At 53.7% G+C, this 142,104-nt stretch overlaps 1 pseudogene and 9 gene segments (V, D, J or C); 4 read left to right on the top strand and 6 right to left on the bottom strand.

The window, feature by feature from the left end:
* Positions 1-3,659: 3,659 nt before the first annotated feature.
* Positions 3,660-4,188, top strand: LOC128933575 (Ig heavy chain V region 914-like; annotated as a pseudogene).
* Positions 4,189-13,386: 9,198 nt separating this feature from the next.
* On the top strand, positions 13,387-28,715 carry LOC128933574 (immunoglobulin heavy variable 3-23-like). The segment is given in 4 exon segments: positions 13,387-13,393; positions 20,094-20,167; positions 25,717-26,065; positions 28,600-28,715. Coding segments are annotated over 4 exon segments (546 nt in total).
* Positions 28,716-38,557: 9,842 nt separating this feature from the next.
* Positions 38,558-38,914, bottom strand: LOC128933573 (Ig heavy chain V region 914-like; the record flags this gene model as incomplete). The annotated part of the segment is given in 1 exon segment: positions 38,558-38,914. A coding segment is annotated over 1 exon segment (357 nt), but the record flags the coding sequence as incomplete, so codon positions are not given.
* A 9,049-nt stretch (positions 38,915-47,963) lies between these two features.
* Positions 47,964-48,371, bottom strand: LOC128933572 (immunoglobulin heavy variable 3-20-like; the record flags this gene model as incomplete). The annotated part of the segment is given in 1 exon segment: positions 47,964-48,371. A coding segment is annotated over 1 exon segment (408 nt), but the record flags the coding sequence as incomplete, so codon positions are not given.
* A 14,667-nt stretch (positions 48,372-63,038) lies between these two features.
* LOC128933571 (Ig heavy chain V region 914-like) lies at positions 63,039-65,450 on the top strand. The segment is given in 4 exon segments: positions 63,039-63,153; positions 63,609-63,689; positions 64,084-64,103; positions 65,130-65,450. Coding segments are annotated over 4 exon segments (537 nt in total).
* A 377-nt stretch (positions 65,451-65,827) lies between these two features.
* Positions 65,828-66,265, bottom strand: LOC128933570 (immunoglobulin heavy variable 3-23-like). The segment is given in 1 exon segment: positions 65,828-66,265. A coding segment is annotated over 1 exon segment (438 nt).
* A 4,784-nt stretch (positions 66,266-71,049) lies between these two features.
* LOC128933568 (Ig heavy chain V region 6.96-like) lies at positions 71,050-95,527 on the bottom strand (the record flags this gene model as incomplete). The annotated part of the segment is given in 2 exon segments: positions 71,050-71,072; positions 95,194-95,527. Coding segments are annotated over 2 exon segments (357 nt in total), but the record flags the coding sequence as incomplete, so codon positions are not given.
* Positions 95,528-108,979: 13,452 nt separating this feature from the next.
* On the top strand, positions 108,980-117,115 carry LOC128933567 (immunoglobulin heavy variable 3-23-like). The segment is given in 5 exon segments: positions 108,980-108,989; positions 109,506-109,561; positions 113,475-113,502; positions 116,675-116,986; positions 117,084-117,115. Coding segments are annotated over 5 exon segments (438 nt in total).
* Positions 117,116-117,774: 659 nt separating this feature from the next.
* Positions 117,775-119,230, bottom strand: LOC128933566 (Ig heavy chain V region 914-like). The segment is given in 3 exon segments: positions 117,775-117,792; positions 118,824-119,165; positions 119,216-119,230. Coding segments are annotated over 3 exon segments (375 nt in total).
* A 14,053-nt stretch (positions 119,231-133,283) lies between these two features.
* On the bottom strand, positions 133,284-133,697 carry LOC128933565 (Ig heavy chain V region 6.96-like; the record flags this gene model as incomplete). The annotated part of the segment is given in 1 exon segment: positions 133,284-133,697. A coding segment is annotated over 1 exon segment (414 nt), but the record flags the coding sequence as incomplete, so codon positions are not given.
* Between the last annotated feature and the right edge of the window lie 8,407 nt (positions 133,698-142,104).

Raw genomic sequence — 142,104 nt, 5'->3', positions numbered from 1 at the left:
GGCAGTTTTGCCCTACAATAGGTCCGACAGAGACCCGGGCAGGGGCTGCAATTCGTCGCCTAAATCAGCAACACTGGTGGCACCATCTACTACACGCCGTCAGTCCAGGGTCAGTTCAGGATCTCCAGGGACAACGGGCAGAGCTCGGTGACGCTGACCATGAACAACCTCAGGGACGAGGATTCCGGATCCTAATTCTGTGCCAAAAGTTGGGATGGTTGTTGTGGTCCTGCTGCTGGTAAAGACATTGATTGTGATGATGTTGGTCATGGTGATTATTTCTGATTCCTCAATTTTGACTTCCTTCCTCTCCCAAAACCAGACCCTTCCCCTGAACCTCAGGCCTTGACCCTTTGTCCCAAATCTCCCCCATTTGCCCCAATGGTCAGAACTGACCCCAAACCCTCCCCTGCTCCTGCCCCAAAACTCAACCATTGGCCCCAAACCTTCACCCTTGGGCTCCAGTTCAGGCCTCCTCCAATCAGGGCCTGGGGAGCTGGGGGAGATTTGGGTGAAATGGGCAAAACTGCGGAGACAATCGAGACTAGGGGAAGGATGGGGCAAAGTTTGGGGGAAATGGTTAAGATTTGACACAAAGGGCTGGGATGTCGGGGAAGGATCGCTGGGCATTGGAGACATTTTTGGACCAACATGGGGGTGGTCCGCTGACAGAATTGTCGCCAATAAGAGCAGGACCAGAAAAACCATAATCATTATTGCTACGTTTGGCACAGAAATAAACGGTGGAATCCTCGTCCTTGAGGTTGTTCATGGTCAGCGTCACCGAGCTTTGCCCATTGTCCCTGGAGATCGTGAACCAACCATTGATTGATGGCGCGTGGTGGGTGATGCCAACCCCATTGACACTTGCGAGGTATTCCAGTGTCTTCCCAGATTTCTAGCGGATCCAGAACATTCCATAATTTCCGAAATCGAACCTGGACCCTCGGCAGAGGAGGTGCAGGGACCCCCCGGGGGGCTGGAGTTTTCCCCCCGCACTCCAGCAGGGTCACGGCTGCCCGGAGCCCTGAGGGAAAAAGGGGAGATGGGGATGAGGCCAAAGCTCAAACCTTGACCCAAATCCTAACTCTTGGCTCCAAACTGGGACCTTTGGACCACCCCATCCTAGTTGTCCTGCTCCTGCTGCCCCTCTCAGGTGGGTCCCGCCCAATTTTCCAGTTTGACACACCCACTTTGAGGCCCACAGCCAATCAGGTTTCTAATCCCCATCTCCCCTTTGTCCCGGAGGGCTCCGGGCGGCCATGACCCTGCTGGAGTTCGGGGGAGACCTCCAGCCCCCCCGGGGGGTCCCTGAGGTTGCTCTGCCGAGTGTCCGGGTTCGATTTTGGGAATTATGGAATGCACTGGATCCGCCAGAGACCCGGGCAGGCACCTGAATTCATTGCTGGGATCAAAGCTGATGGTGTCAACACCTTCTACGGGCCGTCGGTCAAGGACCGGGTCACGATCTCCAGGGTCAACGGGCAGAGCTCGGTGACGCTGACCATGAACAGCCTCAAGGACGAGGATTCCGGATCATATTTCTATGCCAAGCGTATTTCTGGTGGTAATGCTGACACTGCCAGTGCTTTTGGCCCTGTCCCCATCGCCGTGACCTCAGCTATCTCCAGACCTTTCCCCTGTCCCTGGCCGTGCTGACCTGGCCCTTGACCGATGGAACATTCCAGGTGACTCCACCCTTGCACCCATCTGCTTCTCTCAGCATGGAGCCCTTGGCTCGAGATCAATTTCAACAGTTTCATCTCCCCAAAATTTCATGTGTTTTTGGTTAAAAAAGGGGGTTTATTCTCCAGAGCTCGCAGAGAGGATTCCAGCCCAGCCCCAAGGAGCAGCCCCAGACACCGAGGCCGCTGAGGGAGAAGTGAAGCCTCAGGTGGGAGCGAGGGAGGGAGGGAGGAGAAGACGCTGCGATTTTGGGGCTCCGCAGCCTCCCCCCACTTCCTCTCCGGCAGCTGCCGGGGCCCGGCCGGGGCAGGGAAGGAAACAGAAAGTTCCTGGTTTTGGTCATTGTGAACATCTGTGTTTGGCAGAGGGCAGCTAAGCCTCTGGGCGCTGCAGCAGAGGAGGCCCAAGGGTCCCAAATCGGGGCCAAGGTTCAGGATTTCGGTCAAGGGTTCAGCTTTGGCCTCGTCCCCCTCTCCCCTTTGTCCCGCAGGGCTCCGGGCGGCCGTGACCCTGCTGGAGTGCAGGGGGGACCTCCAGCCCCCCGGGGGGTCCTTGCGCCTCCTCTGCCGAGGGTCCGGGTTCAGTTTTGGAAGCTACGACATGTTCTGGGTGGGCCAGAGACCCGGGCATGTGCTGGAGTGGGTTGCGAGTATCAGCTACAATGGTGGTTGGACCGGATGCACGCCATCGTTCAAGGGTCGGTTCACGATCTCCAGGGACAACGGGCAGAGCTCGGTGACGCTGACCATGAACAACCTCAAGGACGAGGATTCCGGATCCTATTTCTGTGCCAAACGCACTGGTGCTGGTGCTGCTCCTTATGCTGCTGATGTTTGACGTTTCGGCCCCATCCCTGTGTCCCCTCCCGTCCCCATTCCCCAGACTCTTCCCCAAAACCCCAGCCCCTGACCCCATTCCTGTCCCCGTGTCCCAACCCTGCCCTGCTCTGGCCCCAAATCTCAGCTCCTGGCCCCAAATCTCAGCTCTTGGCTCCAAATCTCAGCTTTTGGCCCCAAATCTCAGCTCCTGCCCCCAAATCTCAGCTCCTGGCCCCAAATCAGGGCCGGTTTCACCCTGAGCTCAGCCTCGTCCCTCCAATCCCAACCATTGCCCCCAGACTTTTCCATTTTCACCCCAAATCTCCCCTGCGGACACAAAGTAACGGCCACCTACCCACATCTGCGCCATTGGCCTCAGATCGGGAATTTTAGGCCAAATTTGAATTCTTGATCCCTGATCTTAACTTTGGGCCCAAATCCTGACATTTCGGTGACATTCGAGGAACGAGGGAACTGAGTGTGGCCCAGAGGGGACATGTGGGGCAGAGCCAGACCAGGGCGGGGACAGAGGGTCAGGAATGGGGTCAGGGGTTGGGATTTGGGGAAGGGTCTGGGAACGGGGTTGCAGACAGGGGTCCAGTGATTGCATCAGTTTTATCAGGAGCAGCAGCAGCTGCACAAAAAGTGTCACCACTCTTTTGGAACAGAAATAGGATCCAGAATCCTCGTCCTTGAGGTTGTTCATGGTCAGCGTCACCGAGCTCTGCCCGTTGTCCCTGGAGATCCTGCACCAGCCCTGCGCCAATGGCGCGTCGTTGGTGTAAGCGCCACTGCTGATCCCTGCAAGCCATTCCAGCCCCTGCCCGGGTCTGTGGCGCACCCAGTGCATGCCAAAACCCCCAAAACAGAACCCGAACCCTCGGCAGAGGAGGCGCAGGGACCCCCCGGGGGGCTGGAGGTGCCCCCCGCACTCCAGCAGGGTCACGGCCGCCCAGAGCCCTGCGGGACAAAGTAGAGATGGGGATGAGAAACCTGATTGGTCCAGGGCTTTAAAGTGGGTTTGGCCAGTTGGAAAAGAGTCGTGACCCACATTGGAGAAGGATGAGAAGGCCCAGGTGTCAGAATTTGGGGCTAAAAATCAGAATTTCAGTCAAGGGTTGAGATTTGGCCCCATCCCCATCTCCCCTTTGTCCCGCAGAGCTCCGGGCGGCCATGACCCTGCTGGAGTGCGGTGGGGACCTCCAGCCCCCCGGGGGGTCTCTGCGCCTCCTCTGCCGAGGGTCCGGGTTCAGTTTCGGGAGCTACGACATGAACTGGATCCGCCAGAGACCCGGGCAGGGGCTGGAGTGGCTCGCGGGGATCAACACTGTGGCAGCGCCTACTACGCGCCATCGGTGCAGGGCCGGTTCACGATCTCCAGGGACAACGGGCAGAGCTCGGTGGCGCTGAGCATGAACAACCTCAAGGACAAGGATTCCGCATCCTATTTCTGCGCCAAACTTTCTTATGCTGGTTATGTGTGTCCTGGTGCTAATTTGGATGACATCCATGGTGGATCCAAGCCCCCATCTCAGTGTCCTCTCCTCTCCCCAATCCCCAGACCCTTCCCCTGGGTCTCAGCCCTTCACCGCATTCTTGACCCTTCGTCCCAGATCTCCTCCAGTTCCACGACACCAACCATGGAGCCAAACCCCCAAACTGGTTCTGCCCCAAATCCAACTAAGTTTTCACCAAAATCGCCCGATTCTGCCCCAAAACCCAACTTTGCGCTCCCAGCCACACCTGCTGACACGAATCCTCAACTTTTGTCCCAAAATCGGGACCATCGGCCTAAATCCCCGACCTTCAGAGCAAAGGTTTGAGGCAAAAAGAGGAGATTTGGAGTCAGGAGTTGTAGTTTGGGGTCAGCGGGTGAGAATTGGGGCCGAGGCAGAGCAAGGTTGGGATCAATGGTCAAGGGCTGGGTGTGGGCTGGGGGTGTAGGGGAAGGGTCTGGGCAATGGGGACGGGGGGGGACACGGAGATGGGGATGGGGACAGCAAGGCCATCGTCAATATGATGAGCACTTTCAGCCCCACCAGCACCAGCACTCTTGGCACAGAAATAGGTGGCGGAATCCTTGTCCTTGAGGTTGTTCATAGTCAGCGTCACCGAGCTCTGCCCGTTGTCCCTGGAGATCGTGAACCGGCCCTTGACCGATGGATTGTAGTAGGTGGTTCCACCAGGGTTGTAGATCCCTGCGACGTATTCCAAACCCTGCCCGGGTCTCTGGCAGATCCAGAACATTTCATAACTCCCAAAACTGAACCTCTGACCCTGCTGGAGTGCTGGGGGGACCTCCAGCCCCCCAGGGGTTCCCTGCGCCTACTCTGCCGAGGGTCCGGGTTCAGTTTTGGGAGTTTTGGAATGGATTGGGTTCGCCAGAGATCCAGGTAGGGGTTGGACTGGGTCGCGGTGTTCAGCTACACTCGTGGCAGCACCGGCTATGCGCCATCAGTCAAGGGCCGGTTCAGGATCTCCAGGGACAACGGGCAGAGCTCGGTGACGCTGACCATGACCTGTCAGAGGAAGGAGACCCAGACACCAGTTGGTTCATCCAAGTCCAATTTATTGATCGAATACGGCGGGTTAAATATAGTTCTTAATAAGCTTCATACATACTGCAAAAGTTGAGCTCAGGATTGGTTAGTTACATATCAGCAACTACACCTACTTCTACATTATTGTGCTCATTCTTCTGTTACATTCTGCAGATATTCAGGACTAATCTCACCTCCCTTTCCTCATGTTGCAGCAAGGCCATCCGGTGTTCTTGCCTGTCAGCAGTCACTGAATCAGAGACTGCTGACCTCCCTTTCAAGCTTAACCAGCGGCATTAAGTCAGTATGGCCTTTCTCAGCTAACCAACTCTTAATAAAATCCTCCACATTTCCCCCGTTTTCTTCTTGAGCAAGAAGACTAGTCTGCATTTTTGCTATCATACGACTGACCATGTTTTGAATACAATTAAAGACACAAGGCAAAATAAGCAAAAACAGTAAAACTACACCCAGTAGTCCTATAGCATAGATCACATTGTTCCTTAGCCATGGTCCAAGCCCTAAGCCTTTAAGCCATTCGTCAATTCCTAAACCTTCTTCTTCTTTGAGATTGTGAAGTCCCTGTTGTAGTTCTTTTATCTTAGTATGAATGGACACCGAATGATCAGACAAATTCATACAACACATTCCCTCAAATTCTTCACATCCATGCCCTTGTGCTAAGAGCAAAAAGTCTACAGCAGCTCTATTTTGTAAAACAGCATGGTTAACACTTTGCACATCTGCAGTCATCATGTCCAGAATTTGGGATGTCTGGTTCAGCTCATTTCTTGTCCAGCACCCTAATTGTTTTGCTAAATTCATAGCCTTATTGGCAGATGCTCCTGGTAAGATAGTTGAAACTACTACTTGTCTGAATGTACCCCAAAACTTTGGATCTCTTATCTGGCTGCAGGCCAAGTCATGTATACTACGCCTTTTCCTGTTTGATGTTTGACTGAGCTGCATTAGCAAGGACACATTAGGATGAAACAAGGACAATTTTCCCAAATAACAGGGTCCACCCTGTGGCTTAGCTGGTACACCATTCCACGCCCTGTCTCCACAAATTAGAAATATTCCTGTAGGTAATTTCATTGGTGCCGTGATGTTTGTGCCGTTACATTGACTGTAATGCTGTGGAGAGAATTCACTCAAATTCAGGGATGAATCTAAGGTGGCCCATGTGTCTTTAGGTTGATTTAAATTTTGAACATCCAAGGGTTTGAAACTAAACTATCCTCCAGCTGTAATGTTAGGCATACTGGCATTTGCACTTCCAAAAAATCCGATTCCTCAGGAGGAGAATGCAAAGAGGTGTTAAGTGATTGGATTAGTAAGCATTGGCGATAGCCATCGCTCTGACCTGCAGTATATCCTTGCTGTGCTGGCAATGTGATGTTAGACATGTTACGCATGCATAAAGTTCGATTACTTGTTAAACTGCAAAATTCTCCAGGAGACCACACTGGAAGTCCTACCAGGCATGTTCGAAATGGATTAGTAACCCCTCCAAGACTAAGACAAAGGGATGATTGGTTAATTTGATTAGCAAGTGTTACCCATAGATTTTCTCTTGGCTGACTGAAATGTGTTATTCCTACAGCTTTAATCGCTACAGCGTTAAGCAGTATAATAAAAACAAACTTCATTTTTCTTTCCTTTTTGCCTGTTTTTTCTTCCTCCGCTGTCTTTTACCTGATTTGTTAGGCTGATTAAAATGGACCTGAGTCAGTCTTTGAATACACTGATCTAACTCCAAATCAGCATCCTTGCTCACAGGTATAGCATATGGCAAGTTTAAAGGCAAATCAGCTTTACAGCGAGCTGCTATAATGCGTGAGGCACTAGTAACTTCAAGCTCTCTAAGTGCTTGCTGCAACTTCTATCTAATATATGCTATAACCACTTATTCTGCACTCTCAAAAAGCTCCAATCCTGCCCGTCCTGGCAGGCCAGTACTTTGTTCAAGAGCTCTAACCCAGACAAAATCTTGAATCCACTTCCCGAAACAAGGTCCACACCATAAATTTGCTATTGTCTTTTGTGAGTACCAATAAATCTTATTACAACTTGCACAAAGCAAAGCTATCCATGCATAGCACTTATCAGCATCCCTTTTGCAAACATAACAAGGAACTGTATATAGGAAAGGATCAGTATTAAAATTTATCTGTGTGATCCAATCCAACCAGTTCAATGGTGGTGATTGCAAAACCTCTTCAGCTTTCTTACTATATACAGCTACCAATTCAAGCTCCTTCTTTAATACAAAATGTATCTTATCTCATAATCGCTGTTCTTGTTCTTCAACACCTATAGCATGCTACGAAGCAGGGTCCCATGGAGCTACAGCATCCAACAAGGCAGGGTCTCATAGAAGTGAAATTGCCCTAATCATAGAAAACTAATTAGCAATCACTAATAGCCTTATTTAGATGAGGTTGTTCCCCATCTTACCTTCTGTTTCTTATCTGTTTTCAGTTTTGCTGCTCCTAACTTTACTGGTACTGTTACTTGCAAACTTAATTTTTGTAATTTTTCAATGCAATGATGCAATGCTCTTTCTGGATTCCCCCTGAAGGACCCTACAATCGAACGTTGTGTTAAAGGTACTAATTTTCTACACCTTACAGAGACTATACGTGATTTACTTTGAACCTCAATTCTATTTACAACACATTGTACTTCCCAACGATAATAAGCAAGAATTTTTTGTTCAGGAGACTCATAAAGATTTAAAGCTACATATGCATTTAGCCCTGTTTGTCTCCTTAATTCATCTTGCCAGCTTTTACCCCACGTGTGCTCGTGCTCACAAATGTGACACCATAAATCCCATAATAATGATTGTTCTATCCAAAAAGTTCTATCACAACCCCCACAACGTAGGGCTATCCAGGCAGCACAATGTGGATCATGACAGTCAAGGCAATGTTCCTTTGCTGGATTTGTTAAACGAAAAGTTGATAATGAGTCAATAAAACCAATCAGCTCCTGGGCCGTCCGATAGTGACGTGTCAGTGCTTTGTCCAACACTTTCGAGTGTCCCTTCAGCTGTAGCAGCAGCGGTTGTAGGACTAGAGGCAGATTCTCCCTCATTCGCTCCCTGTCCTCCTCCGTGAGACAGTCCACCAGAGGCTGCAACAAAAACAAGTTTAGTCCACTTAGCAGGCACCCACAAAGGTCCTGTAGGTGAGGAAACACAAAGATACCCCTGACCCCAATATAATACTTTTGCAGGTTTTTCCCATAATCCTGTAGTCGAGTTTTCCTGACCTGACCTCGGATGATGTTTAATTGCAGGAGGGATATCGTCTTCCCCAAAAATACATAAATGATTGATCACATGCAGAACCTTAGCTAAACATGATTGTGGGTCCTTTATATCTTGATGCTTCTCAACATACTGCTTAAGGGTACCATTTGCTCTTTCCACTATTGCCTATCCAGTAGGAGAGTGTGGAATACCTGTCACATGCTTAACAGACCACTGATTCAAAAATTTCTGGACCCTAGCACTCACATAAGCTTAACCATTGTCCGTTTTGATACTCTTTGGGACTCCCATAACAGCAAAGCAACTTAACAGGTGCCTGATAACACGTGTAGCTTTTTCCCCGGCCTAAGCCGTAGCCCATATGTAATGACTATATGTATCTATAGTGACATGCACACACTTAACTTTACCAAATCTAGCTATATGTGTAACATCCATTTGCCATTTCTCATTTATTTCTAAACCTCGAGGATTAACTCCAATGCCTAAACCTATTCCACCATTATGATAACTACATGTTGGACATGCTCTAACAATAGCCTTAGCTTCTGATAGACTCAGCTCAAAGTGCTTTGCTAATCCCTTTGCATTTTGATGATATTTACTATGTGCTTCTCTGGCCAATGTATGCTTATCAATAGGACAAGAGTTATCAATGGGTAAAGTAACCAATTTGTCTGCACGTTCATTCCCTTCTCCTAAACCTTCAGACCATTTATGGCTCCTAATATGAATGACAGAATACACTGCATTTCTCTCTCGTAAAGCTTTCCTTAATTGTACCAATAACTCATACAATCGTTTATTCTTCACTCCCTTAATTGCTGCTTCCTCTATTCGTCTGGCTACTCCTGCAACATACATAGAGTCTGTGACCACATTTAAAGGCTCCTGTAAGTTGGACACTGCCCATACTACAGCCAACAATTCCAAAGTTTGTAAGCTATCTGCAGGATCTGCTGTAAGAAGTTGATGCTTCCATTGTCCTTTTTCTTGCCAGGTGACAGCAGCACGCCTTGATTTCTTTCCCGCATCTGTAAAAGCTGTAATAGCTCCTGTATCAAATAATCCATAAAGGGTTATGCTTTGATGCCCATGGGTGATTCCACTTTTTGTTTTGGTCTATTTTGTAAATCCACAGTTAAAAGTGTAACACCAGTAGAGCCAAAACCCTTTTCATCCCGTGTTTTTCCAGTAAATGACAGTATACCAGATGTCATTTGTGATAGTGGTATTAATTGTGCGATGCGTTGTCCTTTTGTTATTTTAATAGGAGGATAAAGGGTGTAAACCATGATTTGTATTTCCCCTGTATAATCCACATCGATAACACCAGGCAATACAAATAATCCCAGCATAGTTATTGAAGAACGTCCTAATAACAATGCTCCACATCTTTATCCATTTAATATAAGAGGACCCTTTACTCCAGTTTGTATCCTCTCAGGCCGGTTCGTCATTAGTGTGACGTCTACTGCTGCTGATAAATCCAAACCGAGGCTCTCTGCTGTTGCTGGTTGCAGACAGGAGGTGACAGTGATGTCACGGCAGCAGCTGATGTCTCCGATGTCACGGCGGCTACTTGTGTCTGGGCGCGTATGTCCCTCATTGCCGCATCAGTAACACTTGATGAATGGTCTCGAGCTCTGCGTGTCTGCCAGTGAGCCGCTTCGGAGAGGAGCAAGAGCAGCTAACACCTGATTCTGAGCAGCTAACACCTGATTTTGAGTAGACTCTGCTTGCCTTTGTAACCCTAATCCTAATTCCTTTAAAGTTTCTACTATAAATGCCTGTGAAGCTGTTGGCATTAATGCCATTCGCTCTAAAGCTTCCTCAATAGTCCAATTTGCCCCTAAAGTAGCTAACACTCTTGCATTTGCCTAACAGGTTCACTTTTTACTCCAAACTAACCATAGAACGTAATTGAGCTAACATCTTCCAATCTAAGGGAGTATATTCCGCTATATTATGTGTAAGGTTCCCCTGTGCATCATACTGTGGTGTGTATGTAACCGGACATGCAAGATTAGAAGCTACTTCCACCGCCTCGCCATAACTTGCCAAATGTCTTTGCTGACTTATCATCATCTAACACTGTATCCCACAGGATATCCCCAAACCTTTTCCACTCTACTATCTCATGAACTGTATATGAATTAGCAAAAATTGCTTTAGAATAACCATAAGCTAATAACCCTGGTAATTCCTTTTTTAAATCTATCCCTTTTACTCCTCGTCTTTCTAAATATGAGGAGAAGGAATCGTATGTCGCTTGCCTATCCATACCTATATATCAGCGCGCGCTGTTGCAGCCTTCCAGGCTCTCGGCGACACGTAGAGACTTGAGATACCTTTTGTAATCCTCAAGGGTGCTTTTAAAATCCGGCACCATCCCGGCTGCAAGGACTCTCACCCAACTTCCTCGACCGTGGCGAATTTATAATCCAAGAGAGCGAACGTTCAGAATGCTGCCTTTGCCCGCATTCTCCACCATTTGTCGGAGGAAGGAGACCCAGACACCAATTGGTTCATCCAAGTCCAATTTATTGATCGAATACGGCGGGTTAAATATAGTTCTTAATAAGCTTCATACATATTGCAAAAGTTGAGCTCAGGATTGGTTAGTTACATATCAACAACTACACCTACTTCTACATTATTGTGCTTATTCTTCTGTTACATTCTGCAGATATTCAGGACTAATCTCACCTCCCTTTCCTCATGTTGCAGCAAGGCCATCCGGCATTCTTGCTTGTCAGCAGTCACTGAATCAGAGACTGCTGACCACCCTCTTTCAGCTTAACCAGTGGCATTATGTCAGTATGGCCTTTCTCAGCTAACCAACTCTTAATAAAATCCTCCAGATGTCCCCAGACCCTTCCCCAAACCCCCCTGACCCACCCCTGACCCTTTGTCCCAGCCCCGCCCCCTTTGCCCCAATGCTGCCATTTGGCCCCAAACCCTCCCCTGCGTCTCGCCCCAAACTCAACTCTCGGCCCCAAATCTCCCCCTCGTGCCCCAAAAGTGCCCAAAGGGCCGAGATTTCGGGACGGCGGGTGAGGTTTGGGTCAGCGGCTGCGGCTGGGAGCCCAAAGTGGGGCGGAATCGGGGGAGTTTTGGGGCCAAAGCAGGAGGGTTTGGGACAGAACCAGTTTGGGGGTTTGGGCTCTTTTGCCACGATGGGTGGAACTGGGGGAGATCTGGGCAAAGGGTCAAGAATGAGGTCAAGGGCTGAGATTTGGGTAAAGGTTCTGGGGATTTTGGGACAGGAGGGGCCCAGGCAAGGGGAAGTGGCCAATAACAGTGACATCATTACCCCAACAGGAACCAGCAGCCTTGGCACAGAATTGGCATCCGGAATCCTCGTCCTTGAGGTTCATGGCGAGCTCGGCCAATCAGGGGCCGGGCAGCTGGGGGAGATTTGGGTCAAATGGGCAAAACTGGGGAGAAAATGGAGACTTAGGCAAGGTAGGGGCAGAGTTTGGGTTAAAGTGATGGACATTTGAGAAGAACGGCTGCGATTTGTGGGAAAGATCAGAGGATTCAGGGAGATTTGAGCAACAAGTGGTGGCGGCTTGGGACTACAACCAAAAGCAGCAACATAAGCAACAGCACCAGCACTGTTACCACAAACACCATCAACACATTTGGCACCGAAATAGGATCCGGAATCGACGTCCTTGAGGTTGTTCTTGGTCAGCATCACCGAGCTCTGCCCGTTGTCCCTGGAGATCCTGAACCGGCCCTTGACTGAATCTGAGTAGCCAATGCCACCACCGTTGCTCTTGATCCCCGCGATGTATTCCAGTCCCTGCCTGGGTCTCTGGCAGACCCAGAACATGGAGAAACTCCCGAAACTGAACCCGGACCCGCGGCAGAGGAGGCGCAGGGAGTCCCCAGGGGGCTGGAGGTTTCCCCCGCACTCCAGCAGGGTCACGGCCGTGCGGAGCCCTGCGGGACAAAGGGGAGATGGGGATGAGAAACCTGATTGGCTGAGGGCCCAAAGTGGGCACCGCCATGCCAGAAAAAGGGTGTGGGATCCATCTGGGAGGGCCAGCAGGTGCTGCAGGAGGATGATGAACTCCAAGGGTCCCAATTTGGGGCCAGCAATAAGGATTTGGGTCAAGGGTTGAGCTTTGGCCTCATCCCCATCTCCCCTTTGTCCCGCAGGGCTTCAGGCGGCCGTGACCCTGCTGGAGTGCGGAGGGGACCTCCAGCCCCCCAGGGGGTCCCTGAAGTTGCTCTGCCGGGCATCTAGGTTTGATTTTGGTAGTTTTGGAATGTTCTGGATCCGACAGAAATCTGGGAAGACTCTGGAATACATCGCCAGTATCAACAGTGGTGGTTACACTGACTACACGCCATCAGTCAAGGGCCGGTTCACGATCTCCAGGGACAACGGGCAGAGCTTGATGACGCTGACCATAAACAACCTCCAGGACGAGGATTCCGCCGTTTATTTCTGCGCCAAACGTAGCAATAATGGTTATGGTTCTGCTGGTCCTGCTCGTATTGACAACAAGTCCTGCAGCGACCCCAGCCCCCTTGCATCCCAAGGGCCCACAATCCCCAGAGATCCTGCCCCGACTCCCAGCTCTGTTCATCAAATCTTCACCTGTTCCTTCCACACTCTGCCGCTGATGCCCCAACTCTCGACTTTCCCTCAGTTTTGCCCATTCGACGATAATCTCCCCCATCTCCCGGGCCCTGATTGGAGGAGGCCAGAACTGGAGCCCAGGGGTGAAGGTTTGGGGCCAATGGTTGAATTTTGAGGCAGGAGTAGGGGAGGGTTGGGGGTCAGTGCTGACCATTGGGGCAAATGTGGACAAAGGGTCAAGGGCTGAGATTTGGAGGAAGGCTCTGGATTTGGGGACAGGGGGCGTAGGGAGGGGTGTGGACCTACAACTGGTGTCTTCATCAGAAGCAGCAGCACTCCAATCATTATCATAGCCAGATTTTGCACAGAAATAGGATCTGGACTCCTCGTCCTTGAGGTTGTTCATGGTCAGCGTCACTGAGCTCTGCCCGTTGTCCCTGGAGATCGCGAACCGGCCCTTGATCGATGGCGCGTAGGCGATGTAGGAACCACTGCTCCAGATCCCTGCAACGTATTCCTGCCCCTGTCCGGGTTTCTGACACAGCCAGAGCATGGAGAAACTCCCGAAACTGAACCCGGACCCTCGGCAGAGGAGGCGCAGGGACCCCCCGGGGGACTGGAGGTCCCCCCCGCACTCCAGCAGGGTCACGGCCGCCCGGAGCCCTGAGGGACAAAGGGGAGATGGGGATGAGGCCAAAGCTCAACCCTTTACCCAAATCCTGACTCTTGGCCCAAAATTGGGACCCTTGGAGTTCATCATCCTCTTCCCTGGTGGGTCCTGCCCCTTTTTTCAGCTGTCCAAACCCACTTGGAGGCCCTTGACCAATCAGACTTTTGATTTCCATCCTCTCCCCTTTGTCCCACAGGGCTCCGGGTGGCCGTGACCCTGCTGGAGTGCGGGGGGGACCTCCAGCCCCCCGGGGGGTCCCTGTGCCTTCTCTGCCGAGGCTCCGGGTTCAGTTTTGGGAGCTACGACATGTTCTGGGTGCGCCAGAGATCCGGGCAGGGGCTGGAGTGGGTCGCGTGGATCAGTGACGATGGTGGCAACTCCGGCTACGCGGATTCAGTCAAGGGCCGGGTCACGATCTCCCGGGACAACGGGCAGAGCTTGGTGACGCTGACCATGAACAACCTCAAGGAAGAGGATTCCGGATCCTATTTCTGCGTCAAATGTTACAGCAGTGGTTGTGGTCCTAATATTGATGCTGGTTATGATGACGATGCCAGTGGTGGCCCCTCCTCATTGCTGTGCCCACAAACACCCCAAAACCCCACATTCTACCCCCAAATCTTTAGTGTTGGCCACAAATCTTGACCATTTTTCCCAATCTCCCCAATCATTGTCTCACCTCACTCATTTCCATGGGGCTTTCAGAATTTGAAATATTTCTCAAAGGTTCATCCCCAAAACACTGCCCTTTGTGCCCCAGATCTCAGCGGGGTTCACTTGTGACCATTGGCTCCAAACTCAGCTGGTTCTGCCTCAAATCTCGGCTCTTGGCGCCACACCTCAGCTCTTGGCTCCAAGGCTCAATCAAGGCTCTCAACCCTGGGTGCAAATGGTCAAGATTTGGGAAAAATGGTCCAGATTTGGGTGTGTGGGCGTCAACAATGGTGTCAAGGGTAGGAGGGAAGGACCTGGGCAACAGGGATGGGGATGGGACCAAAATTAGAACTAGCCGGATGAGCCTCTGTACTGGTTTAGGGCAAATTTGTTAAGGAATCTGCAAAGGAGGCCCCCTCCAGAGAGCAAAATCCACACGGCCCCTCCGCCCAACCGGTTCGGGAAAAAATTCCTCGGAGAGAGGTGGAAAGAACCTGTTTATTTGACTGGCACAGCACCCCCCGCACACAAAATGAACAATACCAGCTGACACCGCTCTGAGAAAGATGACAAAATCAGAAAGTCTCTTTCGGGGGTGGTTGCTCTGTTCTCAGTCCCTCCGGCGCTGGGCCAGCTGCTGCAGCCAAACCTTTGGTGTTCCCGGGTCCCAGTCCGGAGCAGGTTCGAGATGGTCACAGGAACAGGAGAGAAGAAACAGTCCGGGAAGGAATTTGGACTGTTTAGCTAAACTAGCTAATAAGCAGAAGCAAAAGTGAGAGCAGAAGCAAGAGCAGAAAAGCAAGCAAGCAAAAGCAACAAGCTGCCAACTAGAAGGGGAAAAGCAGCCCTATGTACTGCCTTGTCTCCGTGTCCCTGATAAGGGAAACCCAAACAAACTTCCACTTTTCAGAGCCAGTCTTAAAGGCACAGAACAGATGAATGGGGATACAAGCATCATAACGTCACCCCAGGACATTCTACCCGTTATCCCCATATCATCAACATACTACAACACATCATGCATTATTCATACAAAATTTCCATCTGTTTCCCCAAAATTACAAGCAATACCCATCATGCCTTCATCACATCCCCACACTGGACCACTGAATCCAGGCCCTATATTACAGAGCTGCAGGATTCCCCCTTTTCACTTTAGTCACTTAAAGCTCCATCTATCACTTGCTCAGACCTTCGACACTTACACATTTCCTTCTCCATCTTCCACTTGCCCAGACCTTCAACTCTTACACATTTCCTTCTATCTCATGTCTGTATGGTTTAATGTACAGACAATGGCAGTAACATCCAATGAACAGTGATATTGCATATCATTCTTACCCCACAATCATATCTCCCTGAGGTACACATCGTGTTGTTCCATCTCTTTGCATTATCCACCACGTGCAACCTGGTCCCTGAGCAAAGACAACCCCACGAATGGGTTTGTCTCTACTCGAGGCAGAGTTGATCCACACAGTCTTCCCTAACAAACCTCTGATATGTACCACTGGGACTTTGTCTCCTTCTATTACATTCAGGGACTCAGACTGGGCAGGACCTGCTCGGTTGGTGGAACCTCGGGTGTTGACTAACCAGGTGGCCTTTGCTAAATGCTGCTCCCAATTCTTGAAAGATCCCCCACCCAAAGCTTTCAACTGGGTTTTTAGTAGTCCATTGTACCTCTCCACTTTCCCTGCAGCTGGTGCATGGTAGGGGATATGGTACACCCACTCAATGCCATGTTCCCTAGCCCAGGTGTTGATAAGGCTGTTCTTGAAATGAGTCCCGTTGTCTGACTCGATCCTCTCAGGGGTGCCATGTCTCCACAGAACTTGCTTTTCCAGGCCCAGGATGGTGTTGCAGGCTGTGGCATGAGACACAGGGTAGGTTTCCAACCATCCAGTGCTGGCTTCCACCATGGTCAGCACGTAGCGCTGACCCTGGCGTGTCTGGGGCAGTGTGATGGAGTAAATCTGCCAGGCCTCCCCATACTTGTACTTGGACCACCACCCACCGTACCACAGGGGCTTCACTCGCTCGGCCTGCTTGATGGCAGCACACGTCTCACAGTCATGGATAACCTGAGAAATACTGTCCATGGTTAAATCCACCCCTTGGTCTCGTGCCCACTTATAGGTGGCATCTCTGCCCTGGTGGCCTGAGGCATCATGGGCCCATCGAGCTAGGAATAACTGTCCCTTATGTTCCAAATCTAGGTCTATTTTGGACACCCCTATCTTTGCAGCTTGGTCTACCTGCTCATTGTTCTGGTGCTCCTCATTGGCCCTGCTCTTGGGGATATGAGCATCGACATGGCGGACTTTCACAGGTGGCCTCCCTACCCTGGTAGCGATGTCTTTCCACTCCTCAGCAGCCCAAATTGGTTTTCGCTCTACGTTGCCAGTTGGCCTCTTTCCACCTCTCCAGCCATCCCCACAGAGCATTGGCCACCTACCATGAATCGGTGTAGAGGCAGAGCTTTGGCCACTTCTCTCTCTCAGCAATGTCCAGGGCCAGTTGAACAGCTTTGAGTTCAGCCAGTTGGCTCGATCCACCTTCTCCTTCGGCAGCTTGTGCAACCTGTCCTGCGGGGCTCCACACGGCTGCTTTCCACTTCCGGTTCATCCCTACGATGCCACAGGAACCGTCGGTGAAAAGAGCGTGGCGTGATTCCTCTGGAAAAACTTGGTTATATGGAGGAGCTTCTTCAGTCCATGTTGGACACCCCTATCTTTGCATCCTGGTCTACCTGCTCATGGTTCTGCTGCTCCTCATTGGCCCTGCTCTTGTGCACATGGGCATCTGCATGGCAGACCTTCACAGGTGTCCTGGGGTGACGTTATGTGTCCCTTCTCTCGGCTGTTTTATGGCCTGGAAAGGCTCGGGGATGGCCTTGGGCAGCCCGCGCTCCAAAGGACGAGAAGAGGCTTCAGGTCTTTCTCGGACTTCAGTGTTTAGTGGTTGTTTATCTAAAAGATTTTTCTCTCTGCCCGACAGAGGTCCGCACAGCAAGCCAGCCACGAGCACACTGCCAGCCCCCGGGGCGGTCACTTATCTTTATACTCAAAATTACTCAAATCCTCCCTTCCTCATACAGGTGCACACTACTCTAATTAACTTATCCCTTCACCATTTATCCCCGTGAAATCCTCCCATCCTCATACAGGTGCACACTACTCTAATTAACTTATCCCTTCACCATTTATCCCCGTGAAATCCTCCCATCCTCATACAGGTGCACACCGCGAGCCCCCGGGGCGGTCACTTATCTTTACACTCAAAATTACGTATACAATATTTACCTATTCTTTCCAATACCTTTCACCCTTATTGACCGGTGCACTTTTAGTAATAACCAATCCCAAAGTGCCACCACCACCACAGAAGATGGAGGCCAAGAAGAAGAAGAAGAAGAAGAAGGACAGGACACGCCCCAATTCCTCCATCTTACTTCTCCAGACCTCCCTGTACCGAAATCCTAAACCCTGTGTTTTACACTCTAATTAACTCATCCCTTCACCATTTACCCCGGTGAAATCCTCCCATCCTCACACACGCGTCGTCTCCCGTGCAGGATCAAAGTCCAGCCACCAGACACTTCTGGCGACATTCCAGGACCCCCGAGTCCCCCAAGGGTGGTCTCGGTCACTCTGCACCTCAGTCCTGAGGCGCTGAAATCCCACATTATGATGCTCGTATCCCCACCCATCTGTTCTGTGCCATTAAGAGCGACTCTGAAGAGTGGAAGTTTTGTTTGGGTTTCCCTTATCAGGGACACAGAGACGAGCAGTACTTGGGGCTGTTTTTCACTCCTTGCTTTCAGCTTGCTGCTTCGCTCGCCCCCTTTTCTGCTCTCGCTTCTGCTTCTGCTCATTAGCTGGTTCAGCTAAACAGTCCAAATCCCTTCCCGGACTGTTTCTCCTCTCCTGTTCCTGTGACCATCTCGAACTATTGAAGTGAAGGGAGAAGGACCATCCGATTGATGCATTGAACTCCGATTTATTGATCAATCAATCCCCTTAAATAACAGTGTTAACGAAATTTATGCGTATTCTGTAATCCAAGTTTATGATAGGCTAACAGAGAAAACTCTAACCACTCCTTTTGTTTTAGAATACCTACAATTGTTTATCAAAAACAGAACCAACGTTCCCACTGTGATACGAAGGGTTCCCAAAACTTCCACATCGGTTCCCAGGGTGCCAGCTTTTCCCAGAGCAGGTGTTCTGCTTGTTATGGGAAGTCCGCCTGAGAACTTTATTGTTTATAAAGAGAGTCGAATTGTTTATAGAAATCAGAAGGCTGAGAACTGCGTTAGGAACTGCTTTACTTTTCCCTTTTACTTTTCTCTCAATCGTATCTCTCATGGCCTTTTTCTTTAAGCCATTCTTGAACTAAACTCTCCACATTGAACCTGCTCCGCACTGGGACCCGGGAACACCGAAGGTTCGGCTGCAGCAGCCGCCCCAGCGCCGGAGGGACTGAGAACAGAGCGACCACCCCCGAAAGAGACTTTCTGATTTTGCCATCTTTCTCAGAGCGGTGTCATCGGGTATTGTTCATTTTGTGTGCTGGGGGGTGCTGTGCCTGAAATAAACAAGTTCTTTCCACCTCTCTCCGAGGAATTTTTTCCCGCACCGGTTGAGCGGAGGGGCCGTGTGGGTTTTGCTTTCTGGAGGGGCCCTCCTTTGCAGATTCTTTAACAAATTTGCCCTAAACCAGGACAACAGGTGGCCTCCCTACCCTGGTAGCGATGTCTTTCCACTCCTCAGCAGCCCAAATTGGTTTCCCTCTACGCTGCCAGTTGGCCTCTTTCCACCTCTCCAGCCATCCCCACAGAGCATTGGCCACCATCCAGGAATCAGTGTAGAGGCAGAGCTTTGGCCACTTCTCTATCTCAGAATGTCCAGGGCCAGCTGAACAGCTTTGAGTTCAGCGAGTTGGCTCGATCCACCTTCTCCTTCGGTAGCTTGTGCAACCTGTCCTGTGGGGCTCCACACGGCTGCTTTCCACTTCCGGTTCATCCCTACGATGCGACAGGAGCCGTTCTCGAGGGATGGGCAGTTATAAGTCCAATTGTGTCAGGAACTCACGTCTTAAAAAGGAACTCGCTAGGCCGTGGCGAAATATTTAGTATGGATAACATTGCAACTGGACCAGCGAAGAGATTTTTGCTCTTATTTCCAGCACATCAGTCTCAGAACGCAAAAAGGAGACATGAACAGCTCACTGATCCGCCCCAAAATGTCTCCTCTAAGAGGGCTCATACAGCAACACATGAAATCATCTCAGTCTGCGTTTTCAGCCAATCACACAGAGAAAACACATATTGACGAGCATTCTATCTAATCTTATAAAACACACGTAATGGTAGCTAAAACAAAGACTGGTTCATAAGAGACGAAGAACAGAGTTCTATTCATGCTAACCTTCTGAAGATATACATTAAATAACTTTGCTGCCATCTTAAAGCCAATTCTACAGAGGCCTGTTGTTGTTTGTCACGTCTACTGCTTGGGAAACTTTTCTGCTTGCATGACAAACTTTTCTGCAGTGCTAAAAAAACTCCAATCTAAAACCCACATACCTTTCTTTAACCACTTCTTAAAAATCCTCTAACCTTATAAATTCCAATGACCGTCAGTGAAAAGAGCGCAGCGCGTTTCCTCCGGGAAAGCTTGGTTATATGGAGGAGCTTCTTCGGTCCCTGTCGCCGGTCTCGTTCTCCATCTGTGACACCAAAATTTTCACCTTTGGGCCAATTTGTGATGACCTCCAAAACTCCAGGGCTGTTCAGTTTACCTGTCTCTGTTACAGTGTCTCTGTCCCTCTGGGAGCCTCTCAGGCACCCCCAGCCAGTCCCGAGTTGGCAACCCCGACGCGGCCGACGGCGGGGAGACGCTGTCCCAAGCCCCAAGGGTATGGTTGTCACCTTTGCAGCAGGAGAGACGCCAGAGACATGGTGTCCTGGTTTAGGGCAGATTTGTTAAAGGATCTGGAAAGGAGGGGGCCCCTCCAGAAAGCAAAACCCACACGGCCCCTCCGCCCAACCGGTTCGGGAAAAAATTCCTTGGAGAGAGGTGGAAAGAACCTGTTTATTTCAGGCGCAGCACCCCCCCGCAAGCAAAATGAACAATACCCGATGACACCGCTCTGACAAAGATGGCAAAATCAGAAAGTCTCTTTCGGGGGTGGTCGCTCTGTTCTCAGTCCCTCCGGCGCTGGACCAGCTGCTGCAGCCGAACCTTCGGTGTTCCCAGGTCCCAGTGCGGAGCAGGTTCGAGATGGTCACAGGAACAGGAGAGGAGAAACAGTCCGGGAAGGGATTTGGACTGTTTAGCTGAACCAGCTAATGAGCAGAAGCAGAAGCGAGAGCAGAAAAGGGGGCGAGCAAAGCAGCAAGCTGAAAGCAAGAAGTGAAAACAGCCGCAAGTACTGCTCGTCTCTGTGTCCCTGATAAGAGAAACCCAAACAAAACTTCCACTCTTCAGAGCCGCTCTTGAAGGCACAGAACAGATGGATGGGGATACGAGCATCGTGACGTCACCCCAGGACAATCTGAAAATGAGGGCCCCCCTCCAGAAAGCAAAACCCACACGGCCCCACCGCCCAACCGGTGCGGGAAAAAATTCCTCGGAGAGAGGTGGAAAGAACCTGTTTATTTCAGGCACAGCACCCCCCAGCACACAAAATGAACAATACCCGATGACACCGTGTCGCAGACGCTTTTCCACAGAAATCCTTTCTTTCAGATTTCTGCATTTTCTGGGAAGCTGAGGGCCCCCAGAAAGAGAATGTAAACAATTGTTATCAGCTGCTGTGAAATGCAATGGGATGCACCTGTGATTGGCTCATGTTCCCGTGTTTATAATTAATGGCCAATCACAGGAGCAAGCTGGGGACAGAGTCCCTGGACACAACTTTGTTATGTTTTCTTTCTTGCTATTCTTAGCTTAGCAAGCATCTGCAAACCTCCCTTTTTATTCTTTTTAGTACAGTCATAATGTATTATGTATCACATATCAATAAATCCAGCCTTCCGATCAAGAAACAAGATTCTCGTCTTTCTCTCGCCGTGGAGACCTTCAACAGGTTCGCTGTAATAACGCCGCTCTGAGAAAGATGACAAAATTGGAAAGTCTCTTCTGGGGGTAGTCGCTCTGTTCTCAGTCCCTCCGGCGCTGGGGCGGCTGCTGCAGCCGAACCTTCGGTGTTCCCGGGTCCCAGTGCGGAGCAGGTTCAATGTGGAGAGTTTAGTTCAAGAATGGCTTAAAGAAAAAGGCCATGAGAGATACGATTGAGAGAAAAGTAAAAGGGAAAAGTAAAGCAGTTCCTAACGCAGTTCTCAGCCTTCTGATTTCTATAAACAATTCGACTCTCTTTATAAACAATAAAGTTCTCAGGCGGTCTTCCTATAACAAGCAGAACACCTGCTCTGGGAAAAGCTGGCACCCTGGGAACCGATGTGGAAGTTTTGGGAACCCTTCATATCACAGTGGGAACGTTGGTTCTGTTTTTGATAAACAATTGTAGGTATTCTAAAACAAAAGGAGTGGTTAGAGTTTTCTCTGTCAGCCTATCATGAACTTGGATTACAGAATACGCATGAAATTCGTTAACACTGTTATTTAAGGGGATTGATTGATCAATAAATCGGAGTTCGATGCATCAATCGGATGGTCCTTCTCCCTTCACTTCAATAGTTCGAGATGGTCACAGGAACAGGAGAGGAGAAACAGTCCAGGAAGGAATTTGGACTGTTTAGCTGAACTAGCTAATAAGCAGAAGCAAAAGCGAGAGCAGAAAAGGGAGCATGCAAAGCAGCAAGCTGAAAGCAAGGAGTGAAAAACAGCCCCAAGTACTGCTCGTCTCTGTGTCCCTGATAAGGGAAACCCAAACAAAACTTCCACTCTTCAGAGCCGCTCTTAAAGGCACAGAACAGATGAATGGGGATATGAGCATCATCACGTCACCCCAGGACACCTGCGAAAGTCCGCCATGCAGATGCCCATGCCCCCAAGAGCAGGGCCAATGAGGAGCAGCAGAACCATGAGCAGGTGGACCAAGCCGCAAAGATAGGGGTGTCCAACATGGACTGAAGAAGCTCCTCCATATAACCAAGTTTTCCCAGAGGAATTGTGCTACGCTCTTTTCACCGACGGTTCCTGTCGCATGGTAGGGATGAACCAGAAGTGGAAAGCAGCCATATGGAGCCCCACACGACAGGTTGCACAAGCTGCCGAAGGAGAAGGTGGATCGAGCCAACTTGCTGAACTCAAAGCTGTTCAACTGGCCCTGGACATTGCTGAGAGAGAGAAGTGGCCAAAGCTCTGCCTCTACACCGATTCATGGATGGTAGCCAATGCTCTGTGGGGATGGCTGGAGAGGTGGAAAGAGGCCAATTGGCAACGTAGAGCGAAAACCAATTTGGGCTGCTGATGAGTGGAAAGACATTGCTACCAGGGTAGGGAGGCTACCTGTGAAAGTCTGCCATGTAGATGCCCATGTACCCAAGAATAGGGCCAATGAGGAGCACCAGAACAATGAGCAGGTAGACCAAGCTGCAAAGATAGGGGTGTCCAACATAGACCTAGAGTGGGAACATAAGGGACAGTTATTCCTAGCTAGATGGGCCCATGATGCCTCAGGCCACCAGGGCAGAGATGCCACCTATAAATGGGCACTAGAGCGAGGGGTGGATCTAACCATGGACAGTATTTCTCAGGTTATCCATGACTGTGAGACGTGTGCTGCCATCAAGCAGGCCGAGCGAGTGAAGCCCCTGCGGTACGGTGGGTGGTGGTCCAAGTACAAGTATGGGGAGGCCTGGCAGATTGACTCCAACACACTGCCCCAGACATGCCAGGGCAAGCGCTACGTGCTGACCATGGTGGAAGCCAGCACTGGATGGTTGGAAACCTACCCTGTGTCTCATGCCACAGCCCGGAACACCATCCTGGGCCTTGAAAAGCAAGTCCTGTGGAGACATGGCACCCCTGAGAGGATCGAGTCAGACAACGGGACTCATTTCAAGAACAGCCTTATCAACACCTGGGCTAGGGAACATGGCATTGAGTGGGTGTACCATATCCCCTACCATGCACCAGCTGCAGGGAAAGTGGAGAGGTACAATGGACTACTAAAAACCCAGTTGAAAGCTTTGGGTGGGGGATCTTTCAAGAATTGGGAGCAGCATTTAGCAAAGGCCACCTGGTTAGTCAACACCCGAGGTTCCACCAACCGAGCAGGTCCTGCCCAGTCTGAGTCCCTGAATGTAATAGAAGGAGACAAAGTCCCAGTGGTACATATCAGAGGTTTGTTAGGGAAGACTGTGTGGATCAACTCTGCCTCGAGTAGAGACAAACCCATTCGTGGGGTTGTCTTTGCTCAGGGACCAGGTTGCACGTGGTGGATAATGCAAAGAGATGGAACAACACGATGTGTACCTCAGGGAGATATGATTGTGGGGTAAGAATGATATGCAATATCACTGTTCATTGGATGTTACTGCCATTGTCTGTACATTAAACCATACAGACATGAGATAGAAGGAAATGTGTAAGAGTTGAAGGTCTGGGCAAGTGGAAGATGGAGAAGGAAATGTGTAAGTGTCGAAGGTCTGAGCAAGTGATAGATGGAGCTTTAAGTGACTAAAGTGAAAAGGGGGAATCCTGCAGCTCTGTAATATAGGGCCTGGATTCAGTGGTCCAGTGTGGGGATGTGATGAAGGCATGATGGGTATTGCTTGTAATTTTGGGGAAACAGATGGAAATTTTGTATGAATAATGCATGATGTGTTGTAGTATGTTGATGATATGGGGATAACGGGTGGAATGTCCTGGGGTGACGTTATGATGCTTGTATCCCCATTCATCTGTTCTGTGCCTTTAAGACTGGCTCTGAAAAGTGGAAGTTTGTTTGGGTTTCCCTTATCAGGGACACGGAGACAAGGCAGTACATAGGGCTGCTTTTCCCCTTCTAGTTGGCAGCTTGTTGCTTTTGCTTGCTTGCTTTTCTGCTCTTGCTTCTGCTCTCACTTTTGCTTCTGCTTATTAGCTAGTTTAGCTAAACAGTCCAAATTCCTTCCCGGACTGTTTCTTCTCTCCTGTTCCTGTGACCATCTCGAACCTGCTCCGGACTGGGACCCGGGAACACCAAAGGTTTGGCTGCAGCAGCTGGCCCAGCGCCGGAGGGACTGAGAACAGAGCAACCACCCCCGAAAGAGACTTTCTGATTTTGTCATCTTTCTCAGAGCGGTGTCAGCTGGTATTGTTCATTTTGTGTGCGGGGGGTGCTGTGCCAGTCAAATAAAAAGGTTCTTTCCACTTCTGTCCGAGGAATTTTTTCCCGAACCGGTTGGGCGGAGGGGCCGTGTGGGTTTTGCTTCCTGGAGGGGCCCTCCTTTGCAGATTCTTTAACAAATTTGCCCTAAACCAGTACAGAGGCTCATCCGGCTAGTTCTAATTTTGGTCCCATCCCCATCCCTGTTGCCCAGGTCCTTCCCTCCTACCCTTGACACCATTGTTGACGCCCACACACCCAAATCTGGACCATTTTTCCCAAATCTTGACCATTTGCACCCAGGGTTGAGAGCCTTGATTGAGTCTTGGAGCCAAAAGCTGAGGTGTGGCGCCAAGAGCCGAGATTTGGGGCAGAACCAGCTGAGTTTGGAGCCAATGGTCACAAGTAGACCCCGCTGAGATCTGGGGCACAAAGGGCAGGGTTTTGGGGATGAACCTTTGAGAATTATTTCAAATTCTGAAAGCCCCATGGAAATGAGTGAGGTGAGACAATGATTGGGGAGATTGGGGAAAATGGTCAAGATTTGTGGCCAACGCTAAAGATTTGGGGGTAGAATGTGGGGTTTTGGGGTGTTTGTGGGCACAGTATCGAGGAGGGGCCACCACTGGCATCGTCATCATAACCAGCATCAATATTAGGACCACAACCACTACTGTAACATTTGGCGCAGAAATAGGATTCGGAATCCTCGTCCTTGAGGTTGTTCATGGTCAGCGTCACCGAGCTCTGCCCGTTGTCCCTGGAGATCGTGACCCGGCCCCTGAACGATGGCGCATAGTAGGTGCTGCCATCACTTTGGATCCCTCCGATGTGTTCCAGCCCCTGTCCGAGACTCTGGCGCATCCAGCCCATCCCAAATTTTCCAAAATCAAACCCAGACCCTCAGCAGAAGAGGTGCAGGGACCCCCCGGGGAGCTGGAGGTCCCCCCCGCACTCCAGCAGGGTCACGGCCGCTCCCCCATCCCCAAACCTTCACTGTGTTTCTGCCCCTAACTCCCTTTGTCTGGCCTCAAAACTCCAACAGAGATTTCCAGTATCGTAATGTGCCTTCAAATCTGCAATTAGCCCCAATCCACCCATTAATTAATTGGGAAGCTGTGCCTGACTTTTGCATCTCCTCATCCCCATCTCCCTTTTGTCCCGCGGGGCTCTGGGCAGCCGTGACCCTGCTGGAGTGCGGGGGGGACCTCCAGCCCCCCGGGGGCTCCCTGCGCCTCCTCTGCCGAGGGTCCGGCTTCTTTTTCAGCGGTTTTGACATGCTCTGGATCCGCCAGAGACCCGGGCAGGGCCTGGAGTGGCTCGCGGTGATCTACAGCAGTGGTTCCAGCACCAGATACGCGCCCTCGGTTCAGGGCCGGTTCAGGATCTCCAGGGACAACGGGCAGAGCTCGGTGATGCTGAACACGAACAACCTCAAGGACGAGGATTCTGCCACCTATTTCTTTGCCAAAACTTCTGGTAGTGGTTACTATAATCACGCTGCTGCATATTGTGTAGCCCTGCCCATGCCCCCAGGTTCCCCCCCTGTCCCCGTTCCCCAGACCCTTCCCCCAAACCCCAGCCCCTGACTCCTTTCCTGTCCCTGTGCCGCAACCCTGCCCTGGCTCTGCCCCACATTCTCAGCTCCTGGCCCCAAACCTCAGCTCGGGGCCCACTCGGGGCCATTTTGGCTCCTGAGCTCTCCTTAGCCATTCTGACCCTGCCCTTCACCGATGGAACGTTTCAGGTGACTCCACCCTTGCACCCCTCTGCTTGTCTCAGCATGGAGCCCTTGGCTCGATATCAATTTGAAAAATTCAAATTCCCCAAAATGTCATGTGTTTTTGTGTAAAAAAAAGGGTTTTTTCTCCATAGCTCCCACAGAGGATTCCAGCCCAGCCCCAAGGAGCAGCACCAGACACCGAGGCCGCTGAGGGAGAAGTGAAGCCCCAGGTGGGAGCGAGGGAGGGAGGGAGGGAGGAGAAGACGCCGCGATTTTGGGGCTCTGCAGCCTCCCCCCACTTCCTCCGTGGCAGCTGCCGGGGCCCAGCCGGGGCAGGAAAGGAAACAGAAAGTTCCTGGTTTTGGTCGTTATGAACATCTGTGTTTGGCAGAGGGCAGCTCAGCCTCGGGGCGCTGCGGCAGAGCGCTGGCTGCACAAAAAGCTTTGTGTGCAAAGGGCCCTGGAGCGATCCCCGTGCCACACTGGGACGGAGGGTATCTGGGGGAGATTGGGGAGAAATGGGGAAAATTGGGGGGAAACCAAAAGCTGTGGCAGCAGGGGTGGAGTTTAGGGGGAAATGGTCAAGATTTGAGAAACAGGGGTGGGGATTTTGGGGAAGGATCGGAGAATTCTGAGATATTTGGGAACAGAGAGGAGAGGGCTTGGGACCAACACCACCATCAACACCATAGGTAGCACCACCACTAACACAACCACTAGTGTAACATTTGCCACAGAAATAAAGGGCGGAATCGTCGTCCTTGAGGTTGTTCATGGTCAGCGTCACCGAGCTCTTCCCGTTGTCCCTGGAGATCCTGAACAGGCCCTTGGCCGATGGCACATAGTTGGTGGTGCCACCATTTTCACTGATCCCTGCGAGCTACTCCAAGCCCTGCCCGGGTTTCTGGCGGATCCACTGCATGCCGAAACTGCCAAAACTGAACCCGGACCCTCGGCAGAGGAGGCGCAGGGAACCCCCGGGAGGCTGGAGGTACCCCCCCCGCACTCCAGCAGGGTCACGGCTGCCCGGAGCCCTGCGGGACAAAGGGGAGATGGGGATGAGGCAATGCAAAAGTCAGGCAGAGCTGTCCAATTAATTAATGGGTGGACTGGGGCTAATTGCAGGGTTTTAGGGATTTTTCCATATAGGAAATCTCTCTTGGATATTTCATGCCAGACAAAGGGAATTTGCGGCAAAACCAGTGAAGGTTTGGGGATGGGAGAGCGGCCGTGACCCTGGTGGAGGCCGGGGGGGAAGACCAGCCCCCCAGGGGGTCCCTGCGCCTCCTCTGCCGAGGGTCCAAGTTCGATTTCGGGAGCAAAGGAATGTTCTGGATGCGCCAGAGACCCGGTCAGGGGCTGGAGTGGCTCACGGGGATCAACAGGGACGGTTCCAGCGCCAGCTACGGGCCCTCATTCAAGGACAGGGTCAGCATCTGCAGGGACAACGGGCAGAGCTCGGTGACGCTGACCATGAACAACCTCAGGGACGAGGATTCCGGATCGTATTTCTGCGCCAGATCTGCTGATAATTATTTAGGGAACAATGCTTATAATGTTGACCCCATCCTCATTGCTCTGCCCACTTCCATCCTCATTCCCCAGACCCTTCTCCCAGTACCCAGACCCTGACCCCATTCCTGTCCCCGTGTCCCAGCTCTGAACTGGTTCTGCCCCAAATCTCAGCTCCTGGACCCAAAACTCAGCTCTGGGCTCCAAGGCTCAACCAAGGTCCCAAAACCTGGGTGCAAATGGTCGAGATTCAGGGAAAATGGGTCAGATTTGGGTCCGTGGCTGTGACTCAGTTCCACCACTGAGATTTTGGGGCAGAATGGGTCCAGTCTGGGGGCGATGATTGGGATTTGATGGACGAGGCCGAGCTCAGGGTGAAACCGGCCCTGATTTTGGGACAGAGCTGAGATCTGGGGCCAGAGCAGGGCAGGATTGGGACAAAGGGTCAGGAATGTGGTCAGGGGTTGGAGGGAAGGGTGTGGGGCAAGGGGACAGGGATGAGGCTGAATGGACAACCAGCAGCAGCATTCCAACAACCAGTGCCAGGTTCTTTGGCACAGAAATAAACAGCGGAATCCTCGTCCTTGAGGTCGTTCATGGTCAGCGGAACCGAGCTCTGCCCGTTGTCCCTTGAGATCCTGACGCGATCCTTGAACGATGGCGCGAGGTTGGTGCCGGAACCATCGCTCCTGATGCTCCCGACCCACTCCAGCCCCAGCCTTGGTCTCTGGCGCCCTCATTGCATGGCAACACTCCCAAAACTGAACCCGGACCCTCGGCAGAGGAGGCGCAGGGACCCCCCGGGGGGCTGGAGGTCCCCCCTGCACTCCAGCAGGGTCACGGCCGCCCACAGCGCTGCGGGAGAAAGGGCAGGTGGGGATGAGAAACCTGATTGGTCCAGGGCCTCAAAGCAGGCGTGGCAATCTGGAAAACGGGATAGGAGGAGGATGATGAACTCCAAGGTTCAGAATTTGGGGCCAAGGTTCTGGATTTTGGTCAACGGTTGAGCTTTGACCTCATCCCCATCTCCCCTTTGTCCCGCAGAGCTCCGGGCGGCTGTGACCCTGCTGGAGTGCGGGGGGGACATCCAGCCCCCCGGGGGGTCCCTGACATTGCTGTGCCGTGCATCTGGGTTCAATTTCAGGGGTCAGTCCATGAGCTGGGTCCGTCAGAGACCCAGGCAGGGTTTGGAATGGGTCGTGGGCATCTACAGCTATGGTTCCTACACCGTGTTCGCGCCGTCATTCAAAGGCCGGTTCAGGATCTCCAGGGACAACGGGCAGAGCTCGGTCACGCTGACCATGAACAACCTCAAGGACGAGGATTCCGGATCCTATTTCTGTGCAAAGGGTTATTATAACAATGCTGCTGCTAATGACGCCTGTGTTATTGACGCCATCCCCGTCCCTGTGTCCCCCCTGTCCCAGTTCCCCAGACCCTTCCCCAAACCCCAGCCCCCGACCCCATTCCTCTCCCAGCTCTGAACTGGGTCCGCCCCAGTCTCAGCTCCTGGCCCCAAACCTCAGCTCTGGGCTCCACGTCCCAACCAAATTCCCCAAAACTGACGGGGATGTCCCGATCTGGCCCCACCGTGTCAATCTGCCTTTGCTTTGTGTGATTGGCCACAAACCTCTCGCGGTGAGCTGAGCCATTGAGTTCTGTGTGTGCTGCCGGGGCCGTGAGCCGCCGGCACCTCCCCAATGCCACAGCCCGGTGAGGACAGCGATGGTGGGAAACCAAACAGCTCCAGAGGGGTCCCCACAGCCCCGTCCCGTTTGGGATTGGGACAGAGACCCCCGGGCGGGGATGGGCCCAGGGCTGAGGTTTGGGGGAATTGTTGGGGGTTTGGGGACAGGTGGGGACACTGAGATGGGGGCGTGGATCCACCACTGGCATCGTCACCATAACCAGCAGGGCCACAGTCACTAGCATAAACAGATTTAGCACAGAAATAGGATCCGGAATCCTCGTCCTTGAGGTTGTTCATGGTCAGCATCACCTAACTCTGCCTGTTGTCACTGGAGAGCGTGAGCCGGCCCTTGTCCGAATCCGCATAGTAGGCGCTGCCACTTTTGCTGATTATTGCGACTGCTTCCAGCCACTGCCCGGGTCTCTGGCGCATCCAGCCCATCCCAAAATCCCTAAAACAGAACCTGGACCCTTGGCAGAGGAGGCGCAAGGACCCCCGGGTGGCTGGAGGTCCCGCCCACACTCCAGAAGGGTCATGGCCGCCCGGAGCCCTGAGGGACAAAGGGGAGATGGGGATGGGAAACCTGATTGGTTGAGGACCACTAAGCAGGTGTGGCAACCTGGAAAAAGGGGGCAGAACACAGCTGGGAGGAGGGTGATGAACACTTTCGCGCCCAGAGTCAGGGTCAAGGGTTGAGCTTTGTCCTCATCCCCATCTCCCCTTTGTCCCGCAGGGCTCCAGGCAGCCGTGACCCTGCTGGAGTGCGGGGGGGACCTCCAACCCCCGGGGGGTCCCTGCGCCTCCTCTGCCGAGGGTCCGGGTTCTCTTTTGGGAGTTTCAACATGTTTTGGATCCGCCAGAGACCCAGGCAGGCGCTAGAGTGGGTTGCAAGGATCAACACTGGTGGCAGCACCTGCAACGCGCCATCGGTCAAGGGCCGGTTCACGATCTCCAGGGACAACGGGCAGAGCTCGGTGACGCTGACCATGAACAACCTCAAGGACGAGGATTCCAGATCCTTTTTCTGTGCCAAATTTGCTGGTGCTGGTAATTGGGGTGCTGCTCCAGTTTATCCTTTTGGCCTTTTCCCCGTTCCCCAGACCCTTCCCCCAAACCCCAGACCCTGACCCCACTCCTCACTCTCTGTCCCAGCCCTGCTCTGGCTCTGTCCCAAATGTTTCCTCTGGGCCACACTCAGTGCCCTCGTTCCCCAAATGTCACCAAAATGTCTGGATTTGGGCCCAATGTTAAGATCAGGGATCAAGAATTCAAATTTTAGACCAAAATTCCTGATGTTAGGGCAACGGCGGAGATTTGGGTCGGTGGCTGTGACTCGGTGCCAGCAGGGGAGATTGGGGGTAAAACTGGACAAATCTGGGGGCAGTGATTGGGATTGGAGGGCCAAGGCTGAGCTCAGGGTGAAACCGGCCGTGATCTGGGCCCAGGAGCTGAGATTTGGGGCCAGAGCAGGGCAGAGCTGGGACACGGGGACAGCAATGGGGTCAGGGGCTGGGGTTTGGGGGAAGAGTCTGGGAATGGGGAGACGTGGGAAACAGGGCTGGGGCCAAAATGTCAAACATCAGCATCATAAGGAGCAGCACCAGCACCGGTGCGCTTGGCACAGAAATAGGATCCGGAATCCTCGTCCTTGAGGTTGTTCATGGTCAGCGTCACCGAGCTCTGCCCGTTGTCCTTGGGGATCGTGAACCGGCCCTTGACTGACGGCACGTATGTGGTGCTGCCACCATTGTCACTGATCCCTGCAAGCCACTCCAGCCCCTGCCCTGGTCTCTGGTGCATCCAGAGCTTTGCAAATTTCCCAAAATCGAATCCAGACCCTCGGCAGAGGAGGCACAGGGACCCCCCGGGGGGCTGGAGGTCCCCCCTGCACTCCAGCAGGGTCACGCCGTTCCCCCATCTCCAAACCTTCACCGGTTTTCACCAGACTCCCCTTGTTTGCTCCCAAATCTACACCACAATTTTCCATAATCGAGGTTGCCTCAAACCCTACAATTAACCCCTCTCCGCTCATTAATTACTTGGACAGCTCGTCCTGAAACCTCTGCATTATTTGCCGAATTAACATCTTGGTAACAACCCCCAAAACCCTCTGGCACCCCCTCCCCGGCACATCCCGGCCACTGCCTCGAGCTCCCACCGGCTCCTGGTTCTGTTGGCCCTCCCAAGAGGGTCAAACTCCCTTTCTCCAGTTGGCCACACCCACTCCATGCCCACAGCCAATCAGGTTCCTCATCCCCATCTCCCCTTTGTCCCGCAGGGCTCCGGGTGGCCATGACCCTGCTGGAGTGCGGGGGACACCTCCAGCCCCCCGAGGGGTCCCTGCACCTCCTCTGCCGAGGGTCCGGGTTCAGTTTTGGAAATGTCGACATGAGCTGGGTCCGCCAGAGACCCGGGCAGGGGCTGGAAGGGGTTGGAGTGGTCAACAAGGGTGGATCCAGCACCTTCTACGCGCCATCGTTCAAGGGCAGGGTCACGATCTCCAGGGACGACGGGCAGAGCTCGGTGACGCTGACCATGACCAACCTCAAGGACGAGGATTCCGGATCCTATTTCTGTGCGAAACATGCTGCTGGGAGTTCGGGTACTCTTACTGAGTTTGGTGTTTGTGATATTGACCCTGATCTCATCTCTGTGTCCCCACCCAATCCCCAAACCTCAATCCCGGACCCCGTGTCCCAACCCTGGAGTGGCTCTGCCCAAAATTCTCACACTGATTTTGGCTACAAGGTTCACCCAAACCTTAAAGCTTGGCCTGAAATATCCGCATTCAGTATAAATGATATAAATTTTTGGGCACACAGAGGAGATTCGAAGTCTGGAGGTATGGTTGGGGGTCAGTAGATGAGAACTGGGGTCAAGGCAGAGCAAGTTTGGGATCACTGGTCAGGGGCTGGGGACGGGTGGGGACTTCAACAAGGGAGTAGGGCTGCTCTGTTGTCATTGTCACCATGGCCAGCACTGTTACCCCAAGTGCCATCAGCAGATCTGGTGCAGAAATAGGTGGAAGAATCCTCATCCCTGTGGTAGTTCATGGTCAGCGCCACCGAGCTCTGCACGTTGTCCCTGGAGATTGTGAATCGGCCCCGCACTGATGGGCTGTACATGGTGCTGCCACTGGTGCTGATCCCTGCCACCCATTCCAGTCCTTGCCCAGGCTTCTGCCTCATCCACATCATCCCAAAATTCCCCAAACTGAACCTGGACCCTCGGCAGAGGAGGCGCAGGGACCCCCCGGGGGACTGGAGGTCCCCCCGCACTCCAGCAGGGTCACGGCCACCCGGAGCCCTGCGAGAAAAAGGGGAGATGGGGATTGGGCCAAAGCTCAACCCTTGACCCAAATCCTGAATCTGGGCCCCAAATTGGGACCCATGGAGTTCATCATCCTCCTCCCAGGTGGGTCCTGCCCCTTTTTCTAGCTGGCCTTGCCCAGTATGAGGCCCTCGGCCAATCGGGTTTCTCATCCCCCTCTCCCCTTTGTCCTGCAGGTCTCCGGGCGACCGTGACCCTGCTGGAGTGCGGGGGGGACTTCCAGCCCCCCAGGGGTTCCCTGCACCTCCTCTGCAGAGGGTCCGGGTTCGATTTTGGAGGTTCCACTCTGTATTGGATCCGCCAGAGACCCGGGCAGGCGCTGGAGTGGCTCGCTGGGTTCAGCGGCAGCGCCACCTACGCGCCGTCGGTCAAGGGCCGGTTCACGATCTCCAAGGACAACGGGCAGAGCTTGGTGATGCTGACCATGAACAACCTCAAGGACGAGGATTCCGCCATTTATTTCTGCGCCAAAGCAGCCGGTGCTTATAGCAATGATGGTGCTGCTTATGGCCTCACGTCAGGAATTTTAGCCCAAGGTTTAAATTCTTGACCTCTCATCTCAGCCTTAGTCCCAAATGTTGACCTTGTCTGTAATCTTTGGTGTACGAGGGCACTGAGTGTGGCCCAGAGGTGACATTGGGGACAAAACCAGACTAGGACTGGGACAAAGGTTCAGGAATGGGGTCCAGGCTTCCGGGCAGAGCCCTCCCCCTCCAGCCCAGCCCCTCCCCAGCTCAGGGTCAGTGGGAAACTCCCACTGCAGGACTCGAACCCCTGGCCCTGGGCAACCATGGAGAGATTGACCAGCCCAGGTGGGGACAGAGGGGCCAGGGTTGGGCCTGGGCAGGGGTCTGGGGACAACTGGGGACATGGCCATGGGGGAACAGCCAAAGTACTGGCAGTGTTGGCATTGCTACCAGAACTTCGCTTGGCACAGGAATAGGATCCAGAATCCTCGTCCTTGAGGTTGTTCATGGTCAGCGTCACCGAGCTCTGCCCGTTGTCCCTGGAGATCGTGAACCGACCCTTGACTGATGGCGCATACCAGGTGGCACCATTGCTCCAGATCGCTGCGATCCACTCCAGTCCCTGCCCAGGTGTCAGTCGATACCAGCCCATCCCAAAATTCCCAAGATCAAACCCGGACCCTCGGCAGAGGAGGCGCAGGGACCCCCCGGGGGACTGGAGGTCCCCCCCGCACTCCAGCAGGGTCACGGCCGCCCGGAGCCCATCCCCAAACCTTAACTGGAATTTTGCCCCAAATTCCCTTTGTCTGGGCTCAAATCTCCAACAGATATTTCCAGTATTGTAAAGTTCCTTCAACTCTGCCATTAGCCCCGATCCACCCATTAATTATTTGTACAGCTCTGCCTGAGTTTTGCATGGCCCCATCCCCATCTCCCCTTTGTCCTGCAGGGCTCCGGGCGGCCGTGACCCTGCTGGAGTGCGGGGGGGACCTCCAGCCCCCCGGGGGGTCCCTGCGCCTCCTCTGCCGAGGGTCTGGGTTCAGTTTCGGCAGTTTCTCCATGCTCTGGATATGCCAGAGACCCGGGCAGGGGCTGGAGTGGCTCGCAGGGATCAGTGACAATGGTGGCAGCACCAACTACGTGCCATCGGTCAAGGGCCGGTTCAGGATCTCCAGGGACAACGGGCAGAGCTCGGTGATGCTGACCATGAACAACCTCAAGGATGAGGATTCTGGATCCTATTTCGGTGCCAAACGTGACAATGGTTATGCTGGTGGTAATGCTGCTGCTGTTTTTGCCTTCACTTCTGCTAGTGACCATGAGGGTCGTGAAATTTCTCCAATCCCAGCGATGCTTCCCCCAAGTTTCAGCCCTTCTAAAACCTCGACCATTTCCCCCCAAACTCTACCATTGTTGCCCAAACTCTGTACTTTCCTCGAAATTTTTCCCATTTCTCCCTAATCTCTACCGAGTCCCAGGCCCTGATTGGAGGAGGCCTGAACTGGAGGCCAGGGGTGAAAGTATGGGGTCAATGGTTGAGATTTGGGGAAGGAGCAGGGGAGGGTTTGGGGTCAGTGCTGACCAATTGGGCAAATGGGGGAGATTTGGGACAAAGGGTCAAGGACTTAGGTTTGGGGAGGAAGAGTCTGGGTTTGGGGACAAGAGGGGCTCTGCTGGGGTGGTGCAACCACCGGAATGGTCAATACAGGCAGCAACAGGGTTACCAGTATTGACAGATTTCACACAGAAATAGGATCCGGAATCCTCGTCCTTGAGGTTGTTCATGGTCAGCATCACTGAGCTCTGCCCGTTGTCCCTGGAGATTGTGACCCGGCCGTTTACCGACGGCGCGTAGTCGGGGTAACCACCATTGTTGTTCACACTGATGACGTATTCCAGTGCCTGCCCGGGTCTCTGGCCAATCCAGCCCCGCCCAAAACTGCCGAAACTGAACCCGGACCCTCGGCAGAGGAGGTGCAGGGACCCCCCGGGGGGCTGGAGTTCCCCCCCGCTCTCCAGAAGGGTCACGGCCACCCGGAGCCCTGCGGGACTAAGGGGAGAAGGGGATGGGAAACCTGATTGGCTGAGGGCATGAATGGGTGATAGTGTCAGCTTGAAAAAGGGTGCAGGACCCACCTGGGAGGAGGATGATGAACTCCAAGGGTCCCAATTTGGGCCCAGAGTAAGGATGTGGGTCAAGGGTTGAGCTTTGGCCTCATCCCCATCTCCCCTTTGTCCCGCAGTGCTCCGGGTGGCCGTGACCCTGCTGGAGTGGGGGGGGGAACTCCAGCCCCCCGGGGGGTCCCTGCACCTCCTCTGCTGAGGGTCCGGATTCAGTTTCGGCAGTTTTGGGATGGGCTGGATTGGCCAGAGACCTGGGCAGGGTTTGGACTTTGTGGCGAGTGTCACCAGTGATGGCGCCACTCCCAGATATGCGCCGTCATTCAAGGGCCGGTTCAGTATCTCCAGGGACAACGGGCAGAGCTCGGTGACGCTGACCATGAACAACCTCAAGGACGAGGATTCCGCCGTTTATTTCTGTGTCAAACTTTCCAATGGTTACGCTGGCAATGCTATTGATGCTGGAATCAATCCAGATAGTGACCATGATGGTCAAAAAATTTCCCCAATCCCAGAGATCCTTCCCCAAAATCCTGGCTCTTTTACTCACATCTCAGCCATTTTCCCCCAAACTCCACCGCCACTTCCCCAATTCCCAATTTCCCCCGATTTTCCCCATTTCTCCCCAGTCTGGCCCTTCCCCTCCTTCCCAGTGTGGCACAGGGATCGCTCCAGGGCCCTTTGCACACAAAGCATTTTGTGCCGCCGGCGCTCTGCCACAGCGCCCCGAGGCTGAGCTGCCCTCTGCCAAACCCAGATGTTCACCATGAACAAAACCAGGAACTTTCTCTTTCCTTTCCTGCCCCGGCCGGGCCCCGGCAGCTGCCAGCGAGGAAGTGGGGGGAGGCTGCGGAGCCCCAAAATCACGGCATCTTCTCCTCCCTCCCTCCCTCGCTCCCACCTGGGGCTTCACTGCTCCCTCAGTGGCCGCGGTGTCTGGGGCTGCTCCTTGGGGCTGGGCTGGAATCCTCTCTGGGAGCTCTTGACATGGTAATGATGCTGGTGGTGGCCCCAAAACCCCCATCCCTGGCTCCCCAAATGTCCCAAAATCCCCAAATCCTGCCCCTAATCCCAACCCTTGACCCCATTCTTGACCTTCTCCCCCAGTGTCCACCATCTTTTCCCCAACTCTGGACTTTCCCCCAGTTTTGCCCATTTCACCCAAATCTCCCCCAGCTCCCCGGGCCCTGATTGGAGGAGGCCTGAACTGGAGGCCAGGGGTGAAGGTTTGGGTCCAGTGGTTGAGTTTTGGGGCAGGAGCAGGGGAGGGTTTGGGGTCAGTGCTGACCATTGGGGCAAATGGGGGAGATTTGGGACAAAGGGTCAAGGGCTGAGGTTTGGGGGATAATTTAAAGGAAGCGTCTCAGTTTGGGGAGAGGTGAGGACCCAGAGATGGGGATGGATCCACCACGGCCATCGTCACTATAAGCAGCAGCACCACCATAACCACGAGTACCACGTTTGGCACAGAAATAGATGGCGGAATCCTCGTCCTTGAGGTTGTTCATGGTCAGCGTCACCGAGCTCTGCCCGTTGTCCCAGGAGAGCGTGACCCGGCCCTTGGCCGACGGCATGTAGTCGGTGCTGCCAGCACTGCTGCTGATACTGGCGGTGTATTCCAGCCCCTAACCGGGTCTCTGGCGCACCCAGTGCATGCAAAAACTCCCAAAATCAAACCCGGACCCTCGGCAGAGGAGGCGCAGGGATCCCCTGCGGGGCTGGAGGTCCCCCCCGCACTCCAGCAGGGTCACGGCCGCCCGGAGCCCTGTGGGACAAAGGGGAGATGGGCAGGGGGCCTGGCTGTGCCATTCTCGTTCTCTGCACAGAGTCAGACACCATCCTCTCTCCTCTCTCTCCCTCTCTCCCTCTCTCCCTCTCTCTCTGTCTCTCTCTCTCATTATTTTTCCTGGAGCAGCACAGGGAGAAGAAGAAGATGAAACGACTCCCATCTCTCATCGCTGCTCCTGCTGTTTCTGCACGTGTGGAAGGTGTCGGGGGGATTGTTCCCCTCCAGGCATGTACCAGTTGGGTTCTGCTGATTGATTCTTATTTTTTTTCAATTTAATTGCTCACAGGTTTTTTATTGGATATTTTAGTGTCTTTTTACTGAATTCTTTTAGTATCTCTTTACTGGAGTGGTAATACAGCACAAATGAGATATATTATTAATGAGATATAATATAGTATTAAGGAGATATAGAATTTATGTAATATAGTATAGATTGAATACAGCAATTGTGCAGAATTCTGAGTCATGGGGTCAGATGCCAATCAATCCTAGATTCCAAAATAAACTGGGTGTAGCCAGATCTGGAGGTGGACGGGATCCACCTGGGAAGGCAAGCAGGAGGAGGAGCTGGAGGATGGGGAGGTCCAAGGGTCCCAATTTGGGGCCAAGAGTCAGGATTTAGGTCAAGGGCTGGGGTTTTCCCTCATCCCCATCTCCCCTTTGTCCCGCAGGGCTCTGGGCGGCCGTGACCCTGCTGGAGTGCGGGGGGGAACTCCAGCGCCCCGGGGGGTGCCTGCACCTCCTCTGCCGAGGGTCCGGGTTCGATTTTGGACAATTTGGGATGGGCTGGATGCGCCAGAGACCTGGGCAGGGGCTGGAATACGTCGCGAGTGTCAACAACAATGGAGGTTACACTGAGTACGCGCCATCAGTCCAGGGCCGGTTCACGATCTCCAGGGACAATGGGCAGAGCTCGGTGACGCTGACCATGAACAACCTCAAGGACGAGGATTCCGGATCCTATTTCTGTGGGAAATATTCTAATGCTGGTTGGCCTGCTGCTGCTACTCATATTGACCATGCCAGTTTTGGCATCACCCCTGTCTGAGCCCCCTGTCCCCAAACCCATCCCTTCTCCCGAACCTCAGCCCTTGACCCTTTGTCCCAGATCTCTCCCATTTGCCCCAATGGTCAGCACTGACCCCAAACCCTCCCCTGCTCCTGCCCCAAAACTCAGCCTTTGGACCCAAACCTTCACCCCTGGCCTCCAGTTCAGGCCTCCTCCAATCAGGGCCTGGGACTTCGTAGAGATTTGGGGGAAATGGGCAAAATTGGAGGAAAACACAGAGTTGGGGCAACAATGGCAGAGCTTGGGGGAAATGGTCGAGGTTTTAGAAGGGCTGAAACTTGGGGGAAGTATCACTGGACTGGAGAAATTTCATGACCATCATGGTCACTACCGGAAGTCAAGGAAAGCAGCAGCAGCATTACCATCAACATAACCATTGTCACGTTTGGCACAGAAATAGGAGCCGCAATCCTCGTCCTTGAGGTTGTCCATGGTCAGCGTCACCAAGCTCTGCCCGTTGTCCCTGGAGATCGTGAACCGGCCCTTGACCGATGGCGCGTAGAAGGTGCTGCCACCACTGCTGCTGATACTGGCGATGTATTCCAGCGTCTGCCCGGATCTCTGGCGAAACCAGTACATCCCAAATTGTCCGAAATCAAACCCGGACCCTCGGCAGAGGAGGCGCAGGGACCCCCCGGGGGGCTGGAGGTCCCCCCCGAACTCCAGCAGGGTCACGGCCGCCCGTAGCCCTGCAGGACAAAGGGGAGATGGGGATGGGACACCTGATTGGTCAAGGGCCTCAATGCAGGTGTGGCCAGCTGGAAAAAGGGGCGGGATGCTCCTGGGAGGACGATGATGAACTCCAAGGGTCCCAATTTGGGGCCCAGAGTCAGGATTTGGGTCAAGGGTTGGGGTTTGGCCTCATCCCCATCTCCCTTTTGTCCCGCAGTGCTCCGGGCGGCTTTGACCCTGCTGGAGTGCGGGGGGGACCTCCAGCCCCCCGGGGGGTCCCTGCGCCTCCTCTGCCGAGGGGCCGGGTTTGATTTTGGGGATTTTAGAATGATCTGGATCCGACAGAAATCTGGGAAGACGCTGGAATACATTGCAAGTATCAGCAGTGGTGCTTACAGCGACTATGCGCCGTCGGTGCAGGGCCGGTTCACGATCTCCAGGGACAACGGGGCAGAGCTCGGTGACGCTGACCGTGAACAGCCTCAAGGACGAGGGTTCCGGATCCTATTTCTGTGCCAAACGTGGTACTGCTAGTAGTTACAGTTATGATAGTACTGCTCTAAGTGACAGTTCCGGCAATGGTCCCCCCCGCCATGATGGTCACCAGATGTCCCCGATCCCCGCAGATCCTTTCCCAATATCCCAGACCTTCTCCTATGATGTTCACCATTTACCCCCAAACTCTGGCATTACTGCCCCGATTTCTGACTTTCTCCAAATTTTGCCCATTTCACCCAAATCTCCCCCACCTCCCGGGCCCTGATTTGAGGAGGCCTGAACTGGAGCCCAGGGGTGAAGATTTGGGGCCAATGGTTGAGTTTTGGGGCAGGAGCAGGGCAGGGTTTGGGGTCAGTGCTGATCATTGGTGCAAATGGGGACAAAGGGTCAAGGGCTGGGTCAATGGGTGTGGTTTGGGATGAAAATCAGAACTCTGGGGACTCAGTGATGGGAGTGGGATGAAAGGAAGGAGCTTGAGACCATCAGGGGCACCGTCACCATTAGGAGCAGCCCCATAAACATCAGCAGCCCTGGCACAGAAATAGGATCCGGAATCCTCGACCTTGAGGTTGTTCATGGTCAGCGTCACCGAGCTCTGCCCGTTGTCCCTGGAGATCCTGAACCGGCCCTTGACCGAATCCGCGTACCAGGTGCTGCCATCATTGCTGTTGATGCTGGCAATGTATTCCAGTGTCTGCCCGGGTCTCTGGCGGATCCAGAACATTCCATAACTCCTGAAACTGAACCCGGACCCTCGGCACAGCAGCGTCAGGGACCCCCCTGGGGGGCTGGAGTTCCCCCCCACACTCCAGCAGGGTCACGGCCACCCGGAGCCCTGAGAGACAAAGGGGAGATGGGGATGGGAAACCTGATTAGTCGAGGGCCTCCTAGTGGGCAAGGCCAGATGGAAAAAGGGACGGGACCCACCTGGGAGGAGGATGATGAACTCCAAGGGTCCTAATATTTGACAAGAATCAGGATTTGAGTCAAGGGTTGAGCTTTGGCCTCATCCCCATCTCCCCTTTGTCCCGCAGGGCTCCGGGCGGCCGTGACCCTGCTGGAGTGCGGGGGGGACCTCCAGCCCCCCGGGGGGTCCCTGTGCCTCCTCTGCCATGGGTCCGGGTTCGATTTTGGAAAATTTGGGACGGGCTTGATGCGCCAGAGACCCGGGCAGGGGCTGGAACACATCCGAGGGATCCAAAGCGATGGCAGCACCTACTACACGCCATCGTTCAGGGGCTGGGTCACGATCTCCACGGACAACGGGCAGAGCTCGGTGACGCTGACCATGAACAATCTCAAGGACGAGGATTCCGGATCCTATTTCTGTGCCAGATGCAGTGATGGTGGTTGGAATGGAGCTGCTGTTGCTTATGGTGACAATCCTCAGCATCGACCCAAGGCCGCAGCCCGAGTTCCCAAAATTTCCCAAATTACTTCTCCCAAATCCCAACCCTTGACCCCATTCTTGACCTTACTCCCCAGTCTCCACTATTGCTGTCCGAATTCCTGATGTTTCCCCAGTTTTGCCCATTTCACCCAAATCTCCCCCAGCTCCCAGGCCCTGATTGGAGGAGGCCTGACCTGGAGGCCAGGGGTGAAGGTTTGGGGCCAGTGGTTGAGTGTTGGGGCAGGAGCAGGGGAGGGTTTGGGGTCAGTGCTGACCATTAGGGAAAATGGGGGAGATTTGGGACAAAGGGTCAAGGGCTGAGGTTTGCGGGGGAGGGTCTTTGTTTGGGGACAGGGTGGCACAGACAGGGGTATTGCCAAAACTGGCATGGTCAATATAAGCAGCAGCATCAGCACCACCACGAGAAACACGCTCTTTGGCACAGAAATAGGATCCGGAATCCTTGACCTTGAGATTGTTCATGGTCAGCGTCACCGAGCTCTGCCCGTTGTCCCTGGAGATCATGAACCGGCCCTTGACCGATGGCGCGTAGTCGGTGTAGCCACCAGTGTTGCTGATATCTGCAACGTACTCCAGTGTCTGCCCTGGTCTCTGGCGGACCCAGAACATTTTATAACTCCCAAAATCGAACCCGGACCCTCGGCAGAGGAGGCGCAGGGACCCCCTGGGGGCTGGAGGACCCCCTGCACTCCAGCAGGGTCACGGCCTCCCGGAGCCCTGCGGGACAAAGGGGAGATGGGGATCAGGCCCCGGATCCGGGCGTGGGCTTGGCTGGGGGTGACCAGATCCAAAAAGGGGCCCTAAACCACCTGGGAGGGCCAACAAGATCGGGAGGAGAACAAAGTGACACAGTTTGGGGCCAACACCAGGATCTGCATGCAAGAACCAACATTTGGGTGGATTCGTTCCCTCATCCCCATCTCCCCTTTGTCCCGCAGGGCTCCGGGCAGCCGTGACCCTGCTGGAGTGCGGGGGGCAGCTCTAGCCCCCCGGGGGGTCCCTGCGCCTCCTCTGCCGAGGGTCCGGGTTCAGTTTTGGGGATTTTGAAATGTATTGGGTCCGCCAGAGACCCGGGCAGGGGCTGAAATGGCTCGGGAGTATCAACAGCAATGGACGTTACACCGACTACGCGCCATCGGTCAAGGGCCAGGTCACGATCTCCAGGGAGAACGGGCAGAGCTCGGTGACGCTGACCATGAACAACCTCAAGGACGAGGATTCCGGATCCTATTTCTGCGCCAAATGTTACAGAAGTGGCTCTGGTAATGGCGCTTATGCTTATGGTGTTGATGGTGGTTGTGGTCCCAAGCTGTTTTTCCTGTGTTCCCAAGTATCACAGAATTCTCTGATCCTTCCCTAAAATCCCAGCCCTACTCCAGAAATCTCAGCACTTTCCCCCTATACTTGGCCTCTGCTGCCCCAACTCTGGACTTTCCCCCAGTTTTGCCCATTTCATCCAAATCTCCCCCAGCTCCTCGGGCCCTGATTGACGAGGCCTGAACTGGAGGCCAGGGGTGAAGGTTTGGGGACAATGGTGGAGTTTTGGGGCAGGAGCAGGAGAGGGTTTGGGGTCAGTGCTGATCATTGGGGTTGATGGAGACAAAGGGCCAAGGGCGGGGTCAATGGGTGAGGTTTGGGATGAAAAGCAGAACTCTGGGGACTCAATGATGGGAGTGGGATGAAAGGCAGGAGCTTGAGACCATCAGGGGCATCGTCACCATTAGCAGCAGCACCATAACCATCAGCAGCCCTGGCACAGAAATAGGATCCGGAATCCTCGACCTTGCGGTTGTTCATGGTCAGTGTCACCGAGCTCTGCCCGTTGTCCTGGGAGATCGTGAACCGGCCCTTGACGGATGGCGCGTAGTAAGTGGCTCCACCAATGTTTATGTACGCCACGAATTCCAGCCCCTGCCCGGGGCTCTGGCGCACCCAGTTAATGGCAAAATTGCCGAAACTGAACCCGGACCCTCAGCAGAGGAGGCGCAGGGACCCCCCGGGGGGCTGGAGTTCCCCCCCGCACTCCAGCAGGGTCACAGCTGCCTGGAGCCCTGCGGGACAAAGGGGGGATGGGGATGAGGGGATGGATTGGCTGTGCGGTAAAAGTTGGCGCTGCCATTCCAGAAAGAGTGTGTGGGATCAACCCGGGATGACTGGCAGGAGTTGCAGGAGAAAGATGGTGACGTCCAAGAGTCACAATTTTTGGGCAACATCAGGATCTGCATGCAATAATCAACATTTGGGTGGATGTTTTCCTGCATTCCCATCTCCCCTTTGCCCCGCGGGGCTCCGGGCGGCCGTGACCCTGCTGGAGTTCGGGGGGGACCTCCAGTCCCCCGGGGGGTCCCTGCGCCTCCTCTGCTGAGGGTCCGAGTTCGATTTCGGGAGTGTTGACATGTTCTGGATCCGCCAGAGACCCGGGCAGGGGTTGCAATACGTCGCAAGGTTCTACAACACTGGAGGTTACACCGTCTACGCGCCGTCGGTCAAGGGCCGGTTCAGGATCTCCAGGGACAACGGGCAGAGCTCGGTGACGCTGACCATGAACAACCTCAAGGACAAGGATTCCGCCACCTATTTCTGTGCCAAATGTTACAGTAGTAGTTGTTCTGGTGGTGCTGCTGCTTATGGTGTAGATGGTGGTTGTGGTCTTGAGCCCTTTCTTCTGTGTTCCCAGGTATCACAGAATTCTCTGATCCTTACCCCTGGTTCCAGCCCTTTTTATTAAATCTTCACCATTTCCTCCAAACTCCTCCCCTGTTGCCGCAATTTTTGGTTTCCCCCCATATTTCCCCATTTCTCCCCAGTCTGTCCCTTCCCCTCCATCCCAGTGCGGAACGGGGCTCGCTCCAGGGCCCTTTGCACACAAAGCTTTTTGTGCAGCCGGCGCTCTGCCGCAGCGCCCCGAGGCTGAGCTGCCCTCTGCCAAACCCAGATGTTCACAATGACCAAAACCAGCAACTTTCTGTTTCCTTTCCTGCCCCGGCCGGGCCCCGGCAGCTGCCGGGGAGGAAGTGGGGGGAGGCTGCGGAGCCCCAAAATCGCGGCGTCTTCTCCTCCCTCCCTCCCTCCCTCCCTCGCTCCCACCTGGGGCTTCACTTCTCCCTCAGCGGCCTTGGTGTCTGGGGCTGCTCCTTGGGGCTGGGCTGGAATCCTCTCTGGGGGGTATGGAGAAATGACCCTTTTTTAACCAAAAACACATGAAATTTTGGGGAGATGAAATTGTTGAAATTGATCTCGATCCAAGGGCTCCATGCTGAGAGAAGCAGATGGGTGCAAGAGTGGAGTCACCTGGAACGTTCCATCGGTCAAGGGCCGGGTCAGCACGGCCAGGGACAGCGGGCTGAGCTCGGTGACGCTGGCCATGTGTGACCACAGGGGAAAGGTCTGGGGACAGCTGAGGACATGGGGATGGGGACATAGCCAAAAGCACCGGCAGTGTCAGCATTGCCACCAGAAATACGCTTGGCACAGAAATACGATCCAGAATCCTCGTCCTTGAGGCTGTTCATGGTCAGCGTCACCGAACTCTGCCCGTTGTCCCTGGAGATTGTGAACCGGCCCTTGACCGACGGCGCGTAGAAGGTGTTGACACCATCAGCGTTGATCCCAGCAATGAATTCAGGCGCCTGCCCGGGTCTCTGGCGGATCCAGTACATTCCATAATTCCCAAATTTGAACCCGGACCCTCAGCAGAGCAACGTCAGGGACCCCCCGGGGGGCTGGAGGTCCCCCCCGCACTCCAGCAGGGTCACGGCCGCCCGGAGCCCTGCGGGACAAAGGGGAGATGGGGATTAGAAACCTGTTTGGCTGTGGGCCTCAAAGTGGGTGTGTCAAACGGGAAAATGGGGTGGGACCCACCTGAGAGGGGCAGCAGGAACAGGACAACTAGGATGGGGTGGTCCAAAGGTCCCAGTTTGGGGCCCAGAGTCAGGATTTGGGTCAAGGGTTTGAGCTTTGGCCTCATCCCCATCTCCCTTTCTCCCGCAGGGCTCTGGGCGGCCGTGACCCTGATGGAGTGCAGGCGGGACCACCAGCCCCCCGGGGGGTCACTGCGCCTCCTCTGCTGAGGGTCCGGGTTCAGTTTCAGCAGCTCTGACATGCTCTGGATCCGCCAGAGACCCGGTCAGGCGCTGGAATCAGTTGCAGGGATCAACACTGGTGTAGGCACCACCGACTACGCGCCATCTGTCAAGGGTCGGTTCAGGATCTCCAGGAACAACGGGCAAAGCACGGTGACGCTGACCATGAACAACCTCAAGGACGAGGATTCCGGGTCCTATTTCTGTGCCAAATTTGCTGGTGCCGGTAATTGGGATGCTGCTCCAGTTTATCCTTTTGGCCTTTTCCCTGTTCCCCACACCCTTCCCCCATACCCCAATCCCTGACCCCATCCCTCAGCCTGTGTCCCAGCCCTGCTCTGGCTCTGCCCCACATGTAGCCTCTGGGCCACACTCAGTGCCGTCGTTCCCCAAAAGTTACCGAAATATCTGGATTTGGGCCCAAAGTAAAGATCAGGGATCAAGAATTCAAATTTTAGCCCAAAATACCTGATGTGAGGCCAACGGCGCAGATTTGGGTTGGTGGCTGGGACTCGATGCCCGCAGGGGAGATTTGGGCTGAAACTTGACAAGTCTGGGGGCAGTGGTTGGGATTGGAGGGACGAGGCTGAGCTCAGGGTGAAACCGGCCCTGATTTGGGGCCAGGAGCTGAGATTTGGGGCCAGGAGCTGAGATTTGGGGCCAGAGCAGGGCAGGGTTGGGACACAAGGACAGGAATGGGGTCAGGGGCTGGGGTTTTGGGGAAGAGTCTGGGGAACGGGGACGGGAGGGGAGGCAGGGATGGGGCCGAAACGTCAAACATCAGCAGCATAAGGAGCAGCACCAGGATCAGTGCGTTTGGCACAGAAATAGGATCCTGAAACCTCGTCCTTGAGGTTGTTCATGGTAAGCGTCACCGAGCTCTGCCCGTTGTCCCTGGAGATCGTGAACCGGCCCTTGAACGATGGCGCATACCCGGTCCAACCACCATTGTAGCTGATACTCGCAACCCACTCCAGTCCCTGCCCGGGTCTCTGGTGCACCCAGAGCATTGCGTAGCTTCCAAAACTGAACCTGGACCCTTGGCAGAAGAGGCGCAGGGACCCCCCCGGGGGGCTGGAGGTCCCCCCTGCACTCCAGCAGGGTCACGGCCGCCCGGAGCCCTGCGGGACAAAGGGGAGATGGGGATGGACAAAGCTCAACCCTCGAGCGAAATCCTGACTCAGGGCCCTAAACTGAGACCCTTGGACCTCCTCTGCCGCAGCGCCCAGAGGCTGAGCTGCCCTCTGCCAAGCATAGATGTTCACAATGACCAAAACCAGGAACTTTCTCTTTCGTTCCCTGCCCCGGCCGGGCCCCGGCAGCTGCCACGGAGGAAGTGGGGGGAGGCTGCGGAGCCCCAAAATCGCGGCGTCTGCTCCTCCCTCCCTCCCTCGCTCCCACCTGGGGCTTCACTTCTCCCTCAGCGGCCGCGGTGTCTGGGGCTGCTCCTTGGGGCTGGGCTGGAATCCTCTCTGGGAGCTCTGGACATGGCGACGATGCTGGTGGTGGCCCCAAACCCCCATCCCTGGCTCCCCAAATGTCCCAAAATCCCCAAATCCTGCCCCAAATCCCAACCCTTGACTCCATTCTTGACCTTCTCCCCAGTGTCCACCATCATTGCCCCAACATTCGACTTTCTCCCAATTTTTCCCATTTCACCCAAATCTCCGGCAGCTCTCTGGGCACTGATTGAAGGAGGCCTGAATTGGAGCCCAGCGGTGCAAGTTTGGGGCCAATGGTTGAGTTTTGGGGCAGGAGCAGGGGAGGGTTTGGAGTCAGTGCTGACCATTGGGGCAAATGGGGGAGATTTGGGACAAAGGGTCAAGGTTGCGATTCGGGGGAAGGGTCTGGGTTTGGGGAGAGGTGGGACTTGGAGATCGGCGTGGACCCATAACTGGCGTCTTCATCAGAAGAAGCAGCACTCCAATCATTATCATGGTCAGATTTGCACAGAAATAGGATCCGGAATCCTCGTCCATGAGGTTGTTCATGGTCAGCGTCACCGAGCTCTGCCCGTTTTCCCTGGAGATCCTGACCCGGCCCTTGACCGATGGCGCGTACGCGGTGTACGCACCACTGCTCCAGATCCCTGCAACATATTCCAGCCCCTTCCCGGGTCTCTTGCAGATCCAATACATGGTAAAACTGCCAAAACTGAACCCGGACCCTCAGCAGCGTAGGCGCAGGGACCCCCTGGGGGGCTGGAGGTCCCCCCCGCACTCCAGCAGGGTCACGGCTTCCCGGAGCCCTGCGGGAAAAAGGGGAGATGGGGATGAGAAACCTGATTGGCTGAGGGACTTAAAGCTGGTGTGGCCAGAGGGAAAAAGGGGCAGGACCCACCTGGGGGGAGGATGATGAACTCGCAGGGTCCCAATTTGGGGCCCAGAGTCAGGATTGGGGTCAAGGGTTTAGCTTTGGCCTCATCCCCATCTGCCCTTTGTCCCTCAAGGCTCCGGGCGGCCGTGACCCTGCTGGAGTGAGGGGGGGACCTCCAGCCCCCCAGGGGATCCCTGCGCCTCCTCTGCTGAGGGTCTGGGTTCAATTTCGGCAGTTTTGCCATACAATGGGTCCGCCAGAGACCGGGGCAGGTATTGGAATGGGTCACCTACATCAGGAGTGATGGTTCCAACATTTACTATGCACCATCGGTCAAGGGCCGTGTCACGATCTCCAGGGACAACGGGCAGCGCTCGGTGACGCTGCCCATGAACAACCTCAAGGACGAGGATTCCGGATCCTATTTCTGTGCCAAGGGTGCCTACAGCAATTGGGGTTCTGGTCCTGATCGTGTTGAACCCATGCCCTTGTCCCACCCAGACCGGCTGTCCCCGACCCTTCTTCCAAACCTCAGCCCCTGACCCCATTCCTGAGCCCATGTCTCAACACTGCACTGGCTCGGCACCAAATTCTGCACTCTTGTCATTAGAGTTGACCGAAATTTTGACCCAAACCTTGACTGCCAGCTTTGGAGCAAAATCTTGGGGCACAAAGAGATTTGGGCTCAGGAGTTGTGGTTTGGGGTCAGCGGGTGAGAATTGGGGCCGAGAAAGAGCAAGGTTGGGATCAATGGTCAAGGGCTTGGTGTGGGCTGGGGCTTTGGGGGAAGGGTCTGGGCAATAGGGACAGGGGGGCACACGGAGATGGGGGTGGCACCGACATCAATACGAGGAGCACCAGCACGAGCGTTGTAGAATTTGTCACAGAAATAGGATCCAGAATCCTCGTCCTTGAGGTTGTTCATGGTCAGCGTCACCGAGCTCTGCCCGTTGTCCCTGGAGATCCTGAACCGGCCCTTGACTGAATCTGCGTAGCCGGTGCCTCCACCAGTGTAGCTGATCCCCGCAATCCACTCCAGGCCCTGCCCAGGTCTCTGGTGAACCCAATCCATCCCAAAATTCCCAAAACTGAACCCGGACTCCTGGAAGAGGAGGCGCAGGGACCCCCCGGGGGGCTGGAGGTCCCCCCCGCACTCCAGCTGGGTCACGGCTGCCCGGAGCCCTGTGGGAAAAAGGGGAGATGGGGATGGGGCGATGCAAAAGTCAGGCAGAGCTGTCCAAGTAATTAATGGGTGCATTGGGGCTAATTGCGTGGTTTAAGGCACTTTACCATTCAGGATACATCTGTTGGATGTTTGGGGACAAAAAAAGGGAATTTGGGGCAAAACCGGTGAAGGTTTGGGGATGGGAGTGCAGCCGTGACCCTTCTAGAGTCCGGGGGGGACCTCCAGCCCCCGGGGGGGTCCCTGCGCCTCCTCTGCCAAGGGTCCGGGTTCAGTTTTGGGGATTATGGAATGTTCTGGATCCGCCAGAGACCCGGGCAGGGGCTGGAGTGGCTAACAGGGATCAGCAGTGGTGCTTACACCGAGTACGCGGGTTCAGTCAAGGGCCGGTTCAGGATCTCCAGGGAAAACGGGCAGAGCTCGGTGACGCCGACCATGAACAACCTCAAGGACGAAGATTCCGGATCCTATTTCTGCACCAAGGCTGCTGGTGCCAGTTGGGGTAATGGTGTCTCTGCTCTTGGCCTCTTCCCCTTGACTGGGTCCCCTCCTGCCCCCAGGCCCCAGACCCTTCCCCCAAATCTCAGTCCTTGACCCCATTCTTGACCCTTTGCCCCAGATCTCCCCCAGTTCCCACACCACCAACCGCAGCGCCAAAACCCCCAATCGCGTTCTGCCCCAAATCCATCTATATTGGCCCCAAAAATGGCCCTAATCTGCCCCAAATCCCCATTTTGTGCTCCCTGCAGCAGCAGCCGCTGACACGAATCCTCAACCTTTGTCCCCAAATCGGGACTCTTGGCCTCAAACCCCGACCTTCAGAGCAAAGTTTTAGGGCACAAAGTGGAGATTTGGGGTCAGGAGTTGTGGTTTGGGGTCAGTGGGTGAGAATTGGGGCCGAGGCAGAGCAAGGTTGGGATCAATGGTCAAGGGCTGGGTGTGGGCTGGGGGTTTGGGGGAAGGGTCTGGGCAACAGGGACAGGGGGATCACAGGGATGGGAGAGGGGACACCTTGGGCATCGTCAATACGACCAGCACTTTCAGCGTAATTATTAGCAGCACACTTGGCGCAGAAATAAACGGCGGAATCCTCGTCCTTGAGGTTGTTCATGGTCAGCGTCACCAAGCTCTGCCCGTTGTCCCTGGAGATCCTGAACCGGTCCGTGAATGACAGGGCGTATCTGGGAGTGGCGCCATCACTGGTGACACTCGCGACAAACTCCAGCCCCTGCCCGGGTCTCTGCCGCATCCAGCCCATCCCAAAATTGCCAAAATCGAACCCGGACCCTCGGCAGAGGAGGCGCAGGGACCCCCCGGGGGGCTGGAGGTCCCCCCCGCACTCCAGCAGGGTCACGGCCGCCCGGAGCCCTGAGGGACAAAGGGGAGATGGGGATGGGAAACCTGATTGGTTGAGAACCTCAAAGTGGGCGTGGCCAACGGGTAAAAAGGGACAGGACCCACCTGGGGGGAGGATGATGAACCCCAAGGGTCCCAGTTTTGGGACAAGAGTCAGGATTTGGGTCAAGGATTGAGCTTTGGCCTCATCCCCATCTCCCCTTTGTCCCACAGGGCTCCGGGCGGCCGTGACCCTGCTGGAGTGCGGGGGGGACCTCCAGCTCCCGGGGGGTCCCTGCGCCTCCTCTGCCGAGGGGCTGGGTTCGATTTTGGACAATTTGGGATGCGCTGGATGTGCCAGAGACCTGGGCAGGGGCTGGAACACATCCGAGGGATCCAAAGCGATGGCAGCACCTACTACGCACCATCGTTCAAGGGCCGGGTCACGATCTCCGGGGACAACGGGCAGAGCTCGGTGACGCTGACTATGAACAATCTCAAGGACGAGGATTCCGGATCCTATTTCTGTGCCAGATGCAGTGATGGTGGTTGGAATGGTGCTGCTGTTGCTTATGGTGACAATCTTCAGCATCACCCCAAGGCCGCTGCCCGAGTTCCCAAAATTTCCCAAATTACTTCTCCCAAATCCCAACCCTTGACCCCATTCTTGACCTTACTCCCCAGTCTCCACTATTGCTGTCCGAATTCCTGATGTTTCCCCAGTTTTGCCCATTTCACCCAAATCTCCCCCAGCTCCCCAGGCCCTGATTGGCTGAGCTGGCACAGGCAGAAATGGGAACTCTTGGAGAGCAAGGCCTGAACTGGAGGCCAGGGGTGAAGGTTTGGGGCCAATGGTTGAGTTTTGGGGCAGGAGCAGGGGAGGGTTTGGGGTCAGTGCTGACCATTGGTGCAAACGGGGGAGATTTGGGACAAAGGGTCAAGGGCTGAGGTTTGGGGGACAATTTGAAGGGAGAATCTCAGTTTGGGGACAGGTGAGGACGCAGAGATGGGGTGAATCCACCACGGCCATCGTCACTATAAGCAGCAGCACCAGCACCATGACCACAACCAGCAAGTTTGGCACAGAAATAAGATCCGGAATCCTCGTCCTTGAGGTTTTTCATGGTCAGCGTCACCGAGCTCTGCCCATTGTCCCTGGAGATCGTGACCCGGCTGTTGACTGAATCCGCGTAGCCGGAGTTGCCACCATCGTTCCTGATCCACACGAGCCACTCCAGCCCCTGCCCGGGTCTCTGTCGAATCCAGAACATGTCGTAGCTCCCGAAACTGAACCCGGACCCTCGGCAGAGGAGGCGCAGGGACCCCCCGGGGGTCTGGAGGTCCCCCCCGCATTCCAGCAGGGTCACGGCCTCCCAGAGCCCTGCGGGACAGAGGGGAAATGGGGATGAAGCCAAAGCTCAACCCTTGACCCAAACCCTGACTCTGGGCCCGAAACTGGAACCTTTGGACCACCCCATCCTAGTTGTCCTGCTCCGGCTGCCCCTCTAAGGTGAGTCCCACCCCATTTTCCGGTTTGACACACCAACTTTGTGGCCCTCAGCCAATCAGGTTCCTCATCCCCATCTCCCCTTTTTCCCGCAGGACTCTGGGCGGCCGAGACCCTGCTGGAGTGCGGGGGGGACCTCCAGCCCCTCGGGGGGGTCCCTGCGCCTCCTCTGCCAAGGGTCCAGGTTCGTTTTCAGTAGTTTTGGGATGGGCTGGCATTGCCAGAGACCCGGGCAGGGGCTGGAAGCAGTCGCCAGTATCAGCAGCCATGGCAGCGCCTACTATGTGGATTCGGTCAAGGGCCGGTTCAGGATCTCCAGGGACAACGGGCAGAGCTCGGTGACGCTGACCATGAACAACCTCAAGGACGAAGATTCCGGATCCTATTTCTGTGCCAAATCTTACAGCACTGGTAGGGCTGCTGCTGCTGTTGCTTATATTGACCATGCCAGTGGTGGCATCACCATTTCTGAGCCCCACCTGTTCCCAAATCTCAGACCCTTCCTTCAAATGTTAGCTCTTGACCCCATTCTTGACCATTTGTCCCAGATCTCCCCCATTTCCAACACCACCAACCACGGAGCCACAACCCGCGAACTGCTTCTGCCCCAAACCCAACTAAGTTGGCACCAAACCTCGCCCGAATCTGCCCCAAATCCCCACTTTATGCTCCCTGCAGCAGCAGCCACTGACCGAATCCTCAACCTTTGTCCCCAAATAGGGACCCTGGGCCTCAAACCCCGACCTTCAGAGCAAAGTTTGGGGCACAAAGAGGAGATTAGGGGTCAGGAGTTGTGGTTTGGGGTCAGCGGGTGAGAATTGGGGCGGAGGCAGAGCAAGGTTGGGATCAATAGTCAATGGCTGGGTGTGGGCTGGGGGTTTGGGGGAAGGGTCTGGGCAATGGGGACAGGGAGGGGATAAGGGGATGGGGATGGGGACACCATGGGCATCGTCACTACGAGCAGCATGTTCAGGGTAATTATTAGCAGCACGCTTTGCGCAGAAATAAACGGCGGAATCCTCATCCTTGAGGTTTTTCATGGTCAGCGTCACCGAGCTCTGCCCGTTGTCCCTGGAGATCGTGACCCGGCCCTTGACCGATGGCGCGTAGATGGTGTTGGCACTATTGTAGTGGATTCCTGCGACGTATTCCAAAGCCTGCCTGGGTCTCTGGCAGATTCAGTACATTCCATAATCCCCGAAAATGAACCCGGACCCTCGGCAGAGGAGGCGCAGGGACCCCCCGGGGGGCTGGAGGTCCCCCCCGCACTCCAGAAGGGTCACGGCCACCCAGAGCCCTGCGGGAGAAAGGGGAGATGGGGATGAGAAACCTCATTACTCTAGAGCTTCAAAGTGGGCATGGCTGCAGGTAAAAGGGGCAGGACCCACCTGGGAGGAGGAGGATGATGAACTCCAAGGGTCCCAGGAGGGGCCAAGTGTCAGGTTTTGGGTCAAGGGTTGAGCTTTGGCCTAATCCCCATCTCCCCTTTGTCCCACAGGGCTCCAGGCGGCCGTGACCCTGCTGGAGTGCGGGGGGGACCTCCAGCTCCCCAGGGGGTCCCTGACGTTGCTGTGCCGAGGGTCCAGGTTCGATGTCGGCGCCATCACCATGTTCTGGGTCCACCAGAAACCCGGGCAGGGGCTGGAGTGGGTTGGGAGCATCAGGAAGGAGGGCTGGAACTCCATGTACGCGCCTTCCGTGCACGGCTGGTTCAGGATCTCCAGGGACAACGGGCAGAGCTCAGTGACGCTGACCATGAACAACCTCAAGGTCGAGGATTCCGGATCCTATTTCTGTGCCAGGGCTGCTGATGGTTATACTGCTGCTGCTAATGGTGACGATGCCCCTGATGGTCTCAAGCTCCTGCCGTTCATCCGACTCCCATCATTGAGTCCCCAGAGTTCTGCTTTTCATCCCAAACCGCACCCATTTACCCAGCCCTTGACCCTTTGTCCCCATTTGCACCAATGGACAGCACTGACCCAAAACCCTCCTCTGCTCCTGCCCCAAAACTCAACCATTGGCCCCAAACCTTCTCCCCTGGGCTCCAGTTAAGGCCTCCTCCAATCAGGGCCCGGGAGCTGGGGGAGATTTTAGTGAAATGGGCAAAATTGGGGAAACATCAGGAATTCGGACAGCAATAGTGGAGACTGGGGAGTAAGTTCAAAAATGGGGTCAAGGGTTGGGATTTGGGAGAAGGATTTTGGGAAATTTTGGGAACTCGGGCTGCGGGCTTGGGGCGATGCTGAGGATTGTCACCATAAGAAACAGCAGCACCATTCCAACCACCATCACTGCATCAGGTACAGAAATAGGATCCTGAATCCTCGTCCTTGAGGTTGATCATGGTCAGCGTCACCGAGCTCTGCCCGTTGTCCCTGGAGATCGTGACCCGGCCCCTGAACGATGGCGTGTAGTAGGTGCTCCCATCGCTTTTGAACCCTCCGATGTGTTCCAGCACCTGCCCGGGTTTCTGGCACATCCAGCCCATCCCAAATTGTCCAAAATCGATCCCGGACCCTCGGCAGAAGAGGGGCAGGGACCCCCTGGGGGGCTGGAGTTCCCCCCCGCACTCCAGCAGGGTCACAGCCGCTGCCCATCCCCAAACCTTCACTGGTTTGCCCCATATTCCCTTTGTCTCGCCCCAAATCTCCAACAGAGATTTCCAGTATTGCAAAGTGCTTTAAACCCTGCAATGAGCCCCAATCCACCCATTAATTAATTGGACACCTCCACCTGACTTTTACAACCCCTCATCCCCATCTCCCCTTTTTCCCGCAGGGCTCTGGGCGGCCGTGACCCTGCTGGAGTGCGGGGGGAAACTCCAGCCCCCCGGGGGCTCCCTGCGCCTCCTCTGCCGAGGGTCCGGGTTCAGTTTCGGCAATTTTGGAATGGCCTGCATCCGCCAGAGACCCGGGCAGGGGCTGCAGTGGGTGGGAACCATCAGCAGCAGTGGTGGCAGCACCATCTACGCGGATTCAGTCAAGGGCCGGTTCATGATCTCCAGGGACAATGGGCAGAGCTCGGTAACGCTGACCATGAACAACCTCAATTACGAGGACTCGGGATCCTTTTTCTGTGCCAAGGATACCGATGGTGACGGTGCTTATGCTGGTGCTGGTTGGGGAAGATGAAACAGGAAAGCCTTAGCAATGTGATTGCCTGGCAAAAGATTTTGAGAATATGGAAACCATCAGCGAGATTGAAAGGAAAGCAACCTTTGAGATCCCTCAGTTACTGAAAAACTGGAAAACAGTTGTTCAGCGTTGCCGGCTGAAGGTGATCCCATTTTGATGGAACAACACCCTGTGATTGCAGACAGCTCCAAGGGTCAGAGTAGACCCCACAGCTTGGCAGAAGGGCCCAAAGAGGGGATTTTAGGGTTTAAAATTTAATAGAGTATGGTAATGAAACGATTCTTATAGGCTGTATGTAAATGCTGTAGGGTTTGTATATTGGACCAGATTGGTTAGTGAGAATTAGAATATTCTACAGAGAAGATTTATTATATTGTGGTGGGAACCTCACTCTCTTACCCTTTTATTCTCTTACAGTTTTATGTTCTTACCCTTTTACACTCTTACCATTTTATTCACTGACTTTTTCACTATCTTACCCTTTCTATTCTGTCACCCTTTTACTCATTTACCTTTTTTACTCTCTTACTCTCTTACCCTCTCTCCTGCTCTCCCCTCTCTTCTCTCAGCCCTGCTCCAGCTGTGCCTGGCAGCTCCCAGCAGGGCCCTGCAGTTCGTCCTTCGCAATAAACCCCAAATTCCAGACCTGGCTGCAGAGATCTCTCGTGTCCATCCGTCTGTCCCGACCGTCCTATGCCCTGATGCTCCTGCAGTGCTGGTTGGGGAATGGGGCCAAGCCCGGCATGTCAATAGAAGCAACACCATAAGTACCATCAGGAGTATAAGCATATTTGGCACAGAAATAGGATCCAGAATTCTTGTCCTTGAGGTTGTTCATGGTCAGCATCACCGAGCTCTGCCCGTTGTCCCTGGAGATCGTGAACCGGCCCTTGACCGTATCCGCGTAGCTGATGCTGCCAGTGGTGCTGATATCTGCAATGAACTCTAGCACCTGCCCGGGTCTCTGGCGGATCCACGCCATCACAATAATCCCAAAATCGATCCCGGGCGATCGGCAGAGGAGGCGCAGGGACCGCCCGGGGGGCTGGAGGTCCCCCCCGCACTCCAGCAGGGTCACGGACGCCTGGAGCCCTGCGCGACAAAGGGGAGATGGAGATGAGGAGCCGGATCCGGGCGTGGGCTGTGCTGGGGGTGACCAGATCCCAAAAGGGACCTGAACCCACCTGGGAGGGCCAGCAGGATCGGGAGGTGGAGAAAGTGCCACAATTTAAGCCCAACAACAGAATCTGCAGGCAGGAATCAACATTTGGGTGGATTTTTTCCCTCATCCCCATCTGCCCTTTGTCCCGCAGGGCTCCGGGCGGCCGTGACCCTGCTGGAGTGCAGGGGGCACCTCCAGCCCCCCGGGGGGTCCCTGCGCCTCCTCTGCCGAGGGTCCGGGTTCAGTTTCGGAGGTTTTGGGATGAGCTGGTATCGACAGAGACCCGGGCAGGGGCTTCAATTCATCGCAGGGTTCAACACTGGAGGAGGCATCGGCTACGCGGATTCAGTTCAGGGCCGGTTCAGGATCTCCAGGGACAACGGGCACAGCTCAGCGACGCTGACCATGAACAACCTCAAGGATGAGGATTCCGGATCCTATTTCTGTGCCAAAGCTGCTGCTGATGGTTGGGCTGCTCCTGATCGTTTTGATGCCACCCTTATCGCTGTGTCCCCCCTGTCCCCGTTCCTCAGACCCTTCCCCAATCCCCAGCCCCTGACCCCATTCCTGTCCCCATGCCCCAACCCTGCCCTGACTCTGACCCGCATTCTCAGCTCCTGGCCCCAAACCTCAGCTCGGGGTCCACTCGGGGCCATTTTGGCTCCTGAGCTCTCCTTGGCCATTCTGACCCTGCCCTTGACCGATGGAAGGTTCCAGGTGACTCCACCCTTGGACCCCTCTGCTTCGCTCAACATGGAACCCTCGACTCGAGATCAATTTGAAAAATTTAATTTCCCCAAAATTTCCTGTGTTTTTTGTGTAAAAAAAAGGGGGTTTTCTCCAGAGAGAGGATTCCAGTCCCAGCCCCAAGGAGCAGCCCCAGACACCGCGGCCGCTGAGGGAGCAGTGAAGCCCCAGGTGGGAGCGAGGGAGGGAGGGAGGGAGGAGAAGACGCCGTGGTTTTGGGGCTCCGCAGCCTCCCACCACTTCCTCCCCGGCAGCTGCCGGGGCCCGGCCGGGGCAGGAAAGGAAACAGAAGGTTCCTGGTTTTGGTCATGGTGAACATATGTGTTTGTCAGAGGGCAGATCAGCCTCTGGGCGCTGCGGCAGAGCACCGGCTGCACAAAAAGCTTTGTGTGCAAAGGGCCCTGGAGCGATCCCCGTTCCACACTGGGACGGAGGGGAAGGGCCAGAATGGGGAGAAATGGGGGAAACTGGGGGAAATTGGGAATTGGGGAAGTGACGGTGGAGTTTGGGGGAAATGATCAATATTTTAGGAACACAGCTGGGATTTTGGGGAAGGATCTCTGGGATTGGAAATATTTGCTGACCATCATGGTCACTATCAGGATTGATGCCAAAACCAGCGTCAATAGCATTGCCAGCGTAACCATTGCAAAGTTTGACGCAGAAATAAACGGCGGAATCCTCGTCCTTGAGGTTGTTCATGGTCAGCGTCACCAAGCTCTGCCCGTTGTCCCTGGAGATCCTGAACCGGCCCTTGAATGACGGCGCGTATCTGGGAGTGGCGCCATCACTGGTGACACTCGCCGCAAACTCCAAACTCTGCCCGGGTCTCTGGCGCATCCAGCCCATCCCAAAATTCCCAAAATTGAACCCGGACCCTCAGCAGAGGAGGTGCAAGGACCCCCCGGGGGCCTGGAGGTCCCCCCCACACTCCAGCAGGGTCACGGCTGCCCGGAGCCCTGCGGGACAAAAGGGAGATGGGGATGGGAAACCTGATTGGTTGAGGACCTCAAAGTGGATTTTGCCAGTTGGAAAAGAGTCGGGACCCACTTTGGAGAAGGATGAGAAGATCCAGGGATCAGAATTTGGGGCCAATAATCAGAATTTTGGTCAAGGATTGAGCTTTGTCCATCCCAATCTCCCCTTTGTCCCGCAGGGCTGCGGGCAGCCGTGACCCTGCTGGAGTGCACGGGGGACCTCCAGCCCCCTGGGGGGCCCCTGTGCCTCCTCTGCCGAGGGTCCGGGTTCAGTTTTGGACAATTTGGGGTGGGCTGGATCCACCAGAGACCGGGGAAGGGTTTGGAGTTTGTGGCGAGTGTCACCGGTTATGGCGCCCCTCCCAGATACGCGCCGTCAGTTCAGGGCCGGGTCATGATCTCCAGGGACAACGGGCAGAGCTCGGTGACGCTGATCATGAACAACCTCAAGGACGAGGATTCTGGATCCTATTTCTGCGGGAAATCTGCTTATAACAATTGGGGTACTGGTGCTGGTGTGGATGGTTTTGGTTCGGACCCTGTGGCTGTGTCCCGACCGGTCCACAAATCCCAGACCCTTCCCTGAAACCCAAACACTTTTGCCCATTCCTGACTCTGTCCCAACCCTAGAGCGGTTCTTCCCCAAATTCTCCATACCTTGCAAGAAAGTTGAGCCAAGTCTTAACCTTGGCCTTAAATCTCCACTTTTAATTCAAAGTTTGGGGCACAAAGAGGAGATTTGGGCTCAGGAGCTGTGGTTTGGGGTCAGCGGGTGAGAATTGGGGCGGAGGCAGAGCAAGGTGGAGATCAATGGTCAAGGGCTGGGTGTGGGCTGGGGGTTTGGGGGAAGGGTCTGAGCAACGGGGATGGGGGGGGACACGGGGATGGGGGGCACAGTCAAATCTATAAACAACACCAGCAGGATCATACCAAACATTAACAGATTTGGCACAAAAATAGGATCCGGAATCCTCGTCCTTGAGGTTGTTCATGGTCAGCGTCACCGAGCTCTGCCCATTGTCCCTGGAGATCGTGACCCGGCCCTTGACTGAGGGTGCGTAGCCGGTGCTGGAACCATCGCTCTTAATCCCCCCGAGCCACTCCGTCACCTGCCTGGCTGTCTGGTGGACCCACTGCATCCCAAAATTCCCAAAACTGAACCCGGACCCTCGGCAGAGGAGGCGCAGGGACCCCCTGGGGGGCTGGAGGTCCCCCCCGCACTCCAGCAGGGTCACGGCATCTGACTCCATGAGTCAGAATGCTGAACAATTGCTCTATTAAATCTCTACTATCTTACATTAATAATATATTTTATTACATTAATACAATATTATATCTCATTATTACTATATTACATCTCATTAAGAATATATTATATCTCATTAATATTATATTTTATCTGATTAATTCTTTATTATAACTCATTAATACTATATTATATCTCCTTAATACTGTATTACATCTCTTTAATACTATATTACATCTCGTTAATGGTATATTACATCTCATTAATACAATATTATATCTCATTAATTCTGTATTATATCCCATTAATACTATATTACATCTCATTAATGCTATATTGTATCTCATTATTCTATATAACATCTCATCAATACTATATTATATCTCATTAATACTATATTATATCTCATTAAAGCTATATTACATCTATACTAAAGATATACTAAAGAATTCCGTACAAAAGACACGAAAAAATCCTAAAGAATCCCCGTGAGAGTCTGACAGATCCAGGTCATGCCTTGGAGCCCATTGGCCAAGTAATCAAAACGATCTGCAGCAGAACCCAAATGACGAATCCCTGGAGGGGAACAATCCCCCGACACTTTCCACTCGCGCAGAAACAGCAGGAGCAGCGAGGAGAGATGGGAATTGTTTCCTCTTCATCTTCTCTCTGTGCTGCTCCAGGAAAAATCCTGTGACAGAAAGAGAGAGACAGAGAGAGAGAGGGAGAGAGAGAGAGACAGAGAGAAAGAGGGAATGGTGTCTGACTCTGTGCTGGGAATGAGAATGGCACAGCTGGTCCTGGTGCCCATCTCCCCTTTGTCCCGCAGGGCTCTGGGCGGCCGTGACCCTGCTGGAGTGTGGGGGGGATCTCCAGCCCCCCGGAGGGGCTCTGCGCCTCCTCTGCCGAGGGTCCGGGTTTGATTTTGGCAGTTTTGGGATGGGCTGGTATCGGCAGAGGCCCGGGCAGGGGCTGGAGCCAGTCGCAAGTATCAGCAGCAGTGGCAGTGCCTACTACGCGCCATCAGTCAAGGGCCGGTTCAGGATCTCCAGGGACAACGGGCAGAGCTCGGTGACGCTGACCATGAACAACCTCAAGGACGAGGATTCTGCCACCTATTTCTCTGCCAAATCTTACAATACTGGTAGCGCTGATGCTGCTGCTTATATTGACCATTCTGGTGGTGGCACCACCCCATCAGAGCCCCTCTTGTCTCCAATGCCAGACCCTTCCCCCAAACCTCAGCCCTTGACCCTTTGTCCCAAATCTCCCCCATTTGCACCAATGGTCAGCACTGACCCCAAACCCTGCCCTGCTCCTGCCCCAAATCTCAACCATTGGCCCCAAACATTCAAACACGTCCCCCAGTTCAGGCCTTTCTCTCCATGAGTTCCCATTTCTGACTGTGCTCGATCAGCCAATCAGAGATCAGGGAGATGGGGGAGATTTGAGTGAAATGGGCAAAATTGTGTAAACTCCAGGGCTGCGGCAACAGGGGCAGAGTTTGGGGGAATATAGCCAAGATTTGAGGAGAAGGGTTGGGATTTTGGGGAAGAATCTGTGGCGATTGTAGACATTTGGTGACCATCCAGGGCATGGGATCGCTACGAGCATCGTCAATAAAAACTAAATCAGCGCCCCAATATTTGTGACGCCTGGAACAGAAATAGGATCCAGAATCCTCGTCCTTGAGGTTGCTCATGGTCAGCGTCACCGAGCTCTGCCCGTTGTCCCTGGAGATCCTGAACCAACCCTGCACTGACGGACTGTAGATGGTGTAGCCTCCATTGTAGGTGATGTGGGCGACCAACTCCAGCCCCCGCCCGGGTCTCTGACGCACCCAGAACATGTCGTGATTGGCCAGAGTGAACCCAGAGCCAATGCAGAGCAACGTCAGGGACCCCCCTGGGGGCTGGAGGTCCCCCCCGCACTCCAGCAGGGTCACGGCCGCCCGGAGCCCTGCGGGACAAAGGGGAGATTGGGATGGGGCGATGCAAAAGCCAGGTGGAGCTGTCGAATTAATTAATGGGTGGATTGGGGCTAAAATCAGGGTTTAAGGTACTGTACAATAATGGAAACCTCTGTAGAATATTTGAGCCCAGACAAAGGGAATTTGGGACAAAACTGGGGAAGGGTTGGGGATCGGAGAGCGGCTGTGACCCTGCTGGAGTACGGGAAGACCTCCACTCCCCCGGGGGATCCCTGTGCCTCCTCTGCCGAGGGTCCGGGTTCAGTTTCGGGAGTTTTAGGATGGGCTGGATGGGCCAGAGACCCGGGCAGGGGCTGGAGTGGATCGCAGCAATCTGGAGCAATGGTGCCACCTACTACGCACCATCGTTCAAGGGTCGGTTCAGGATCTTCAAGGACAACGGGCAGAGCTCGGTGACGCTGACCATGAACAACCTCAAGGACGAGGATTCCGGATCCTATTTCTGTGCCAAGGATGCTGATGGTTACGGTGCTGCTCCTAATGCTGGTTGGGGATGGGGCCATGGTCGGCACTCTCAATATAACCGGCAGCATAAGCGCCCTCGGTACCAGGAGATTTCCCGCATAAAGAGGATCCGGAGGGCCCAGGAGCGGAGATTTGGGGCTAGGAGGTGAGATTTGGGGCCAGAGCAGGGCAGGGTTGGGACGCAGGCTCAGGAGTGGAGTCAGGGTTTGGAGGGAATGATCTGGGGCACAGGGACAGGAACAGGGCCAAGAACAACATCACCAACATCAGCATCAGAAGCAGCACAACAACTGTAAACACCCTTGGCGCAGAAATAGGATCTGGAATCCTCGTCCTTGAGGTTGTTCATGGTCAGCGTCACTGAGCTCTGCCCGTTGTCCCTGGAGATCCTGAACCGGCCCTGCACCGATGGAGCGTAGCCAATGCTGGAACCGTTGTTGCTGATCCCTGCCACGAATTCCAGCCCCTTCCCAGATCTTTGACGCATCCAGCCCATGTTAAAACTCCCGAAATCAAACCCGGACCCTCGGCACAGCAACGTCGGGGACCCCCCCGGGGGGCTGGAGGTCCCCCCCGCACTCCAGCAGGGTCACGGCCGCCCGGAGCCTTGCGGGACAAAGGGGAGTTGGGGATGAGACCAAACCTCAACCCTTGAACCAAATTCTGACTCTTGGCCCTAAATTGGGACCCTTGGAGTTCATCATCCTCCTCCCAGGTGGGTCCTGACCCTTTTCCAAACTGGCCACACCCACTTTGAGGCCATCGACCAATCAGGTTTCCCATCCCCATCTCCCCTTTGTCCCGCAGGACTCCGGGTGGCCGGTGACCCTGCTGGAGTGCGGGGGGCACCTCCAGCCCCCAGGGGGGTCCCTGCGCCTCCTCTGCCAAGGGTCCGGGTTCGATTTTGGGAGTTTTTCCATGCAATGGGCCCGACAGAGACCCGGGAAGGGGCTGCAGTGGGTCGCGGGGATCAGGAATGATGGTGGGGACACCGCCTACGCGGATTCAGTCAAGGGCCGGTTCACGATCTCCAGGGACAACGGGCAGAGCTCGGTGGTGCTGACCATGAACAACCTCAAGGACAAGGATTCCAGATCCTTTTTCTGTGCCAAATCTGCTGCTGCTGGCAATTGGGGCGATGCTGCTGCATATGCTGAAGACACCAGTTGTGGATCCACCCCCGTCCCCATGTCCCCCCCGTCTCGGGTCCCCAGACCCTTCCCCCAAACCTCACCCATTGACCCTTGGTCCCAAATCTCCCCCATTTGCCCTAATGGTCAGCACTGACCCCAAACCCTCCCCTGCTCCTGCCCCAAAACTCAACCATGGGCCCCAAATCTTAACCCCTAGCCTCCAGTTCAGGCCTGCTCCAACCAGGTCCAGGGAGCTGGCGGAGAATTGGGTGGAATTGGCAAAACTGGAGGAAAGTTGGAAATTGGGGCAAAGGTGGTGGACACTGGGGGAGAAGGTCAAGAATGGGGTCAAGGGTTGGGATTTTGGACAGGATTTGGGGATTTTGGGAGATTTGGGGAGACAGGGATAGGGGTTTGGGGCCACCACCAGCGTCGTCGCCATGTCCAGAGCTCCCAGAGAGGATTCCAGCCGAGCCCCAAGGAGCAGCCCCAGACACCAAGGCCACTGAGGGAGAAGTGAAGCCCCAGGTGGGAGCGTTGGGGGGAGGAAGGGACGAGAAGACGCCGCGATTTTGGGGCTCCGCAGCCTCCCCCCACTTCCTCGCTGGCAGCTGCCGGGGCCCGGCCGGGGCAGGAAAGGAAACAGAAAGTTCCTGGTTTTGGTCATTGTGAACATCTGTGTTTGGCAGAGGGTAGCTCAGCCTCGGGGCGCTGCGGCAGAGCGCCGGCTGCACAAAAAGCTTTGTGTGCAAAGGGCCCTGGAACGATTCCCGTTCCGCACTCGGACGGAGGGGAAGGGCCAGAATGGGGAGAAATGGGCAAAATTGGAGGAAAACGGGGAGTTGGGTCTGCAGGGGCAGAGTTTGGGGGAAAATGGTGAAGTTTTGAGGAGAAGGGCGGGGATTTGCAGGAAGGATCTCTGGGATGGGAGACGTTTGATGACCGTCATGGTCACTGGCATGATTGATTCCGAAACCAGCTTCAAAAGCATTGCCAGCATAACCATTGCAAAGTTTAACGCGGAAATAAACTGTGGAATCCTCGTCCTTGAGGTTGTTCATGGTCAGTGTCAGCAAGCTCTGACCCTTGTCCCTGGAGATCCTGAACAGACCCTGCATCGACGGCACGTATCTGGGAGTGGCAGCATCACTGGTGATACTCGCCACAAACTCCAGCCCCTGCCCGGGTCTCTGCTTCATCCAGCCCATCCCAAAACTCCCGAAACTGAACCCGGACCCTCGGCAGAGGAGGCGCAGGGACCCCCTGGGGGGCTGGAGGTGCCCCCTGGACTCCAGCAGGGTCACGGCCGCCCGGAGCCCATCCCCAAACCTTCACCAATTTCTCTCATAACTCCCCTTGTTTGGTCCGAAAACCCTACCAGAGTTTTCCATATCTCAACATGCCTTAAAACTGCAATTAACACCAATCCATTCTTTAATTACTTAGACACCTCATCCTGAGCATTCTGCATTGATTACACAGTTAATACACTGTTAACGACCCCCAATTTTCCCCAGGACCCAAACTCGGGAACATCCTGGCCACACCCATGAGCTACCGCCGGCTCCTGGCCCTGCTGATCCTGCTGCCCCTCCCAGGTGAGCCCCACACCTTTTTTCCAAAAACCACGCCGCTTCTCCCCTGCTTGCTCAATCAGGCTCCTCATCCCCATCTCCCCTTTGTCCTGCAGCGCTCCAGGCAGCCGTGACCATTCTGGAGTGCGGGGGGGAACCTCCAGCCCCCCGGGGGGTCCCTGCGCCTCCTCTGCTGAGGGTCCGGGTTCAGTTTTGGCAGTTTTGGGATGGGGTGGTATCGACAGAGACCCGGGCAGGGGCTGGAATTCATTGCACAGATCAGCCAAGGTGGCAGTACCGACTACGCGGATTCGGTGCAGGGCCGGTTCAGGATCTCCAGGGACAACGGGCAGAGCTCGGTGACGCTAGCCATGAACAACCTCAAGGATGAGGATTCCGCTGTTTATTTCTGTGCCAGACGTTTCGATGGTGATGCTGGTAACACTGCTGATGGTTTTGGCAACAGTTCCTGCAGTGGCACCCCCCATGATGGTCACCAAAAGTCTGCATTCCCCAGTGATCCTTCCCCAAAACCCCAGTCCTGTTCCTCAAATCTCAGCCATTTCCCCCCAAAACTCTGCCCCTGCTGCCCCAACTCTGGACTTTCCCCCAATTTTGCCCATTTCACCCAAATCTTTGCCATCTCAACAGGCCCGGATTGGCTGAGCTGGGACAGGCAGGAATGGGAATTCTTGGAGAGCAAGGCCTGACCTGGATCCCAGGCTTGAAGGTTTAGGGCCAATGGTTGACATGTGGGGCAGGAGCAGGGGAGGGTTTGGGGTAAGTGCTGACCATTGGGGCAAATGGGGGAGATTTGGGACAAAGGGACAAGGGCTGAGGTTTGGGGGGGAACAGTCTGGGATTGCGGACAGTGGGGCTCAGACAGGGGTGGTGCCACCACCGACACGGTCAATATAAGCAGCAGCAGGGTTACCCGCACCACTCGCTTTTGCACAGAAACAGGATCCGGAATCCTCGTCCTTGAGGTTGTTCATGGTCAGCGTCACCGAGCTCTGCCCGTTGTCCCTGGATATCCTCAACCGGCCCTTGACTGACGGCGCGTAGTCGGTGTAGGAAACAGCACCGCTGCTGATTCCCGCGTGCCATTCCAGCCCCTGCCCGGGTCTCTGGCAGATCCAGTGCATGGCATAACCACCAAAACTTTACCCGGACCCTCGGCAGAGGAGGCGCAGGGACCCCCCGGGGGGCTGGAGGTCCCCCCCGCATTCCAGCAGGGTCACGGCTGCCCTGAGCCCTGTGGGACAAAGGGGAGATGGGGATGAGGCCAAAGCTCAACTCCTGACCCAAATCCTGATTCTGGGCCCCAAATTGGGACCCTTGGCGTTCATCATCCTCCTCCGAGGTGGGTCCCGTCTCTTTTTCCAGCTGACACTGCCACCCATTCATGCCCACAGCCAATCAGGTTCCTCATCCCCATCTCCCTTCTGTCCCACAGGGCTCCGGGCGGCCGTGACCCTGCTGGAGTCCGGGGGGCACCTCCAGACCCCTGGGGGGTCCCTGAACTTGCTGTGCCGCGCCTCTGGCTTCAATTTCAAAAAATCTGCAATGTTCTGGATGCGCCAGAGACCCGGGCTGCGGCTGGAGTACGTTGCGGCGATCAACGGTGATGATTCCACCCCCAGATACGCGCCATCGGTCAAGGGCCGGTCCACGATCTCCAGGGACAATGGGCAGAGCTCGGTGACGCTGACCATGAACAACCTCAAGGACGAGGATTCCGGATCCTATTGCTGTGCCAAAAGCGCCTATGATGGTTGGGGTTGAGAGGCTCATGCTGCTGGTTCTAATTTTGGTCCTGTCTCCATCCCCGTTCACCAGGTCCTTCCCTCCTGCCCTTCACCCCATTGTTGATGCCCACAGACCCAAATCTGGACCATTTTTCCCAAATCTTGACCATTTGCACTGAGGGTTGAGAGCCTTGGTTGAGCCTTGGAGCCAAGAGCTGAGGTGTGGCGCCAATAGCTGAGATTTGGGGTAGAGCCAGCTGAGTTTGGAGCCAATAGTCACAAGTGAACCCCGCTGAAATCTGGGGCACACAGGGTAGGGTTTTGGGGATGAACCTTTGAGAATTATTTCAAATTCTGAAAGCCCCATGGAAATGTGTGAGGTGAGACAATGATTGGGGAGATTGGGAAAAACGGTCAAGATTTGTGGCCAACACTAAAGATTTGGAGGTAGAATGTGGGGTTTTGGGATGTTTGTGGGCACAGTATCGAGGAGGGGCCACCACTGGCATCGTCATCATAACCAGCATCAATATTAGGACCACAACCACTGCTGTAACATTTGGCGCAGAAATAGGATCCGGAATCCTCTTCCTTGAGGTTGTTCATGGTCAGCGTCACCGAGCTCTGCCCGTTGTCCCTGGAGATCGTGACCCGGCCCTTGACTGAATCCGTGTAGCCGGAGTTGCCACCATCGTTCCTGATCCACACGAGCCACTCCAGCCCCTGCCCGGGTCTCTGGCGCACCCAGAACATGTCGTAGCTCCCGAAACTGAACCCGGACCCTCGGCAGAGGAGGCGCAGGGATCCCCCGGGAGGCTGGAGGTCCCCCCCCCTGCACTCCAGCAGGGTCATGGCCGCCAGGAGCCCCGCGGGACAAAGGGGAGAGGATGGAAATCAAAAGTCTGATTTGTCAGGGGCTTCCAAGTGGGTGTGGCCAGCTGGACAAAGGGGTAGAATTCTCCTGGGGGGAGGATGATGAACTCCAAGGGTCCCAATTTGGGGCCAAGAGTCAGGATTTGGGTCAAGGGTTGAGCTTTGGCCTCATCCCCATCTCTCCTTTATCCCGCAGGGCTCCGGGCGGCCGTGACCCTGCTGGAGTGCCGGGGGGACTTCCAGCCCCCCGGGTGGTCCCTGCGCCTCCTCTGCCGAGGGTCTGGTTCAGTTTCGGCAGTTTTGGGATGGGCTGGGTGCGCCAGAGACCCGGGCAGACACTGGAATACATTGCAGCTATCACCAACAGTGGCAGCACATGGCACGCGCCATCGGTGCAGAGTTGGTTCACAATCTCCAGGGACAACGGGCAGAGCTAGGTGACGCTGACCATGAACAACTTCAAGGACGAGGATTGCGGCTCCTATTTCTGTACCAAATGTTACAGCACTGGCTGTGGTAATGCTGCTTATGCCTATGGTTTTGATGCTGGTTGTGGCCTCAAGCCCTTTCTTCTGTGTTCCCACAAATCACAGTATTCTCTGATCCTTAACCAAAATCCCGGCTCTTTTTCTCACATCTCAGCCATTTTCCGCCAAACACCACCATCACTTTCCCAATTTCAGATTTCCCCAAATTTTGCCCATTTCTCCCCAGTCTGGCCCTTCCCCTCCGTCCCAGTGTGGCATGGGGATCGCTCCAGGGCTATTTGCGCCCAAAGATTTTTGTGCAGCCGGTGCTCTGCTGCAGCGCCCCGAGGCTGAGCTGCCCTCTGCCAAACACAGATGTTCACAATGACCAAAACCAGGAACTTTCTGTTTCCTTTCCTGCCCCGGCCGGGCCCCGGCAGCTGCCAGCGAGGAAGTGGTGGGAGGCTGCAGAGCCCCAAAATAGCGGCGTCTTCTCCTCCCTCCCTCCCTCGCTCCCACCTGGGACTTCACTTCTCCCTCAGTGGCCTCGGTGTCTGGGGCTGCTCCTTGTGGCTGGGCTGGAATCCTCTCTAGGAGCTCTGGAGAAAAAACCCTTTTTTTTTCCCAAATACGCCTGAAATTTTGATGAGATGAAATTGCTGAAATTGATCTGGAGCCAAGGGCTCCTTGCTGAGAGAAGCAGATGGGTCTAAGGGTGGAGTCACCTGGAACGTTCCATCGGTCAAGGGCCGGGTCAGCACGGCCAGGGACAGCGGGCTGAGCTCGGTGACGCTGGCCAGGTGTGACCACAGGGGAGAGGTCTGGGGACAGCTGAGGACACGGTGATGGGGACATGGCCAAAAGCACTGGCAATATCAGCATTGCCACCAGAAATACGCTTGGCACAGAAATAGGATCCGGAATCCTCGTCCTTGAGGCTGTTCATGGTCAGCGTCACCGAGCTCTGCCCGTTGTCCCTGGAGATCGTGGACCGGCCCTTGACAGATGGCGCGTACCAGGTGCTGTCACTGTTGCTGATAGCTGCGATGTATTCCAGTGTCTGCCTGGGTCTCTGGCGCACCCAGCCCATCCCAAAACTCCGGAAACTGAACCCGGACCCTCGGCAGAGAAGTCACAGGGAACCCCTGGGGGGCTGGAGTTCCCCCCCCGCACTCCAGCAGGGTCACGGCCGCCCGGAGCCCTGCGGGACAAAGGGGAGATGGGGATGGGAAACCTGATTGGTCCAGAAGGGGAAAAGGGAAGTCACTTCCAGGAAAAAGAGGCAGGGCCACCTGGGAGGGGCAGCAGGAGCAGCAGGGCCAGGAGCCAGAGGGAGCTCGAGGCCAAAGCCAGGATGTGCCCGGGTTGGGATCCCAGGGGGAATTGGGTGTCGTTCACAGTGTATTAACTGTGCAATCAATGCAGAATGCTCAGGATGAGGTTTCTAAGTAATTAAAGAATTGATTGGAGTTAATTGCAGGATTTGAGGCATGTTGAGATATGGAAAACTCTGGTGGGGTTTTGGGACCAAACAAGGGGAGTTATGGGAGAAATTGGTGAAGGTTTGGGGATGGGCTCCGGGCGGCCGTGACCCTGCTGGAGTGCGGGGGGGGCCTCCAGCCACCCGGGGGGTCCCTGCGCCTCCTCTGCCGAGGGTCCGGGTTCGATTTTGGCAGTTTTGGGATAGGCTGGATGCGCCAGAGACCCAGGCAGGGGCTGGAATGGATCGCAGCCATCTGGAGCAATGGTGCCACCTACTACGCGCCGTCGGTGCAGGGTCAGTTCAGGATCTCCAGGGACAACAGGGAGAGCTCGGTGACGCAGACCATGAACAACCTCAAGGACGAGGATTCCAGATCCTATTTCTGATCCAAGGATGCTGATGGTTATGGTGCTGCTCCTAATGCTGGTTGGGGATGGGGTGACCTTCACCGTCAGTATAACCAGCACCATAATTATAGTAACCAGGAGCAGATCTGGCGCAGAAATAGGATCCGGTATCCTCGTCCTTGAGGTTGGTTATGGTCAGGGACATGAAGCTCTGCCCATTGTCCCGGGAGATTTTGAACCGGCCTTTCACCGACGGCGCGTAGAAGGTGTAACCCCCACTGCCGTAGTAGATGCTGGCGATGAATTCCAGCCCCTGCCCAGGTCTCTGATGCATCCAGAACAGGTCAAATTTGTCAAAATCGAACCCAGACCCCCGGCAGAGGAGGATCAGGGACTCCCCGGGGGGCTGGAGGTCCCCCCCGCACTCCAGCAGCGTCAATGCCGCCCGGAGCCCTGTGGGAAAGAGTGGAGATGGGGATGAGGCCAAAGCTCAACCCTTGACCCAAATCCTGACACTTGGCCCTAAACTGGGACCCTTGAATTTCATCATCCTCCTCCCAGGTGGGTCCTGCCCCTTCTTCCAGCTGGCCTTGCCCACTAGGAGGCCTTCGACCAATCAGGTTTCTCATCCCCATCTCCCCTTTGTCCCGCAGGGCTCCGGGCTGCCGTGACCCTGCTGGAGTGTGGGGGGGACCTCCAGCCCCCCAGGGGTTCCCTGCACCTCCTCTGCCGAGGGTCCGGGTTCGATTTCGGGACTTTCTCCATGTTCTGGATCCACCAGAGACCCGGGCAGGCTTTGGAATACTTCGCAAGCATCTACTACAATGGTGCCAACACCTATGACGCGCCATCGGTCAAGGGCCGGGTCACGATCTCACGGGACAACGGGCAGAGCTCGGTTACGCTGACCATGAACAACCTCAAGGACGAAGATTCCACCATTTATTTCTGTGCCAAACGTAGCAGTAATGGTTATGGTTCTGCTGGTCCTGCTTGTATTGACAATTCCTGCCGTGGCCCCAGCCCCATTGCAGTCCCAACTACCCACAAATCCCCAGAGATCCTTCCCCGACTCCCAGCTCTGTTCATCAAATCTTCACCAGTTCCATCCAAACTCCGCCCCTGCTGCCCCAACTATCGGCTTTCCCCCAGTTTTGCCCATTTCACCCAAATCTCCCCCAGCTCCCCAGGCCCTGATTGGAGGAGGCCTGAACTGGAGGCCAGGGGTGAAGGTTTGGGGCCAATGGTTGAGTTTTGGGGCAGGAGCAGGGGAGGGTTTGGGGTCAGTGCTGACACTTGGTGCAAATGGGGGAGATTTGGGACAAGGGGCCAAGGGCTGAGGTTTGGGGGGAGGGTCTGAGGACTCGGGGCATTTGGGAACCCATCAAGAAAGGCAGGGCTGAAACCAACATCAATACCATAAGCTTCGTAATTAGAACCAGCATAAGGAGACTTTGCACAGAAATAGGATCCGGAATCCTTGTCCTTGAGGTTGTTCATGGTCAGCGTCACTGACCTCTGCCCCTTGTCCCTGGAGATTGTGAACTGGCCCTTTACAGATGGTGCGTATGCGGTGTAGGAACCACTGCTGATCCCTGCAACCCATTCCTGAGCCTGCCCCTGTCTCTGGTGGATCCACATCATTCCAGACTGTCCGAAATGGAACCTGGCCCCTCGGCAGAGGAGGCGCAGCGACCCCCCGGGGGGCTGGAGCTTCCCCCCGCACTCCAGCAGGGTCACGGCCGCCCGGAGCCCTACGGGACAAAGGGGAGATAGGGATGGGAAACCTGATTGGTCGAGGGCTGCAAACTGGGAGGATCAAGCTTGATAAAGTATCGAGACCTACATGGGGGGAGGATGAGGAACTCCAAGGGTCCAAGTTTGGGGCCAAGAGTCAGGATTTGGGTCAATGTTGAGCTTTGGCCTCATCCCCATCTCCCTGGGGGGTCCCTGCGCCTCCTCTGCTGGGGGGCCGGGTTCCGTCTCGGTCGTTCTGATCTGCACTGGATCCGCCAGAGCCCCGGGAAGGGGCTGCAGTGGGTGGCCGCCATCGACAGCCACGGTGGCACCGACTACGCGCCGTCACTGCGGGGCCGGGTGGCGATCTCCAGGGACAACGGGCAGAGCTCCATTTCCCTGACCGTCAACAACCTCAAGGACGAGGATTCCTGATCCTATCCTATTTCTGCGCCAAGGGGTCCAGCACTAACATTGCTGCTGGTACTCCCGAATCCATTGACCCGTGCCTATCCCTGTGTCCCCACCTGTCCCCATTCCCCAGACCATTCCCTCCAGCCCTTGACCCCATCCCTGACCCCCACCGAACCAAATCTGGACCATTTTCCCCAAATCTCAACCATTTGCACCCAGATTTGCAGACCTTGGCTGAGGTTTGGGGCCCAGACCTGATGTTTGGGTCCAGGAGCTGAGATTTGGGGCAGAACCAGCTGAGCTTGGGGCCAATGGTCACAAGTGAACCCCGCTGAGATCTGGGGTGCAAAGGGCACTGTTTTAGGCATGAACAGGTGAGATTTGGGTCAAATGCCTAAAGTTGCAATAGAAATGTGAGAGGTGAGGCAATGATGGTGGAGATTGGGGGAAAAATGTCAAGGTTTGTTGACAAGGGCAAAGAGTTGATGGTAAAAGTAGGAATTTTGGGATGTCTGTGAGCCCAGTGTCAGGTGATGGGGCCATCACTGGCATTCTAAATATAATTACTCCAGCACCACCAGTACCAGGAGATTTGGCACAGAAATAGGTGCGGAATCCTCGTCCTTGAGGTTGTTCATGGTCAGCGTCACCGAGCTCTGCCCGTTGTCCCTGGAGATCGTGACCCGGCCCTCGACCGACGGCGTATAATCAGTGCTGCCACCACCATTACTGATATCTGCAAGGTACTCCAGCCCCTGCCCGGGTCTCTGGCGGATCCAGTTCATGGCAACACTGCCGAAATTGAATCCGGACCCTTGGCAGAGGAGGCACAGGGACCCCCCGGGGGGCTGGAGGTCCCCCCTGGACTCCAGCAGGGTCACGGCCGCCCCGAGCCCTGCGGGACAAAGGGGAGATGGGGATGGGGCCAAAGCTCAACCCTTGACCCAAATCCTGACCCTTGGCCCCAAACTGGAACCCTTGGAGTTCATCATCCTCCTCCTACAGGGGTCCCACCCCTTTTTCAATCATGCAATGCCAACTTGGGCACTCTTCACCAATCAGGTTTCCCATCCCCATCTCCCCTTTGTCCCGCAGGGCGGGACCGGGCGGCCGTGACCCTGCTGGAGTCTGGGGGAACATCCAGCCCCCCAGGGGCCCCAGACATTGCTGTGCCCAGGGTCCGGCTTCAGTTTTGGGCATTATGGAATTTACTGGATCCGCCAGAGACCCGGGCAGGCTTTGGAATATGTTGCAGGGATCTACAGCAGTGGTGGCAGAACCTTCTATGCGCCATCGGTCAAGGGCCGGTTCAGGATCTCCAGGGACAACGGGCAGAGCTCGCTGACGCTGACCATGAACAACCTCAAGGACGAGGATTCCGGATCCAATTTCTGTGGGAAAGCTTCATGCTCTGTTTGTGTTCCTAGTGCTGGTTATGTTGATGATGCACGTTATGGTGTCCAGCTCCTGGTTCTGGCACCACTCCCATCATTGAGTCCCAAGAGTTGTGATTTTCATCCCAAATGTCACCCATTGACCCAGCCCTTGACCCTTTGTCCCCATTTGCACCAATGGTCAGCACTGACCAAAAACCCTGCCCTGCTCCTGCCCAAAAACTCAACCATTGGCCCCAAACCTTCACCCCTGAGCTCCAGGTCTGATCTTGCTCTCCAAGAGTTCCCATTTTTGCCTTTTCCAGCTCAGCCAATCAGGGCTCGAGGAGCAGGGGGCGATTTGAGGACAAAGTGGAGATTTGGGGCGAATTTTGGTGCCAACTTACTATGGTTTGGGGCAGAACAAGTAAGGGCTTTGTGGCTTCGTGGTTGGCGTTGCTGGAAATGGGGGAGATCTGGGGGAAAGGGTCAGGAATGCGGTCAAGGGCTGAGATTTGGGGAAGGGTCTGGGGAGTGGGGACAGGAAGGGGTCAGAAATGGTGGTGCCGCCACCGGCAGGGTCAATATCAGCAGCAGCATAAGCACCACATCCATAAGCAGATTTGGCACAGAAATAGGATCCGGAATCCTCGTCTTTGAGGTTGTTCATGGTCAGCGTCACCGAGCTCTGCCCGTTGTCCCTGGAGATCGTGACCTGGCCCTTGACCGATGGCGCGTACCAGGTGCTGCCACTTTTGCTGATATTGGCGACTGGCTCCAGCCCCTGCCCGGGTCTCTGCCGATGCCAGCCCATCCCAAAACTGCCAAAATCTAATCCGGACCCTCGGCAGAGGAGGCGCAGGGATCCCCGTGGGGGCTGGAGGTCCCCCCCGCACTGCAGCAGGGTCACGGCCGTTTCACCATCCCGAAACCTTCACCAGTTTGCCCCAAATTCCCTTTATCTGACCCCAATTCTCCAACAGAGGACTCCAGTATTGTAAAGTGCCTTCAACACAAAAATTAACCCAGATCCACCCATTAATTAATCTGACAGCTCCACCCGACTTTTGCATCGCCACGTGCCCATCTCCCCTTTGTCCCGCAGCGCTCCGGGCGGCCGTGACCCTGCTGGTGCCCGGGGGGGAACTCCAGCCCCCCGGGGGGTCCCTGCGCCTCCTCTGCCAAGGGTCTGGGTTCGATTTTGGCAGTTTTGGGATGGGCTGGCATCGCCAGAGACCTGGGCAGGGGCTGGAGCCAGTCGCCAGAATCAGCAGCAGTGGCAGCACCTACTATGCAGATTCGGTCAGGGGCCGGTTTACGATCTCCAGGGACAACGGGCAGAGCTCGGTGACGCTGACCTTTAACAACCTCAAGGATGAGGATTCCGGATCCTATTTCTGTGCCAAATCTTACAGCACTGGTAGCACTGCTGCTGCTTATACTGACTGTGCCGGTGGTGACATCGCCATTTCTGAGCCCCTCCTGTTCCCAAATCTCAGACCCTTCCTCCAAATCTCAGCCCTTGACCCCATTCTTGACCCTTTGTCCCAGGTCTCCCCCATTTCCAACACCACCAACCACGGAGCCGAAACATGCGAACCGCTTCTGCCCCAAACCAAACTAAGTTGGCACCAAAAATCGCACGAACCTGCCCCAAATCCCCACTTTTGCTCCCTGAAGCAGCAGCCGCTGACACAAATCCTCAACCTTTGTCTCCAAATCGGGACCCTGGGCCTCAAACCCCGACCTTCAGAGCAAAATTTTGGGGAACAAAGAGGAGATTTGGGGTCAGGAGTTGTGGTTTGGGGTCAGCGGGTGAGAATTGGGGCGGAGGCAGAGCAAGGTTGGGATCAATGGTCAAGGGCTGGGTGTGGGCTGGGGGTCTAGGGGAAGGGTCTGGGGAACGGGCACGGAGGGGGACACAGGGATGGGGGTGGGGAAACCATGGGCATCGTCACTACAAGCAGCATGTTCAGGGTAATTATTAGCAGCACACTTGGCGCCGAAATAAATGGCGGAATCCTCGTCCTTGAGGTTGTTCATGGCCAGCGTCACCGAGCTCTGCCCGTTGTCCCTGGAGATCCTGAACCGGCCCTTGACGGAATCCGCGTACCTGGTGACGCCACCACTGCTGGTGATGGTTCCGACCCACTCCAGCCCCTGCCCGGTTATCTGGCAGATCCAGGCAATCCCAAAATTGCCAAAATGGAACCCGGACCCGCGGCACAGCAACGTCAGGGACCCCCCGGGGGGCTGGAGGTGCCCCCCCGCACTCCAGCAGGGTCATGGCCTCCCGGAGCCCTGCGGGACAAAGGGGATATGGGGATGAGGCGATGCAAAAGTCAGGCAGAGCTGTCCAAGTAATTAATGGGTGGAATGGGGCTAATTGCACGGTTTAAGGCACTTTACCATTCAGGATACATCTGTTGGATGTTTGGGGACAAAAAAAGGGAATTTGGGGCAAAACCGGTGAAGGTTTGGGGTTGGGGGAGCAGCCGTGACCCTGCTGGAGTCTGGGGGGGACCTCCAGACCCCCGGGGGGTCCCTGCGCCTCCTCTGCTGAGGGTCCGGGCTCAGTTTTGGGGATTATGCAATGTGCTGGATCCGCCAGAGACGCGGGGAGGGGCTGGAGTGGCTAACGGGGATCCGCAGTGGTGGTTACAACTGGGTATGCGGGTTTAGTCAAGGGTCGGTTCAGGATCTCCAGGGACAACGGGCAGAGCTCGGTGACGCTGACCTTGAACAACCTCAAGGACGAGGATTCCGGATCCTATTTCTGTGCCAAGGCTGCTGGTTCCAGTTGGGGTAATGATGTCTCTGCTCTTGGCCTCTTCCCCTTGTCTGGGTCCCCTCCTGTCCCCAAATCCCAGGCCCTTCCCCCAAATCTCAGCCCTTAACCCCATTCTTGACCCTTTGTGCCAAATCTCATTGATTTCCAACACCACCAACCACTGAGCCAAAACCCCCGACTGGTTCTGCCCCAAACCCAACCGCTTTGGCTACAAAAATCACCCATTTCTTCCCGAAATCCCTACTTTGTGCTCCCAGCCAGAGCTGCTGACACGAATCCTCAACCTTTGTCCCCAAATCGGGACCCTGGGCATCAAACCCCAACCTTCAGAGAAAAGGTTTGGGGCAGAAAGAGGAGATTTTGCATCAGGAGTTGGGGTTTGGGGTCAGCGGGTGAGAACTGGGGCCGAGGAAGAGCAAGGTTGGGATCAATGGTCAAGGGCTGGGTGTGGGCTGGGGGCTTGGGGGAAGGGTCTGGGACACGGGGATGGGGGGGGGGGGAACACGGAGATGGGGACACCTTGGGCATTGTCACTACGACCAGCACTTTCAGCCCAATGAGCACCAGCACCCTTGGCACAGAAATAGGTTGCGGAATCCTCGTCCTTGAGGCTGTTCATGGTCAGCGTCACCGAGCTCTGCCCGTTGTCCCTGGAGATCGTGAACCGGCCCTTGACCGACGGCACATAGCGGGTGTCTCCACCATGGCCCCAGATGCCTGCGAGCCACTCCAACCCCTGCCCGGGTGTCTGGCGAATCCAGTACATGGAGAAACTCCCTAAACTGAACCCGGTCCCTCACAAAAGGAGGCGCAGGGATCCCCTGGGGGGCTGGAGGTCCCCTCTGGACTCCAGCAGGGTCACGGCCTCTTCCCCATCCTCAAACCTTCACCAGTTTTGCCCCAAATTCCGTTTGTCTGGCCCCAATTCTCCAACAGAGGATTCCAGTATTGTAAAGTGCCTTCAACCCAGAAATTAGCCCCAATCCACCCATTAATAAATTCCACAGCTCCACCCGACTTTTGCATAGCCCCGTACCCATCTCCCCTTTGTCCCGCAGGGCTCCGGGCGGCCGTGACCCTGCTGGAGTGCGGGGGGGACATCCAGCAACCCAGGGGGTCCCTGACGTTGCTGTGCCGAGGGTCCGGGTTCAATTTTGGGAGGTATGGATTGTACTGGATCCGCCAGAGACCTGGGCAGGGTTTGCAGGTCGCAGTCATCTACAATACTGGTGGCACCACCTACTACAATCCATCGCTCAAGGGCTGGTTCACGATCTCCAGGGACAACGGGCAGAGCTCGGTGACGCTGACCATGAACAACCTCAAGGATGAGGATTCCGGATCCTATTTCTGCGCCAAGGGTGCTTACAGTTGTTGTGCTGCTTCTGATGCTGATGTTGGTGATGGTGTCCTTACCCCTGTTCCTGTATCCGTTCCCCAGATCATTCCCTCCAACCCCAGACCCCACTCCTGACCCTGTGTCCCAACCCTGCCCTGTTCTGGCCCCAAATCTCAGCTCCTGGCCCCTGATCTCAGCTCCTGGCTCTCCGGATCCTGTTTGTGCGGGAAATCTCCTAGTAGCGGTGGCGCTTATGCTGATGGTTATATTGAGAGTGCCGACCATGGCCCCATCCCCAACCAGCATTAGGAGCAGCACCGTAACCATCAGCATCCTTGGCACAGAAATAGGATCCAGAATCCTCGTCCTTGAGGTTGTTCATGGTAAGCGTCACCGAGCTCTGCCCGTTGTCCTTGAAGATCCTGAACTGACCCTTGAACGATGGCGCGTAGTAGGTGGCACCATTGCTCCAGATCGCTGAGATCCACTCCAGCCCCTGCCCAGGATTCTGGCACATCCAGCCCATCCTAAAACTGCTGAAACTGAACCCAGACCCTCGGCAGAGGAGACTGGAGGTCTCCCCGGACTCCAGCAGGGTCACGGCCACTCCCCGAACCCCAACCCTTCCCCAGTTTAGCCCCAAATTCCCTTTGTCTGGGCTCAAATATTGTACAGAGGTTTCCATAATTGTACAGTACCTTAAACCCTGCAATTAGCCCCAATCGACCCATTTTTACTTTGACAGCTCCACCTGGCTTTTGCATCGCCCCATCCCCATCTCCCCTTTGTCCCGCAGGGCTCCGGGCGGCCGTGACCCTGCTGGAGTGCGGGGGGGACCTCCAGCCCCCCAGGGGTCCCTGACATTGCTCTGCATTGGCTGTGGGTTCACTCTGGCCAATCACGACATGTTCTGGATCCGCCAGAGACCCGGACAGGGGCTGCAGTTGGTCGCCCACATCACCTACAATGGAGGCTACACCATCTACAGTCTGTCGGTGCAGGGCCGGTTCACGATCTCCAGGGACAACGGGCAGAGCTCGGTGACGCTGACCATGAACAACCTCAAGGACGAGGATTCCGGATCCTATTTCTGTGCCAGATGTCATAAATATTCAGGCACTGATTATGTTTTTATTGATGACACCGGCAGAGATCCCACACTCATTATGGGTAACAAATATCTCCAGTCCCCAGCGATCCTTCCCACAAACTCCAGCCCTTCTCAAATCTTGATCATTTCCCCCCAAACTCTACCCCTGCTGCCCCTACTCTAGAATTTCCTGCAATTTTGCCCATTTCACCCCAATCTCCCTCAGCTCCCGGGCCCTGATTGGAGGAGGCCTGAACTGGAGGCCAGGGGTGAAGGTTTGGGGCCAATGGTTGAGTTTTGGGGCAGGAGCAGGGGAGGGTCTGGGGTCAGTGCTGACCATTGGGGCAAATAAGGGAGATTTGGGACAAAGGGTCAAGGGCTGGGGTTCGGGACAAGGGTCTGGGAGTGGGGACAGGGGGGGCTCAGACAGGGGTGGTGCCACCACTGGCACGGTCAATATAAGCAGCAGCCGCACCACCACCAGCACCACTGTCTTTGGCACCGAAATAGGTGGCGGAATCCTCATCCTTGAGGTTGTTCATGGCCAGCGTCACCGAGCTCTGCCCGTTGTCCCTGGAGATCCTGAACCGGCCCTTGACTGACGGCGTGTGGTAGGTGCTGGAACCAGAAGGGCTGCTGATCCCCGCGAGCCACTCCAGCCCCTGCCCGGGTCTCTGGCGGATCCATTGCATGGGAAAACTGCTGAAACTGAACCCGGACCCTCGGCAGAGGAGGCGCAGGGAACCCCCGGGGGGCTGGAGTTCCCCCCCGCACTCCAGCAGGGTCACGGCCGTCCGGAGCCCTGCGGGACAAAGGGGAGAAGTGTGCAGAGCTTTGTGGACAGCTGATTGGCTGTTAAAGGTCACGTCGACACAATGCCGCTGGTTAAGCTTGAAGGGGAAAAGTACAGGAGCCAGCAGCCAGTGTCCAATGACAGGCAAGGACATTGTGCCCTTGGTGCAACGGCAGGATGGGGGAGAGCATCTTTGGCAGGAATACGAAGAGAAGTTTAAATAAAATATCCACAAGAATGCAGAAGGAAGCGCAGTTGGCTGATGAGTAACCGACCAATGGTGAGCTCGCCTTTGCAATATGCATGAGCCTCATTAACACCAATATAAAGATCTGTGCCTATTAATAAATTTTGAGATTTGCTGATCACTAATATCGCATGCCGCATTTCTCCCGCCCACCCCAACAGAGATGGGGACGGCCAAAGCTCAACCCTTGACCCCAAAGTCCCAGCTATTGTCCCCAGGTTCTGACAATTTGTCCTTCTCCTCCTGCTCCTGGTCACCCTCCCAGGTGGGTCTCATCCCTTTTTCCAGCTGGCTACACCCACTTAGGGCCCACAGCCAATCAGGTTTCTCATCCCCATCTCCCCTTTTTCCCGCAGGGCTCCGGGTGGCTGTGACCCTGCTGGAGTGCGGGAGGCACCTCCAGCCCCCTGGGGGGTCCCTGCGCCTCCTCTGCTGAGGGTCCGGGTTCAGTTTTGGGAGTTAACCCATGTACTGGGTCCACCAGAGACCCGGGCAGGGGCTGGAATGGCTCGCGAGCATCTACAGCAATGGTGGGACCACCTACTACGCGCCATCGGTCATGGGCCGGTTCACGATCTCCAGGGACAACGGGCAGAGCTCGGTGACGCTGACCATGAACAACCTCAAGGATGAGGATTCCGGATCCTATTTCTCTGCCAAGGGTGCTGATGCTTATACCTGGAATGCTGCTGCTTATGTTGAAGACCCCAGTGGTGGATCCACGCAGCCATCTCAGTTTCCCCAGCTGTCCTCAAACCCCCAACAATTCCCCCAATCCTCAGCCCCTGGCCCATCCCCTCCCGGGGGTCTCTGTCCCAATCCCCACCGGGCCGGGGCTGTGGGGACCCCTCTGGAGCCGTTTGGTTTCCCACCATCGCTCTCCTCACCGGGCCGTGGCCATGGGGAGGTGCCGGCGGCTCACGGCCCCGGCAGCACACACAAAACTCGATGGTGAAGCTCACCGTGAGAGGTTTGTGCCCAATCACAGAAAGCAAGGGCAGATTGACATGATGGGGCTGGATCTGGGACATCCTCGTCAGTTTTGGGGAAATTGGTTGGGACGTGGAGCCCAGAGCTGAGGTTTGGGGCCAAGAGCTGAGATTGGTGCAGAAGCAGTTCAGAGCTGGGACACAGGGACAGAAATGGGGTCAGGGGCTGGGGATTGGGGGAAGGGTCTTGGGAACGGGGACAGGGGGGGACACAGGGACAGCGATGGGGACAATACCAGAGGCGTCACTAGCAGCAGCATTGTTATAATAACCCTTGGCACAGAAATAGGATTCCGGAATCCTCGTCCTTGAGGTTGTTCATGGTCAGCGTCACCGAGCTCTGCCCGTTGTCCCTGGAGATCGTGAACCGGCCCTTGACCGACGGCATATAGAAGGTGAAACCACCAGTGTTATCGATCCCTGTGAGGCACTCCAGCCCCTGCCCAGGCCTCTGTCGAGCCCAGCTCATGGACTGACGCCCGAAATTGAACCCAGATGCGCGGCACAGCAAAGTCAGGCACCCCCCGCAGGGCTGGAGGTCCCCCCCGCACTTCAGCAGGGTCACGGCCACCCGGAGCCCTGCGGGACAAAGGGGAGACGGGGATGGGGAAAAAAATCAAGAAAAATGTTGATTCTTGCATGCAGACCCTGACATTGGCCACAAATTCTGACCCTTGGACCTCCCCATCCTCCTCCTGCAGAACCTGCTGGCCCTCCCAGGTGGATCCCACACCCTTTTTCTGGAATGGCAGCTCCCACTTTGACCGCACTGCCAATCCATCCCCTCATCCCCATCTCCCCTTTGTCCCGCAGGGGTCCGGGCGGCCGTGACCCCTCTGGAGTCCGGGAGGGACCTCCAGCCCCCCGGGGGGTCCCTGCGCCTCCTCTGCCGAGGGTCCGGCTTTAGTTTTGGCAGTTCTGACATGCACTGGATCTGCCAGAGCCCCAGGCAGGGACTGCAATTCCTGGCAGGGATCAGCAGTGGTGGCAGCACCAAATACTCACCGTTGGTGCAGGGTCGGTTCAGGATCTCCAAGGACAATGGGCAGAGCTCGGTGACGCTGATCATGAACAACCTCAAGGACGAGGATTCTGGATCCTATTTCTTTGCCAAACATTTTGGTGCTTGGGCTGGTGATGGTGCTGATGGTTTTGGCCTCCATCCGACCCCCATGGCTGGGACCCCACCTTTGCTCCTCCCCAGGTCATCCCTTCAAATCTCCACCCCTTTCTCTATTCTTCAGGGTTTGTTCTCATTCACCAAAACTGTGTGTCCAAATTCACACAATTCACACAATTCACAGAATTCACAGGTTGGAAGAGACTTTCAAGACCATTGGGTCCTACCCAGCCCCAACTCCTCAACCATGGCATCCAGTGCCACCTCCAGGCTTTGTTGAATCCACCAAGGGTCGGTGACTACACTCCCTTCCCAGGCAAACCAATCCAATCACTTTTGACTCTTTTAATGAAAAACTTTTTCCTGATTTCCAACCTAAATTTCCCCCAGGTCCTGCCCAACCTGAGGGGCCGGAGCTGGGCACAGCCCTGGAGGTGTCGCCTCACCTGTGCCAGGTAAGGGGGCAAAATGACCTTCCTGGCCACGCCGCTCCTTCGGGCCAAGAATTGGGGCAAGGAGCTGAGATTTGGGGCCAAAACTGCACCAGGTTGGGACAGAGGGTCAGGAGTGTGGTCTGGGGTTAAAGTTTGGGGAGATGGGGGTCCCCAATAGCTGCTCAATAGCATCAACACTATAACCACCACCACCATTAGCATCAGGACGTTTGGCAGAGAAATAGGATCCGGAATCCTCGTCCTTGAGGTTGTTCATGGTCAGCGTCACCGAACTCTGCCCGTTGTCCCTGGAGATCGTGACCTGGCCCTTGACTGATGGAGCATATCAGGTGCTGCCACTAGGGTTGATCTCTCCAATGTACTCCAGCCCCTGCCCGGGTCTCTGGCGCACCCAGAACAGGGTGAAACTTCCAAAACCGAACCCGGACCCTCAGCAGTGGAGGTGCAGGGAACCCCCGGGGGGCTGGAGGTCCCCCCCGCACTCCAGCAGGGTCACGGCCGCCCGGAGGCCTGCGGGACAAAGGGGAGATGGGGATTAGGGAATGAATCCCCCCAAATATTAATTCTTGCATGCAGATCCTGATGTTGGCCCCAAATTGGGACCCTTGAACCTCACCATCCTCCTCCTGCAACAGTCATCCCAGGTGGATCCCACACCCATCTTCTGAATGGCGACGCCCACTTTGGGTCCATAACCAATCCAGCTCCCCATCCCTATCTCCCCTTTTTCCCACAGGGCTCCAGGCAGCCGTGACCTTGCTGGAGTGTTGGGGGGACCTCAAGCCCCCCGGGGGGTCCCTGCACCTCCTCTGCCGAGGGTCTGGGTTCGATTATGGGAGTTATAAAATGTTCTGGGTTTGCCAGAGACCCGGGAGGGGGCTGGAATTCGTCGCAGGGATCAACAACACTGGTGGCATCACCTGGTACGTAGATTCAGTCAAGGGTCTGTTCAGGATCTCCAGGGAAAACGGGCAGAGCTCGGTGACGCTGACCATGAACAACCTCAAGGACGAGGATTCCGGGTCCTATTTCTGTGGGAAATGTGCTTACACTGGTGTTTGCAGTTCTGATGCTTGTGCGATTGACGTGCCGGGCTTGGCCCCATCCCCGACCAGCATTGCAGGAGCATCCGGGCGTAGGACGGTCAGGACAGACGGATGGACACGAGAGATCTCTGCAGCCAGGTTGTGGCATTTGGGGTTTATTGCAAAGGACGAACTGCAGGGCCCTGCTGGGAGCTGCCAGGCACAGCTGGAGCAGGGCTGAGAGAAGAGAGGGGAGAGGGGATGAGAGGGTGAGAGAGTAAGAGAGTAAAAAAGGTAAATGAGCAAAAGGGTGACAGAATAGAAAGGGTAAGAGAGTGAAAGAGTCAGTGAATAAAATGGTAAGAGTGTAAAAGAGTAAGAACATAAAACTGTAAGTGAATAAAAGGGTAAGAGAGTGAGGTTCCCACCACAATACAATAAATCTTCTTCTCTGTAGAATATTCTAATTCTCACTAACCAATCTGGTCCAATATACAAACCCTACAGCATTTACATACAGCCTATAAGAATCGTTTCATTACCATACTCTATTACATTTTAAACCCTAAAAACTCCTCTTTGGGCCCCTTCTGCCAAGCCTAAGACCTGCTCTTTGGAAACCCTAAAAACTCCTTTTTGGACTAACTTTAAACGCTAAAATCTCCTTTTTGGAGTAACTTTAAACCCTAAAAACTCCTCTTCGGGCCCTTCTGCCAAGCTGTGAGGTCTGCTCTGACCCTTGGAGCTGTCTGCAGGCAGAGGGTGTTGTTCCCTCAAAAGGGGATCACCTTCAGCCGGCCACGCCATTGTTTTCCAGTTGTTCAGTCACTGAGGGATCTCAAAGCTTCCTTTCATTTCAATCTCGCTGATGGTTTCCATATTCTCAAAATCTTTTGCCAGGCAATCACATTCATAAGGCTTTCCTGTTTCATCTTCCCCAACCAGCATCAGCATAAGCACCGTGACCATCGGTGTCCTTGGCACAGAAATAGGATCTGGAATCCTCGTCCTTGAGGTTGTTCATGGCCAGCGTTACCGAGCTCTGCCCATTGTCCCAGGAGATCATGAACCGACCCTTCACTGATGGTGCGTAGTCGGTGCTGCCACTGCTGTGGATACTTGCGAGCCACTCCAGCCCCTGCCCGGGTCTCTGCCAATACCAGCCCATGCCAAAATTGCCAAAACTGAAGCCGGACCCTCGGCAGAGGAGGCGCAGGGACCCCCCAGGGGGCTGGAGGTGCCCCCCGCACTGCAGCAGGTTCACGGCCGCTCCCCCATCCCTAAACCTTCACTGGTTTTGCCCCAGAATCCTTTTTTCTTGCCTCAAATGTCCAGCAGAGGTTTCCTGTATTGAAAAGTTCCAGAAACCCTGCAATGAGCCCCAATCCACCTATTAATTAATTGGACACCTCAGCCTGACTTTTGCATCCCCCCATCCACATCTCCCCTTTGTCCCGCAGGGCTCGGGCCGGCCCTGACCCTGCTGGAGTGCGGGGGGGACCTCCAGCCCCCCGGGGGTTCCCTGCACCTCCTCTGCCGAGGGGCCGGTTTCAGTTTCGGGAGTGTTGACATCTTCTGGATCCGCCAGAGCCACGAGCAGGGGCTGCAATTACTGGCAGGGATCAGCAGCGGTGGCAGCACCAAGTACTCGCCGTTGGTGCAGGGTTGGCTCAGGATCTCCAGGGACAATGGGCAGCGCTCGCTGACGCTGACCATGAACAACCTCAAGGACGAGGATTCTGGATCCTATTTCTGTGCCAAACATTTTGGTGCTTGGGCTGGTTATGGTGCTGATGGTTTTGGCCTCCATCCGACCCCCATGGCTGGGACCCAACCTTTGCTCCTCCCCAGGTCGTCCCTTCAAATCTCCACCCCTTACTCAATTCTTCAGGGTTTGTTCTCGTTCTCCAAAACTGTGTGTCCAAATTCACAGAATTCACACAATTCACACAATTCACACAATTCACACAATTCACAGAATTCACAGGTTGGAAGAGACCTTCAAGGCCATTGGGTCCTACCCAGCCCCAACTCCTCAACCATGGCACCCAGTGCCACCTCCAGGCTTTGTTGAATCCACCAAGGGTCGGTGACTCCACTCCCTTCCCGGGCAAACCAATCCAATCACTTTTGACTCTTTTAATGAAAAACTTTTTCCTGATTTCCAACCTAAATTTCCCCCAGGTCCTGCCCAACCTGAGGGGCCGGAGCTGGGCACAGCCCTGGAGGTGTCGCCTCACCTGTGCCAGGTAAGGGGGCAGAATGACCTTCCTGTCCATGCTGCTCCTTGGGGCCAAGAATTGGGGCCAGGAGCTGAGATTTGGGGCCAGAGCAGGACAAGGTTGGGACAAAGGGTCAGGAGTGCGGTCTGGGGTTGGGGTTTGGGGAGATGGGGGTCTCCAACAGCTGCTCAATAGCATCAACACTATAACCACCACCATTAGCATCAGGACGTTTGGCACAGAAATAGGATCCAGAATCCTCGTCCTTGAGGTTGTTCATGGTCAGCATCACCGATCTCTGCGCATTGTCCCTGGAGATCGTGACCCGGCCCTTGACCGATGGCGCGTACCAGGTGCTGCCACCCGAGTTGATCTCTCCAATATATGCCAGCCCCTGCCCGGGTCTCTGGCGGATCCAGAACAGGGTGACACTGCCGAAACTGAACCCGGACCCTGGGCACAGCAACGTCAGGGACCCCCTCGAGGGCTGGAGGTCCCCCCCGCACTCCAGCAGGGTCACGGCCGCCCGGAGCCCATCCCCAAAACTTCACCAGTTTTGCCCCAAATTCCCTTTGTCTGGCCCCAAATCTCCAACAGAGATTTCCTGTATGGAAAAATGCCTTAAACCCTGCAATTAGCCCCAGTGCACCCATTAATAATTGGACACCTCTGCCTGACTTTTGCATCGCCCCATCCCCATCTCCCCTTTCTCCTGCAGGGCTCCGGGCGGCCGTGACCCTGCTGGAGTGCGGGGGGGACCTCCAACCCCCAGGGGGGTCCCTGCGCCTACTCTGCCGAGGGTCTGGGTTCGATTTTGGCAGTTTCGGGATGGGCTGGTATAGGCAGAGACCTGGGCAGGGGCTGGAGTTTGTGGCGAGTGTCACCAGTGATGGCGCCACTCCCAGATACGCGCCGTCATTCAAGGGCCGGTTCAGGATCTCCAGGGACAACGGGCAGAGCTCGGTGACGCTGACCATGAACAACCTGAAGGACGAGGATTCTGCCATTTATTTCTGTGTCAAACTTTGCAATGGTTACGCTGGCAATGCTATTGACGCCGGTTTTGGCGTCACGTCTGGTAGTGACCATGATGGTTTAAAAATGTTTCCAATCCCAGAGATCCTTCCTCCAAATCCCAGCCATGTTTCTAAAATCTTGACCATTTCCCCCAAACTCCGCCATCACTTCCCCAATTCCCAATTTCCCCCCAATTTTCCCCATTCCTCCCCAATCTCCCCCAGTTCCCCTCCGTCCCAGTGTGGAACGGCGATCGTTCCAGGGCCCTTTGCACACAAAGCTTTTTGTGCAGCCGGCGCTCTGCCGCAGCGCCCAGAGGCTGAGCTGCCCTCTGCCAAACACAGATGTTCACAATGACCAAAACCAGGAACATTCTGTTTCCTTTCCTGCCCCGACCAGGCCCGGGCAGCTGCCGGGGAGGAAGTGGGGGGAGGCTGCGGAGCCCCAAAATCGCAGCGTCTGCTCCTCCCTCCCTCCCTCCCTCGTTCCCACCTGGGGCTTCACTTCTCCCTCAGCAACCTCGGTGTCTGGGGCTGCTCCTTGGGGCTGGGCTGGAATCCTCTCTGGGAGCTCTGGACGTGGTGACGATGCTGGTGGTGGCCCCAAATCCTCATCCCTGGCTCCCCAAATGTCCCAAAATCCCCAAATCCTGCCCCAAATCCCAACCCTTGACCCCATTCTTGACCTTCCTCTGCAGTCTCCACCATCTGTGCCCCAAGTTTTGACCTTATCCCAGTTTTGCCCATTTCACCCAATCTCCCCCAGCTCCCAGGACCTGATTGGAGGAGGCCTGAACTGGAGGCCAGGGGTAAAGGTTTGGGGCCAATGGTTGAGTTTTGGGGCAGGAGCAGGGGAGGGTTTGGGGTCAGTGCTGACCATTGGGGCAAATGGGGACAAAGGCTCAAGGGATGGGTCAATGGGTGAGGTTTGGGAGAGTGGTGTGAGGGTTGGGGACTTCTGGGGACGCAACAACAAAGGCTGGCCTGAAACCAGCACCAATATCATAAGCTTCGTAATTACAACCAGCAAAATAACATGTCGCGCAGAAATAGGTGGCGGAATCCTCGTCCTTGAGGTTGTTCATGGTCAGCGTCACCGAGCTCTGCCCGTTGTCACTGGAGATCGTGAACCGGCCCTGCACCGATGGGGCATATCTGGGGCTGCCACCAGTACTGGTGATCCCTGCGAGCCACTCTAGCCCCTGCCCGGGTCTCTGGCAGGCCCACTGCATGCCGAAATTTCCAAAATCGAACCTGGACCCTCGGCAGAGGAGGCGCAGGGAAACCCCGGGGGGCTGGAGGTCCCCCCCGCACTCCAGCAGGGTCACGGATGCCCGGAGCCCTGCGGGACAACGGGGAGATGATGGAAACGACAAATCTGATTGGTCCAGAACAAGAAAAGGGGCATGGCTTGCAGAAAAAAAGGTCAGGACCCACGTGAGACGGCAGCCAGGATGAGGATGTGGTGGCAGAAGTGTCAAAATTTGGGGCCAAGAGTCAGGATTTGGGTCAAGGGTTGAGCTTTGGCCTCATCCCCCTCTCCCCTTTGTCCCGCAGGGCTCCGGGCGGCCGTGACCCTGCTGGAGTGCGGGGGGACCTCCAGCCCCCAGGGGGGTCCCTGACGTTGCTCTGCATCGGCTTTGGGTTGACTCTGGCCAATCACGACTTGTTCTGGGTGCGCCAGAGACCCGGGCAGGGGCTGGAGTTTGTCGCCCACATCACCTACAATGGAGGCTACACCATCTACAGTCCATCGGTGCAGGGTCGGTTCACGATCTCTAGGGACAACGGGCAGAGCTCGGCGACGCTGACCATGAACAACCTCAAGGACGAGGATTCAGGATCCTATTTCTGTGCCAGACGTCACAAGTATTGGGGAGCTGGTTATGTTTTTATTGATGATGCTCTCAGCGATCCCATGCCCTTGATGGTCACCAAATGTCTCCAATCGCCACAGATTCTTCCCCAAAATCCCAGCCATTCTCCTCAAATCTTGGCTATATTCCCCCAAACTCTGCCCCTGTTGCCGCAGCCCTGGTGTTTCCCCAATTTTGCCCATTTCACTCAAATCTCCCCCAGCTCCCTGAACTCTGATTGGCTGATCGAGCACAGTCAGAAATGGGAACTCTTGGAGAGCAAGGCCTGAACTGGGGGACGTGTTTGAATGTTTGGGGCCAATGGTTGAGTTTTGGGATAGGAGCAGGGGAGGGTTTGGGGTCAGTGCTGACCATTGGGGCAAATGGGGGAGATTTGGGACAAAGGGTCAAGGGCTGAGGTTTGGAGGAAGGGTGTGGGTCTGGGGGACAAGAGGGGCTCTGATGGGGTGGTGCCACCACCAGAATGGTCAATATAAGCAGCAGCATCAGCGCTACCAGTATTGTAAGATTTGGCAGAGAAATAGGTGGCAGAATCCTCGTCCTTGAGGTTGTTCATGGTCAGCGTCAGCGAGCTCTGCCCGTTGTCCCTGGAGATCGTGAACCGGCCCTTGACCCGATGGCGCATAGTAGGCGCTGCCACTGCTGCTGATACTTGCGACTGCTTCCAGCCCCTGACCAGGCCTCTGGCGATGCCAGCCCATCCAAAAACAGCCAAAATCAAACCCGGACCCTCGGCAGAGGAGGCGCAGGGACCCCCCGGGGGGCTGGAGGTCCCCCCCGCACTTCAGCAGGGTCACGGCCACCCGGAGCCCTGCGGGACAAAGGGCAGATGGGGATGAGGGAAAAAATCCACCCAAAATGTTGATTCCTGCAAGCAGATCCTGATATTGGCCCCAAATTTTGGCACTTTCTCCTCCTCCGGATCCTGCTGCCCCTCCCAGGTGGGTCGAGGCCTTTTTTTGGATCTGGTCACCCCCAGCCCAGCCTGTGCCCGGATCCGGCTCCTCATCCCCATCTCCCTTTTTTCCCGCAGGGCTCCGAACGGCCGTGACCCTGCTGGAGTGCGGGGGGGACCTCCAGCCCCCCGGGGGGTCCCTGTGCCTCCTCTGCCGAGGGTCCGGGTTCAGTTTCGGGAGTGTTGCCATGCAATGGCTCCGACAGAGACCCGGGCAGGGGGTGGAGTGGGTGGGGAGCATCAGGAGCGATGGTTCCGGCACCAAGCTCACGCCATCATTCAAGGATCGCTTCAGGATCTCCAGGGAAAACGGGCAGAGCTCGATGACGCTGACCATGAACAACCTCAAGGACGACGAGTCGGCCTTTTTTTTGTGTGCCAAAGGATCTGGCCCTGGTGTTTGGAATGCTGCTGCTGGTTTTCTTTTCAGCCTCGTCCGTGTCTCCATTCCCCAGACCCTTCCCTCCAACCCCTGACCACATTCCTGACCCTTTGTCCCAAGGCTGCCCTGCTCTGGCCCCAAATCTCAGCTCTGGCCCCAAATAAGGGCCGGTTTCACCCTGACCTCTGCCTCATCCCAAAAATCCCAACCATTTTTGCCAACTGGACCCGTTCTGCCCCAAAATCTCAGCGGTGGAACTGAGTCACAGCCACAGACCCAAATCTGGCCCATTTTCCCCAAATCTTGATCATTTGCGCCCAGGTTTGTGGATGTTGGTTTAAACTTGGAGCCCAGAGCTGAGGTTTGCGGCCAAGAGCTGAGATTGGGGCAGAACCAGCTCAGAGCTGGAACAAGAGGACAGGAGTGGAGGAAGTGTCTGGGAAATGGGGACGGGGGGGACCCGATGATGGGATCAGATGGATCAAGAGGAGCACCAGCACTGCAAAAATCATTATCAATGTTTTTGGCACAGAAAATAGGATCCGGAATCCTCGTCCTTGAGGTTGTTCACGGTCAGCGTCACCGAGCTCTGCCTGTTGTCCCTGGAGATCGTGAACCGGCCCTTGACAGATGGCACGTACCAGGTGCAGGATCCATCCCTCCTGATCCACTCGACGAATTCCAGCCCATGCCCAGGTCACTGGCACACCCACTGCATGGCAAAACTGCCGAAACTGAACCTGGACCCTCAGCAGAGGAGGCGCAGGGAACACCCGGGGGGCTGGAGGTCCCCCCCGCGCTCCAGCAGGGTCACGCCCCCCGGAGCCCTGCGGGACAAGGGGGAGATGGGGATGAGGCCAAAGCTCAACCCTTGCCCAAAATTCTGACTCTTAGCCCAAATTGGGACCCTTGGAGTTCACCATCCTCTTCCCAGGTGGCTTCCGCCCCATTTTCAAGCATGCCAGACCAAGTTTGGCACTCTTCACCAATCAGGTTTCTCATTCCCATCTCCCCTTTGTCCCGCAGGGCTCCGGGCGGCCGTGACCCTGCTGGAGTGCCGGGGGGTCCTCCAGCCCCCCGGGGGGTCCCTGACGTTGCTGTGCCGAAGGTCCGGGTTTGATTTTGGGAGTTATGGAATGTACTGGATCCGCCAGAGACCCGGGCAGGGTTTGTAATACGTCGCAGGGATCTACAACACGGGTGGCACCACCTACTACGCGCCATCTGTCAAGGGCCGGTTCACGATCTCCAGGGACAACGGGCAGAGCTCGGTGATGCTGTCCATGAACAACCTCAAGGCCGAGGATTCCGCCACCTATTTCTGTGCCAAATCTGATGCAGGTTATGCTGATAATCCTGGTGGTAGTGACGCTGCCATCCCCATCCGCGTGTCCCCCCCCATCCCCGTTCCCCAGACCCTTCCCCCAAACCCCCAGCCCACACCCAGCCCTTGACCATTGATCCCAACCTTGCTCTGCCTCGGCCCCAGTTTTCACCCGCTGACCTCAAACCACAACTCCTGACCCCAAATCTCTACTCTGTACCCAAAACTTTGTATTAAAAAGGGCAATTTCAGACCAAGGGTCAAGATATTGGTAAACTTTGTGGCAAGAAGTGGAGAATTTGGGGAAGACCACACCAGGGTTGGGACAGAGTCAGGAATGGGCAAAAGTGTTTGGGTTTTGGGGAAGGGTCTTGGATTTGGGAGCCGGTCGGGACATGGCCACGGGGTCCGGACCAAAACCATCCACACCAGCACCAGTACCCCAATTGTTATAAGCAGATTTCCCGCAGAAATAGGATCCGGAATCCTCGTCCTTGAGGTTGTTCATGGTCAGCGTCACCGAGCTCTGCCCATTGTCCCTGGAGATCATGACCCGGCCCTTGACCGATGGCGCGTACCAGGCGCCGCCACCAGTGTTGATCCCTGCGAGCTACTCCAGCCCCTTCCCGGGTCTCTGGCACACCCAGTACAGGGTGGAACCCCCGAAATCAATACTGGACCCTGGGCAGAGGAGGCGCAGGGCACCCCCGGGGGGCTGGAGGTCCCCCCTGCACTCCAGCAGGGTCACAGCCGCCCGGAGCCCTGCGGGACAAAGGGGAGATGGGGATGAGGCGATGCAAAAGCCAGGTATAGGTGTCCAATTATTTAATGGGTGGATTGGGACTGATTGCAAGGTTTAAGGCACTTTACCATTCAGGGTACCTCTGTTGGAGATTTAGGGACAAACAAAGGGAATTGGGGGAAAAACCAGTGAAGGGTATGGGATGGGGGAGCGGCCGTGACCCTGCTGGAGTGCGGGGGGGACCTCCAGTCCCCCGGGGGGTCTATGCGTCTCCTCTGCCGAGCGTCCAGGTTCAATTTTGGGAGTTTTGGAATGTTCTGGATCCATCAGAGACCCGGGCAGGGGCTGGAGTGGGTCGCAGGGATCTACAGCAATGGTGGTTACACCGAGTACACGGGTTCAGTCAAGGGCCGTTTCAGGATCTCCAGGGACAACGGGAAGAACTCGGTGACGCTGAACATGAACAACCTCAAGGACGAGGATTCCGGATCCTATTTCTGCGCCAAGGCTGCTGGTGCCAGGTGGGGTAATGATGTCTCTGCCCTTGGCCTCTTCCCCTTGACTGGGTCCCGTCCTGTCCCAAAATCCCAGGCTCCTCCCCCAAATCTCAGTCCTTGACCACATTCTTGACCCTTTGCCCTAGATCTCCCCCGGTTCCAACACCACCAACGAGGAAGCAAAAAAAAAAAATGCCCAATTGGGTTCTGCCCCAAATCCCCACTTGTGCTCCCTGTAGCAGCAGCCTCTGACATGAATCCTCAACCTTTGTCCCCAAATCGGGACCCTGGGCCCAAAACCCCGACCTTCAGAGCAAAGTTTGGGGAATAAAGTGGAGATTTGGGGGCAGGAGTTGTGGTTTGCGGTCAGCGGGTGAGAATTGGGGCGGAGGCAGAGCAAGGTTGGGATCAATGGTCAAGGGCTGGGTGTGGGCTGGGGGTTTGGGGGAAGGGTCTAGGCAACGGGGACAAGGGGGGGGACACGGGGATGGGGACAGCTTGGGCATTGTCAATAAAACCACCACCACCACCATCACCATAATCAGATTTGGCACAGAAATAGGATCCGGTATCCTCGTCCTTGAGGTTGTTCATGGTCAGTGTCACCGAGCTCTGCCCGTTGTCCCTGGAGATCCTGAACCGACCATTGGCTGATGGCACGTACTCGGTGTAAGAACCACGGCGGCTGATGCCCGCGACCCATTCCAGCCCCTGCCCGAGTCTCTGGCAGACCCAGTTCATGGCAAAACTCCCCAAATAGAACCCCGGCCCTCGGCAGAGGAGGCGCAGGGACACCCCCGGGGGACTGGAGGTCCCCCACGCACTCCAGCAGGGTCACGGCCACCCGGAGCCCTGCGGGACAAAGCGGAGATGATGGAAACAAGAAATCTGATTGGTCCAGAAGGGGAAAAGGGGCATGACTTACAGAAAAAAGGGGCAGGACCCACATGAGAGGGCAGCCAGGAGGACGATATGGTGGCAGAAGTGTCAAAATTCGTGGCCAAAAGTCAGGGTTTGGGTCAAGGGTTGAGCTTTGGCCTCATCCCAATCTCTCCTTTGTCCCGCAGGGCTCCGGGCGGCCGTGACCCTGCTGGAGTGTGGGGGGGACCTCCAGCCTCCCAGGGGGTCCCTGCACCTGCTCTGCCGAGCGCCTGGGAACGATTTTGGGATTATTGTGATGGCCTGGATCCGCCAGAGACCCGGGCAGGCGCTGGAGTTCATTGCAGATATCAGCACCACTGGCAGCATCAGCTATGCGGATTCGGTCAAGGGCCGGTTCACGATCTCCAAGGACAACGGGCAGAGCTCGCTGACGCTGACCATGAACAACCTCAAGGACGAGGATTCCGGATCCTATTTCTGTGCCAAATATGTTTATACTCCTGATGGTACTTATGGTGTTGCTTCTATTGACGTGCCGGGCTTGGCCCCATTCCCCATCCAGCACTGCAGGAGCATCAGGGCATATGATGGTCGGGACAGATGGACAGATACGAGAGATCTCTGCAGCCAGGTTGTGGCATTTAGGGTTTATTACAAAGGATGACCTGCAGGGCCTTGCTGGGAGCTGCCAGGCACAGCTGGAGCAGGGCTGAGAGAAGAGAGGGGAGAGCGGGAGAGAGGGTAAGAGAGTAAGAGAGTAAAAAAGGTAAATGAGTAAAAGGGTGACAGAATAGAAAGGGTAAGATAGTGAAAAAGTCAGTGAATAAAATGGTAAGAGTGTAAAAGGGTAAGAACATAAAACTGTAAGAGAATAAAAGGGTAAGAGAGTGAGGTTCCCACCACAATACAATAAATCTTCTTCTCTGTAGAATATTCTAATTCTCACCAACCAATCTAGTACAATATACAAACCCTACAGCATTTACATACAGCCTATAAGAATCGTTTCATTACCATACTCTATTACATTTTAAACCCTAAAAACTCCTCTTTGGGCCCCTTCTGCCAAGCCTTCGACCTCCTCCTTGGAAACCCTAAAAGCTCCTTTTTGGAGTAATTTTAAACCCTAAAAACTCCTTTTTGTACTAACTTTAAACCCTAAAATCTCCTTTTTGGAGTAACTTTAAACCCTAAAAACTCCTCTTTCCCACTTCTGCCAAGCTGTGTGGTCTGCTCTGACCCTTGGAGCTGTCTGCAGGCAGAGGGTGTTGTTCCATCAAAATGGGATCACCTTCAGCCGGCCACGCCGTTGTTTTCCAGTTGGGAATTTTGGCATGCAGTGGGCCCGCCAGAGACCCGGGCAGGGGCTGGAGTGGCTCGCAGGGATCATCAGTACTGGTGGCAGCCCCAGATATGCCCCATCTTTTGAGGGCCAGTTCACGATCTCCAGGGACAACGGGCAGAGCTCGGTGATGCTGACCATGAACAACCTCAAGGACGAGGATTCCGGATCCTATTTCTGCATGAAATGCGATTTCGCTAATTGTAATTATGAAGGTTATTGTATTTATGTTTGTTTCAGCCCTGCCTTTGTTGTCGGGTCCCCAAATGTCCCCAGCCCTAAGACCCTTCCCCCAAACCTCACCCATTGACCCAGCCCTTGACCCTTTCTCCCCATTTGCACCCATGGTCAGCACTGATCCCCAATCCAAACTGGTTCTGCCCCCAAACTCAACCATTGGCCCCAAACCTTCACCCCTGACTTCCGATTGGCCTCCTCCCAATGAGGACCCTGGGAGCTGCCGGAGATTTAGGTGAAATGGGAAAAATTGGGGAAAGTGGGCAGTTGGGGCAGCAGGGGCAGAGTTGGGGGAAAATGGCCGAGATTGATGAAAAGGGCTGGAATTTCGTGGGGAGATCAGAGGACTCTGGGACATGTGGGAACAAAGTGGAGGGATTTGGGACCAAGATCAGAACCAGCAAGAAATGCCACACCAACAGTACCATCACTATTGGCAAAACCACCATCAACGCATTTGGCACAGAAATAGGATCCGGAATCCTCGTTCTTGAGGTTGGTCATGGTCAGGGACATGGAGCTCTGCCTGTTGTCCCTGGAGATCGTGACCCGGCCCTTGAACGCTGGCGCGTAGGCGATGCTGCCACAATTGTCCTTAATCACTGCAACAAATTCCAGCCCCTGCCCGGTTCTCCGGTGCACCCAGAACATGGAGAAACTCCCGAAATTTAACCCAGACCCTCGACAGAGAAGGCGCTGGGACCCTCCGGGGGGCTGGAGGTCCCCCCCGCACTCCAGCAGGGTCACGGCCGCCCTGTGCCCTGCGGGACAAAGGGGAGATGGGGATGGGGCGATGCAAAAGTCAGGCTGAGGTGTCCAATTAATTAATGGGTGGATTGGGGCTAATTGCAGGGTTTAAAGAACTTTTGCATACCGGAAACCTCTGTTGGATATTTGAGGCCAGACAAAGGGAATTTGGGGCAAAACTGGGGGAATGTTTGGGGATGGGGGAGTGGCCGTGACCCTGCTGGAGTGCGGGGGGGACCTCCAGCCCCCCGGGGGGTCCCTGCGCCTCCTCTGTCGAGGGTCCGGGTTCAGTTTCGGCAGATCTGACATGCTCTGCAACCGCCAGAGACCCGGGCAGGGGCTGGAATGGGTCGCATGGATCAGGAGCGATGGTTCCAGCACCATCTACAGGCCGTCGGTGCAGGGCCAGTTCACGATCTCCAGGGACAATGGGCAGAGCTCGGTGACGCTGACCATGAACAACCTCAAGGACGAGGATTCCGGATCCCATTTCTGTGCCAAAGCTGCTGGTGCTGCTTGGGCTGCTGCTGCTACTTACATTGACCGTGCTGGTGGTGGCAGCGCCCTTGCCTGAGCCTGTCTTGTCCCCAAATCTCAGAACCTTTACCCAAATCTCAGCCCTTGACCCCATTCCTGAGCCTTTGTCCCAGATCTCCCCCATTTCCACCAACACCAACCACGGAGCCTAATCCCCCAAACTGATTCTGCACCAACCTACTTTGTGCTCCCTGCAGCAGCAGCCACTGACCGAATCCTACACCTTTGTCCCCATATTGGGACCCTGGGTCCCAAACCTTGACGTTCAGGGCAAAATTGTGGGGCACAAAGAGGAGATTTGGGGTCAGGAGTTGTGGTTTGGGGTCAGCGGGTGAGAATTTGGGCCGAGGCAGAGCAAGGTTGGGATCGATGGTCGAGGGCTGGGTGTGGGCAGGGGGTTTGGGGGAAGGGTCTGGGGAACAGGGACGGAAGGGGATAAGGGGATGGGGATGGGGACAGCATGGACATCGTCACTACGAGCACCATGTTCAGGGAAATTATTAGCAGCACACTTGGCGCAGAAATAAACGGCGGAATCCTCGTCCTTGAGGTTGTTCATGGTCAGCGTCACCGAGCTCTGCCCGTTGTCCCTGGAGATCGTGAACCGGCCCTTGACCGAAGGCGTGTAGAAAGTGTTGGCACTATTGTAGTAGATGCCTGCGACGTATTCCAAAGCCTGCCCGGGTCTCTGGCGGATCCAGTACATTCCATAATCCCTTAAACTGAACCCAGACCCTCGGCAGATGAGGCGCAGGGACCCCCTGGGGGGCTGGAGGTCCCCCCCGCACTCCAGCAGGGTCACGGCCGCCCGGAGCCCTGCGGGACAAAGGGGAGATAGGGATGAGGCCAGAGCTCAACCCTTGACCCAAATCCTGACTCTGGGCCCCAGATTGGGACCCTTGGAGTTCATCATCCTCCTCCCAGGTGAGTCCCGTCCCTTTTTACAGCTGACACTGCCACCCATTCATGCCCTCAGCCAATCAGGTTTCTCATCCCCATCACCCCTTTGTCCCGCAGGGCTCCGGGCGGCCGTGACCCTGCTGGAATGCGGGGGAGACCTCCTGCCCCACGGGGGATCCCTGACATTGCTGTGCCTAGGGTCCGGGTTCAGTTTTGGGAGTGTTGCCATGAGCTGGGTCCCACAGAGACCCGGGCAGGGGCTGGAGTTCGTCGCCTACATCTTCAGCGGTGGCAGCACCTGGTACGCCGATTCGGTCAAGGGCTGGTTCATGATCGCCAGGGACAACGGGCAGAGTCTGTTGACACTGGCCATGACCAACCTCAAGGTCAAGGATTCCGCTCTTTATTTCTGTGCCGAAAATTGGGATGATTGTTGTGCTCCTGCTGCTGGTGAGGATATTGATTGTGGTGATGTTGGTCATGGTGGTTTTGGCCCTGCTCCCATTTGGACTCCCCCCTGTCCTCAAACCCAGACCTTTACTTCAAAACCTCAGCCCTTGACACTTGTGATTATCGGCCCGAGAATCCCTCTGGGGCAACCCCAAATCTGCAACCCTGTCCCCAAACCCAAGCTGCGGGCATTAAATCTTGAGAATTCAGCGCAAAAATTGGCACCAAGGGTGAAGGGGTGGGGCCGAGAATTGGGAGTTTGGGGGAGAATGGGGGAGATTTGGGAAAGAGCCAGTTCAGGGCTGGGACACGGGGACAGGAGTGGCGTCAGGGGCTGTGGATTGGGGGAAGGGTCTGGGGAACGGGGACTGTGGGGACATAGCAATGGGTGCGGGGTCAATACAATAGGCACCAGTATAAGCAGCACAGCCAGCAGCACTCTTGGCACAGAAATAGGAGGCGGAATCCTCGTCCTTGAGGTTGTTCATGGTCAGCGTCACCAAGCTCTGCCCGTTGTCCCTGGAGATCGTGAACCGGCCCTGCACTGATGGCGCGTAGCCGGTGCTACGACCATTGTAGCTGATACTGGTGATGTATTCCAGCCCCTGCCCGGGTCTCTGGCGCATCCAGCCCATTGCAACACTCCCAAAACTGAACCCGGACCCTCGGCAGAGGAGGCGCAGGGACCCCCCGGGGGGCTGGAGGTCCGCCTGCACTCCAGCAGGGTCACGGCCGCCCGGAGCCCTGTGGGACAAAGGGGAGATGGGGATGTCGGAAGAAGGAGACCCAGACACCAGTTGGTTCATCCAAGTCCAATTTATTGATCGAATACGGCGGGTTAAATATAGTTCTTAATAAGCTTCATACATATTGCAAAAGTTGAGCTCAGGATTGGTTAGTTACATATCAGCAACTACACCTACTTCTACATTCTTTTGCTTGTTCTTCTGTTACATTCTGCAGATATTCAGGACTAATCTCACCTCCCTTTCCTCATGTTGCAGCAAGGTCATCCGGCATTCTTGCCTGTCAGCAGTCACGGAATCAGAGACTGCTGACCTCACTCTTTCAGCTTAACCAGTGGCATTATGTCAGTATGGCCTTTCTCAGCTAACCAACTCTTAATAAAATCCTCCATATTTCCCCCGTTTTCTTCTTGAGCAAGAAGACTAGTCTGCATTTTTGCTATCATACGACTGACCATGTTTTGAATACAATTAAAGACTCAAGGCAAAATAAGCTAAAACAGTATAACTACACCCAGTAGTCCTATAGCATAGATCACAAGGTTCCTCAGCCATGGCCCAAGTCCTAAGTTTTTAAGCCATTCGTCAATTCCTAAACCTTCTTCTTCCTTGAGATTGTGAAGTCCTTGTTGCAATTCTTTTATCTTAGTGTGAATGGACACCGAATGATCAGACAGATTCATGCAACACATTCCCTCAAATTCTTCACATCCATGCCCTTGTGCTAAGAGCAAAAAATCTACAGCAGCTCTATTTTGCAAAACAGCATGGTTAACACTCTGCACATCCGCAGTTAACATGTCCAGAATTTGGGATGTCTTGTTTAGCTCATCTCTTGCCCAGCACCCTAATTGCTTTGCTAAATTCATAGCCTTATTGGCAGATCCTCCTGGCAAGACAGTTGAAACTACTACTTGCCTGAATGTACCCCGAAACTTTGGATCTCCTATCTGGCTGCAGTCCAAGTCATGTATACTACGTTTTTTCCTGTTTGATGTTTGACTGAGCTGCATTAGCAAGGATACATTAGGGTGAAACAAGGACAATTTTCCCAAATAACAGGGTCCACCCTGTGGCTTAGCTGGTACACCATTCCACGCCCTGTCTCCACAAATTAAAAATATTCCTGTAGGTTTCATTGGTGCCGTGATGTTTGTGCCGTTACATTGACTGTAATGCTGTGGAGAGAATTCACTCAAATTCAGGGATGAATCTAAGGTGGCCCATGTTTCTTTAGGTTGATTTAAATTTTGAACATCCAAGGGTTTGAAATTGAACCATCCGCCAGCTGTAGTATTAGATATACTGGAATTTGCACTTCCAAAAACATCCAATTCCTCAGGAGGAGAATGCAAAGAGGTGTTAAGTGATTGGATTAGTAAGCATTGGCGATAGCCATCACTCTGACCTGCAGTATACCCTTGCTGTGCTGGCAATGTGATGTCTGACATGTTAGACATACATAAAGTTCGATTATTTATCAAACTGCAAAATTCTCCAGGAGACCACACCGGAAGTCCCACCAGGCATGTTCGAAATGGGTTAGTAATTCCTCCAAGACTAAGACAAAGCGATGATTGATTAATTTGATTAGCAAGTGTTACCCATAGATTTTCTCTTGGCTGACTGAAATGTGTTATCCCTATTGCTTCACTTGCTACAGCATTAAGCAGTACAATAAGAACAAGCTTCATTTTTCTCCCTTTCTATTCTGTCTTTTATCTGACTTGTTAGAATGGATAATGTAGACATAAGTTAGTTTTTGAATGCACTGATCTAATTCCAAATCAGCATCCTTGCTTACAGGTATAGCGTGAGGTAAGTTTAAAGGCAAATCAGCTTTACAGCGAGCTGCTATGATGCGTGAGGATGTAGTAATTTCAAGCTCTCTAAGTACTTGCTGTGATTTCCACCTTATATATGCTATGGCCACTTGTTCTGTACTCTCATAAAGTTGTAATCCTGACCTTCCTGGTAGACCAGTACTTTGCTCAAGAGCTCTATACCAGGAAGAATATCGAATCCACTTCCCAAAACAAGGGTGACACCATAAAATTCCTACTGTCCTCTGTGAATACCAATAAACCTTATGGCAATCAGCACAATGCAAAGCAACCCTAGCAGAGCACTTATCATTATCCTTTTTGCAAACATAACAAGGAAGTGTATACAGGAAAGGATCAGTATTAAAGTTTGTCTGTGTGATCCAATCCAACCAGTTCAATGGTGGTGATTGCAAAGGCTCTTCAGCTTTCTTACTATATACAGCTACCAATTCAAGCTCCTTCTTTAATACAAAATGCATCTTATCTCGTAATCACTGTTCTTGTTCTTCAACACCTATAGCATGCCACGAAGCAGGGTCCCATGGAGTTACAGCATCCCACAAGGCAGGGTCCCATAGATGTGAAATTGCTCTAATCATAGGAAAGCTAATTAAAAATCACTAATAGCCTTATTTAGATGAGGTCATTCCCTATCTTACCTTCTGTTTCTTATCTGTTTTCAGTTTTGCTGCTCCTAACTTCACTGGTCCTGTTACTTGCAAACTTAATTTTTTGCAACTTTTCAATGCAGCAGTCTAGTGCTCTTTCAGGATTCCCTCTGAAGGGTCCTACAATAGAAAGTTGCGTTAAAGGTACTAATTTTCTACACCTTGCAGAGACTATACGTGATTCACTTTGAACCTCAATTCTATTTACAACACATTGTACTTCCCATCGATAATAAGCAAGAATTTTCTGTTCAGGAGACTCATAAAGATTTAAAGCTATATATGCATTTTGCCCTGTTTGTCTCCTTAATTCATCTTGCCAGCTTTTACCCCACGTGTGCTCGTGCTCACAAGTGTGACACCATAAATCCCATAATAATGATTGTTCTATCCAAAAAGTTCTATCACAACCCCCACAACGTAGGGCTATCCAGGCAGCACAATGTGGATCGTGACAGTCAAGGCAATGTTCCTTTGCTGGATTTGTTAAACGAAAAGTTGATAATGAGTCAATAAAACCAATCAGCTCCTAGGCCGTCCGATAGTGACGTGTCAGTGCTCTGTCCACCACTTTCGAGTGTCCCTTTAGCTGTAACAGTAGTGGTCGTAGGACTAGAAGCAGTTTCTTCCCCAGTCACTCCCTGTCCTCTTCCGTGAGGCAGTCCACCAGAGGCTGCATCAAAAACAGGTTTAGTCCACTTAGCAGGCACCCACAAAGGCCCTGTAGGTGAGGAAACACAAAGATATCCCCGACCCCAGTATATTACTTTTGCAGGTTTTTGCCATAATCCTGTAGTCGGGTTTTAATTTCCTGACCTGACCTCGGATGATGTTTAATTGCAGGAGGGATATCGTCTTCCCCAAAAATACATAAATGATTGATCACATACAGAACCTTAGCTAAACATGATTGTGGGTCTGTTAAATCTTGATGCTTCTCAATATACCGTTTAAGGGTACCATTTGCTCTTTCCACTATTGCCTATCCAGTAGGAGAGTGTGGAATACCTGTCACATGCTTAAAAGACCACTGATTCAAGAATTTCTGGACCCTAGCACTCACATAAGCTCGACCATTATCTGTTTTGATACTCTTTGGGACTCCCATGACAGCAAAGCAACTTAACAGGTGCCTGATAACATGTGTAGCTTTTTCCCCGGCCTAAGCCGTAGCCCATATGTAATGACTATATGTATCTATAGTGACATGCACACACTTAACTTTACCAAATCTAGCGATATGTGTAACATCCATTTGCCATTTCTCATTTATTTCTAAACCTCGAGGATTAACTCCAATGCCTAAACCTATTCCACCATTATGATAACTACATGTTGGACATGCTCTAACAATAGCCTTAGCTTCTGACAAACTCAGCTCAAAGTTCCTTGCTAATCCTTTTGCATTTTGATGATATTTACTATGTGCTTCTCTGGCCAATGTATGCTTATCAATAGGACAAGAGTTATCAATGGGTAAGGTAACCAATTTATCTGCAAGTTCATTCCCTTCTCCTAAACCTTCAGACCATTTATGGCTCTTAATATGAATCACAGAATACGCTGCATTTCTTTCTCGTAAAGCTTTCCTTAATTGTATCAATAACTCATACAATCGTTTATAATTCACTTCCTTAATTGCTGCTTCCTCTATTCGTCTGGCTACTCCTGCAACATACATAGAGTCTGTGACCACATTTAAAGGCTCCTGTAAGTTGGACACTGCCCATACTACTGCTAACAATTCCAGTGTTTGTAAGCTATCTGCAGGGTCTGTTGTGAGAAGTTGATGCTTCCATTGTCCTTTTTCTTGCCAGGTGACAGCAGCACGCCTTGATTTCTTTCCTGCATCTGTAAAAGCTGTAATAGCTCCTGTATCCAATAATCCATAAAGGGTTATGCTTTGATGCCCATGGGTAATCTCCACTTTTTGTTTTGGTCTATTTTGTAAATCCACAGTTAAAAGTGTAACACCAGTAGAGCCAAAACCCTTTTCATCCCGCGTTTGTCCAGTAAATGATGGTATACCAGATGTCATTTGTGATAGTGGTACCAATTGTGCGATGCGTTGTCCTTTTGTTATTTTAATAGGAGGATAAAGGGTGTAAACCATGATTTGTATTTCCCCTGTATAATCCTCATCGATAACACCAGGCAATACAAATAATCCCAGCATAGTTATTGAAGAACGTCCTAATAACAATGCTCCACATCTTTATCCATTTAATAGAAGAGGACCCTTTACTCCAGTTTGTATCCTCTCAGGCCGGTTCGTCATTAGTGTGACGTCTACTGCTGCTAATAAATCCAAATCGAGGCTCTCTGCTGTTGCTGTTGCAGACAGGAGGTGACAGTGATGTTACGGCAGCAGCTGATGTCTCCGATGTCACGGCGGCAACTTGTGTCTGGGCGCGTATGTCCCTCATTGCCGCATCAGTAACACTTGATGAATGGTCTCGAGCTCTGCGTGTCCGCCAGTGAGTCGCTTCGGAGAGGAGCAAGAGCAGCTAACACCTGATTCTGAGCAGCTAACACCTGATTTTGAGTAGACTCTGCTTGCTTTTGTAACCCTAATCCTAATTCCTTTAAAGTTTCTGCTATAAATGCCTGTGAAGCTGTTGGCATTAATGCCATTCGCTCTAAAGCTTCCTCAATAGTCCAATTTGCCCCTAAAGTAGCTAACACTCTTGCATTTGCCTAACAGGTTCACTTTTTACTCCAAACTGACTAACCGTAGAACGTAACTGGGCTAACAACTTCCAATCTAAGGGAGTATATTCCGCTATATTATGTGTAAGGTTCCCCTGTGCATCATACTGTGGTGTGTATGTAACCGGACATGCAAGATTAGAAGCCACTTCCACCGCCTCGCCATCCCCCATCTGCATTACTTCTTTTGCCAAAGCAGCCCAAGCTTCCCTCCTCTGTTTCGCCATCTCCCCCCATAGGTCACTGTGTGCCCCCGGGATGGGATCTGACTCTTTAAGGGTGCTATGCTGCTGGCACTTTGGTACAGAGACCGAGTTCTCGCATGGGGAAGGCGGTGGAGCAGGAGCTGACTCGCGCGGGGGAAGCGGCCCCCCCGCTGCTGGAGCTGACAGTGAAACCGGAGACGACTCGCGCAGGGGAAGTGGCCCCCCGGGAGCCTGCCCGCTCCGGGGAAGCGGCGGAGGCAAAGGTGGCAGCGGAGGCGAAGCTGGCTTGCTCCCACCCCCACCATCCGACCCGCCTGAAGCTGGCGGCGGAGGCAAAGCTGGCTTGCTCTTACCTCCACCATCCAACTCGCCTGAAGCTGGCGGCGGAGGCGAAGCTGGCTTGCTCCCACCCCCACCATCCAACTCGCCCTCCCCCTCTGACAGGAAGGGTGCAGATGGTTCTACTGTATCTAAGGGAAAATTTTCCACACCATTTTGCTGGGGACCCTTAGGCATAAGTATCTGAGTTACAGAAGGTGCTAAGGGATCATCCTGACGACCATACCCTATATTCCTCTTATGAGCTTCTGTTGCCCTTTCTGCTGCCTTTCTCTCAGAGACCTGCTAAAGTAACGTATTATACACCACCCGCCATAACTTGCCAAATGTCTTTGCTGACTTATCATCATCTAACACTGTATCCCACAGGATATCCCCAAACCTTTTCCACTCTACTATCTCATGAACTGTATATGAATTAGCAAAAATTGCTTTAGAATGACCATAAGCTAATAAGCCTGGTAATTCCTTTTTTAAATCTATCCCTTTTACTCCTCGTCTTTCTAAATATGAGGAGAAGGAATCGTATGTCGCTTGCCTATCCATACCTATATATCAGCGCGCGCTGTTGCAGCCTTCCAGGCTCTCGGCGACACGTAGAGACTTGAGATACCTTTTGTAATCCTCAAGGGTGCTTTTAAAATCCGGCACCGTCCCGGCTGCAAGGACTCTCACCCAACATCCTCGACCGTGGCGAATTTATAATCCAAGAGAGCGAACGTTCAGAATGCTGCCTTTGCCCGCATTCTCCACCATTTGTAGGCGGAAGGAGACCCAGACACCAATTGGTTCATCCAAGTCCAATTTATTGATCGAATACGGCGGGTTAAATACAGTTCTTAATAAGCTTCATACATATTGCAAAAGTTGAGCTCAGGATTGGTTAGTTACATATCAGCAACTACACCTACTTCGACATTCTTGTGCTTATTCTTCTGTTACATTCTGCAGATATTCAGGACTAATCTCACCTCCCTTTCCTCATGTTGCAGCAAGGCCATCTGGCATTCTTGCCTGTCAGCAGTCACTGAATCAGAGACTGCTGATCTCCCTCTTTCAGCTTAACCAGTGGCATTATGTCAGTATGGCCTTTCTCAGCTAACCAACTCTTAATAAAATCCTCCACAAGAATGGAACTGGATTACTCGACCATTGAGAGAAGAACGCGCTATAGAAGGAGCTATTACAGCTTTTACAGATGCGGGAAAGAAATCAAGGCGTGCTGCTGTCACCTGGCAAGAAAAAGGACAATGGAAGCATCATCTTCTTACAGCAGATCCTGCAGATAGCTTACAAACTTTGGAATTGTTGGCTGTAGTATGGGCAGTGTCCAACTTACAGGAGCCTTTAAATGTGGTCACAGACTCTATGTATGTTGCAGGAGTAGCCAGACGAATAGAGGAAGCAGCAATTAAGGGAGTGAAGAATAAACGATTGTATGAGTTATTGGTACAATTAAGGAAAGCTTTACGAGAGAGAAATGCAGTGTATTCTGTCATTCATATTAGGAGCCATAAATGGTCTGAAGGTTTAGGAGAAGGGAATGAACGTGCAGACAAATTGGTTACTTTACCCATTGATAACTCTTGTCCTATTGATAAGCATACATTGGCCAGAGAAGCACATAGTAAATATCATCAAAATGCAAAGGGATTAGCAAAGCACTTTGAGCTGAGTCTATCAGAAGCTAAGGCTATTGTTAGAGCATGTCCAACATGTAGTTATCATAATGGTGGAATAGGTTTAGGCATTGGAGTTAATCCTCGAGGTTTAGAAATAAATGAGAAATGGCAAATGGATGTTACACATATCGCTAGATTTGGTAAAGTTAAGTGTGTGCATGTCACTATAGATACATATAGTCATTACATATGGGCTACGGCTCAGGCAGGAGAAAAAGCTACACATGTTATTAGGCATCTGTTAAGTTGTTTCGCTGTCATGGGAGTTCCAAAGAGTATCAAAACGGACAATGGTTGAGCTTATGTAAGTGCTAGGGTCCAGAAATTTTTGAATCAGTGGTCTGTTAAGCATGTGACAGGTATTCCACACTCTCCTACTGGATAGGCAATAGTGGAAAGAGCAAATGGTACCCTTAAGGAGTATATTGAAAAGCATCAAGATATAAAGTACCCACAATCATGTTTAGCTAAGGTTCTGTATGTGATCAATCATTTATGTATTTTTGGGGAAGACGATATCCCTCCTGCAATTAAACATCATCCGAGGTCAGGTCAGGAAATTAAAACCCGACTACAGGATTGTGGGAAAAACCTGCAAAAGTAATATACTGGGGTCGGGGATATCTTTGTGTTTCCTCACCTACAGGGCCTTTGTGGGTGCCTGCTAAGTGGACTAAACCTGTTTTTGATACAGCCTCTGGTGGACCACCTCACGGAAGAGGACAGGGAGTGACTGGGGAAGAAACTGCTTCTAGTCCTACGACCCCTACTGTTACAGTTGAAGGGACACTTGAAAGCGTTGGACAAAGCACTGACACGTCACTATCGGACGGCCCAGGAGCTGATTGGTTTTATTGACTCATTATCAACTTTTCGTTTAACAAATCCAGCAAAGAAACATTGTCTTGACTGTCACGATCCACATTGTGCTGCCTGGATAGCCCTACGTTGTGGGGGTTGTGATAGAACTTTTTGGATAGAACAATCATTATTATGGGATTTATGGTTTCACACTTGTGAGCACGAGCACACGTGGGGTAAAAGCTGGCAAGATGAATTAAGGAGACAAACAGGGCAAAATGCATATATAGCTTTAAATCTTTATGAGTCTCCTGAACAGAAAATTCTTGCTTATTATCGATGGGAAGTACAATGTGTTGTAAATAGAATTGAGGTTCAAAGTAAATCACGTATAGTCTCTGTAAGGTGTAGAAAATTAGTACCTTTAACACAACGTTCGATTGTAGGGTCCTTCAGGGGGAATCCAGAAAGAGCATTGCATCATTGCATTGAAAAATTACAAAAATTAAGTTTGCAAGTAACAGTACCAGTAAAGTTAGGAGCAGCAAAACTGAAAACAGATAAGAAACAGAAGGTAAGATGGGGAACAACCTCATCTAAATAAGGCTATTAGTGATTGCTAATTAGTTTTCTATGATTAGGGCAATTTCACTTCTATGAGACCCTGCCTTGTTGGATGCTGTAGCTCCATGGGACCCTGCTTCGTAGCATGCTATAGGTGTTGAAGAACAAGAACAGCGATTATGAGATAAGATACATTTTGTATTAAAGAAGGAGCTTGAATTGGTAGCTGTATATAGTAAGAAAGCTGAAGAGGTTTTGCAATCACCACCATTGAACTGGTTGGATTGGATCACACAGATAAATTTTAATACTGATCCTTTCCTATATACAGTTCCTTGTTATGTTTGCAAAAGGGATGCTGATAAGTGCTATGCATGGATAGCTTTGCTTTGTGCAAGTTGTAATAAGATTTATTGGTACTCACAAAAGACAATAGCAAATTTATGGTGTGGACCTTGTTTCGGGAAGTGGATTCAAGATTTTGTCTGGGTTAGAGCTCTTGAACAAAGTACTGGCCTGCCAGGACGGGCAGGATTGGAGCTTTTTGAGAGTGCAGAATAAGTGGTTATAGCATATATTAGATAGAAGTTGCAGCAAGCACTTAGAGAGCTTGAAGTTACTAGTGCCTCACGCATTATAGCAGCTCGCTGTAAAGCTGATTTGCCTTTAAACTTGCCATATGCTATACCTGTGAGCAAGGATGCTGATTTGGAGTTAGATCAGTGTATTCAAAGACTGACTCAGGTCCATTTTAATCAGCCTAACAAATCAGGTAAAAGACAGCGGAGGAAGAAAAAACAGGCAAAAAGGAAAGAAAAATGAAGTTTGTTTTTATTATACTGCTTAACGCTGTAGCGATTAAAGCTGTAGGAATAACACATTTCAGTCAGCCAAGAGAAAATCTATGGGTAACACTTGCTAATCAAATTAACCAATCATCACTTTGTCTTAGTCTTGGAGGGGTTACTAATCCATTTCGAACATGCTTGGTAGGACTTCCAGTGTGGTCTCCTGGAGAATTTTGCAGTTTAATAAGTAATCGAACCTTATGCATGCATAACATGTCAAACATCACATTGCCACCACAGCAAGGATATACTGCAGGTCAGAGTGATGGCTATCGCCAATGTTTACTAATCCAATCACTTAACACTTCCTTGCATTCTCCTCCTGAAGAATTAGATCTTTTTGGAAGTGCAAATGCCAGTATGTCTAACACCACAGCTGGCGGATGGTTTAGTTTCAAACCCTTGGATGCCCAGAATTTAAATCAACCTAAAGACACATGGGCCACCTTAGATTCATCCCTGAATTTGAGTGAATTCTCTCCACAGCATTACAGTCAATGTAACGGCACAAACATCACGGCACCAATGAAATTACCTATAGGAATATTTTTAATTTGTGGAGACAGGGCGTGGAATGGTGTACCAGCTAAGCCACAGGGTGGACCCTGTTATTTGGGAAAATTGTCCTTGTTTCACCCTAATGTGTCCTTGCTAATGCAGCTCAGTCAAACATCAAACAGGAAAAAGTGTAGTATACATGATTTGGATTGCAGCCAGATAAGAGATCCACTGTTTTGGGGTACATTCAGGCAAGTAGTAGTTTCAACTGTCTTGCCAGGAGGATCTGCCAATAAGGCTATGAATTTAGCAAAGCAATTAGGGTGCTGGGCAAAAAATGAGCTAAACAAAACATCCCAAATTCTAGACATGTTAACTGCAGATGTGCAAAGCGTTAACTATGCTGTTTTACAAAATAGAGCTGCTGTAGATTTTTTGCTCTTAGCACAAGAGCATGGATGTGAAGAGTTTGAGGGAATGTGTTGCATGAATTTGTCTGATCATTCGGTGTCCATTCATACCAAGATAAAAGAACTGCAACAGGGACTTCACCATCTCAAAGAAGAAGAAGGTTTAGGAATTGACGAATGACTTAAAAACCTAGGGCTTGGACCATGGCTAAGGAACATTGTGACATATGCTATCGGCTTACTGGGTGTGATCTTAATGTTTTTGCTTATTTTGCCTCGTATCTTTACTTGTATTCAAAACATGGTTAGCCGTATGATAGCAAAAATGGAGACTAGTCTTCTTGCTCAAGAAGAAAATGGGGGAAATGTGGAGGATTTTATTAAGAGTTGGTTAGCTGAGAAAGGCCATCCTGACATAATGCCGCTGGTTAAGCTTGAATGGGAGGTCAGCAGTCTCTGATTCAGTGACTGCTGACAGGCAAGAATGCCGGATGACCTTGCTGCAACATGAGGAAAGGGAGGCGAGATTAGTCCTGAATATCTGCAGAATGTAACAGAAGAATAAGCACAAGAATGTAGAAGTAGGTGTAGTTGCTGAGATGTAACTAACCAATCCTGAGCTCAACTTTTGCAATATGTATGAAGCTTATTAAGAACTGTATTTAACCCGCCATATTGATCAATAAATTGGACTTGTATGAACCAATTGGTGTCTGGGTCTCCTTCCTCTGACAGGGCCCATTCGGGGCCATTTTGGCTCCTGGGCTGTCCCTGACCGTGCTGACCCTGCCCTTGACCGATGGAATGTTCCTGGTGAATCCACCCATGGTCCCATCTGCTTCTCTCAGCATGGAGCCCTTGGCTCGAGATCAATTTAAACAGTTTCATCTCCCCAAAATTTCAGGTGGTTTTGGGTAAAAATGTGGGTTTATTCTCCACAGCTCCCTGAGAGGATTCCAGCCCAGCCCCACGGAGCAGGCCCCGACACCTCGGCCGCTGAGGGAGAAGTGAAGCCCCAGGTGGGAGCGAGGGAGGGAGAGAGGAGCAGACGCCGCGATTTTGGGGCTCTGCAGCCTCCCCCCACTTCCTCCGTGGCAGCTGCCGGGGCCCCGCCGGGGCAGGAAAGGAAACAGAAAGTTCCTGGGTTTGGTCATTGTGAACATCTGTGTTTGGCAGAGGGCAGCTCAGCCTCGGGGCGCTGCGGCAGAGCGCCGGCTGCACAAAAAGCTTTGTGTGCAAAGGGCCCCAGAGCGATCCCCGTTCCACACTGGGACGGAGGGGAAGGGCCAGACTAGAGAGGAATGGGGAAAATGAGGGGAAACTGTGAACTGGGGAAGTGACGGTGGAGTTTGGGGGGAAATTGTCAAGATTTGAGAAACAGGGATGGGGATTTTGGGGACAGATTAGAGAATTCTGAGTTATTTGGGAACAGAGGGGAGAGGGCTTGGGACCACAACCACCATCAACACCATAACCAGCACTAGCATCAGCACAACTACTGGCATAACATTTGGCACAGAAATAGGATCCGGAATCCTCGTCCTTGAGGTTGCTCATGGTCAGCGTCACCGAGCTCTGCCCGATGTCCCTGGAGATTGTGACCCGGCCCTTGATCGATGGCGCGTAGTAGGTGTAAGCACCAGTGTTGTAGATCCCTGCCACCCACTCCAGCCCCTGCCCGGGTATCTGGTTGACCCAGTACATGGTGAAACTGCCAAAATTGAACCCGGACCCTCGGCAGAGGAGGCGCAGGGACGCCCCGGGGGGGCTGGAGGTCCCCCCCGCACTCCAGCAGAGTCACGGCTGCCCGGAGCGCTGCGGGACAAAGGGGAGATGGGGATGGGAAACCTGATTGGTCCAGGGTCTCAAAGAGGGCATGGCCTGTAATAAAACAGGATGGGACCCACCTGGGAGGAGGGTGATGAACTCCAAGGGTCCCAATTTGGGCCAAGAGTCAGGATTTGCGTCAAGGGTTGGGCTTTGGCCTCATCTCTATCTCCCCTTTGTCCCGCAGGGCTCCGGGCAACCGTGACCCTGCTGGACTGCGGGGGGGACCTCCAGCCCCCCGGGGGTTCCCTGCGCCTCCTCTGCCGAGGGTCCGGGTTCGATGACGGCAGTTTCACCATGTTCTGGATCTGCCAGAGACCCAGGCAGGGGTTGGAGTGGGTGGCAGCGATCTGGAGCGATGGGGGCACCATGTACGCCTCATCAGTCCAGGGCCATTTCAGGATCTCCAGGGACAACGGGCAGAGCTCGGTGACGCTGACCATGAACAACCTCAAGGACAAGGACTCTGGATCCTATTTCTGTGCCAAATGTGTTGATGGTGGTTGCAATGATGGTTCTGCTGGTGCTGAACATTTTGACCCCATCCCCATGGCTGGGTCCCCGCCCTGTCCCCGTTGCCCAGACCCTTCTCCCAAACCCCCAGCCCACCCCCAGCCCTTGACCATTGATCCCAACCTTGCTCTGCCTCGGCCCCAATTCTCACCTTCTGACCCCAAACCACAACTCCTGACCCCAAATCTCCTCTTTCTGCCTCAAAACTTTGCTCTGCAGGTCGAGGTTTTTGGCCCAGGGTCCCGATTTGGGGACAAAGGTTGAGGATTTGTGTCAGCGGCTGCTGCTGCAGGGAGCCCAAAGTGGGGATTTCGGGAAGAATCGGGCGAGTTTTGTTGCCAGCTTAGTTGGGTTTTGGGCACAACCAGTTTGGGGGTTTTTGCTTCCTGGTTGGTGGTGGTGGAAATGGGGGAGATCTGGGACAAAGGCTCAAGAATGCGGTCAAGGGCTGAGATTTGGGGGAAGGGTCTGGGGATTGGGGACAGGAGGGGACACTGAGATGGGGAGGCATCCAACATGGGCGTCTTGAGCAGAAGCACCAGGACTCCAATTATCAGCATAAGCACGTTTGGCACAGTAATAGGATCCGGAATCCTCGTCCTTGAGGTTGTTCATGGTCAGCATCACCGAGCTCTGCCCGTTGTCCCTGGAGATCGTGAACCGACCCTTGACCGAATCTGCATAGTAGGCGCTGCCACTGCTGCTGATTCTTGCGACTGCTTCCAGCCCCTGCCCGGGTCTCTGTCTATACCAGCCCATCCCAAAACTCCAAAAACTGAACCCGGCCCCTCGGCAGAGGAGGCGCAGGGACCCCCCGGGGGGCTGGAAGTCCCCCCCGCACTCCAGCAGGGTCACGGCTGCCCGGGGCCCATCCCCAAACCTTCGCTGTTTTGTGTCAAACTCTGGTTGTTTGGTCCCCAATCTCTACCAGAGATTTTCTGCATCATAACTTGCATCAAATCGTGCAATTAACCCCAACCCATTCCTTAATTAATTGGAAACCTCCTTCTGATCCTTCTCCACTGATTGCACAATTAAAAGCTCATGACCCCCAAAATCCGCAAGACCCCAACCCCGGCACATCCCGGGCTTGGCCCTGAGCTCCCTCTGGCTCCTGGCCCTGCTGCCCCTGCTGCCCCTCCCAGGTGGTCCCGCCCCTTTTTCCTCAGAAGTCACGCCCCTTTTCCCCTTCTGGACCAATCAGGTTTCCCATCCCCATCTCCCCATTGTCCCTCAGGGCTCTGGGCGGCCGTGACCCTGCTGGAGTGCGGGGGGGACCTCCAGCCCCCCGAGGGGTCCCTGTGCCTCCTCTGCCGAGGGTCCGGGTTCAGTTTCGGCAGTTTTGCCTTGCAATGGGTCCGCCAGAGACCCGGGCAGGGGCTGGAATGGGTCGCGGCTATCAGGAGCAATGGTTCCAACATTTACTACGCGCCATCGTTCAGGGGCTGGGTCACGATCTCCAGGGACAACGGGCAGAGCTCGGTGATGCTGACCATGAACAGCCTCAAGGACGAGGATTCTGGATCCTATTTCTGCATCAAATCTTCTTGTACCAGTTGTTAGCCTAGTGGTGCTTATAGTGACGGTACTGGCCATGGCCTGCAGCTCTGGTATTTGATCCGCACTCATCATTGTGTCCCCAAACTCTCGAGTTTTGCCCCAAAGCTTGGCCTTTGATCCTGTTCTTGACTCTGTGTTGCCCCCGGGTGTCATTAGGATGCTTGCATCCCCTGTAATTTTTCTTTTTATGCTGGATGTTATGATCCGCGCCCTTAAGACTGCCTTTAAGAGAGAATGTTCTGTTTTTTGTTTTGTTCTGGTTTGGTTTGGTTTTTCTTGTTTTGTTTTGTTTCATTATCAGCCTGCTCACTCCCCCAGCAGTTGGTGGCACACAGAGACGGGGCAGTACGCAGGGAACATTTTGCTCTTGCTTTTTGCTCCTGCTCTTTAGTTAGTTCAACTTGGCAAACAGAATTTTCCCTGGATTCTTTCTCCTTTCCCTTTTTTGGACCTGCTCTGGACTGGGACCTGGGAAACACCGAGAGTTTGCACCTTGTGGCTGCAGCAGCTGCCCCAGCACCGGAGAGACTGATAACAGAGCGACCACCCCTGAGAGAGACTTTCTGAACTTGTCATCTTTTTCAGAGCAATGAAGGAGTGGCGTCATCTGTTGTTGTTTATTTTCTGTGCTGGGGGGTGCTGTGCCTGTAAAATAAACAGGTTCTTACTACTCATTTCCGAGGAATTCCTCCCGAACCGGTTGGGAGGAGCAGGTGTGTGCTCCTGCCCCTGCTGGCCCTCCGAGGTGGGTCCCACACCATTTTCTATATGGCCACGCCTGGTTTGAGGCCCTCGACCAATCAGGTTCCTCATCCCCATCTCCCCTTTGTCCCGCAGGGCTCCGGGTGGCCGTGACCCTGCTGGAGTGCGGGGGGCACCTCCAGCCCCCCGGGGGGTCCCTGCGCCTCCTCTGCAGAGAGTCCGGGTTCGATTTTGGGAATTATGGAATGTTCTGGATTCGCCAGAAATCTGGGAAGACACTGGAATACCTCGCAAGTATCAATGGTGTTGGCACCACCCACCGCGCGCCATCAATCAATGGTCGGTTCAGGATCTCCAGGGACAACGGGCAGAGCTCGGTGATGCTGACCATGAACAACCTCAAGGACGAGGATTCCGCCGTTTATTTCTGTGCCAAACGTAGCAATAATGATTATAGTATTTCTGGTCCTGCTCTTATTGGTGACAATTCTGTTAGCGGACCACCCCCATGTTGGTCAAAAAATGTCTCCAATGCCCAGAGATCCTTCCCCGGCATCCCAGTCCTTTGTGTCAAATCTTCACCATTTTCCCCCAAACTTTGCCCCATCCTTCCCCTAGTCTCGATTGTCTCCCCAGTTTTGCCCATTTCACCCAAATCTCCCCCAGCTCCCGGGGCCCTGATTGGAGGAGGTCTGAACTGGAGGCCAGGGGTGAAGGTTTGGGGCCAATGGTTGAGTTTTGGGGCAGGAGCAGGGGAGGGTTTGGGGTCAGTGCTGACCATTGGGCAAATGGGGGAGATTGGGGACAAAGGGTCAAGATCTGAGTCAATGGGTAAGGTTTGAGGGAAGGGTCTGGGGACCTGAAATGGGGGGGACATGGGGACGGGGGTGCATCCACAACTCGTGTCTTCAGCATAAGCAGCAGCATCGCCCCAATTGCCAGCAGCAGCACATTTGGCACAGAAATAGGATCCGGAATCCTCGTCCTTGAGGTTGTTCATGGTCAGCGTCACCGAGCTCTGCCCGTTGTCCCTGGAGATCCTCATCCGGCCCCTGACCGATGGCGCATAGCCAGTGTCAGCACCATCGTTCCTGATCCCCGCGACCGATTCCAGCCCCTGCCCGGGTCGCTGTCGGACCCATTGCATGGAAAAACTGCCGAAACTGAACCCGGATCCCCGGCAGAGGAGGCACAGGGACCCCCCGGGGGGCTGGAGGTCCCCCCCGCACTCCAGCAGGGTCACGGCTGCTCCCCCATCCCCAAATCTTCACCAATTTCACTCATAACTTCACTGGTTTGGTCCCAAATCTCCACCAGATTTTTTCAGGTATCCTGACATTCCTCAAAATCTGCAAGTTAACTCAATATTCTCATTAATTAATTGGACACCTTTTCCTGAGTGTTCCACATTGATTTCAAACGCAATACCACGTCAAAAACCCCCAAACCCCTCCGGGACCCCAACCCCGGCACATCCCGGGCTTGGCCCTGAGCTCCCCCTGGCTCCAGGTCCTGCTGATCCTGCTGGCTCTCCCAGGTGGGCTCCGCCCCTTTTTCCTGGAGCACACGCACCTTTTCCCCTTCTGGAGCAATCACATTTCTCATTTTTAATCATCTCCGCTGTGTCCCGCAGGGCTCCGGGTGGCCGTGACCCTGCTGGAGTGCGGGGGGACCTCCAGCCCCCAGGGGGGTCCCTGACGTTGCTGTGCCGCGCATCTGGGTTCAATTTTGAGGGTCAGTCCATGAGCTGGGTCCGTCAGAGACCCGGGCAGGGGCTGGAGTGGCTCGCGGGGATCAGCAGTGGTGGCAGGACCTTCTATGCATCGTCGGTCAAGAGCTGGTTCAGGATCTCCAGGGACAACGGGCAGAGCTCGGTGACACTGACCGTGAACAACCTCAAGGTCGTGGATTCCAGATCCTATTTCTGTGCCAAGGGTTATTATAATAATGCTGCTGCTAATGGCGCCTGTCGTTTTGACCTCATCCCCATGGCTGTTTCCCCCCTGTCCCCGTTCCCCAGACCCTTCCCCCAGTCCCCAGCCCCTGACCCCATTCCTGTCGCCGTGTCCCAGCTCTGAACTGGCTCTGCCCCAATCTCAGCTCTTGGCCCCAAACCTCAGCTCTGGGCTCCACGTCCAAACCAAATTCCCCAAAACTGACGAGGACGTCCCAGATCCAGCCCCACCGTGTCAATCTGCCTTTGCTTTGTGTGATTGGCCACAAACCTCTCGCGGTGAGCGGCGCCATTGAGTTCTGTGTGTGCTGCCGGGGCCGTGAGTCGCCGGCACCTCCCCATGGCCACGGCTCAGTGAGGAGAGCGATGGTGGGAAACCAAACGGCTCCAGAGGGATCCCCACAGCCCCTTCCCGGTGGGGATTTGGACAGAGACCCCCAAGCGGGGATGGGCCCAGGACTGAGGATTGGGGGAAATGTTGGGGGTTTGGGGACAGTTGGGGACGCTGAGATGGGTGCGTGGATCCACCACTGGGGTCTTCACCATAAGCACCAGGACCCCAAGCACCAGCATAACCAGATTTGGCACAGAAATAGGTGGCAGAATCCTCGTCCTTGACGTTGTTCATGGTCAGCGTCACCGAGCTCTGCCCGTTGTCCCTGGAGATCGTGACCCGGCCCTTGACCGATGGCACGTAGCCGGTGCTGCCACCAGTGTTGATCCTGCGAGCCACTCCAGCCCCTGCCCGGGTCTCATCTCCAGGGGAGATGGAGATCAGGCCCCGGATGCGGGTGTGGGCTGGGCTGGAGGTGACCAGCTGCCAAAAGGGACGTCAACCCACCTGGGAGGGCCAGCAGGATGGGGAGGAGAACAAAGTTACACAGTGTGTGGCCAACATCAGGATCTGGATGCAGGAATTAGGATTTGGGTGGATTTTTTCCTTCATCCCCATCTCCCCTTTGTCCCGCAGGGCTACGGGCGGCCGTGACCCTGCTGGAGTGCGGGGGGGACCTCCAACCCTCCCGGGGGGTCCCTGCGCCTCCTCTGCCGAGGGTCCGGGTTCAGTTTCGGGAATTTTGACATGTCATGAATCCGTCAGAGTCCCGGGCAGTGGCTGGAATGGCTCGCGGGGATCAACACTGGGGGAGCCACCGGCTACGCGCCATCGGTCAAGGGCCGGTTCAGGATCTCCAGGGACAATGGGCAGAGCTCGGTGCTGCTGACCATGAACAACCTCAAGGACGAGGATTCCGGATGCTATTTCTTTGCCAAAGCTGCTGCTGCTGGTTGGGGTAATGGTGCTGCTGATGGTTTTGACCCCACCCTTATCGCTGTGTCCCCCCTGTCCCCGTTCCCCAGCCCCTTCCCCCAATCCCCAGCCCCTGACCCCATTACTGTCCCCGTGCCCCAACCCTGCCCTGGCCCTGCCCCACATTCTCAGCTCCTGGCCCCACACCTCAGCTCGGGGCCCATTCAGGGCCATTTTGGCTCCTGGACTGTCCCTGACCGTGCTGACCCTGCCCTTGACCAATGGAACATTCCAGGTGACTACACCCTTGCACCCATCTGCTTCTCTCAGCATGGAGCCCTTGGCTGGGGATCAATGTGAAAATTTGTGGAAAAATTCAATTTCCCCAATTTTTTCATGTGTTTTTGGCTAAAAAAATGTTTTTTTCTCCATAGCTCCCAGAGAGGATTCCAGCCCAGCCCCAAGGAGCAGCCCCAGACACCGAGGCCGCTGAGGGAGCAGTGAAGCCCCAGGTGGGACAAAGGGAGGGAGGGAGGAGAAGACGCCGCGATTTTGGGGCTCCGCAGCCTCCCCCCACTTCCTCCCCGGCAGCTGCCAGGGCCCGGCCGGGGCAGGAAAGAAAACAGAAAGTTCCTGGTTTTGGTCACTGTGAACATCTGTGTTTGGCAAAGGGAAACTCAGCCTCGGGGCGCTGCGGCAGAGCGCCGGCTGCACAAAAAGCGTTGTGTGCAAAGGGCCCCGGAGTGATCCCCATTCTGCACTGGGACGGAGGGGAAGGGCCAGACTGGGGAGGAATGGGGAAAATTAGAGGAAATTGGGAATTGGGGAAGTGATGGTGGAGTTTGGGGGAAAATATCTGAGATGTTAGAAAAAGAGCCAGGATTTTGGGGAAGGATCAGAGAATTCTGTGATGCTTGGGAAGAGAGAGGAGAGGGCTTGGGACCAAAACAACCATAAACACCATAAGCATAGCAGCATTACCGCAACCACTGGTGTAACGTTTGACACAGAAATAGGATCCGGTATCCTCGTCCTTGAGGTTGTTCATGGTCAGCGTCACCGAGGTCTGCCCGTTGTCCCTGGAGATCGTGATCCGACCCTGCACCGACGGCGCGTAGTTGGTGTAAGCACCACTGCTGCAGATCCACGCGACGAATTCCAGCCCCTGCCCGGGTCTCTGGCGGACCCAGAACATGTCGTAGCTCCCGAAAACTGAACCCGGACCCTCGGCAGAGGAGGCGCAGGGGCCCCCTGGGGGGCTGGAGGTCCCCCCCGCACTCCAGCAGGGTCACAGCCACCCGGAGCTCTGCGGGACAAAGGGGAGATGGGGATGGGGCCAAAGCTCAACCCTTGACCCAAATCCTGACTCTTGGCCCCAAATTGGGACCCATGGAGTTCATCATCCTTATCCCAGGTGGGTCTCGATACTTTATCAACCTTGACCCTCCCAGTTTGCGGCCCTGAACCAATCAGGTTTCCCATCCCACTCTCCCCTTTGTCCCGCAGGGCTCCGGGCGGCCGTGACCCTGCTGGAGAGTGGGGGGGACCTCCAGCCCCCCGGGGGGTCCCTGCGACTCCTCTGCCGAGGAGCCGGGTTCGATTTTGGACAATTTGGGATGGGCTGGATGCGTCAACGACCCGGGCAGGGACTGGAATTCGTCGCAGGGATCACCAACACTGGTGGCAACACCGGCTATGCGGATTCAGTCAAGGGCCAGTTCAGGATCTCCAGGGACAACGGGCAGAGCTCAGTGACGCTGACCATGAACAACCTCAAGGACGAGGATTCCGGATCCTATTTCTGTGCCATACCTTATTGTAGTGGTTGCTGGGCTGCTGGTAACAATGGTGACAATATTGGTGATTGCCTCCAGGCCATGCTTTTTGCCCCACTCCCTTCATTTTGTCCCTAAAGCTCTGATTTTCATCCCAAACCTCTCTTCTTGACGCACTCCTTGACCTTTTCACTCCATTTGCAACATCAGTGTCCACAGACCCCAAACCCTCCCCTGCTCCTGCCCCAAAACTCAACCACTGGCCCCAAATCTTCACCCCTGGGCTCCAGTTCAGGCCTCCTCCAATCAGGGCCTAGGGAGCTAGGGGAGATTTGGGTGAAATTGGCAAAATTGAGTTAAAGTGTAGAGTGTAGGCAGCAGGGGCGGAGTTTGGGGGAAACTCTTTAACACTTGGGAGAAAAGCTGGGCTCTGGAGGAAGGATGACTGGGAGTGGAGACATCTAGTGACCGTCATAGGGCTGGGGCCACTGCTGGAATTGTCACTAAAAGCAGCAACACCACCACCATAACCACTAGTAGCACATTTGGCACAGAAATAGGATCCGGAGTCCTCGACCTTGAGATTGTTCATGGTCAGCGTCACCGAGCTCTGCCTGTTCTCCCTGGAGATCGTGAACCGGCCCTTGACCGATGGCGCGTAGTCAGTGCTGCCACCACTGTTGCTGATACTGGCGATGTATTCCAGTGTCTGCCCGGGTCTCTGGCGCATCCAGCCCATCCCAAAACTGCCAAAATCAAACCCAGATGCGCGGCACAGCAACGTCAGGGACCCCCCAGGGGGCTGGAGGTCCCCCCCACACTCCAGCAGGGTCACGGCCGCCCGGAGCCCTACGGGACAAAGAGGAGAGATGAGGATGAGAAACCTGATTGGCTGTGGGGTCAAAGTAGGTGTGGCTTGCTGTAAAAAGGGGCGGGACCGCCCTGACAGGAGGATGATGAACTCCCAGGCTCCAAATTTGGGGCCAAGGTTCAGGGTTTGGGTCAAGGGTTGAGCTTTGGCCTCATCCCAAACTCCCCTTTGCCCTGCAGGGCTCCGGGCGGCCGTGACCCTGCTGGAGTGCGGGGGGGACCTCCAGCCCCCCGGGGGGTCCCTGCGCCTCCTCTGCCGAGGGTCCGGGTTCAGTTTTGGCAGTGTCTCCATGCACTGGGTCCGCCAGAGACCCGGGCAGGGGCTGGAGTGGCTCGCAGGGGTCTACAGCAGTGGCAGCGCCAACTGTGCAGATTCGGTCAAGGGCCAGTTCAGGATCTCCAGGGACAACGGACAGAGCTCGGTGACTCTTACCATGAACAACCTCAAGGACGAGGATTCCGGATCCTATTTCTGTGCCAAAGCTGCTGGTGCTGCTTGGGCTGCTGCTGCTTACATTGACCATGCCGGTGGTGGCAGCGCCCGTGCCTGAGCCCCTCTTATCCCCAAATCTCAGAACCTTTACCCAAATCTCAGCCCTTGACCTCATTCTTGACCCCTTTGCCGAGATCTCCCCCATTTCCACCAATAGAGACTAAAGACTCCAAACCCCCAAACTAGTTCTGCCCCAAACCCACCAGCTTTGGCCCCAAAACTCGCCTGATTCTGCCCCCAATCCCTACTCTGGGCTCCCAGCCACAACCGCTGACCCAAACCTCACCCGCTGTGCCCAAATGTCGGCCCTTTGGAGCAATTTTGGGGCACAAGTGGGAGATTTGGGGCCGAGAGTTGAGTTTGGAGGCAGACCCAGGGCAGGGTTTGGGGCCAATGGGCAGCGTTGGGGCAAAGGGTGCGGGGCTGGGACAAAGGGTCAGGGGTGGGACAGGGGGGTTTGGGGAAGGGTCTGGGGACAGCTGGGGACAGGGACGAGGCCAGGACCCCAAACACCAACCCAAACACCAACAAAAGCAGCAAGAGCAGTGCTAACACCAGAAGATTTGGCACAGAAATAGGATCCGGAATCCTCGTCCTTGAGGTTGTTCATGATCAGCGCCACCGAGCTCTGCCCGTTCTCCCTGGCGATCCTGAACCGGCCCTGGACTGAATCCACGTACCTGGTGCTGCCACCATCACTGTTGATGCTGGCGATGAATTTCAGCCCCTGCCCGGGTCTCTGACGGATCCAGCCCATTGCAAATTTCCCAAAATCGAACCCGGACCCTCGGCAGAGGAGGCGCAAGGACCCCCCGGGGGGCTGGAGGTCCCCCCCGCACTCCAGCAGGGTCACGGCTGCCTGGAGCACTGTGGGACAAAGGGGAGATGGGGATGAGGCCAAAGCTCAACCCTTGACCCCAACATCCCAACTATTGGCCCCAAATTTGGACCCTTGCCATTCATCACCCTCCTCCTCCCAGGTGGGTCCTGTCCCTTTTTTCCAAATGGCTAAGCCAACTCTGAGGCCCTGGACCAATCAGGTTTCCCATCCCCATCTCCCCTTTGTCCCGCAGGGCTCCGGGCAGCCGTGACCCTGCTGGAGTGCGGTGGGGACCTCCAGCCCCCCGGGGGGTCCCTGCGCCTCCTCTGCCGAGGGTCTGGGTTCAGTTTCGGCAGTTTTGGGATGATGTGGATGCGCCAAAGACCCGGGCAGACTCTGGAGGGGCTCTCGGTGATCGCCAGCAGTGGGAACACCTACTGTAATCCATCCTTCAAGGGCCGGTTCAGGATCTCCAGGGACAACGGGCAGACCTCGGTGACTCTGACCATGAACAACCTCAGGGATGAGGATTCCGCCGTTTATTTTTGCGAGAAATCTTCTGGTATAGGTGTTGGTGGTCCTGCTGCTAATTGAGTTTGTGTCCCCATGATGGTTGTGTCCCCATCCCCGTGTCCCCCCCTGTCCCCGTTCTCCAGACCCTTCACCCAAACCTCCAGCCCACACCCAGCCCTTGACCATTGATCCCAACCTTGCTCTGCCTCGGCCCCAGTTTTCACCCGCTGACCCTAAACCTTAACTCCTGACCCCAAATCTCCTCTTTCTGCCCAAAAACTTGATTCTGAAAGTGGATACTTCTGGTCAAGGGTTAAGATTTCGGTCAATTTTGTGGCCAAGAGTGGAGAATTTGGGGCAGAGCCAGGGCAGGATTGGGAGATGGGGTCAGAAATGGGGTCAGGGGCAGAGTTTGGGAGAAGGGTCTGGGGAACCTGGACAGGTGGGGACACGGCTATGGGGATGGGGTCAATACCATCAGCAGCAGCACCCCAAGTATCAGAGGCAGCTTAACCGCAGAAATAGGATCCGGAATCCTTGGCCTTGAGGCTGTTCATGGTCAGCGTCACCGAGCTCTGCCCATTGTCCCTGGAGATCGTGAACCGGCCCTGCACTGATGATGCGTAGGCGTAGCTGGATCCATCGTTCTTGATCGCTGCGACGTATTCCAACCCCTGCCCGGGTCTCTGGCAGATCCAGAACATTCTGAAACTGCCGAAACTGAACCCGGATCCTCGGCAGAGGAGGCGCAGGGAACCCCCGGGGGACTGGGGGTTCCCCCCGCACTCCAGCAGGGTCACGGCCGCTCTCTGATGCCCAAACCTTCACTGGTTTTGCCCCCAATTCCCTTTGTTTGTCCCCAAATCTCCAACAGAGTTTTCCAGAATGGTAAAGTGCCTTAAACCGTGCAATTAGCCCCAGTTCACCCATTAATTAATTGGACACCTCCACCTGACTTTTGCATCCACTCACCCCCATCTCCCCTTTGTCCCACAGGGCTCCAGGCGGCCGTGACCCTGCTGGAGTGTGGGGGGGACCTCCAGCCCCCCGGGGGATCCCTGCACCTCCTCTGCTGAGCGCCCGGGATCGATTTTGGGATTATTGTGATGGCCTGGATCCGCCAGAGACCCGGGCAGGCGCTGGAGTTCATTGCAGATATCAGCACCACTGGCAGCACAAGCTACGCGGATTCGGTCAAGGGCCGGTTCACGATCTCCAAGGACAACGGGCAGAGTTTGATGACACTGACCATGAACAACCTCAAGGACGAGGATTCCGGATACTATTTCTGTGCCAAATATGCTTATACTCCTGATGGTACTTATGGTGTTGCTTCTATTGACGTGCCGGGCTTGGCCCCATTCCCCAACCAGCACTGCAGGAGCATCCGGGCGTAGGACGGTCAGGACAGACGGATGGACACGAGAGATCTCTGCAGCCAGGTTGTGGCATTTGGGGTTTATTGCAAAGGACAAACTGCAGGGCCCTGCTGGGAGCTGCCAGGCACAGCTGGAGCAGGGCTGAGAGACGAGAGGGGAGAGAGGATGAGACGGGAAGAGAGTAAGAGAGTAAAAAAGGTAAATGAGTAAAAGGGTGAGAGAATAAAAAGGCTAAGAGAGTGAAAGAGTCAGTGAATAAAAAGGTAAGAGTGTAAAAGGGTAAGAACATAAAACTCTAAGAGAATAAAAGGGTAAGAGAGTGAGGTTCCCACCACAATACAATAAATGTTCTTCTCTGTAGAATATTCTAATTCTCACTAACCAATCTTATACAATATACAAACCCTACATCATTTCCATACACCCTAAAAGAATCATTTCATTACCGTACTCTATTACATTTTAAACCCTAAAAACTCCTCTTTGGCACCCTTCTGCCATGTCTAAAACCTGCTCTTTGGAAACCCTAAAAACTCCTCCTTGGAGCAACTTTAAACCCTAAAAACTCCTCTTTGGAAGAACTTTAAACCCTAAAAACTCCTTTTTGGAGTAACTTTAAACCCTAAAAACTCCTCTTTGGGCCCTTCTGCCAAGCTGTAGGGTCGCTCTGACCCTTGGAGCTGTCTGCAGGCAGAGGGTGTTGTTCCATCAAAATGGGATCACCTTCAGCCGGCCACGCCATTGTTTTCCAGTTGTTCAGTCCCTGAGGGATCTCAAAGCTTGCTTTCATTTCAATCTCTCTGATGGTCTCCATATTCTCAAAATTTTTTACCCGACTTATTGATATTATCAATATACCCATATTGATAAGGCTTTGCTGTTCCATCCTCCCCAACCAGCATCAGCATAAGCACCGTGACCATCGGTGTCCTTGGTGCAGAAATAGGATCCGGAATCCTCGTCCTTGAGGTTGTTCATGGTCAGCGTCACCGAGCTCTGCCCGTTGTCCCTGGAGATCGTGAACCAGCCCTTGACGGAATCCGCGTACCTGGTGATGCCACCACTGCTGGTGATGGTTCCGACCCACTCAAACCCCTGCCCGGGTCTCCGGTGCATCCAGCCCATCCCAAAATTCCCAAAACTGAACCTGGACCCTCGGCAGAGGAGGCACAGGGAGCCCTCGGGGGGGTGGAGGTCCCCCCCCGCACTCCAGCAGGGTCACGGCCACTCCCCCATCCGCAAAGTTTCTCTGCTTTTGCCCCAGAATCCTTTTTTCTTGCCTCAAATGTCCGGCAGTGGTTTCCTGTATTGAAAAATTCCTTAAACCCTACAATGAGCCCAAATCCACCCATTAATTAATTGGACACCTCTGCCTGACTTTTGCATCGCCCCATCCCCATCTCCCCTTCGTCCCGCAGGGCTCTGGGTGTTGCCCGATTGATAAATGGCACAAAACTCGGATAAGTTTTGTGGGTGCTTTATTACGGGCCCGGGGTGCTGGGGGACTCACGTCCCAAAAACCCAAGCCCCCGATTTCACATATGGGTGCTTCCCTCTTATACATGCGATTCACAACAAAGTCTCCAAGAAACAGTTCCCTTGTGATACATTCCTTAGTTCACAGGCAAGATCATAAATCTTCTGCTTATCTTATTCTAAGAGCATTGTATGCTGCCTTCAGACAGGTTAGCATTCTTACTCTCCTGCACTAGTTTAATTATTTACTAAATTCCTAAGACTACCTGCTAAGTTACACACAAACCAAACACACACACTATCAACGGCTGCAAAACTGCAAAACTGCTTTTAACAAACCAATTCACACACAACTCATAACTAAACTATAATTACACATTTTGCGCAATTTCATTTCTTTTCCAACATTTCCCCCCTTTTGAGCATCCTTCAGTCCTACTGCAAGGATGCTCAATCAACAGTATTGACAGTAACATCTTCATAACGAGGTGGGGAGTGTTCTTCATTCTGCCGCCCGCGGGTCATGGCCTTCAGCAACCGGAGAGATCGCTTCTTTTCCTTTTCGATCACTCCTAAGAGGCATCTATATACAATCCATATAGTCACTAAAAATACTAAAAACATTAGTGCATACTGTATAGCAGATGTAATCCAGCCAGACAGGTGAAGCCCCAAAGAATCAAATACTGCTCCTATCCAGTTATGCTGTGCTTCCTTTTCAATTTCCTTGGGTTTTGTTTCCACTTCTGCCAGTTGAGAAATATCTTTCTCAACTTCAAGTGTAACATTTGGAATGTGTACACAGCAATGATCTATTCTCCTACTCAGGTAACCACAAACTCCATGTTCTCTTAACAGTAGCAAATCCAATGCCATTCTGTTTTGTAGGGTCATTCTTGATGTAGCTTGCAATTGCAAATTTAGATCTTTAAATCCCTTCTTAGTAGCTGCTGCCAACCTTTCTGTCTGTCCTAACAAGTTGTTGAGCATTTCCCTATTTCGATATGTCACTACCGGAGGGAATAATGATTCTAATATCCATCCAAATTGTACTCCTGAGCCAGGTTCATGCCACTGCTCCTCTAGGGATTCTTCCCTCTTTCTGAGTCCTTTCCTTTGGATCAATCAATTCTGTTTCCAGTATGGACACAATTTGGGAACCCCTAGGGTGATTTGTGTTACTGATCCATCTAGAGGTAAATGTGCGGTCCACTGTCCATGTCCCAACACCCAGACTAGATTTCCAGGGCTATGCACAGTAGTATATCTGCAATCTATAGGTCCCTCCATGGACTCTTTGCTAACCGTATGATCATATCCCCTACACTCGCATCCCCACTTTAATGCCATTTTCACTGGTACCAATCCAATTCGGTCTTCCGGTGTATCACATGTAAAAACCTCAGTACAATTCCAATCCTCTTTCTGCGGTCTGAACTCTCGGGAAGATGTAGATGTGATGAGGGCCCTATAATGTGACTGATTCTTTACTCCTGACCATTGGATGCACCATTGTACTTCCCCAAGGTAATTATAGTGTTCCAAAACACTAGGTCCCCATAATGTCTTCCAACTATTCCAGGTGTCAAAATTCTGTGTGACATTCTGACAACTCATCTCATTTCGGTGGGATTTCGTTCTTATTCGTACTGTATTGCATGGCTCATCTATTGGGGTTGCAATTAAACACCTCCTGGTATTTTGAATCCAACCATAATGATTGGGTTTCTTTTCACATTCCTCTCTAGTCATAGCCCGAATGGTCATACACAAATCCCTCCATACATCCACTGGTTTGGGAACTGACTGGCAGGACCATGAAACATTCTTAAATGTTTCAGGCATTTTGGTTACCGGTATTATTCCCCAGGGAATAGGTTCACCTGCAGCCTGTGGTAATGGTAGGCAAGCTGTTATTTTAGTCATATTCTGCATGATCCCAAAATCTCTAATTAATCCTACCACTAAGTTTTCCTGCTCAGTATTCCGTTCTATTGTATCATTAGCCTCCCGTCTACCCCTTCTACCGTGTCTCTGTAAGGATAACATCATTCTGTCATGCCTCCACCATGCATTTCCTATTCTATGATTAGTGACATTCAACCACCCACAACCTTTGCCTTCCTTCTCCCACCAACTGGTCCTGTCCTCTATTCTGTCCCAGGTCAGTTCCCTATTTTGCCTCCACCTTTTGACCCATAGGTTCCTTTGATATCTTGATCTTACTAGGAAGGAACAATTTATTCTAAGGGGTGACCCATCCCACATGTCCGCTGCCATTGATACTGGATCAACCTTTATGTTTTCAGCACGATCCCCTGTCCATGGCAAAACCCTCATACTCACTCTTTTGTAATCAAAACCATCCCGTATCTTGACCAAACATGTATATTCTCCCGTATCGTTTGTGGTTACCTTAGTAAGATTCAGTACCGTGTTTCCTTGTTGTTTATCCTGATCTCAACTGACTCCGATCTTGCCTCGGCTTCTTTCAGCCCCCCGTTGCCATATTGCAATAACTTCACCGGCCTCAAATCTCTGGCTGTCAAATATAACACAAGTTAATTGAACATCCATCCCTTCCATGACTGTAACCTTTGTTTCTTCAACCTGTACTAGAGTAGACCCTTGAACGGGTAATAGTCTCATGATCACTAGCAGTAATATAATTAAGAAGGCGGCTTTGCGCGGAAGATCATCCGGGTTGGAGACACTATCTGGGTTTCCCATTGGAACGGTGCCTTCTTTACCCTGGTGTAATGGATCCAAGCATCCATCCCCTGGACCTTCACCGCCGTGTAGGTCGTCATCATCACCTGGTGGGGTCCACTCCATGATTCCCGTAGCGGATCCGTGATCCACTTCTTGACGTACACCTGGTCCCCAGGCTGAATGTCGTGGACCGAATTCTCCAGCGTGAGCGGTCTATTCCACTGTAAAGTATTTCTTAAAGAATTCAAGATCTTATTAAGTGACATAACATACTCTGCAATCGCCTGGTCCCCACTCACATGTACCTCCCCTTGTAATACAGTTGCATGATATGGTTTGCCATATAGTATCTCATATGGACTTACGCCTACCTTTTCCCTTGGCTTAATTCGAATCCTGAGTAGGGCCAAAGGCAAAGCTTGAGGCCAGTGCAGTTTAGCTTCCTGGCAAATCTTTTTGATTTGTACTTTCAGGGTTTGATTCATCCTTTCCACCTGCCCACTAGACTGAGGTCTCCAGGGGGTATGCAAATTCCAGGTTATATCTAACAGTCGTGCTAATTCCTGCACTACCCCGGCTATAAAATGCGGACCCCTATCTGATGACAATCCTAAAGGTACTCCAAATCTTGGTATTATTTCTTTTAACAAGGTTTTTACCACCTCCTTAGCCTGATTAGTTCTACATGGAAAAGCTTCTGGCCACCCTGAAAACGTACATACATACACTAACAAGTATCTGTATCCCTGTGCCCTAGGCAATTCGGAAAAATCAACTTGCCAGTAATCTCCCGGTTGTGGCCCGACTTGCAGCTTTCCCATTTGTATTTGTCTCCTAACTACTGGATTATTTTTCAAACATACCGGGCACATTGCATTAACTCTTTTTGCCATTGTTAACATCTGATTAGAGATTATCTCATTTTTCAAAAATTTTACCAATACTTCTGCCCCCCAATGACATTTGTTATGTTCTGATTCCAAACTAAATTTCATTATGCGAGTAGGTACCACTATTTGTCCCAGTGGTGTAACATACCACCCAAGTTGATTCCTCTGTGCCCCTAGCAAGTTTATTAGTTTTCCATCTTCTATTGAATATTTGGGCTCCTGATTCAGGTAAGGGGTAGCCGGATTTGTTCTTACCGGTACCAATGCCATTTGAGTCCATATTTCCCGTGCTACTTGCCGTGCTGTAACATCAGCAAATCGGTTTCCTCTGTAAACGTCTCCTTCCGCAGTCTGATGTCCTCTAACATGCATAACTGCAACTGCTTTGGGACTATGTACTGCATCCAGTAGCTGTAGCACTTCTTCCCGGTGCTTGATGTTGGTTCCCTGTGAATTCAATAGCCCCCTTTCCTTCCATAACACCCCATGTACATGAACCACACCAAAGGAATATTTAGAATCTGTCCAGATATTAACCCTTTTGTCCTTGCTCAAATACAGGGCTCTGGTGAGTCCAATCACCTCTGCCTTCTGGGCCGAAGTTCCAGGTAACAAAGCCTTTGCCTCTATTACCTGATCCAATGTTACCACTGCATACCCGGCATAGCGAGTGCCATTCTCGACAAAACTGGATCCATCAGTGTATAGTTCCCATTCAGGGTCTTCCAATGGTTCATCCTTTAAGTCGGGTCTGCTGGCATATACTTGTTCAATTATGTCTACGCAATCGTGCACCAGTCCCCCAGCCTCCTGGTCACTGCATAAAAATTCTGCTGGATTAACATGATTAGTAGTCTTTATTTCAATATCATCCTGTTCTCTCAGGGTAGCCTGGTATTGCAACATTCGACTGGATGATAGCCAGTGACCCCCCTTTTGCTCCAAAACAGCCATGATCATATGGGGAACAAACACTTTAATTTTTGCCCCCAAAGTCAATTTCCGGGCCTCTTGAATAAGAATTATTGTTGCCGCCACAGCTCGTAAACACGAGGGCCACCCGGAACTTACCGAATCCAGTTGTTTAGAGAAGTATCCCACTGGCTTCTTCCAGGATCCCACCTTCTGGGTGAGGACCCCCAATGCCAGTTTTTGCCTCTCATTCACGTACAACTGGAATTCCTTGGTCAGGTCAGGGAGTCCTAGGGCTGGGGCCTCCTTTAGTGCTTGCTTCAATTCCTGGAAGGCCTTCTTTTGCTGTGTTGTCCACTCCAGCCGATGCTGCTTCAAGGCCTCATACAGCGGCTTGGCTAGGAGACCGAAATTCATGATCCACAGTCGACACCATCCCACCATTCCTAGAAAAGATCTCAATTCCTGATGGTTACGAGGCAAAGGAATAGCACATATTGCCTCTATTCGGTTTACTCCCAAACGTCTCTGCCCTTGTGTGATCTCACAACCGAGATAAATAACTCTATTTTTGACCAGTTGAGCTTTTTCCTTAGAAACCCGATACCCTGCTTGGCCCAGCATGTTGAGTAATTTAATTGTTAATTCCACACACATTTCCCTTTCCTTAGTAGCCAGAAAGATGTGGTCCACGTACTGCAGGACTACATACAAGGATGGGGATATTGTTACCTGGGTTATCTTCCATTCCTCCAGCTCCTTGGCCAGTTGATTTCCAAAAATAGTGGGGGACCATTTAAATCCTTGTGGGATTCTGGTCCATGTAAGCTGCTTCTTTCTCCCAGAATCAGGACTCTCCCACTCGAAGGCAAAATATTTCCTACTCTCTACTGCCAGTGGGATGAAGAAGAAGGCATCTTTAAGGTCAATCACTGAGAACCATTTAAACTCCTCCGATACAGATGTTAACAAGGTATAAGGATTAGCAACAACTGGATGTATGTCTTTCACTATTTCATTAATAGCCCTTAAGTCCTGTACCAAACGGTACTTACCATTAGGTTTCTTTACTGGAAAAATTGGAGTATTATACTCCGATTCACATTCCTGTAATATTCCTTGAGCCAAAAATTGTTTAATTAATGGGGTTACTCCCCTCCTTGCCTCAAGCTTCAAGGGGTATTGCTTTACCCTCACTGGTTGGGCCCCTTCCTTTAGTTCCACCTTTACGGGCTGCGCAGCTTTAGATTTTCCGGGAACCCCTGACTCCCATACCCAGGGTACTACAGCCTGCTCAATTTCTTCTGGAATAGGAGAGGCATCCACTTCCTTGATCACAAAAATGCCTGTTATTTGTTCCTCAGGTATTTCCAATTTCACCCTTCCCCCTTCAAATATTATTTTCACATTAAGTCGGGACAACAGGTCTCTGCCAAGAAGGGGTGTGGGGCAGTTTGGCATATACAAGAATTGGTGATCTAATTCCTTCCCCCCAAACCTAAGATTTAAAGGTTGTAAAAATGGTTGCTCCTCTAGCTTCCCTGTTGCCCCCACCACCTGTACTGTTGTGTCACTCAAAGGTCCCAATAGTCTATTAAGTACAGAATAGGTTGCTCCAGTGTCTACCATAAATTCTTGATCCTTTCCATCTATCTCTAAAACTACCCTAAGATCCTTTTCTAGTCAGCCTTGATTCTGATAGTTTCCCAAAACTAGTGCTTGAGCGACTTCTGCTGGTCCTCCCGTGAATCCTCCCACAGGAGCATTCCCCATTGGACCTGTCCTTAATCCTATGTTTCCCATGCCCATACCTCCTCTAACCGGGCATTCATTTTTCCAGTGTCCTAACTGTCGGCAAAACGCACACTGGTTTGGATCCAACCTCCCCGTGTTAGGTGCAAACCCAAATCCTCCCCGACCTCTTGCCAGCCCCCTTTGTCCGTGATTAGGTCCTCCCCGACCTCGACCCCTAATGGGTCTTCCTCCTACCCCTGTCTGTTGCATTACAGCCAGAATACTAGCTTGTTGTCTTTTTGCAGTTTCTTTTTCCCTGTTGTTGTATACCTTCCACGCTACCTCCAACATTTTGTCCAAACTTCGAGTGTCCTCTCCTTCCAACTTTTGTAACTTTTTCCTAATATCTTCTTGTGATTGCCCCATAAACAACAATGCCAATTGAAGTTTTCCTGATTGATCCTCTACATCTAAATTAGTAAGCTTCCGAGCCATGTCTTTTAATCGTTCTAAAAAGGCAGACGGTGACTCATTCTTGTCCTGCTTGACCGAATACAGCTTAGACCAGTTCATAGTCTTAGGTATTCCTGTCCTAATTCCTTCCACCAACAATTCCTGATATCGTTTTACAGCCCTTATTCCTCCCGTAGAATTTGGGTCCCACCTTGGTTCCTCACTAGGTACCAATTCATCAACTGTTTCATTTAGTTGTCTCAACCGTATCTCCTCACGAGCCTTTTCTCTAGTGGCTTTAATAACCATTTCCTTTTCTGTGGAATCCATTATAGTATCTAATAATACCTGTAAATCATTCCAGTCCGGATTCTGAGTCTTTATTACCATTTTAACCACCCTTGCCACCCTTTCGGGATCCTCCCGATAACTCCCCGCTGATTGCTTCCATATTACCAAATCCCCGGGGGAGAAAGGCACCTTTATAAGCATCCTTTCTCCCTGTGGTCCCACAGCTTCCCTTAATGGCGCAATTAACTGTGGCCCCTTCTGCCACTTCCTCCCCTTGCGAGTCCGCCCTGCTAACGGAGTTCTTTTAACACTCTCATTCCTTTCACCATCACCACCATCACTATCACTCTCACTAGATCCCATTTTTATAGCTATATCCGCAGGGGGAGCAGGGGGCACATTAGGAGCAACCGGAGCCCTCGGAAGTGCTATACAGTAAGAAAAATCTTCCTCAATTGAAGGATACAAATTACGCTCCTTTCTTTCTTTACATCCCACACACTCCCTTTCATCATTCACTTCTAAAACCAAAATACCACACTCCTTTTGCCATTCATCTTTCCGGTACAAAACGAAAAACAAATCCAAATATGGTATTTCATCCCATTTCTCATTCCTCCTTAAAAATTGCATCAAAGATTCCATTATCTCCAATTCCAGTGTACCATTCACCGGCCATCCCGCTTGCCCAATCTCACATTCAGGCCACCAATGATTACAATAATCTATCATTTTACTTTTATCCAATTCTTGATAATACCCCTCACTTTTCCACCATTTCAATATACAACCTAATGGCGTATTTCCAGGTATTTTACCATTGGCTTGCACAAAGGTTTTAAAAGTTTTAAAAGACATCATATTACAGCCTTTAATTCCACCTTTAGTTCCAGTAAACCAATACATCTTAAACCAATATACCTTCTCGCCGTCCTTCCCAAACAAAAACAGGAGGCGAGTTCCGGTCCTGCATCCTTAGACGTCTTATGGCCGGAGCCTAGGCTTTTTACCAACCACCAAATCCAAATCCAATTATCACCTTTTTCCAATATAAAGCACCTTCAGGCTTACCTTGGCAGTTGTCCAACAGGCACGGGGTCGGGCACGACCGATGTCTCCCCGAGAAGTGCTCGGTGCCGGCTTGGAGTGGATCGGAATGCGGAACCGCCCCAGCTGCCTTTGGAGTCCTGCCGCGGTCGCCAGAAAAACTGTTGCCCGATTGATAAATGGCACAAAACTCGGATAAGTTTTGTGGGTGCTTTATTACGGGCCCGGGGTGCTGGGGGACTCACGTCCCAAAAACCCAAGCCCCCGATTTCACATATGGGTGCTTCCCTCTTATACATGCGATTCACAACAAAGTCTCCAAGAAACAGTTCCCTTGTGATACATTCCTTAGTTCACAGGCAAGATCATAAATCTTCTGCTTATCTTATTCTAAGAGCATTGTATGCTGCCTTCAGACAGGTTAGCATTCTTACTCTCCTGCACTAGTTTAATTATTTACTAAATTCCTAAGACTACTTGCTGAGTTAAACACAAACCAAACACACACACTATCAACGGCTGCAAAACTGCAAAACTGCTTTTAACAAACCAATTCACACACAACTCATAACTAAACTATAATTACACATTTTGCGCAATTTCATTTCTTTTCCAACACGGGCAGCCGTGACCCTGCTGGAGTGCGGGGGGGACCTCCAGCCCCCCGGGGGGTCCCAGCGCCTCCTCTGCCGAGGGTCTGGGTTCAGTTTTGGGAATTTTGGGATGGGCTGGATCCGTCAGAGACCCGGGCAGGGGCTAGAATACGTCGCAAGGATCAGTGACAGTGGAGGTTACACCGAGTACGCACCGTCAGTCAAGGGCCGGTTCAGGATCTCCAGGGACAACGGGAAGAGCTTGGTGACGCTGACCATGAACAACCTCAAGGACGAGGATTCCGGATCCTATCTGTGTGTCAAAGCTCCTGGTGCTGGGGGTGCTGCTCCTGCTGATTATAGTGACGATGCCCTTGCTGTCCCCATCTCCTCGTCCCCCCCGTCCCCGTTGCCCAGACCCTTCCTCCAGACCCGCAGCCCACACCCAGCCCTTGGCCATTGATCCCAACCTTGCTCTGCCTCAGCCCCAAATCTCACCCCCTGACCCCAAACCACAACTCGCGACCCCAAATGTCCACTTTGTGCCCCAAAACTTGATTCTGAAAGTGGATACTTCAAGCCAAGGGTTAAGGTTTGAGTCAACTTTGTAGTAATGTGCAGAGAGCGGATTTCGGGCCGAACCACTCCAAGATTGGGACATGGGGACAGGAATGGGGTCCAGGCTTGGGGTTTTGGGGAAGGGTCCAGAGAATGGAGATAGGTGGGGACCGGGGAACAGGAACATGGCCAAATGCAACCGAAACATGAGAGTGACCAATACCAGCAGCAGCGTTCCAACCAGCACTACCAACAACACTTCTGCCACAGAAATAGGATCCGGAATCCTCGTCCTTGAGGTTGTTCACGGTCAGCATCACCGATCTCTGCCTGTTGTCCCTGGAGATCATGAACTGGCCCTTGACCGATGGCGCGTAGTCGGCGTAAGCACCACTGCTGTGGATCCTTGCGACATATTCCAGCCCCTGCCCGGGTTTCTGGCGAATCCAGAATATGTCATAGCTCCCGAAACTGAACCCGGACGCTCGGCAGAGGGAGCGCAGGAACTCCCCGGGGGGCTGGAGGTCCCCCCGCACCCCAGCAGGGTCACAGCCGCCCGGAGCCCTGCGGGACAAAGGGGAGATGCGGATGAGGCCAAAGCTCAACCCTTGACCCAAATCCTGACTCTGGGCCCCAGATTGTGGCACTTTGTCCTTCTCCTCCTCACACTGGTCGCCCTACCATGTGGGTGCAATTCCTTTTCCCAGCTGGACTTGCCCAATGCAGGCCCACAGCCAATCAGGTTTCTCATCCCCATCTCCCCTTTGTCCCACAGGGCTCCGGGTGGCCGTGACCCTGCTGGAGTGCGGGGGGGACCTCCAGCCCCCCGGTGGGTCCCTGACATTGCTGTGCCGAGGGTCCGGGTTCGATGTCGGCGGTATCACCATGTTCTGGGTCCGCCAGAGACCCGGGCAGGGGCTGGAATGGGTCGGGAGCATCAGGAAGGAGGGCTGGAGCTCCATGTACGCGCCTTCGGTCAAGGGCCGGTTCACGATCTCCAGGGACAACGGGCAGAGCTCGGTGACGCTGACCATGAACAAGCTCATGGACGAGGATTCCGGATCCTATTTCTGTGCCAAATCTGCTGCTGCTGCTGCTGTTGGTGGTTATAATGTTGGTGCTATTGGCCGGCTATTGGGACTCACCTGTCCCCGTTTCCCAGACAATTCCCACCAAACCCTGACCCCACTCCTGCCCTTTGTCTCAACTTTGCCCTGTTCTGAACCCACATCTCAGCTCCTGGCCCCAAATCTCAGCTCCTGGCCCCAAATCTCAGCTCCTGGCCCCAAATCAGGGCCGGTTTCACGCTGAGCTCGGCCTCGTCCCTCCAATCCCAACCATTGCCCCCAGACTTGTCCAGTTTTCCCCCAAATCTTTCCTGCAGGCACCAAGTCACAGCCACAGACCCAAATCATGCCCATTGGACTGACATCGGGAATTTCGGGCCAAAATTTGAATTTTTGACTCCTTACCTTAACTTTGGCCCCAAATTTTGAAAAATTAAACGTAATTTGAGGAACGAGGGCACTGAGTGTGGCCCAGAGGGGACATATGGGGCAGAGCCAGAGCAGGGCTGGGACAGAGGGTGAGGAAATGGAGTCAGGGGCTGCGGTTTGGGGGAAGGGCCAGGGGAACGGGGACAGGAGGGGGCCCAGCCATGGGGGAGGAGCCAAGAGCATACGCAGTATTAGCACCAGCACCAGCACGAACACTCTTGGCACAGAAATAGGTGGCGGAATCCTCGGCCTTGAGGTTGTTCATGGTCAGCGTCACCGAGCTCTGCCCGTTGTCCCTGGAGATCGTGAACCGGCCCTTGACCGATGGCGCATATGCGGTGCTGGAACCACTGCTGTAGATGCCTGCGAGCCACTCCAGCCCCTGCCCGGGGCTCTGGCGGATCCAGTACATGTCAAAATTCCCAAAACTGAACCCGGACCCTCGGCAGAAGAGGCGCAGGGACCCCCCGGGGGGCTGGAGGTCCCACCCACACTCCAGCAGGGTCACGGCCGCCCGGAGCCCTGCGGGACAAAGGGGAGATGGGGATCAGAAACCTGATTGGTTCAGAAGGGGAAAAGGGGCGGGGCCACCTGGGAGGGGCAGCAGGAGCAGCAGGGCCAGGAGCCGGAGGGAGCTCGAGGCCATGGCCGTGATGTGCCGGGGTTGGGGATGGTTAATGCTGGTTTTAGTTTTGAAATTAATGTGGAACACTCAGGTCAAGGTGTGCAATTAATTAATGAGAATATTGAGTTAACTTGTAGGGTTTGAGGGACCTCAGGATTCCGGAAAAATGCGATGGAGATTTGGGACCAAACCAGTGGAGTTATGAGGGAAATTGGTAACGATTTGGGGATGGGCCCCGGGCAGCTGTGACCCTGCTGGAGTGCTGGGGGGACCTCCAGCCCCCCGGGGGGTCCCTGCGCCTCCTCTGCCGAGGGTCCGGGTTCAGTTTTGGACAATTTGGGATCAGCTGGGTGCGCCAGAGACCCGGGCAGGGGCTGGAATTTTTCGCAGGCATTGACAGCGATGGATAAACCAGATACCCGTCTGCGTTCAAGGGCCGGGTCATGATCTCCAGGGACAACGGGCAGAGCTCGGTGACGCTGACCATGAACAACCTCAAGGACGAGGATTCCGGATCCTATTTCTGTGCCAAATGTGCTTCTGCTGGTTGGGGTGCTTATGCTGCTGGTGCTGCTGTTGGACCCCATTCCCGTCCTTGTGTGCCCCCCTACCCCGTTCCCCCGATCCTTCCCTCCAGCCCTTGACCCCATTGGTGTCTCCCACAGACCCAAATCTGACCGATTTTCCCAAAATCTTGGCCATTTGCACCCAGGTTTGGAGACCTAGGCTGAGACGTGGAGCCCAGAGGTGAGGTTTGGGGCCAGGAGCTGAGAATGTGGGGCAGAGCCAGCTCAGAGCTGGGACACAGGGACAGGAATGGGGTCAGGGACTGGGGATTGGGGAAGGGTCTGGGGAATGCGGAAAGGGGGGGACACAGCCATGGCGAGGCATCAATGCCATAGGCATCATTAACAGCACCATTATCATCAGCACCCCTGGCACAAAAATACCATCCGGAATTCTCGTCCTTGATGTTGTTCATGGTCAGCGTCACCGAGCTCTGCCCTTTGTCCCTGGAGGTCGTGAACCGGCCTTTGACCGATGGACAGTAGTAGATGTAAGCACCACTGCTCCAGATCCCCGCAACGTATTCCAGCCCCTGCCCGGATCTTTGGAGGATCCATTGCATGGGGAAACTGCTGAAACTGAACCCGGACCCTCGGCAGAGGAGGCGTAGGGGCCCCCCAGGGGGCTGGAGGTCCAAAGGGGAGATGGGGACGGGGCGATGCAAACGTCCGGCAGAGCTGTCCAATTAATTTATGGATGGATTGGGTCTAATTGCAGGGTTTAGGGAACTTTTCCATACAGGAATTTTCTGTTAGATATTTGGGCCCCGACAAAAGGAAATTTGGGGCAAAATCAGTGAAGGTTTGGGGACGAGGAAGAGGCCATGACCCTGCTGGAGTCCGGGGGGGAACCCAGGGGGTCCCTGCGCCTCCTCTGCCGAGGGTCCGGGTTCAGTTTTGGCGTTAATGGAATGTTCTGGATCCATCAGAGATCCGGGCAGGGGCTGGAGTGGCTCGCAGGGATCAGCAGTGGTGGTAACACCGAGTACGCGCCATCGGTCAAGGGCCGGTTCACGATCTCCAGGGACAAAGGGCAGAGCTCGGTGACGCTGACCATGAACAACCTCAAAGACGCGGATTCCGGATCCTATTTCTGAGCCAAGGCTGCTGGTGCCAGGTGGGGTAATGATGTCTCTGCTCTTGGCCTCTTGTCCTTGACGGGATCCCCTCCTGTCCCCAATCCCCAGAAACTTCCCCCAAATCTCAGTCCGTGTCCCCATTCCTGACCCTTTGTCCCAGATCTCCCCCATTTCCCACACCACCAACCATGGATCCAAAACCCCCAAAGTGGTCGTGCCCCAAACCCAACTGCTTTGGCCCCAAAACTCACCCAATTCTGCCCCAAATCCTCACTTAGCGCTCCCAGCCACAGCCGCTGACACGAATCCACAACCTTTGTCCCCAAATCGGGACCCTGGGCCTCAAACCCCGACCTTCAGAGCCAAGTTATGGGGCACAAAGAGGAGATTTGGGGTCAGGAGTTGTGGTTTGGTGTTGGGAAATTTAGCAGACTAGAGAATGGAAAAGTACAAAGCCGTGGCTAATTCCAAATCTTGCACCTGTGAGATAGCGTGTACTTGGGCCTAGCTTCAGTAGGATAAAAAACAGTGAAAGAGACATGAGAAAAGAGAGATGTAACCCCTAAGGAATGAGGAAGAGTTCATGGTATAGTTTAACCAATAGATTGCTTGGCTTATAGAATATTCATAAACTTATTATTTGCTGTATAAGTGTTTGATGCTTTCTTCAATAAACCGGACCTGTGATGAACCAGCTGGTGTCCTGGTCCCCATCCTACGACACAATCAGGTCTCTCATCCGCATCTCCCCTTTGTCCCGCAGGGCTCCGGGCTGCCGTGACCCTGCTGGAGTGCGGAGGGCACCTCCAGCCCCCCGAGGGGTCCCTGCGCCTCCTCTGCCGAGGGTCCGGGTTCTGTTCCGGTGGTTTCCACGTGAGCTGGTATCGCCAGAGATGCGGGCAGGAGCTGGAGTGGGTTGCGAGTGTCAGTAACACCGGTGGCACCCCCTGGTACGCGGATTCCGTCAAGGGCCAGTTCAGCATCTCCAGGGACAACGGGCAGAGATCGGTGTCGCTGACCATGAACAACCTCAAGGACGAAGATTCCGGATCCTATTTCTGTGGCAGAAGTGTTGTTGGTAGTGCTGGTTGGAACGCTGCCGCAAGTATTGGTCACTCTCATGTTTTGTTTGCATTTGGCTGTGTTCCTGTTCCCCGGTCACCACGTATGTCCATTCTCTGGACCCTTCCCCAAAACCCCAAGCCTGGACCCCATTCCTGTCTCCATGTGCCAGTCTTGGAGTGGTTCGGCCCGAAATCTGGTCTCTGCACATTACCACAAACTTGACTCAAACCTTAACCCTTGGCTTGAAGTATCCACTTTCAGAATCAAGTTATGGGGCACAAAGTGGAGATTTGGGGTCAGGAGTTGTGGTTTGGGGTCAGCGGGTGAGAATTGGGGCCGAGGCAGAGCAAGGTTGGGATCAATGGTGAAGGGCTGGGTGTGGGCTGGGGGTTTGGGGGAAGGGTCTGGGCAACGGGGACAGGGGGGACGAGGAGATGGGGACAGCAAGGGCATCGTCAATATAATCAGCAGTAGCAGCACCCTCATCAGCAGGAGGTTTGCACAGAAATAGGATCCGGAATCCTTGGCCTTGAGGTTGTTCATGGTCAGTGTCACCGAGCTCTGCCCGTTGTCCCTGGAGATCCTGAACCAGCCCTTGACTGACGGCGCGTACTCGGTGTAACCTCCACTGTCACTGATCCTTGTGACGTATTCCAGCCCCTGCCCGGGTCTCTGGCGGATCCAGCCCATCCCAAAACTTCCAAAATCAAACCCGGACCCTCGGCAGAGGAAGCACAGGGAACCCCCGAGCGGCTGGAGGTCCCCCCCGCACTCCAGCAGGGTCACGGCCGCCCGGAGCCCTGCGGAAAAAACGGGGAGATGGGAATGGGGCGATGCAAAAGTCAGGCTGAGGTGTCCAATTAATTAATGGGTGGATTGGGGCTCATTGCAGGGTTTAAGGAACTTTTCAATACAGGAAACCTCTGCTGGACATTTGAGGCAAGAAAAAAGGATTCTGGGGCAAAACCAGAGAAGCTTTGTGGATGGTGGAGCAGCCGTGACCCTTCTGGAGTGCAGGGGGCAACTCCAGCCCCCCGGGGGGTCCCAGCGCCTCCCCTGCCGAGGGGCTGGGTTCAGTTTTGGCAGTTTTGGGATGGGCTGGATCCGCCAGAGACCCGGGCAGGGGCCGGAGTGGCTCGCGGGTATCAGCAGCCCTGCTGGTTCCAGGACCGCCTACGCGCCGTCGGTCAAGGGCTGGTTCAGGATCTCCAGGGACAACGGGCAGAGCTCGGTGACGCTGACCATGAACAACCTCAAGGATGAGGATTCCGGATCCTATTTCTGTGCCAGGGCTTTTTGTGCTGGTTGTTGGGCTGTTGCTAATCATGATGACTATGCTGTTGATAGCGTCAAACTTCTAGATTTTTCTCCTGTCCCATCATTGGATCTCTAAATTATCGATTTTCATCCCAAACCTCACCTCTTGTCTCAGATCTTGACCCTTTGTCCCTATTTGCATCAATGGTCAGCACTGACCCCCAACCCTCGCCTGTTTTTGCCCCAAAACTCAACCATTGGCTCCAAACCTTCACCCTGACCCTTTTTCCTAGCCCCGCCCCCTTTGCCCCAACGCTGCCCATTGGCCCCAAACTCTGCCCTGGGTCTGGCCCCAAACTCAACTCTTGGCCCCAAATCTCATCCTCGTGCCCCAAAAGTGCCCAAAGGGTCGAGATTTGGGGTGAAATTGGGCAAATTTTTGCACCAACTCAGTTGGGTTTGGTGCAGAACCAGTCAGGGTTTGGGGCCTTTGCTCACCATGGGTGGCAATGGGGGAGACTTTGGACAAACGGTCAAGAATGGGGTGAAGGGCTGAGATTTGGGAGAAGGACCTGGGGTTGAGGAGAGAAGGGGATACTGAGATGGGAATGAAGACACCTCAGGCGTCTTCATATTTAGCACCAGGACTGCAATCATCACCAGCAGATTTGGCACAGAAATAGGATCCGGAATCCTCGTCCTTGAGGTTGTTGATGGTCAGTGTCACCGAGCTCTGCCCGTTGTCCCTGGAGATCGTGAACCGGCCCTTGGCTGATGGCACGTAGTAGGTGCTGCCACTGCTGTGGATCGCTGTGAGCCACTCCAGCCCCTGCCCGGGTCTCTGACGCACCCAGAGCATGGCAACACTCCTGAAACTGAACCCGGACCCTCGGCAGAGGAGGTGCAGGGACCCCCCGGGGGGCTGAAGGTCCCCCCCGCACTCCCGCAGGGTCACAGCCACCCGGAGCCCTGGGGGACAAATGGGAGATGGGGATGAGGCCAAAGCTCAACCCTTGACACAAATCCTGACACTTGGCCCAAAATTTTGACACTTCTGCCACCACATCCTCATCCTGGCTGCCATCTCACGCGGGTCCTGCCCCTTTTTTCTGCAAGCAATGCCCCTTTTCTCGTTCTGAACCAATCAGATTTGTCGTTTCCATCATCTCCCCTTTGTCCCGCAGGGCTCCGGGCGGCCGTGACCCTGCTGGAGTGCAGGGGGGACCTCCAGCCCCTTGGGGGGTCCCTGCGCCTCCTCTGCCAAGGGTCCGGGTTAAGTTTCGGGAGCTACAACATGAATTGGGTGCGCCAGAGACCCGGGCAGGGGCTGGAGTGGCTCGCATGGATCAACATTGGTGGCAGCGCCTGGTAGGCGCCGTTGGTCAAGGGCCAGGTCAGGATCTCCAGGGACAACGGGCAGAGCTCGGTGACGCTGACCATGAACAACCTCAAGGACAAGGATTCCGGATCCTATTTCTGCGGGAAATCTGCCTATAACAATTGGAGTACTGGTGCTGGTGTGGATCGTTTTGGTCCGGACCCTGTGGCCGTGTCCCGACCGGCCCACAAATCCCAGACCCTTCCCTAAAACCCAAACCCTTTTGCCCATTCCTGACTCTGTCCCAACCCTAGAGTGGTTCTTCCCCAAATTCTCCACAGCTGGCAAGAAAGTTGACCCAAGTCTTAACCTTGGCCTTTAATCTCCACTTTTAATTCAAAGTTTGGGGCACAAAGAGGAGATTTTGGGTCAGGAGTTGTGGTTTGGGGTCAGCGGGTGAGAATTGGGTCCGAGGCAGAGCAAGGTTGGGATCAATGGTCAAGGGCTGGGTGTGGGCCGCGGTTCTGGGGGACGGGTCTGGGCAACAGGGACAGTGGGGGACACGGGGATGGGGGGCACAGTCAAATCTATAAACAACACCAGCAGGATCATACCAAACATTAACAGATTTGGCACAGAAATATGTGGCAGAATCCTCATCCTTGAGGTTGTTCATGGTCAGCGTCACCGAGCTCTGCCCATTGTCCCTGGAGATCCTGAACCGGCCCTTGACTGAGGGTGCATAGCCGGTGTTGGAACCATCGCTCTAAATCCCCCCGAGCCACTCCGTCACCTGCCCGGCTCTCTGGCGGACCCACTGCATCCCAAAATTCCCAAAACTGAACCCGGACCCTCGGCAGAGGAGGCGCAGGGACCCCCCGGGGGGCTGGAGGTGCCCCTCGGACTTCAGCAGGGTCACGGCATCTGACTCCATGAGTCAGAATGCTGAAAAATTTCTCTATTAAATCTCTACTATATTACATTGTTATAATATTTTATTACATTATTACAATATTATATCTCATTATTAATATATTACATCTCACTAATAATATATTATATCTCATTAATACTATATTATATCTCATTAATTCCATATTATAACTCATATATACTATATTATATCTCATTAATACTATATTACATCTCTTTAATACTATATTACATCTCGTTAATGGAATATTAAATCTTATGAATGCTATATAATATCTCATAAATACTATATTATATCTCAATAATTCTATATTATATCCCATTAATACTATATTACATCTCATTAATGCTCTCTTATATCTCATTATTCTATATAACATCTCATTAATGGTATATTATATCTCACCAATACTATATTATATCTCATTAATGCTGTATTAAATCTATGCTAAAGAGATACTAAAAGAATTCCATACAAAAGACACGAAAAAATCTTAAAGAATCCCCGTGAGAGTCCGACAGAGCCAGGTCATGGCTTGGAGCCCATTGGCCAAGGAAACAAAACAATCTGCAGCAGAACCCAAATGATGAATCCCTGCAGGGGAACAATCCCCCGGACACATTCCAACATGCGCAGAAACAACAGGAGCAGTGAGGAGAGATGGGAATTGTTTCCTCTTCATCTTCTCTCTGTGCTGCTCCAGGAAAATCCTGTGACAGAAAGAGAGAGACAGAGAGAGAGAGGGAGAGAGAGAGAGAGACAGAGAGAGGGAGGGAATGGTGTCTGACTCTGTGCTGGGAATGAGAATGGCAGAGCTGGGCCTGGTGCCCATCTCCCCTTTGTCCCACAGGGCTCCGGGCGGCCGTGACCCTGCTGGAGTGCGGGGGGACCTCCTGCCCCCCGGGGGGTCCCTGCGCCTCCTCTGCCGAGGCTCCGCATTAAATTTCGGGAGATTCTCCATGTTCTGGGCGCGCCAGACACCCAGGCAGGGGCTGGAATTCTTCGCAGGGATCAAGGACAACGGTGGCAGCATCGCCTACGCGCCATCATTCAAGGGCCGGGTGAGGATCTCCAGGGACAACGGGCAGAGCTCGGTGACGTTGACCATGAACAACCTCAAGGACAAGGATTCCGGATCCTATTTCTGTGCCAAATGCGTTGATGGTGGTTGTGCCAATAGTGATGGTACTGTTGGTGTGGCATTTATTGCTGGTTCTGATCTTGGTCCCAAATCCCTCCACTTTGTTCCCAAATATCCCCTGGTCCTCTGATCTCTCCACCAAATCTCAGCCCTTTTCATCACATCTCGGCCATTTTACCCCAAACTCTGCCCCTGCTGCCCCAACTCCCGAATTTCTCCCAGTTTTTCCCCATTCCTCCCAAATCTCCCCCAGCTCCCTGGGCCCTGATTGGAGCAGGCCTGAACTGGAGCCCAGGGGTGAAGGTTTGGGGCCAATGGTTGAGTTTTGGGGCAGGAGCAGGGGAGGGTTTGGGGTCAGTGCTGACCATTGGGGAAAATGGGAACAAAGGGTCAAGGGCTGGGTCAATGGGTGAGGTTTGGGATGAAAAGTAGAACTCTGGAGACTCAATGATGGGAGTGGGATGAAAGGCAGGAGCTTGAGACCATCAGGGGCATCGTCACCATTAGCAGCAGCACCATAACCATCAGCAGCCCTGGCACAGAAATAGGATCCAGAATCCTCGTCCTTGAGGTTGTTCATGGTCAGCGTCACCGAGCTCTGCCCGTTGTCCTGGGAGATCGTGAACCGGCCCTAGACCTACTGCGCATACGCGGTGTAAGAACCACTGCTCCAGATCCCTGCAACGTATTCCAGCCCCTGCCCGGGTCTCTGGCGGATCCAGTACATGGTAAAACTGCCAAAACTGAGCCCGAACTCTCAGCAGAGGAGGCGCAGGGACCCCCCGGGGGGCTGGAGGTCCCCCCCGCACTCCAGCAGGGTCACGGCCGCCCAGAGCCCTGCGGGACAAAGGGGAGATGGGGATGAAAAACCTGATTGGCGGAGGGACTTAAAGCTGGTGTGGCCAGCCGGAAAAAGGGGCAGGACACACCTGGGGGGAT

The sequence above is a fragment of the Melozone crissalis genome, unplaced genomic scaffold, assembly GCF_028551555.1.
Source record: "Melozone crissalis strain CALT ecotype California unplaced genomic scaffold, PUWL_Pcris_2 ptg000011l_1, whole genome shotgun sequence".
Classification (NCBI taxonomy): domain Eukaryota; kingdom Metazoa; phylum Chordata; class Aves; order Passeriformes; family Passerellidae; genus Melozone; species Melozone crissalis.
Note: the sequence above shows the minus strand (reverse complement) of the source record. Positions and strands in the feature narration are given on the sequence as shown.